Source organism: Chenopodium quinoa, unplaced genomic scaffold (genome assembly GCF_001683475.1).
Source record: "Chenopodium quinoa cultivar QQ74 unplaced genomic scaffold, ASM168347v1, whole genome shotgun sequence".
Taxonomy (NCBI): Eukaryota; Viridiplantae; Streptophyta; class Magnoliopsida; order Caryophyllales; family Amaranthaceae; genus Chenopodium; species Chenopodium quinoa.
This window is the reverse complement of record NW_018744240.1, coordinates 1-120,262: the sequence shown is the minus strand read 5'-3', so window position 1 is coordinate 120,262 and position 120,262 is coordinate 1. Positions and strand designations below refer to the sequence as shown.

At 37.9% G+C, this 120,262-nt stretch overlaps 12 protein-coding genes, 2 long non-coding RNA genes and 2 pseudogenes across 17 annotated transcripts; 7 read left to right on the top strand and 9 right to left on the bottom strand.

Moving 5' to 3' along the window:
- Positions 1-3,481: 3,481 nt before the first annotated feature.
- LOC110694634 (protein NUCLEAR FUSION DEFECTIVE 4-like) lies at positions 3,482-7,737 on the bottom strand. Of its 2 annotated transcripts, XM_021871791.1 has the most exons (4): positions 6,965-7,098; positions 5,875-6,298; positions 4,627-5,558; positions 3,482-4,320 (listed from the first exon to the last, which is right to left on the bottom strand). In XM_021871791.1, exons 3-4 carry the CDS (start codon positions 5,556-5,558, stop codon positions 3,825-3,827), a joined length of 1,428 nt encoding a protein of 475 aa, XP_021727483.1. In that variant the 5' UTR covers positions 5,875-6,298; positions 6,965-7,098; the 3' UTR covers positions 3,482-3,824. The 2 variants fall into 2 exon arrangements, with proteins under 2 accessions (XP_021727483.1, XP_021727482.1); XM_021871790.1 differs by lacking the exon at positions 5,875-6,298 and having other exon boundaries at positions 6,965-7,737.
- A 10,972-nt stretch (positions 7,738-18,709) lies between these two features.
- Positions 18,710-22,084, top strand: LOC110694633 (annotated as a pseudogene).
- A 1,031-nt stretch (positions 22,085-23,115) lies between these two features.
- LOC110694763 lies at positions 23,116-32,490 on the top strand. Its single transcript, XM_021871934.1, has 2 exons — positions 23,116-23,522; positions 32,031-32,490. Exons 1-2 carry the CDS (start codon positions 23,316-23,318, stop codon positions 32,268-32,270), a joined length of 447 nt encoding a protein of 148 aa, XP_021727626.1. The 5' UTR covers positions 23,116-23,315; the 3' UTR covers positions 32,271-32,490.
- LOC110694631 (pentatricopeptide repeat-containing protein At3g26630, chloroplastic-like) lies at positions 25,809-30,310 on the bottom strand. 2 transcript variants are annotated; one of them, XM_021871786.1, is made up of 3 exons: positions 28,584-30,310; positions 26,748-26,841; positions 25,809-26,252 (listed from the first exon to the last, which is right to left on the bottom strand). In XM_021871786.1, exon 1 carries the CDS (start codon positions 30,125-30,127, stop codon positions 28,841-28,843), a length of 1,287 nt encoding a protein of 428 aa, XP_021727478.1. In that variant the 5' UTR covers positions 30,128-30,310; the 3' UTR covers positions 25,809-26,252; positions 26,748-26,841; positions 28,584-28,840. The 2 variants fall into 2 exon arrangements, with proteins under 2 accessions (XP_021727478.1, XP_021727479.1); XM_021871787.1 differs by having other exon boundaries at positions 25,809-26,206.
- Positions 26,913-28,172, bottom strand: LOC110694632. Its single transcript, XM_021871789.1, has one exon. The coding sequence runs from the start codon at positions 27,478-27,480 to the stop codon at positions 27,274-27,276; it is 207 nt and encodes a 68-aa protein (XP_021727481.1). The 5' UTR covers positions 27,481-28,172; the 3' UTR covers positions 26,913-27,273.
- Positions 32,328-34,859, bottom strand: LOC110694762 (annotated as a pseudogene).
- A 7,356-nt stretch (positions 34,860-42,215) lies between these two features.
- Positions 42,216-46,619, bottom strand: LOC110694630 (wall-associated receptor kinase-like 6). The gene is made up of 2 exons (XM_021871785.1): positions 45,576-46,619; positions 42,216-43,788 (listed from the first exon to the last, which is right to left on the bottom strand). Exons 1-2 carry the CDS (start codon positions 46,510-46,512, stop codon positions 42,410-42,412), a joined length of 2,316 nt encoding a protein of 771 aa, XP_021727477.1. The 5' UTR covers positions 46,513-46,619; the 3' UTR covers positions 42,216-42,409.
- A 5,580-nt stretch (positions 46,620-52,199) lies between these two features.
- LOC110694759 (wall-associated receptor kinase 5-like) lies at positions 52,200-53,649 on the bottom strand. Its single transcript, XM_021871933.1, has one exon. The coding sequence runs from the start codon at positions 53,647-53,649 to the stop codon at positions 52,381-52,383; it is 1,269 nt and encodes a 422-aa protein (XP_021727625.1). The 3' UTR covers positions 52,200-52,380.
- A 317-nt stretch (positions 53,650-53,966) lies between these two features.
- On the top strand, positions 53,967-57,409 carry LOC110694629. 2 transcript variants are annotated; one of them, XR_002505912.1, is made up of 3 exons: positions 53,967-54,373; positions 54,468-54,600; positions 56,998-57,409. It is a non-coding gene; the product is annotated as an uncharacterized LOC110694629 (long non-coding RNA). The 2 variants fall into 2 exon arrangements; XR_002505911.1 differs by having other exon boundaries at positions 53,971-54,373; positions 57,008-57,409.
- A 7,580-nt stretch (positions 57,410-64,989) lies between these two features.
- Positions 64,990-66,019, bottom strand: LOC110694627 (wall-associated receptor kinase 2-like). Its single transcript, XM_021871783.1, has one exon. The coding sequence runs from the start codon at positions 66,010-66,012 to the stop codon at positions 65,014-65,016; it is 999 nt and encodes a 332-aa protein (XP_021727475.1). The 5' UTR covers positions 66,013-66,019; the 3' UTR covers positions 64,990-65,013.
- Positions 66,020-79,829: 13,810 nt separating this feature from the next.
- On the top strand, positions 79,830-83,865 carry LOC110694758 (ankyrin repeat-containing protein ITN1-like). Its single transcript, XM_021871932.1, has 5 exons — positions 79,830-79,845; positions 80,092-80,604; positions 80,847-80,996; positions 82,352-82,788; positions 82,896-83,865. Exons 1-5 carry the CDS (start codon positions 79,830-79,832, stop codon positions 83,508-83,510), a joined length of 1,731 nt encoding a protein of 576 aa, XP_021727624.1. The 3' UTR covers positions 83,511-83,865.
- Positions 83,866-87,159: 3,294 nt separating this feature from the next.
- LOC110694626 (putative disease resistance protein At1g50180) lies at positions 87,160-92,024 on the top strand. Its single transcript, XM_021871782.1, has 3 exons — positions 87,160-89,445; positions 90,746-91,650; positions 91,789-92,024. The coding sequence occupies exons 1-3, from the start codon at positions 87,983-87,985 to the stop codon at positions 91,800-91,802; spliced, it is 2,382 nt and encodes a 793-aa protein (XP_021727474.1). The 5' UTR covers positions 87,160-87,982; the 3' UTR covers positions 91,803-92,024.
- A 1,368-nt stretch (positions 92,025-93,392) lies between these two features.
- On the bottom strand, positions 93,393-100,912 carry LOC110694628 (putative wall-associated receptor kinase-like 16). Its single transcript, XM_021871784.1, is given in 4 exon segments — positions 93,393-94,932; positions 98,337-98,501; positions 99,998-100,781; positions 100,784-100,912. Coding segments are annotated over 4 exon segments (2,286 nt in total). The 5' UTR covers positions 100,907-100,912; the 3' UTR covers positions 93,393-93,718.
- Positions 100,913-102,128: 1,216 nt separating this feature from the next.
- LOC110694800 lies at positions 102,129-104,048 on the top strand. Its single transcript, XM_021871968.1, has 2 exons — positions 102,129-102,266; positions 103,298-104,048. Exons 1-2 carry the CDS (start codon positions 102,191-102,193, stop codon positions 103,639-103,641), a joined length of 420 nt encoding a protein of 139 aa, XP_021727660.1. The 5' UTR covers positions 102,129-102,190; the 3' UTR covers positions 103,642-104,048.
- A 322-nt stretch (positions 104,049-104,370) lies between these two features.
- On the top strand, positions 104,371-105,693 carry LOC110694799 (ankyrin repeat-containing protein ITN1-like). The gene is made up of 2 exons (XM_021871967.1): positions 104,371-104,826; positions 104,919-105,693. The coding sequence occupies exons 1-2, from the start codon at positions 104,425-104,427 to the stop codon at positions 105,528-105,530; spliced, it is 1,014 nt and encodes a 337-aa protein (XP_021727659.1). The 5' UTR covers positions 104,371-104,424; the 3' UTR covers positions 105,531-105,693.
- A 1,565-nt stretch (positions 105,694-107,258) lies between these two features.
- LOC110694798 lies at positions 107,259-108,234 on the bottom strand. The gene is made up of 2 exons (XR_002505941.1): positions 107,744-108,234; positions 107,259-107,649 (listed from the first exon to the last, which is right to left on the bottom strand). It is a non-coding gene; the product is annotated as an uncharacterized LOC110694798 (long non-coding RNA).
- Between the last annotated feature and the right edge of the window lie 12,028 nt (positions 108,235-120,262).

Sequence of the window (120,262 nt, the reverse complement as noted above, 5' to 3'; positions counted from 1 at the left end):
ACCATAATTATATATTCAAATTAAGTAATTTGATCTACTTACCACTTCTTTGCATTACACATATATGAATTTTTCAATTGAGCATATAATTCAAGTCTCATGAGTCACAATCCATGCCGCGTCCACTTTAAGTCCTATTGATTGGTTCAGTAAGAAGCAAGTTATTTGTCCCAGATCAAAATGTTAATGTCTGCATATATTAATTATACTTGGACATTAATTTCATTGATGTATGCTTATTGAAGAGTGCCTAGGTTGTACTCTCGGAAGTCTAAACAGGTCGTAAGTACCTCAAATTGAAAAACTCACTTGTTTGTCCATGAATGTGCAAACAGTACTCCTAATAACCTAAACTAGATTGTGGTACTGATGGATTCAATGAAACATGATAATCTTGAGTTGCTTTTTAATGTTTTCAAATTATAGAATCAAGAACATTAGAACAACCTGAGGTAGAATCAAGAACAGTAGAGCAACCTGGGGCAGAATCAAGAACATTAGAAAAACCTGAGGTAAATCCATACATAATTGCCTTATTCTGAAGCTTGCACTTAAGATTCTCACAGTACAGTTTATTTGCCAAGAGTTGCAAACTTGAAACTCAGAAGCAAAATATATGAGAATTCGGCACTGTATGTAGCTTATGACCATGACAACTCGATCTTTAAACATGATCATCTCTGAGTCAAAAATTGCAAACTAAAACCAAAGGCCTCGATACAATTTCAATCTGTCTGATAATGTCCTGACAATGCAACTATACGTTCTAGTAGCTACTTTAACAATTGTATGATTGAATGCACCTACAATTAGTAACAACTCTAGGATGACGAAACCCATCAACCAAAATCCGACACTTTTAGGTAGAAGCTGATTGTGCATAGGACCAAGTTACTGATATCTTACTAGATCCTAACCCAATTACTTCTTAATGGAATGGTGAATGGCCAATGTTCTCGAACTATATTTGATGCATATAACCTTTAACATTTACCTAAAAAGCAACAGACTATTGTCAATAGGCAGGAAGAAGTAAGGAATATAATTAATGGAGAAATAGAAAATCATTTTCCTATAGATCTGGTTGTCCAGCAGTGGAGGGTATCATTACTAATGCTGTGTTAGAAAAGTTCCTACAGACATTTGTAACAGCTCAAGCAACTCTTCGCCTGTTTTTTCATGACTGCTTTGTCGAGGTGAGAGCAATGCTCAAGCCTTCTAGTTTTGAAATATAAAACAATTTCATAAATAACCTTCTATACTTCTATGCAACTTCATACAAATTCGTACCTTCTTTCTGTAGGGTCGTTGTGATGCATCAATTATGATTTTTCGCACCAAACGGAGATGCAGAGAAAGATGCTCCAGAGATGGGCTGATCTCAAACAGGTCTCGTGTGAAAGGGCATTTTCCAGATGCTGATTGTGATTTTAAGCAACTACAGACCATGTTTGCAAAACACAGGCTCAATGAGATAGATCTGATCGCTTCATTGGGAGCTCACACCATAGGAGCATCCCAATTGACCCTACACTTAACCTTAACTAAGTTGAGAAACTCCTGCAAGTCTACTGCCTAACAAATGTAGACCTAACATTGCCATCCCTAGGATCCCATTAGGCATTAGCCCAAGAACATTTGACATTTGATAACTTGTATTACAGGAACCTGATACAAGGAAAAGGCTCGTTGACTTCTGAATAGGCTCTCTTCACCAATCCAAAAACTCGCCCTATAGTTGAGGAATTTGCAGGTAACATGGATGAATTCAGCTCAGCATTATACGAGCAATGAGGAAGCTTGGGAGGGTGGGCTTTAAGACCAGTAAACGGAGAAATCCGAAGGGACTACACTATGTTTAATGGGTGAGGCTAGATAATGACGAATAATCATTCTAGGACTTGTCATCTCATTCAGCATCCAGTTTTAAAGTTCATGCATTGACATGTTTCGTTCATTGGTTTCAATGCCTGCAAAATAATGGGCACATAACTGATGTCATTAGCATTTAGATACCTATTCTAAGGCATGAAGCAAAATTGATGTTAGTTGCGCTAGCTGCCTCGGAAAGCTGAGCAGAATGTTCTAAAATGAGATGATTGTTGCTGATGCAGGAATATTATCTTAGCAGCCCATCTTCATGCTCACAGAAAGTCATGTATGGGATAGCACTTTTAACTTCAGAACTTTCTTACCTTCGTATTCGTTTCAATTTTCACTAATATAAAGGCAGGAATGCAGGATTGATCATATGTGCCAAGATGGCTAAATATAAAAGAGCTTTATGCTTGATTAGAACATATATCAATGTGATTCAACGGCTAACATAATCAATATTTTATGATATTAATCCCCTTTTATCAGCAAGTGAACAGTCACAGGTAAGGTAACCAGAAACATCAGAAAATTCTGCTACCTTGTTAGTATTATCATCCTAATACACCCAAAATAATAATCCTATACAGATTAATCCCAGACTTATCCTTAAAATATGCAGTACATAATATAAATTGCAGTGAATGAATGCATACATTAAAATGAAACAGAAACTACTGTCAGAATCATTCAGATTTTACAATGGAGTTGATTCTCTCTAGTTTTTCTTACTCTGCACAACCTTCTTTTTTTTTCTTTTTTTTTTTTTTCTTATAATCAACGTGTCCGTGATGAAGTGAAACAGTAAGCAGGATGCAGGCAAGGGTATTATATTTTCCTTGGTCTAGATTATCAGAGACTTCAGAGCAAAACACGCAACAGGAGCTAAGTAGACAAAGAAGTGAGATACTAGATTCGAGGCGGCGAGTGTTTGGCTTGATCCTTATTTTGCGGTTTGTTTTTGGAAGTTATGTGCTGAAGTTAATCCATTTTAGTCGGTTTATTTAAGGACCAAAATTTCTTGATAATCACATATAGTTTAATTTAAAGGACAAAATTTAGTTTGTCTAGATTCCCTTTTCAAAGAAAAAAGAACAAGCAATTGCGTTTCAGTCATAGTATTAAACTCCTACAGAGTACTCCATCGTATAAGATAAGGCTTAAAATTATGCTAAACACTCATCATTTTGAATGTACCTGTATATGAATATGATTAACACTCTGCGTCTCTTGTAGCTGGGTAACAACTTTGTCTTGACTAAGCATGAAGTTTATATGGCACACCCTCCAATCCTTTTTGTTCTTCCCATTTAGAGTATTTTTGTGAAATAAAAAATAAATAAAGTCAAAGCAGGAAGAACAAAACGGATCTGAGACAATACAAGATAACCAAAAAAAGGCATTTTTTGATTCTGCATTTCTGCACAATGTTTTCTATTCTGCTGCTCGAAGTTAGACTAGTTGATTTATCGAATTTGGATCGACGCACTACAACCATAACTGAGAGTATATGCAAACAATGTGGTTCAGGTAGTAGAAAGTGTTCATTTGATAAAATAAAATGGAAAAAAGTGAAACAAAAATTAAATAGAACAGAGAAAACAGATGAACAAGAAAGATCATTATACCACCAAATCTGGAGAAAGAATGATCTTATTCAAAAGAAACCTCCCAGAGTATATCACAGTTTGGAGGACAGATACTATGGTACAATATCTAGAGACAAAATACCGGTTTACATTCAATCTCAAGGAAAGTATTGACCTCCAAAACAATAAGGTATACAATTGCTTCAGTATCAAGCAAGAGAAGGTCAGGGCGTAGTGTCGTCTGTGTACAGGCTTGAGATAGAAAAAAAAATTGTATTCCACATTATGAGAAATCTAGCAAAAACTTGTGGAAGTAAATCACAGAATGAAAAAAATAGTAAACAGCCCCGTCTCCCCAGATCAGGTACGTGGTTTTCCATAGAGGCTAGCGTAAACAGGTTTAGTCCGATGTACGAGGGTCATGGTCATGATAATTGCGATAATGCATAATCCAGACATGATCATGGAAGTAAGGAAGAAGCATATAGCACCTTCACACTTTGATGCTTCCGAAGTAAGGGTACCATTGAAGAAAGAACCAACATTAGGATGGCGTTGCTGTTCTTGTTTCTCTGCTTCTCGGTCATATATACTGCTAGCTATAAGACCAGAGAACACTAATGAACCACCTGGGTTAGCCAAGGTAAGGAAATTATACAATGCTCCAAAACTCTTCAAGCCAAAGAGCTCAGAGGCAGTAGCAGGACCAACAGACCAGTGTGCTCCATAGCCAAGCCCAATCAACAGGGTTCCGACATACATTGCCCCTGGCCATCCCATTGCAATGAAGAAGTGGCCCACTGCCAGTATGACTTGAGCCACAGCCATTGCCACCGGCCTCGGATAAGCATAATCCCTGATCACAAGCATTAATACTAGGCTTATAAATGTGCTACAATAAAAATAAGAATTCATGTCCAAGTTACTGAGACTGTTTATTTCACCTCAAGTGTTTGTTTTGGATACTTCACTCTCCAACATGAGTATGGACACTTCACACTTCTTTATGGTTTAAAAAAAAAGCAATTTTTATAAAATGACACAGTTAAACGCCTAGTAAAATACCTAACTTCCAGTTATGGTGGAGTCTGAGTAGCATAACTTCATAATTCATATCACAGTCAGCAGAAATTGAGTAAAAAAATGTGAACCGGAGTCATACCTGACAACAATCTCAGACAAATAACCCCCTCCAACACGGCCAAGGAAGTTCCAAATGCTAATCATGGATACAAATATATGAGTATTATCATACCCTAAAGATTGGCTCATCTGACCAAGATTGTCAATTACAGTCAAACCAGAACCAGAAGCAAGCACAAATGGAAACCAGAGAAGCCAGAAGTCTGCCTTAACGAGAGCTTGTGTTAATGTAAAGTCTTCTCCCCTATGAGGACCTCTTCTTCTCTTAACCCTGATTGCTCCCTCCGCTGCTGCTTGGGCAACCCTTGCTTGCAGCTGAGCAATTCTTTTTTTCCTCTCTGACCTTGGAAGCATGTCTACTTCCTTTGGTTTCTCATCTTCAAGCTCACTAAATACAACTTCAGTGTCAGATTCGGCTGCTTTTCCAGATTCCTTTTTCTCAGGCTCCAGAAGAAGAGCTTCCTCAATCGACTGTCTTGGTTCTTCGGTAAATGTCATTAACACTGGGATGGACATAGGGTACAACAGGATTATGAATAAGATCGAGGTGAATATGATGACGATAGTATGACTGACATCAATCAGATCTTGGACAAGCATCACCCCCATCAGATAAGCAGCCAGCACAAGGCAAGCACTATAGACAAATGAGAAACTTCTTGCATCAGAAGGCCGGATTTGTCTGTGACCTTTGACAGGTCTTATTATGAACATAAGGGAAATAACTACCATAGTTGGTCCAACTGCGATCATAAAGACAAGTGATGCTTGGTCAGGACTGTGAATTAGGGCATAAATTTGGGTCAATATTGCTCCACTCAGCCCGGCAAAGCCTTTCAGAATACCCACAATTGGACCTCGGTTTTTTGGAAAGTTTTGCACACAAGAGACAAGAGCAGCTGTATTGAAGTACGTTTCCCCATTTGTTCCGAGAAATATAAGAAGGCACATCTGCAGAACAAAGTATCCAGTAAATACAATTTGATCTTGACCAAAGTAGTTCAACCATTCAATAGGTCGTTACATTACATTATCATATATTCTCAAAACCACTTTGCATTATGATCTTCAGCATCTAACATAAGCTACGCATGAGAGTATAAAATAAGAAACCCAAGATACTTCTGGAATCACTGATATCTTAAGCATCTAAACATATTTTGAATGAATTTCATGCCTCAACAAATTAATCCTGCAGGAATTAAAACTATACCATATCCCTAAAAGAGCAGTAGAGCATGACAACAGAACAAGTTATAGAGCACACCTTAGGTAAACAGTTGGTATCAGTGGCAAGGCGGTGGTGATGCGTTGCTTATAGAGATCCATAAATGCCGCAAAGGTAATAGTTCAAATTACTAGTATATTGACAATAGGAGATCACTAGTTTTAAATAACTAACACTTATCCATTTTTATGTTGTGTTATTAAATCTATGAGAATCTACTGTACATTAAAAGAAGACAAAAGCTCAAGGATCAAATACAATCAGGCTAAGCATAATCCAATTTCATTATACAGCAGGTATTTTCATATGTTTGTGATGTGAAGTGACAGAGTAGTTCAGCAGTTCAGCTGTAGGCCTACAGCAAAATATCCGTTAAGACGAGTATCTATGCCATGGAAAATCCACCCAAACAGAAATTCAGTGCCACATGAAAACTCAAGGAGAACAAGAAACAAGCATTTCCCTGCAACATGGAATAGGATACAACAATTAATATTTCTAGTAATTTTAAAGTTCTAATGCTTCTAAACCAAACCACTTTGCATTTTTGCCCAAAGTCACAATACCATCATTCATAGCATCTAAGAACCTAGCTTAGTTACTGAAAAGTATCGAAAAACGACCCCTTTTAAATGTAGTATTAATTTCCTTTTAGTCTCTACTACAAGTAATCATAACAACTATTTCCTCTACACTAATTTTATATAATTTCACCAATAGTACCTTTGAGGGAGTTGTTCAACATGTCTAATAAATAATTATAATTTTTAGATCCACGCCAGATTGTTGCTTGCTGAATAATCTTACATCACAACAAAGAAGGCATTGAAGTACTCAAATATGCAAGATCAATCACCAAAACACCACACTAAACATACTTAAATGTTAAATCAATCACAACTCACAAAGTCATTAATTCAGTAATCAAACACCATAATCATCAACCCAAAATCACTAATTACTTGCAAAAAATAACTACTTTAGCAACTCAAATCATTCACTAATTGATTCATATAAGTCAAATACTTGTATGATCATAGTTTCAAAAAAAAGACATCAACTTTCAAATGCCCAGAAAATTATTATCATTGAAAAGAGAAAAAAGTAAAGGAGGAGAGAGAAAACTCACGGCCCACAAAGGCAAAGGGGTGGCTTTACCAGTGATGATGAGCCAAACCCAGCCATAACCAACCAAATTTTGAATAGCACCAACAAGAAGAGCAGCCCACAAAGGCAAAGCTTCACAAATATAACCAGTCAAAAATCCAACACTATCTCCCAAATCTTTGGCAATACCCAATCTTGCTACTTGCCTTTGATTGTAGTTCAAATTACTCTTAATTACTGGTGAAATACTCCCAAACATATACCCAATTCCTGCACATGCTTGTATCCATATTGCTGCTACAAATACCAGCCATCTATTGTTGATAAATGCTTTAAATCTCTCATTCAATTCACTCATTTTTACCCTTTTTTTTGTGTAGGTGTTTCTTTCTTTTTGCAATTCAAATCGGCAAAAAAGAAGAAATTTGTCCAATTTTAATTGTTTATCTTGTGGGTTTTGTTTGATTATTTCTAATTTAGGACGATTAAGGTTTGAAATGTAAGAAAGAAAACGAGGAGTAGAGAGGATAGGATAGAAATATCACACATTAGAAATATAGAATAGTGGTGGTGTACGACTAAGGCTAGCTGTTTATAAAATACTATGAGTGATTGTGTTCAACTTGGATTTTTTAATCGAAAGCAGAAATCAGTAGCAAAGTAGGTCCAGATTTAATAGTTTTGTATGCAAATATATACCAACCAGGTCACACAGACGGCCTTTTTTTTTCTTGGAGATGGAAGGAAGGGATCAAGGACGGCATTGTGCTGTCCGGTTTCGATTAAATGAAGATACCAAATACAAGTACATTCCAAATCATTAACAAACATAATCAAGTATTATAGTCTAAGTATGTAATTATTTATATTGATGTGAAGTGTGAACTATAATTTTCATTGATGACATAGGCAGAAATGGCAAAAGTTTACATGATACTAGTAAAAAAAAAAGGGTTGTGTTAGGGGTTCGGGTCAGCAGGTTGGGTTGTGCTTAGAAACTATCAAAAATAGTGTAAAACTGAATATTATTACGAAATATGAAATGTAGGTCAAATCGGGTTTTCGAGTTCGGATCGGGTCGGGTTTGAATTCGGGTTTCTCTCAGTGACTTCAGGTCGGGTTCGGGTCGGATCAGGAATTGTCAGCCCTAGTTAGTGTTAAGGGTATACAACCTATTGAATTAAATAGGTCAACACGAGACAACACATCGTCCACATGGGCCATTAAAGAGCCAACTCTCCTCCACTATACGACCTCCACGGCTCCACATGAAGGTTTGAAATTATGATATGTTGCTAGTTATATTTACTTAAATTATTTTCATTGGAGCTAGCCCCATATCTTAATATGAGGTGTATCTCAAAATGACATATTTGTAAATAAGAGGAATTATATGAATTTTTTAATACATTTTTTGTACTACTTTTTTTTTTTTTTTTTTTTTTTTGTTTCCTCCTTCAGTCCTTCTTCCTACCCCATCTTTTTCATTCTCATCTTCTTCATTCTTCCTCCTCCTCCATAGAATTTGGTCGTGAACAACCACTAACACCACCATATTTATCGGCGGCTTCGCCGGCGACGAAGGAAAACCCTAATTGTATAGGGAGAAAAGAAGGGCAAGGTTAACCCTTAGGGGAAAGGGTTAGGCCGTCCTCTGATCTATTGAAGCTTATTGAAGCTCTTCCACTTCTCCATTGAAGTTCTTCCGTTTTTCAGGTTGAAAATCTTCAATTAAAGCTCTTCAGTGCTCCATTGGAAGGCTTGAAACCTTCTGTTACAGCTCGAAAATGCAAATATTTTTGACAAAATTACAAAATTAACCCAAGTTATTCATGAAAAATGATGCATTTGCCCCTTTGAGATGTTGAGATACTTGTATTTTCACTTTTCATTGTATTCTACTAATATTTAAATTATTCAAATGATTTTTTTAACATGTAAACAAGTATATGAATTGTAACTTTTTTACTTGTATCCATTTTTTTTTGTCAATTCACATACGAAGTATTTCTTAATAATCGTAATGTTTTGACTGTGACTATGGTTAAAGTAAGTTTGGCTAAAATTTTATTAACATTTTATAGTCAAAAGTTTTAAAGGTTGTTGGATTATAATTTAAGGTATCTAAACTTCTACTCTTCTATGATGTTAAAAGTATCAATATTACAGTTATGCCCTTATAAGTGTATAAGTTATACCTTTACAAGTTAACGTCTTTTTAGTATTATATATACCTTCATATAATTTCTTCAAAAAAAAAAAAAAAAATCGCTTTGTTAGCGCTTAATTATGGGGTGTTTGGCAATTGGCTTTTTGCCTAGCTTTTGGCTTTAGGTTTTTTAGTTTGGTCAAACAGCCAAAAAAATATGTTTGGTAATTGAATTTTTTGTTGGTTTTTTTTGTTGGCTTTTAAGCTCGCTTTTCTGCCAAAAGCTAATAGGAGTAGCTTTTTCTATTGGTTTTTGGCTTGTTGGTCAACTTTATCATTAATAAACAGCTAACAACCATGAATAATTTTACCAAACACTTTTGTAAACAGCTGGCTTAAACAACTAACTTAAAAAGCCAATTCATACAGCTAATACTTCCAGCAAGTCAAACAAGCCAACCGCCGATTGCCAGACAACCCCTATATTTATATTTTCATGGTTAAGATTTGAAAATTTTGACCACAAATTCTCATTAATATATATACAAATAGGGCTATAATTATGTGAGATATTGCTAAATTTGTTTCAATGTGTTGGATATTTTAACTAAAAAAATAATTAGTATTAATTGGTTTAATTTGATGTATTTATTTTTCAATATAAAAATTAAATCTTTTATTTTTAAGTTACTGTTTTATTTGCTCATCAAATTTAAATTATCATTATTATGAGATTTGTAACTCCTAATCTATTTTTAAAGTTACTAAAAAAATTAATACTTAAACGTTTTGATCCTCAAGCAATTTACTGCAACTATGCAAGTGTGACTGTTGTTGCAACGTTACAATTTTTAAAGCATTGAGATTTCACTTAAATATGATATTAATCACAAATCAATGATGGTTTAAATTTGAAATTTAATTTTAATATTTGAGTGGAGGTTACAAGTTGACTATTATTGGAGTTACAGCTTACGAAAACATTCTAATTTATTTTTGTAACGTTTTGTACTTTGATGGAGTTATATATTTGTGTAGTGAAAGCTTTATGGGATATATACTTGCACACTATACAATCCCCCCCCCCATATACTTGGATAACGTACTATAGTAGTCGGGTATTTTGATTGTTCTATAATAAGTTTCAACTCCTTAATACACAGATTAGGGAGTGTATAAGTTGGGGTTTTATCTTGGGAAAGAGACGTTGTTCACTCCCTGCAATTTGTATTGGAGGGCGTGAATCATTTTGAGGAGTATTGAAAGTTATCCGCGATTCACCCAACTAAATTTCCATATTATTTTTCCATTTTTTCCTTGTATTATTTCCAACACAACCCAAAGATATTAATTGTCAAATGCTTGTATGGTACTCCGAATTATAGAACCAAAAATAAATAAATAAAATAAAAATAAAAATAAAATAAAAAACTACATGTCGCTAAATATCTCATACCGACCACGCTGCCTGTCTATATCAATAGCACTGTAATGGCGTAATGCCACATACTTGGTATATTTACTGCAAAATATCACGTTTCCAATATAAAAGAGCATCCATTATTAACTCTCAATAAGTCTCTTTCAAAAAAAAAAGTGAATAAGTCAATAATTAATGTCCATATATTCTATGGTGTGTAGATCTACCCTGACGTAACCCTTGTAACTTTGTAAGAAAATTAGAGATAAGAAAGGGCTCCATGAAACTAGATTCTAAAAGCAAGTGGCAATATACTCTTGTCCAGGAATTCTTGGGCTCTAACTATTAGGGGTCGTTTGATTCGCACAACAGAATCGGAATGCAATATAAAAAGGGAATGAAAGAGAATGGAATGAAACCTTTACAATTTAACATATACTACCTCTGTTTTTTTATGTGCAACTTTTGCCATTTTAGTCCGCTCACTGTTATGTGCAACTTTCTTTTTTCTTTCTATTTTTAGTAAAAAAAAAACCCTAAAAATTACAAATTTGCCCTTACTTAAAAATTCAAATTTTCTTAATGTTACCCTTATTTTATTTTAAACACAATAACTTTTTTGTCTAATCTAAAATAATTAACCTAATTTTAACCACCCATTTACTCATCTCTCTACCCACCAGCCACCACCCATTCACCCTCTTCACCTTCACCCTCTTCATCTCTTTCACCTTCACCCTTCATCTCTTTCACCCTCCTCCCTCAAGAGTCACGACCACCGCCCCTCCCACCACCATTCTCTCTCCTCCTTCACAATCACTTTCACCCTTCTTCCCCAAGAGTCACGACCATCGCCCCTCCCACCACCATTCTCTCTCCTTCTTCACAACCACCTTCCATCCCACCCAGCGGCTTTCTGGGTTTTTTTTTCGATTTTCTGATTTTCGATTTTCGGGTCCTCGTTCTTCTTCTTCATTCAGTAACTGGTAGATCTCACTCTTTCTCTCTCCTTTTTTTTGGTACAGTGTTTTAATTATCCGATCTTAATTTAGATCGGAATTTTTGTGTTCTGTTTTTCCAAAATTTGGTTTCTTCGATCGATTTTGAGGTTTGTTGTTATTCAATTTTTTTTTTTATATTTTGTTTTCACTACAATCTGAAAACTTTGGATTAACGTTCTGTTTCTTTCTTTGATTTTTGAAATTTTTAATTTTGTTTTTTTTTTTTAATTCGAGTTATTATTTTGAGGTTAACTTTGGATTGAATTGAGTGTTGTTTTGATGGATTTGTGTGTATAGTTGAGAGTGTTGGGGTGGTCTGGGTTAGAGGTGAGTTTGGGTGGTGGGGTGGTCTGGGTTAGAGGTGGGTTTGAGGGGTGGGAGGTCTGGGTTGGAGGTGGTTAGGGGTGGTGGTGGAGGGGAATGATAGATTTCTGGGTTTTTTGGTTAGGGAGGGGGCTGCCGGAAAAATGAGGGAAAGACATAAGGGTGGTGGTGGTTTCGAGGGGTTGGTTGTGGTGGTTTCGTGGGGGTGGTAGTGGTGGTGGTGAAGCCGGCGGTGGTTTTGGTGAAGGCGGCGGTGGTGGTGGCTGGGCATGGTGGTGGCAGTGGGTGGTTTGATTAATTAACCAAACATTCTCTCTCCACCTTAATTACATACTCCTATAATATATTAATCACCATTATACTTTCTTAATCTTTGCCCTTCAATCTTTTGTCTCGTGAACCGCAACTTGTGCCAAAGTTGCACATAAAAAACGGAGGTAGTAGTTTGTTAAAAAAAAACTAAGGAATCATTCATTCCCAAGCACCACCACAACACCACTTCCTTCATTATTTGCCAACTATCAAAATGTTCCTAATAATCATATCATACTAGTATAAGTTAGCTAAATTCAGAACTAATCTTCATCTTCAAAATCTGACAGATAAAAATTGAACGAGTTGCAATTATTTGGATCATACTCTCCATCCCTATTATAATTCAATGGATTGCAGAAATCATCATAGTCCAAATACTCATCATCATAATAATAATAATAATAATAATCATACCCATCATCATCATCATCATAATCATCATAACCATAGCCAAGAGCATCAGCAAGAAGAAACGAAAGATAAGCATCCACACAAGCATACTGAACCTGTTCATCACACAACCAAAATTGATCCCAATCACTCATTCCCAACTCTCTGGGCTTAGCAATTCCAGAAAAACCCAAAACAATTTCCGCCATATCTTCCACCGAAGACCTCCCAAACCCATTTTTTGTGGCTAAATCAACCAAACATTGAACCTCCAACCCATGATCGGAACCTCCTAGAAGGTTCCGATCTCTGCCATTGTGGACCCAACGAAGGTGATACGATCATCGGCGAGGTGCGGCCGACGGATCTAAGTGGAGGGGGAGGGTTATGCGTGGGTGAGGAATGATTTTCGGGTGAGAGGAGGAGCGGCGAGGTTCCGTTGAGGGGTGGCGAGGGTCGGGGGATGGCGGCGACATTTCGGTGAGGGGCGGCGACGTTCCGGTGAGAATTGGGTGAGGGTGGCTGATGTGGGTACGGTGGTAGCTGGGAAAAGGAATAGGAAAGGCTAGGGGGTGGGGAATGGGAGTACAAGGTTTTTGGGTAATCAAAGGGGAAAGGGAATGATAAAAATGGAAAAAAAAAACAACAATAAAGGGAATGATTCCCATGGAATCTCATTCCCTTTGATTATTACTGCGAGCTAAACGGCCCCTTAGAGTCATGAAAGACGTTAATAAAGGTAAAAAGGTAAATCCAAAGAAAGCAATTATAAAAAAATTAAGGTAAGAAAAAGCAAAACAAAATCTGTAAAAAAAATGCCCTTTTCAATTTTTTGTTCAGTTTAGAACAAAAATTAATTTCTCAAAAAAGAAATTCTGGCAATATGAGTTCTTCATTCTGCCATTTCCTCAACTGGAGTTCTCAACATGTGACAAATTTTGGCGCCAAAACATGGCGGGAACAAACCATTGGTGATGTTTTTGTTCTATCTTTTGCTGTTGATGGTATTTTTTATGATACCAACGAACTTCTTGACACTACTAGAAATAGGTCTATTTTTGACGGACAGGTTCCGACGGACATGAATTCCGTAGGAAATTTCCGACGGAATATTTATTCGTAGGAAATTTCCGACGGAATATTTATCCGTAGGAAAATAAAGGATTTCTGACGGATTATTCCGTCGGAACGTTTAATTTCCAATGGAAAAAAAGTCCGTCGGAAATTTTCGACGGATATTTCCATCGGAATATCAAACTTCCTACGGAAATAAAATCCGTCGGAATTCAAGTTAAAAAAAAATTAAAACAAAACATAAAATAATAAAAACAAACTAACCCTAAAAATCACAAAGACCCGGTTTTTTCCCCACCCTTCCATTTTCCATTTCTCTTTGCCCGTGCCACCATTTCCTTCCTCCTTCCTCCATCCTTCCTCCATTTCCTTCCTCCTTCCTCATTTCCCTCTCTCTCCGCCTTCTTCACTGTCTTCTATTTACACTCATTTTTTTCTTAAAACCAAAAAGTAGCAACAACAACAATTGAAACAACGACGTTGGAGAGAAGAAGCAGCGCATCACATCACCTTGCGCCTCTTCTCCTTCCTTGCGCCTCTTCTCCTACCAACAACAACAACGACTTCACCCAACGCTTCAATCATCAAGGTCTTTTTTTTTAGATCTAGTTTTAATTTATCTTAGATTTAGATCTAATTAGTTTTTTTTTGTATTTGTAATGTTAATTGTATTCCTTTAATTATTAATGTATAATTATCGTTTTTTTTTTTTTTTAATTTTGTATTGTATTTGTTTTAATTTTTGTTAATTGTAAGGTTTGTATTGTATTTTTCGATTGCTTTGGTTTAATTTTTGTATTGTATTTATCGAATTTTGGTTGAATTTTTTTCGAATTTTTGTATTGTATTTTTCGAATTTTTTTACCGTTTTTTGTGGTTGTTTTTTTTCGGTTTTTTTTGGGGTGGCCGGTTTTCGATGTGGAGTGGTGGGGTGACGGGGAAGGGAGAGGGGATGGTGGTGCGTGGTGGGGGCTAGTGGGTTTGCGTGGTTGGGGCTGGGGGTGGTGCGTGAGGGTGGTAGGGGTGGTGCATGAGGGTGGGCAGGGGCTGGGGTAGGGGGCAGTTGCTAGGGCTTGGGCTGAGTAGGGTGGTAGGGGTGGTGCGTGAGGGTGGTTAGGGGCTGCTCTTTTTTTTTTATATTAACTTTACCGACGGAATTTCCGTCGGAAATTTCCGACGGACTTTCCGATGCCGGAAAAACCACTCTCGACGAAAAAATTCCGTTGGAATAGTGTTTTCCGACGAAATTTCCGACGAAAATGGCCGTTTTCCCTACAAAAAGTATCCCGACAACGTGTTCCGACGGAAATAGCCGTTTCCGACGGATTTGTAGGGTGTACCGACGGAATTTTTTCGTCGTAAATAAGGTGTTTTCTAGTAGTGTGATGGTATCCTTTTAGATACCAACAGCCCTTGATGGTATTCTCCAACAATTCTTGATGGTATTCTTTTAGATACCAACAACCCTTGATGGTATTCTCCAACAATAATCCTTGATGGTATTCCTTTTTTCTATTTGCCGTTGATGGTATTCTTTTAGATACCAAGTACAATAAACTTTGATTTCGATTTTTTGGAGAATATAAATTAGGGAACTTGTTCATCCATCACTACTCAATAGCAATATTGTAATTGATGTGATAATTTGTTTTGTTCTTCAATTACCCACAAAATTCCGACACTTGCTTGGCAGATTTTTTGCGATTTGGGCACGGTAGCGGCTAGGGTTCGGTGAAACAAAGCTAGGTGGAGGAAAATGAGAGCCAAAAAACACAACAGGAACAACAACTAGGGTCTCTTACCGCCATTATTTGGCGTAAAATATTTTCCCTTGTAGAGAAATCCATTTGAGGAAATGTCTTATTAGAAGCTGAAATTATAGGGATTTCTTTTTTGAGCAATGGAGTTTTATTTTGAAGCTATAAGATTAATTACAACTGTCCTTTATTTTTTCAAAATTTGTTTTGCTTTTTTTACTTTCCCTTTAGTTTTCTTAGAATTGCCTTTTTACTACTTTGCCCAAGAATTCCTCTTCTCTTGTCTCGCTAAAAGGTTATGAATAGGCATGAGCCGTGTTACACATTCATTCATTCCGTCTTACTCGTATTTGTTACTCCGAATACATGTAGTCATGTAGACAGTACCCCTGCAGGCTGCAACCCTGCCAAAGGTGGGCATGGGCTAGGTTAGCACTTGGTAAAGCCCGACATAATATTAGTTCGATATAATATGAACTTGTTATAAGCTTGATACTTTATGAAAGACCCGTTGATGGGACATGAATATGCTGCATGCATAAACACTTTTAAAATTTAATACTTCGTACAATCATCATGACATCAACCTGGTTCTTTTAACTAGTTTTCTTTGCCCAAAACAAGTGTTTAAACTCACTTTTGAATCTAGGTGATAAATGATTGTTTTGTTAGTAATAACAATATTATTTTATTGAAATGATAAAGGTGATACAGAATATTTCATATTAGTTAATGAAATATTCTTATGCTGAATGGAAAATGGTGTTGTATGCTTTTGTCAAAAAAAAAAAATTAAAAAAATAAAAAATAAATTGGTGTGTAGACCAAAATATTAATTGGGATATACATAAAATAAATGTATAGAGAGTTTTTTAAAATGGATAGAGTAGCAAAAACAATGAAAAGCACTCATAAAGAGTCCTTTAAGACGGCTTAACACACAATACATAGTCATTGATATGCCTCATCCTCATTCATAAAATTTGGTACAATTCCTACATAATACTCCGTATGACTTTTCCTTGACTAACACGGTAGCTTACATGCCCCGATCCTTGTCTAATAACTCTACATAACCAACTATTTCTTTTTAGGTACTTTAATTAATGTATTCATTTATACACTATGTGTACCAAATTAGATCGATGATTCATAAAACACCAATGAATACAATAATATACATACTCTCTTTGTACTATATTTACGGTTATTTCACCAAATACTCCTGAGTAATTTGGTTATTCACGATATACCCATGAAACTTTTAAAATACACAATATACCCTTCAATTTCTGTACATTGTCTAAAATGTCCTCTTAGCTAACAGACATCAACCTTCCGTTAAGCTAATTTTACCATTTTACCTTATACCCTAACTTTATTAAATTATTCACCATGTACATACCCTAACTTTATTAGATTATTTCACCAAATACCTAAAATTTCAAACAAAAAAAGTAGCCGTTGGAATTATAAAGTGTTATAACGGCTAATTTGTTGAATATAAATATGCACGTGAAATCTCTCCCCTTGACTTGTCACCCTTTCACTTCTCAAACTTCAAACTCCAAATAATCATGTTTTTTTATTCTAAAACATCATCCTTATCATATGTAAGTTCGTACATTAGAGTCCCAAATGTTCTTGTTGAAGGAAGAGAAGGTATTGGGTGCGTCAAGTATATATTGTTAGATTTCGGGAAAATTCCTCAATCTGTAGTGTGTACCATTGATCAATATATATAGAGTTTTACAAGACTAAGCTAGTCCTAATCACGTTAGGAAATCTGGTATGATAAGGATACAAAATATATACAAATATTATCCTACTTTGCGACAAATATTATCATAACTATAATATCTATCATATATGTTATGCAGTATGTGATATAGGATATGTATTATTTGATAGAGGATATGTACAACTTGTCGGAGGATATGTCTTATTTGATAGAGGATACGTACAATTTGTTGTAGGATATATATTGTTTGTTATAGAATATGTAGTATTTGATAGAGGATATGTACAATTTATCTTTGATAGAGGCGTAAAGTTTGTTAGAGGATATGATGTAGTATTTGGTGGAGGATATGTGTTAGTTGATAGAGGATACGTACAGCTTATTAAAGGATATGTAGTATTTGATGGAGGATATGTAGTGTTTAGGTCCAATTTACTTCAATTGGGTTGGTCCACAAATTGTTCAATTATAAAGCCCAAAGCAAGGTTCAACTCTCCAAATACATGTCAAGACAGTCATGAGCCCAGTCAACATGGCAAGCCCATTTGACCTTAAGGCCTATTTATCTATTGAGCAAGGTATAAAAGTCTTCACTCTCCTCTCTCTACATTCATTCACTTCAAGTCTCAAGCAATACTCTTGCATAACTTTCTCTCTCTAAAAGCACTATACTGACTTCGGCATCGGAGGGCCTTCCTCAGCACAACCCCCAAGGCCAGTTTACGTGTGTTTGTTGTGCAAGAAACCCTCGTCCCAGTCATCACTTGGGCCGAGTCCAGTCTTCATCCCACAAGAAAAAGTCTAGACGAAGGACCTATTGTTTTCACCCGAAACATGTAGTATTTGATAGAGAATACAATTTGTTAGAGGATATGTGTTACTTAATAGAGGATATGTAAAGTTTGTTGGAGGATATATATTATTTGATAGAACATATGTACAATATGTTGGCTTACCTGTTGCTTTTTTTTTTGTTGATTTCATCCTTTTGTTGGCTGATATGCTTCATTTGTTGGCTGATATGTTCAATCTGTTAGCTGATAGGCTATCTTTTGTTGGCTGATATGTTCCTTTTGTTGGCTAATATACATAATATCACATCCTGTTATAGAGGATATCATCCAACTTATTGATGATATCATTAAACTTAATTAAAATAGATGATATAATCTAGACAATAGAATTTATTTTATAAAAATAATTAAAAGGTCAACAATGGCGGAACCACCATTGAAGGTCTCCTACTAAGCTCATGGGTATAACATAACATGCTCATTTCTCAACCAAAATACATGCATTTGTTATCAAAACGCTCACAATTCAACATACAATCACATAGGATAATCAATTTCAATAATTATACATCACACAAGAAAGTCCCAAATCGATTTTTTTGGGAATTTTTCGAAATATATGAGAATCTCAAGCAATTGTCAAGCCAATTCAAGCATAAATCATGGACAAATATAATCAACAATCAATGAGTTTCTTGCCGTCGACGATACCACCACCAATAACAACGCCGCCGATGGGAGCGAACATTGGTAGTATTAAGCAAAAAGCCGCTGGATTGACGAAATATTTGGTCAGACTGAAGTGACGCAATAGTTTGGGGTGGGAGGAAATACGATAGTTTTGAGAAAAATCGCAGAACAGAGGAAGCGTTTATAAAATAAACGATTAAAACTAAAAAATAACATTGTAGAACAGAAATGTGAGTATGTCCGAGTGGTTAAAGAGACAGACTTGAAATTTGCTGGGCTCCGCCGCGCAGATTCGAACCCTGCTGTCGACGTTTTTCATTTTATTTTTTCATCTTCACAATCTCAAACTCATCAAAACGTCACCGTTTTGCCCCTTCAACCAACCTCTAAAACCCTGCTCTTATTTCTCCCCCTTCACAACATTCTCCTCATAAATCACAAACCCCATCACCGCCGCCGCAAAAACCACCACAATCTCCCCTGCAAAATCTAGAGAGAGAAAATGGAGCAAGGTGACCAAGTGGCAAGAGCATTCGTAGAACACTACTACACTACATTTGACACAAATCGTGCAGCTTTAAGCAGCTTATACCAAGAAATTTCAATGTTAACTTTTGAAGGTCAAAAATTTCAAGGTGCTCAAAATATTGTTGGTAAACTTACAAGTTTACCCTTTGAGCAGTGTAAACATTCTATCACTACTACTGATTGCCAGCCTTCTAGCTCAAATGGTACTCTTCTTGTTTTTGTTAGTGGAATCTTCAGCTTGCTGGTGAACAGCACCTTCTTAAGTTTAGTCAGGTATATTATATATTCTTACGCTTTTCCCTTAATTTTGTTGATGGGTTTTTTGGAGTTGGATTATTTGTGTTGTTGTAAATTGTTTTTTAGGGTTGGTATCCAGCCAAAGGGTAGTGATGTAGACGGGATTTAATCCGGACTAGATTCGATCCTAGAGTCCCTCTCAATACTTTACTTTTGTTAGGTATCAACCCGGGGTTTATGCCTTTTATGCTACCATAGCTTTTATGGATGGTTTGATATTGGAATGGAATCGAATCGAATGAGACTTTAATATTATTCCTATTTTTGCTTTTAATGGAAATTGTCCAAATATATTGTCATTCATTTTTGGGTATGTGAGTTATGCATACTTTGGAGAAAGATGGCTATTAGAGAAAATGAAAGTGATGTTGGCGATAAGTGTAGGTGGAATGAGGAGTATCATGTTGAAAATGGCAAGATATAGAGACCATTCAAAGATAATTTATGATTCTATATCTTTGATTAGAAATTGAGTAAAAGTTGGAGAGCTATAATCTTTCTAAGCACAGATAGCAAAATTTACCTGGCTCTGGCTGCCAGATCAGCATCACTTAACCATACGTCCATTCCTATTCCTTTCCGCTTTGCTTAACCAAGTATATCAGTAATTTTAGTGATGGATTGTCATGAAGCCTATACTAGGAAAAGTGTTCCTTATTTCTTGGAATTGATACGTGAAATGGTGAAAATATTATGATATTCTTGTTATTGTTCATAAAGTGATGCTTGTATGTGGAGGTGATGAAATCTGATGTTATCAGGTAGGATTAGTTTAGGTTGAATTGGATTTTGCCTAATCTGGGTTGCAATATATTCTATTTTGTACAGATCTGCATTTCTGTACCAATGAACCCTGCAAGAGAGTTGTTTTTTTTTTTGGTTTTCCAGTTGGTTGATTGGTATAAAAGATAGTTAAGGCATTATAGTCATGTCATTATGTACAGAATCCAGAACAATAGTGTTTATCTGGCTTTTCAAAACAATTTTAGCTACAGAAATGTTTTTCCCTTATAAGTGTATTATCAGAGAAACTCAGAAGTTCATTCCTTATCATACTCTACATCGCCTCCTGTGCTGTTTCTTGAATCCTCGTTAGAGAGACCTTGCAAGATTTATACAAAGTATTTGTCTATAGCACTTGTATATGTTAGGGATTCTTTTACAGTTAGCGAGCAAGCTTTACAATGTGTTTGGATAGAGAAAGGGGAAGGAAAATAAGGGGAGGGAGGGGAAGAATGATGAGTTTTCCTTCCAAATCTCTCTATTGTTGGAGAGATCAATTCCTTACAATTTAATACCTCCATTTCTCTCCCCTCCAATTCTCTTCCTTCCTCATTTGTTATCCAAATAAAATATAATCCATTCTTTCATTTCTCTTCCCTTTCTTTCTCTTTATTTCCTTCAATCCAAACAAAGTGTAGTCATGTACTATGTAACTATACTCCCTATATGATTTTATTTAAGATAGTTGTCAGTTCTTTACCAATATATAGGTCAAGATTGTAGCTTTCTTGAACTTGATTAAGGAAAAGGAATTCAAATTTCCTGTCATGAATATCAAAGTATATATCAATAGGAGCCACTGTGATTTAACTTTTGGTAGCCTTTTTTTTTTTTTTTTTTTTTTTTTTTTTTTTGTTTAAAAGTTTATCAACCCTCAGCACGTAATTAGCAAATTCTCTAACATTCTTGTAGTACAAGTGTACAACTACCTTACTAGCGGTCAGCATTAGTTATCCACACCCATTAATTTCAGCTTCTCATAACTGAGTAAATCAGTAATTATAGAGCAAAATTGACAGAATTAATAGTGTGGTGGGTTATCATGCTAAAGATTCTTGCCTTTGCTAGGAGTATTATCTGACATATTAAGGATTTAAGACTTACAAATCTAAAGTTATGCTTGAATCTGACTACTAATTGATGCTTGATTGCGCAATTAGGGTACTTGATGGTGCTATTTGGTGGAATGTTGCTTAGTTTGAATTGAACTTAGTGTAAGATATACGAGTTATTTAAAATAGTTCTGTACCGATTGATGTATCAAGCAAGCCGTAATGTGTTGAATATACCATTGTAGTGCATAATAATTTATTTTAATAGGTCTTTACTGATATGGCAATTGGCAATATGTAGGCCTAGCTTGCAACATGTTTTCAATTGGATGATGGAAAAGAAAAGTATCTAGTAGTCATAGAAGTTTAAAAGTAATACATAATACACCAATAAAGGAGAAATTGTGATTTGGCAGCCACTGGATCTTAATTTACATGACATATTGCTTAGTCTGTTCTGCTCCATCCCGATCCTGCCCTTATCTAATCTCTTCTCTTGGTGAGTGCAGATGTTCCATTTGATGCCAACCCCTCAGGGAAGCTTCTATGTGCAGAGTGACATATTCCGGCTTAACTATGCTTAATTTCAGATAAAAAAACATGAAAGAGGTTTTATAGTGTAGCTACCAGATCTAAGTTGCTCTTGTATGCTGTTGCTTGAGAGTAATGGTTAGTCCGCAAACATGAATGGAAATGTGACATTACAGATTACCTGTTGAAATTGTTTTGATCAGATTTGGGATGTTTCTATGACGTTTTGGACACGCTTTCATATCCTTTTATGCATTTAGTCCTTTTGAGTATGACTGGTTGCCATTTCTTGCTGATTCCTTTGTCAAGTGATTGAGTTTGAGCTTATAAATTTTGTTTTGTCTTTTGTTCCAATGAAACATAACTCACATGTTTATTAGGTTACTTAATTACATGAAAGTTTTTAAGTTCTACTTAATTTCATGTCATTGTTGGCCTCATGTGATCACCAACTTATGTTGACCCGTACTTCCTCTGTTCTTTTTTACTTGATTTGTTTCTTATATTACGTTTGTCAATGCAAAACTTTAACGATTAATAATTTTAATTCTTCTTAAGTAAAAATTATAAAAGTTATATATTATGATAGTACTTATTAAGACGAATTTAAAAAGACCCACATGAATATGTTTTTCCTAACATATTATTCACAAAAGACGGTCAAAAGAGAGGTGGTGAATAGTGTAAAAATTAAAAGGGGTCAAGTAAAAAAGAACGGAGGAAATATAAAATTGAGGGAAATCTTGATTAAGACAAGTATATTTATATCACGTGAACGCCTACTTGTAATGCAAAATTTTACTGCTCATATCCCACATTTTGTAGGAGTTTTTTTTTTTCCTTGCTCATTATTAAGGGTTTTTATATCAGTATTTGTTTTTAAAATTTTTATTTTTTTATAATCCAACTCAAATACGAAGTATATATGAAGAATATGTCTATGCAATTAATGCAAAATTTTGTTTCTAAATGATTTCAATCTATCTCTTGCTTCATTATAAAATTTCCCTATTTTCAACCTCTCTTCTCATTTCAAGAGCACCTTAATATTATACGTCTTCAGTCTATAGATGTTCTCATTTTGACTTTATTTGTGAGACAATCACCGATTCACGATTAGAGTATGAATAATATTTAAAGACGGTGGGAGTAATATGTATTATTGTTCATCTTTACCAATTTGGCCAACTTGCATTACAAGAACTTAGAGGACTTATCAAGTTTAGAACAGTTAAAAGGCGCATAATCGAGCTTAGATTTTCCTGCATACATCTGGAGCTTGTAGACTAAATATATACTATACGTGATCGATCGCAATAGCTTGATTCTGTCGTCATCTGAACTTTAATTTTCTTTTGCAGTAGACACTTTTCTTCATGAGCACTCCTTTCATTTTGTCACAGTCCTTCACCTTTTAAATAACCAAACAAATGCAAATATGACTTCATTATACCACCATACCACATTATACACTGCTTCATTAAAAAAGAAAGTGAAAAATAAGATCATCAAACAAAAAGAAGCAGAATGGGTGATTGGGGGCCTGTTTTCGTGGCGGTGGTGTTGTTCATATTACTAACACCAGGGCTTCTTGTACAGATTCCTGGTCGCAGCAGGGTGGTTGAGTTTAGTAGCTTCAACACGAGCGGTCCTTCCATACTGGTTCATTCGCTCATCTTTTTCACTTTGATCAGCATCTTATTGCTAGCTGCTGGTGTTCATGTCTACATAGGCTAACAAGGATTGCCGTAAGCTCGGTGTGCCACTGATCATAATTTATGTGAGTTTCTTGTAAAAAATATATCATGATGGAACATAATTTATGATCCTGATTAGTTGTACAAGGTAAAAAAAAATTCCTTGGTACCGGATTTTTTTTCTCTGTTTTTAATGTCTCCTATAAATTTTTGTAATTTCTTGATCATACAATATTGTATGATTCCCAATTCTCTCCAGTCTCCACCCAACTAATTGATGGACTAGATTTGTGTTTGTTTGTTTTTTTCATTCATCAGCAAGATTTGTGTCTGTTGATGTGATGTAGAGTTTCATGATTTATTACTCAATACAATTCTTAATTTAAAGTCTACAATTCCTATGTGTGCATATTATCTTGGGGGTTTCAGTGAAGCAGGGAAAATGCTACCTAAAAACTTAGCTGTCCATTATAGTACATACTCTCTCCTTTCCGTTTCTGCAAGATTGTCCCATTAAAGTATTGTTATTGTTTAACATTTTTCATTAGGCGGAGTGACAACGGAGAAAGAAAATTCTTAGGAACAAGAGTAGCGTATCATTTACTCTGTATAAATGACTAGTAAATGTCTAGCCATTTACTGTTTGAGGCAAACTTAAAGGTACAAACCGAATAGGAAACTCGAGCAAGCTTACACGGATCGATAGAAGGGGTTATTTTGATACCAATCTGCCATGTCATAGAATACTTTGATTCATGTCTGTTGTAGATCAAGGCCGGATTATCCTTCGCGCTATTCATATAGCCAAGGGCTTTGCCAGTAGGTTGCTCTCCTTACCGGTATAGCTAGTGTTATTAGTCGCACTTTTATTATTGAAATTAGATTAAAGAGCCCCATTTTTCCATTGCAATAACTTCTCATCTGTCAAAGTAACTTTATTTGACCAAAATTGTTTAATTAACTATTTATATGTGAAGTGGTCACACCATCAACTAATGGTGTGGCTGCCAGCTGTCCACATATAAGAATATATGCGCATATATATCTTACTTGAAATATTACAAAGAAGAACAATTGAAAATGATTTGATTATAACAAAATATATTGAATCTTTCCTATAAAAGTATAAAGAAATGTATTTTGGCAGAAAATTAAAATTTTGTAACGAGGAGTAACCAAAATATACATAGAAGATTCTTTCTATTGAAAACATATCATTGAGATTTTATTACTTGCATGCCTTTCCATATCTTAGCTCCAGTCATTTACTATAATAAGATAATGACCATAATTATCCAATAATAATGACCATATCTTAGCTCAAGTCATTTACTATAATGCTTCATATACAGGGGCGGATCTAGGGGGGGTTCAAGGGGGTTCATTGAACCCACAGATTTTTTGGAAAAAAATTATAAATTTTAATTTTTTTAAAAAAATAATAAAATAAAAAGGTTTAAAAGAAATTTTTGTGAGAATAATTATCACACGGGTAAGTTTGGTGCATTGGTAATTCTCTGAATAATAGAGCAGCGCGCCCCTTTAATACATTACGTCTTAGGTTCGACTCCTACTGCCCTCTTTTTTTTGTACTTTTTTTTTTAACTCCTTACATTCACTTTTCAATATTTCATATTTCAAAAATCAAACATCAGACATTTTTCCCCAAATTCCCAAACACCAAAACCCTAACCTTGCTTGACACCCTATGACCCTAGCCAGTAGCCACTAGCCGCGGCGGCACCGCACACCGAGACACCGACCGTCGACCACCTCACGTCCACACGGAGTGACGGAGACACGGATGAGTGGACGAGGGATGACTCACGACTGTTCTGTCTTCTACTCTTCTGAGTTCAGATTTCAAGTTCTTCTAGTTCTACAATTGTGAGTCCTCTTAATCTCTTATTCCTCTACTAGTCTACTCCTATTAATTCTTAATCTTGGTTTGCTTGTTTTATTTTTTAAATTGGTTTATGGTTTTGATACATTGTTGAATTCTTGAATTGTTGAGAAATTGAATTGTAGAAAGTTAGAAGTTAGAAACTTAGAATTATAAATTTTTACTTGTTCTGTTAATTGAAATTTGATAATTAGAAGAAGTTTATATTGTCAAATTTGTGTTTATTGGGGACTTGTGATTTTAATTGATAATTAATTGTGTATTTTGTGTATTATTGTAGATTGTAGAGCTTTTGTTACTATGATTATAATTGATGATTAACTAGAAGAAGTTTTTTTTATTTTTTTATTGTGTAATCCATCCATTTGTAATAAAAAATTGAATTTATGTATTGAATTTTTAATCAATATATGATCATCGTTTTTTTTTTAAGATTTCGAACCCACAGTTCGGAATTCCTGGGTACGCCACTGTTCATATATATATATGCTTAACATCACGTTTAAGTCATACTCCCTTTAATAAATCCATCACGTTCTTAAAGGAGAGATAACCCAGCCAAAATAGAAAGGTGCAATACTAGTATGGAGATACATTTGAGTCATATGTTCTTAGCTATGATAAATTAGTAATAGCAACACCTCTGTTCTTGCTGTTGTCGCCTGGCACGGTGGCTCAAATACCCGGAGAAGCAAAGTGGGTCGAATTCTGCAACGTTAAAACAAGCGGGAAGTCTATTTTCTTTCATGGATTTCTCTACTTCCTCATCAGTCTCTTCATTGTATTTGTAGTCTCACGCTTCATCCATTTGTAGCCAGCTAAAAATCAATTTGCAGGCTCTTAGAACATCCAGTTAATTATCTTCTGTTAAATTAAGAATAATAACTGTTATTATTGGTCTTACGACAATGATTTAAGTATATATGTTGTTCATGTTGATAGTTGATTTAAGTCTAGTACAAATTCAATTATTTTATTCAATTTCACAGATGAATATAATTCAAGTTGTTGAGTTCCAAGGAAAAACTTCATTTACACGAGTTTGATTACGTGTTAGCGTACATACTAAGCATCACTATAGGTACTTCTGCAGTTCTGTTCTGTTAAATCAAAATAATAGGCCACATTCATCATTAATACGGAATAATAGTTGTTAATCAACATATGGGTATTACTGTATACATATGAAGATTTTTTAAGAAAATGAAAATCGGATGCTACCAACATTTGGTCAAATAAGTCAAATGTGACCTTTTTGTTAAAAGCCCCAAAAAAACCTTGAAAATTGTATGTTCAACGGTTCATACTTTACCTACCATTATAGTACTAGTTTACTGGCCAAGTAATTAATCTGAGTACCTCAAAATAAATGGCCAAGCCTGCATATTGGAGGCGATAGGCCAAGATTCATGGGCAGCTGGCCTCTTTATCTTACCAAAAAATAGGGCAGTTGCTGAAAAAACAAACAAAAAAAAAAAGCAGAAGATATAAATTCATTACACCAAAATTGATAAATACGAAGTATATGAATTAAATTAATTGATAGTTGAAATTTTATTACACCATGAAATGAGTGGAATCCCTCGTCCCTGATAATTTCAGAGACAGGGACACGGACAGTCCTTAATGCAGAATAAACTTGATAATTAGCGAGGAAAACATTTTGCTACAAGAAAAAAGTCTCAAATTCCTAAAGAAACTTGCAGAATAGTACAGCATCAATTTGTTCTCTTATTTATGCTGAAGCAGAGCTGAAACATAAACGCAATCTAAATTCAAAAAATTAAGGAAATTAAAAATTGCCTCCCCTCCCTTCAGACCCTCACTTCAGATGTATTACTGAAAGCTAAGCAGCTTTATCTTCAGAAAAAAATCTTGCAGCCTCTTAGACATAGAGATGGATATCAAGAAAAACAAGGAATAACATAACAAGCAAACCATAGATGACAGCATGGAAAAGAATGGATGCTGCACTGGTCTTCATGTTCATGAAACTTACTGGTTGTTGCTTTCCGGGTATTTGAAGAATCAGACCTGGTTGGAGGAACGCAAACAGGGCTGAAGCTATGAGCGGTGAAGCCCAATCGTTCATTTTTTCTCTAACTTGAACGAAAATCTATCTGTATTAAGTGTGCACTGATGAATACTTTGTGGAGATGAGGGATAAGTGATATGGGCAAAGGCAGAAAAAAAGGCAAAGCCAGGAAATGAGAATGTAAAGCAAGGGGTCAGACCCAAATTATTATACAAGTGTACTAAGATATGGAAGAGAATAGGATACCCATAAAGCTAAATAATTGAAGAATCAATAACCCAACTTTCCCTCTTTAACATTATCTCATGACTTTAATTTGCCTAGATAAGGTAGCATTTTAGGAGTCAAGCTCACATGCACCTTTGAAGGGTGTATCTAGTTGTGCTTTCAGTTGATAGCTGCCCGTTGTCCCTAATTGCGGATTTCTTTTGAGGGCTAAAATAATCTCGATCACCTACCAATTATATGGGCTAATATGAGTTGCTAATATAGTTTAGTGGTTGGGAGGGACAGGGGACCCTACAGCAGATAAAGTTTATTCTACTTGGTTAAAATATACAGGCATGCCCATTCCACTTAGCAAGAGTCAAATGGAGGCCTTTCCAGTGACTAGAAAGTAGCAAACAGGAATATCTAGAATTTTCTATTGATGTTTAAGGACTAAGAAAAACAAATCTTTGAGCTTGCGCAATATAAACATCTATTTAGCGGAAAGCTAGACATTTTATACCCTCTTATTTGTCTGAATTGGAGACTTGCATCATCGATGTTTCAATGTATGACTCCTAGGACACAATATTTGCTGTCAAACTGAATTGATGGGGATTTGAGAAAAATTGATCAATGGGACCCAATCATCATGAAAGGGAGGGAAAATACAACTGCTAATTAAGATTATTACTCATGGACATCAGGACATGGTTGAACATCAATATATCAATCCGTCTCTTAACTCGGACACTTCATGTATCAAGATAGATAGTTATTCTTCTGACTACAGACTACTACAAATCAATAGCAATTCAGTTGTTCATAACATCATCCATTCTGTTAAAAATTCATACAAGTACTACATATGATTTCTATATTTCATGAAAATTAAATCTATTTGCAGCATGAGAATTTGAGGAAAAGAAAAATTAGAAAGAAAATGCATATACCCCATGTTCACTCCAAGCCTGGTTTCCATCATAGGTATTGGGATCATGGCCTAGATGGTTGCAGCCACCAGAAATTTGTACCTGTACACTATTTTATTGACTTTGAATCGACACCTAAGTTCCACAACCTGGTAGCTTGCAGCTTGAGCTCATTTGGAAATTACCATCACGGTCAATCATTTTACACACAGAAGGCATATCATCCAAGTGATCCAACAAGCCAATGAAAACACTAGGTACTCTAAAAATCATACAACTCATCTAGGTAAGCTAGCATAAAGGCTTTCCTCAAACATCTCAGTTTCAGTCATCTGTACAAAGCTTTGACCTTCGTCTGAAATGGTCTCGGCATTATCCTTTGCACGACTCCACAGTTCAAACATACAAACATAATGTTCTAATATAGGCACAATACCACACTCTTCAATCATGAATTTAAAGTAATTTAGACCTTCATCCACTCTCTGTGTTTGAAGACAAGCACTCAATACCCCAACAAATGTGATTTCATCAGGCATTACCTTTTCCTTAATCATCTCCTCAAAAAGTCCCAATGCCACATCCCCACACCCGTGCACACCCAAGCTCGAAATCATCGAGTTCCAAGTAGCTAAGCTCCTTCTTTCCATCATATGAAACACTTTTATTGCCTCTTCTAAGCTACCACATTTACTATACATGTCAAGGAGGGCTGTTCCAAGGTATACATCCAATTTAAACCCATTACTCAAAGCATATTCATGGAGCCAAGCCCCTAAACTAAGACTCCCCAGCTCAGTACACGCTCTCAGCAAACTAACAAGAGTAAACTCATTAGGTTTCACTCCTTCAACCTGCATTTGGGAGAACAACTCGAACGCCTCTTGAGGCCTCCCATTCGACACATACCCATTGATCATAGCAGTCCAAGAAACCACATTTCTCACAGGCATTTGATCAAACAGTTTCCTAGCACAATCCAACTCCCCAAACCCAACCAAACCCGAAACCATCGTAGTCCAAGACACAACATTTTTCACAGGAATTTCGTCGAACACCTTGCGTGCACACTCTGAACTCCCACATTTCAAGTACATATCCAAAAGGGTATTCTTAACAAACAAATCTTTACAATAAAACCCAGATTTAATAACAGAAGCATGAACCTCCTTACCCTTTTCAACAGCCGAAGAAGCAGCGCAAGCTTTAATGACAAAAGGGAAGGTGAATTTATCAGGTGGTACCCCAGCACATATCATAAGATTGTACAAAATGAGAGACTTTGAAGAAGAAGAGTTGATTGTATGAGCTCTGATGATGAGATTCCAGGAGAAGGTTGAAGGAGATTGAATTCGATGGAAGATTGAAGAAGCGTAGTTGAGATTGCCAAAGGAAGAATAAAGGCGGAGTAACTGGGAGGCAAGAATTGGGTTGGTAGAGAGATTTGAACGGATGATTTTAGCATGGATTTGGGTAAGATGTTGTGAGTTAGTGCAGTTTTGAAGGAGAGGCTGGAAGTTTGGAGGAGAGAGAGAATCGGGAGGGAAGGAGAAGCATAAGGCCATGAAAGCAGCTGCTCTGAACTCGGAGGCTCAGAGCATTGCTGAAAGTGCCCGAGGGTCAAGGGGATGTAACCGTGGCTCGTGGATGGATTAGGCGGGCCACCTAAGTGCTTGTTCGTTCACATATTCCCTGTTGTTACTTCAATGATTCAATCCGATTATCTTCGTCGAATCCTCTGACTTTTAAAAATTCACATTTTACTCCTAATGTAAGGAAAATTTTATGGATATATGAGAGTAATTACAATGGTCGGCTAATTCTTTTAAATTTTTAATAGCTTGTTATGTCACATCTTCTAGCTACAATAATTCTAGATATTTGTTGCTCTAATAATTAAGTTAGTTGTAAATTAATTAATTTTTAAATTAATAATACTTTTTATTTAATAAATATTTACCAAGCTAATTAGCTCCACAAAGCTAATTTGCTTGCCAAAGCTAGTCAACAAGATGTGCAACAATGGTATAGCTACTAGCTTAATATTTTTAATATTTGCAAGCTAGTCTCTTTTCCTAACTATTGGAGTTGCTCTGACAATATAATATATTACTCCTTCCGTTTTCAAAAATACTTGCTCCATTTCTCCATGAGTGGAGTTTTCGGAGAAATGGGAGAAAATAATAAAATATGGATGTAGTGGGGTGGGTGGAAGAATAAAAAATTATAAAAAGCAAAAGTAATTGAGGGAATTGGAAGAGAGAAAATATGAAATTAATAAAATATGATTTTGTTGGGTCCACTAGTAGAGAGAAATGAATTAAATATTGTAAAAACTTTCTAAATAAGAAAATGGAGCAAGTGCTTAAAAACGGCAAAGTGGAGCAAGTATTTAAAAATAGGGGGAGTATGATGTATGGAGTAGGAATATTTTGTAACCTTATGATTGAACACAAAGTTTAATCTTATTAGAAATGCAAATGTTGTAAACTTGTAATAATGAAACAACGGAAGAATTATTTAAGTAATAATGAAACAACGGAAGAATTATTTAAGTAATTTAGTGTATGAATTTTGGTTTGGTCTAGAATGATGAAATTCTATTGTGTTGATTTTCTGATCTTGTACTAATACACAATCAAATTCGATGGAATCTTGATAGTTAAGTTTTAATGTGCATTTTAAAAAGTATCAAATTTAACCATTTTTTATCGCGTAAAAAAACTTGAAACTCCATAATATAGAATTTGAAATAAAATAATTCATAGTAATAGGGGGTATACACCTAAATTAAATAAATAACCAAAATAAGTACAAGTAATTTATGAAAAAAGTTGAATACAAAGCTACTCCATCTTCCCAGAATATATGACATAGTCAACATTTTACACATGTCAATGCACTAATTTAACTTTATTTTTATATAATTAAATATTAATGAAAATTATTTTAAAAATTATATTATGAAACTTTATATTAATATCTATCTAACAACATATTTTATTCTATTATGTTAGTAAAAAATTATGTTCAAAGCTAATACATAAATAGTGAAAAAAGTCAAACGTCTCATGTATTCTGAGACAGAGGGAGTATATTAAAAGTAAAGGTGTTTTAGACTTGTATAGAGTCAAAAAAACCGACTTAGTTTTCGACTTGTATAGAGTCTATAGACACAATAATTTAGTCATACTCCATAATTTGAACGAGACTAAGGCGATAAAAATACGTCCTTTGGTGCTTACCGAATAGCGAATAGCGGTACTTCCAAGTTCCAACACAATTGTCGCTCACATCACACTCCATTTTTCCTCCTCACACTACACACTTCTCAAGTCCCCTCTTTTCCACTTCCTTAATTTTCTCACCCCTCTTTCTCTCTCCTTCACCGACTATTCCAGAAAATCACCCAAAAATCCAAAACCCCGTAATTTCCTTAAACAGGGTAGGTGGGCCCCGTCAAAGTAACCGGTAACCGGGAAGAATAGAAGAGAGATAATGGCAGATTGGGCACCAGTACTAGTAGGAGTAGTACTATTCGTGTTATTGTCACCGGGATTACTGTTTCAGTTACCGGGTTACAACCGATCTGTTGAGTTCGGAGGTATGAAGACTAACGGCAAAGCCATCTTTATTCATACTCTTATTTTCTTTGCTCTTTATACTATTTTCATCCTCGCCGTTCGTATTCACATTTATACTGGCTGATCTAACGCTTCTTAATCTTCATTTTGCTTTGATGTTCAAATAATTTTTGAATTTGTATTTTGGGTTTGTAATTTCCTAATTGGACTCATGAAAGGTAATTGCTCTTTTATTTTCTTGTCAAATTAAAATTAGTTTGTAGAATTATTACCCCAAAAAAAAAAAAAAAAAAAAAAAAAGAAGAAGAAAAGCAAATGGGTAAAGATTGGGTTCTTTTTTAGCATTACTTTGCATTTCTCGCCTTTTGTTTTTCCTTCCTTTTTTTCAGCTTTTTTCTATGGCAATCATATTGGGATTCGATTTAGTTGCTAAAACAAAGTACTCGTAATTCTTTAGGAATTAGATGTGCACTACCGATTTACAAATGTTTCGATTAATTTCTGCTTGCTCGCTTATGCCATTTGGCGAGCAATGATTATGAATTTGCATGTAAATTTACTAAACTCGTAATTCTTCCAGTCAATGTCCATGGTAATAAAACTCCGTCCCCAAATTTTATATTGGCCACGGCTCACGGGTTGAACTCATATATGAAGTATTGTAAAGTTGTAATCAAGTAAATCAACCCCCTAAAATCCAAATCGCTCTTATAAATGCGTCCCATATGAGAGATTCCTCATTGGTTTATTAGTTGTAATCAACCCCTCTAATTTATTAATTGGTGTTTAAATAATTAAATGTACTTTGTATAATATTTATTACAATGAATTGAGGATCTAAATTTGGATGGTAAATTGATGGAAATGTGGCCTATTTATAAGAGATGGAAGAAATATACAATGCATTTGTTTTACTGTATTACCGAGCTTATTTATAGCAAAGAATAAGGTGCAACAAATTTGAGACTTGTGACATGGTGTAAGTGCTAACGAGGACGGTTCATTTCAGAGATGAGATCCATTTGCATCGAATACTGTCCATAGAACTCTGAACTTCCTGCATATTCGTTATTGCCATTCGAGGGCACGGGATATAGATCCTGGTCGATTATGTCAGTTGTCTGAATGTAGTTCTGCTTGACCAATTGATGCTTATATTGCTTCTTCAAACCCTCTAATTTAACAGCCACTTCCTTCATTGTCGGCCTATCTTCACGCTCGATGTTTAGACATTCCTTTACTAGTTTAGCCATTGTAACTAGCTGCTCTTTGCTTGCTTCCTTCACCAATTGAGAGTCTAGGATTTCCATCAAGTGGTCTTCTTTCATTGCCAAGGCAAAGTATGCTGCCAAATTTCTCTCTTCCATTTTCCTGTCCAAGGAGAGAGGCCTTTCCTTGGTTATGAGCTCGGCAAGAACAACTCCAAAGCTATAAACATCGCTTTTCTCTGTAAGCTGGCTTGTATGAAAGTACTCTGGATCTAAATATCCCAATGTTCCTTGAACTAGTGTTGTCACCCGAGTTTGATCCATCGCTATCAGCCTAGAGGCACCAAAATCAGATATTTTTGCTGTGTAGTTTTCATCTAATAATATGTTAGTGGATTTAACATCTATATGAATTATTGGTATTGAAGCGGCTGAATGTAGATATGCTAGTGCATCAGCAGCCTCTGCAGCAATTCTAATGCAATTTGCCCAAGTAAGCCAAGATATGCCACCCTTAGATCGATGGATATGCTCAAAGAGAGTACCATTTGAGATGAACTCATATACGAGCAAAGGAACCTCTGTTTCCAGACAACAGCCTAAGAGTTTTACGACATTTCGATGGTTAATCTGTGTCAGAATAACCACTTCGTTAATGAATTGCTCAACTTGAGTTTGATCAGCCACTCATGATTTTTTGATTGCAACTTCGCGACCATCCTTTAGATTTCCTTTGAATACTGTACCATAACCACCTCTACCCAAAATACGATCTTCACTGTAGTTATTTGTTGCGGCTTTTAGTTCATCAGCAGAAAATATATTGGAAGAATCCATAGTTCCTCCGGTTTGAAAAAGTTGATGCCTGTATAAGAATCCCCCATTTTGCTCAAAAAATTTCTCCCTCATTCTGATTAACTTCTTTTTCCTGACGGTAAAATATATCCAACTTGCTAATATGAGCAAGAACAATAATCCAAAGCTCATGCCTGCACAAAAATTTCAGGCAAAATTTATGTAAAAAACAATTTGAATTAGTTACATTCGGATTTAATAAATAAAAATCATCTTAGAATGTTAAAATAAAGTTACAAGTGAAATTCAGTTTAGTCAGTAATAATAATTGCAGAGGTTTTTCTTAACTATGGCAGCAACCAGCAAGGCTAGGCCACAAGGGCTTTACTCGAGCATAACCTATTAGCCAAAACGCTTAATCTTTCTAACGACATTGCTATGTAGCAAAGTATATTATAAAGCATAAGGTAGTGAATCCATATAGCTAAGAACACTGAGTGACTGAGGGGGAACTTACATAAACTGAACCTGGTAGCAAATAGTGATGAGTGAATGCTATAACAGCCGGTGCCATTGTTTAAACCATCACCCAAGTATCCTTTAGGACATGAGCATATGTAGCTGCCTTGGGTGTTAGTACAAATATGAGAGCATAAATTGGTTGGACCTCCACACTCATCAATATCTGCAAAATAAAAAATGTTAAGGTGCCATGGGTGTCAGTACAAAAAGGCTTTTTTTTTTTTTTTTTTTTTCCCTTACAAAACTACTTTTAGTATATAGGAAAACTCATTTGTTTATGCAAAATTGACAATATGATACGTTCTAGCTAATTCATCTCCATTAAAGGGCAAAATTTTAGTCTTTTGATTATGTTGAACTTACATGTATAGTGTCGTGCCTATATCTAAGTCTATCACACAATTTGATTGTTATGATTATGACGAACTTACATGTATAGTGTCGTGCTTATATCTAAGTCCATAAGTGTGTCGTTCGTAGTGGTCAATTGATATTAGATCATTATTTGTGAGGCTCATCAATTTAAAAATTTGAAAAGCCTTTATGTCCTACATTTTAATTAAAGACTTTTTATTCTTTATGTTCTATTTTACTTGCCTAGTTTTTATCTTTAAGAATCCTAATTTACATGATTCATTTATTATAAGAAATTTATCCCTTTCACTTTTTGTTTTGAGTTTGGTCTTCACCACCCATTTATTTTTCTCTAAACTTTTTTCACTTGCATAAATCCTATGCAAATGGATATAGGGCAAGTAATTTGAGATGGAGGATGAGTAATAAATCTCACAATATTATTTTACATTTATTAACTTTGTATCATTGCTCATTATGATTAAATAATTGACTCATTTTTATAACACTCACTCTTCTTGAGCCCTACTCGAGCCCTCAATTTAATGGAGATGCTCTTAAAAGTTTAGTGTAATGACCCACCTTATTTCAATCCAAACCTATGAAAATTAAATTTTTGAATAATTTCAACTTGTCGTGTGCTTCTGCGTTTATGTCCAAGGAAGCATGAGTGCAACATGACACATACATATAAGGTGTAAGTTGTGATTTTTGTAGTACTTCCTCTATACCTTATTTTTTTCCCTATTTGACTTTTTACGGTCTCTAAGACGCGTCTTCAAATGTATATATTTTCATTTCTATACGCGTTAAAAAATATTAAAATTTGATGTTAATAAACTATACAATGAGGCAAAAAATAAGTAACAATGAGGCGATCCTATACAATGAGGCGATTCTAACAAGATCTCACATGAATATATTATCCACTTATAAGTTAACGAGAATTCATGGTCAAAGTTTTAAAAGTTTGACCCATATTTTTACAATGGGGCAAAAAATAAGGGATGGAGGGAGTAGTTATTGTCTAACAACATTTTGTACTAGTTGGTCACACAATCAATAACATAGGGGAATTAATTGGAGTATCATGGTGGTAACTAAGATATGAGATCAAATTACGTCTACATCATTCCCTCCATGTGACTATACAGGGGTATATTTTGGTTGATGTATGTAGGAGTGTAGGACGATTGGACAACAAACTCATGCTGACTTCAACCATTACTGTATAGGCTGGTACAGAACATCAACTTAATAATAAAAAGGAAGGAAGTAGAAAGGGACCTGTACATCCAGGGGTAAGATAATGTCTTAGATACTACTATAGAACGTAATGCAGATGATGGTATTAGTACGGAGGGAGGGTGGGATAAAGAAGCAGGAGGGACTCTCTGTATAACCGAACCCATTCTGAACGAGCAAAATTCTGAGAGAGATTCTTCCAGATTAAACGAGGCGCCAGTAAGCTTTCAGTTTTCTATTGGGAAGGGTGAGGGGAAGTTGAAGAATATTAGAAGAAAGGGAGGAGGAAAGCAGAACCCAAAGCAGGAGAATAAGGGGGAACAAAACATACTTAGGAGTTCGGGTGATGGAGAAACAGGCTTGCAGGGATCAGGGGGTAAACGCAAGTTTGCTGACAATATGGAGATTGATGGTCAGGAACGTGAGGAACGTTACTTGGAGAAAAAGAAGGGCAGAATGGAGGATATGGAGGGCACTGATTGCATGTTGATGAAAGTAGCGGTGGTGGAGCAAATCCCACCCCGCGAACAGCCATGAAAATATTAAGTTGGAACTGTTGGGGAATTGGCAACTCCCGGACAGTTCACTCCCTCCGAGACCTTTGCTGGAGGGAATTGCCAAATGTGGTTTTTGTTATGGAAACCAAAATCAGTGCGAGTAGACTTGAAATAGTTAAGAGGAAGTGTGGATTTACTGAAGGTATTTGTGTGAGTAGTATTGGATTGTCAGGGGGGATTGGTTTATGGTGGAGGGATGTGAAAGCTCATGTCTTTTCTTATTCGGCACATCATATAGCGGTGGATATTATGGATGAGAATGATAGGGCTTTATGGAGGGCAGTGGATATTTATGGGTGGCCAGAAACAGCCAACAAATACCGTACATGGCAGCTTATGGAAAGTCTCCAATCATGTATCCAAGAGCCCATTGTCTATTTTGGAGACTTTAATGAGATCCTGAGTTTGAGTGAAAAGAGGGGTGGGCCGCAAAGAGAGGAGTGCTTTATGGATAAATTTAGGGAGGTGATTGACAGGCTTGGTGTTAGGGACTTAGGCTTCAAAGGTAACGCTTATACATGGCAGAGGGGGTTATCTGAAGCTACGCTTGTGCAGGAGAGGTTAGACAGGTTCATTGCAAATACTCCATGGTGTGACTTGTTCCCGTCGAATGAGGTTCAACACTTGCCTTTGAATACCTGTAGGTCTGACCATGCGCCAATCATCATGCGGGCTGGGAATAGAGAGGAAAATAAGAGAAAGAAAAAAGTATTCCGTTTTGAGGCGTTTTGGTTATCTGATGCAGAGTGTGAAGCAGTGGTTAGGGAGGCATGGACTGGAGGGTTGTATGGAGATATCCCAACAAGAGTTGCTGGATGTGCGACAGATTTAGAGAGGTGGGCTGCCCGAAAGTTTGGAAGCTTGAAACGGAAAATCCGTAGAGCTGAGGAAGACTTGCTGTGTTTACAGCGCGGGATGATGGATAATAATAGGTTGATACAATGTAGAGCTAAGTCTGAGGAGCTCGACCACCTGCATTTATTAGAAGAGTCATACTGGTACGCCAGAGCAAGGTCAAATGAGCTGAAAGACGGAGACAAGAACACTTCATACTTTCATCACAAAGCTAGTGCTCGAAAAGCAAAAAATGCAATAGCAGGTCTTGAAGATCAGAATGGGGTTTGGAGGCAAGATAAGAAGGGCATTGAACATGTGATTGCTGACTACTTTGCCACTCTTTTTGACTCGAATGGTATTGTTGGTGTTAATGAAGCTCTTGTGGGCATCTCTCAACAAGTTACAGAGGACATGAATGATAGCTTATGTGCTGCGCCTACGAGTGAAGAAATTCGAACTGCATTGTTTGAAATGCACCCTAACAAAGCCCCTGGTATAGATGGTATGCATGCCCTCTTCTACCAAAAATTCTGGCATATTGTTAGAGATGATATTATCAATTATATTACTAGTTGGTGGTCTGGTAACATTAACATTTCGGATATTAATAAAACGTGTATCGTTCTTATACCGAAATGTGAGAAACCCAAAAGAATGACTGAATATAGACCAATTAGTTTATGCAATGTTTTATATAAAATCATCGCTAAAACGCTTGCAAACAGATTAAAGCCATTACTAAACAAATTGATCTCCCCTCAACAGAGTGCGTTTGTGCCAGGTAGATTGATTACTGATAATGCCCTCTTAGCTTTTGAAGTCTTTCATTCGATGAAGAGGAGAGGGGAAGGGAGGTATGGGAATGTGGCTTTGAAACTAGATATGATGAAAGCATATGATAGAGTAGAGTGGGGATTTGTTGAACAGACTATGCTCAAGTTCGGTTTCAAGGTTGAATGGGTGTGCAATGTATTTCAACTGTATCTTTCCAGTTCAAAGTGAATGGGGATGTTGTTGGAAATGTGACTCCTAAACGTGGTCTCCGACAAGGAGATCCCATCTCCCCATATTTATTTCTCCTAGTAGCAGAAGCTTTCTCCACCCTATTGTCAAAAGCTGTCTTGGATGGTCATATTCATGGTGTGAAAGTTTGTAATGGTGCCCCACGAATATCCCATCTTCTTTTTGCCGATGACAGTATTCTGTTTATCCGAGCTAACACTCTTGAATGCAGGAAAATTGCAAATATCTTGCAGGTTTATGAAAATGCTTCAGGCCAGAAGATTAACCTCGGCAAATCTGAAGCTGTGTTTAGTAAAATGGTTCCTGCAGAAAGAAGACGTGAAATTTGTGCCCTTCTTGGAGTAAGACAGGTAAACAGAAATGAGAAATACCTTGGGATCCCGACAATCGTTGGTAGATCAAAAAAGGCTATCTTTTCTACATTAAAAGAAAGAATCTGGAAAAAACTTCAAGGGTGGAAGGAAAAATTAATGTCAAAGCCGGGGAAGGAAATTTTGATTAAAGCAGTAGCTCAAGCAATCCCGACATATTTGATGGGTATCTTCAAAATTCCAGATGGCCTCCTTGATGAGATACACACAATTCTAGCCAGGTTCTGGTGGGGAAATGGTGACCAAGATAAAATGCATTGGAAGTCTTGGACCTCATTATGTTTACCAAAATCTAAGGGGGGATGGGGTTCCGAGACCTCAAAATTTTTAATCAGGCTCTATTGGCTAAACAGGGTTGGAGGTTAATGAAAGCTACGGAATCCCTTCTATCCCAGGTACTCAAGGCAAAGTATTTTAAGAATTCTGATTTTTTGGGTGCTCTGAGGGGCTTTGATCCAAGCTACACTTGGAGAAGTATTTGGGGGGCAAAATCATTACTATTAGAAGGCCTTCAATGGAGAGTGGGAGATGGTAATGATATTAGCGTATGGAGAGACAAGTGGGTACCACAGGCCTTCACCTTTAACAACCCAATTCCTCCTGCAAACGGCCTGCATGATGAAGACATTAGAGTGGCAGACTTGATGAATGAAGACAAAACTGAGTGGAATTTGCGGGAGATGAACCTTCATCTTAGAGAAGAGGATATTGATAGAATCCTGAACATCCGTCTTATAAGTGATTCAGGCAAGGATACTCAGTATTGGGGATTGACAGTAGATGGATGTTATACAGTGAAGTCTGGGTATTGGCTGGGCGTGTTAGGACATAATGCCGAACATATTGATCAGACTGAGGCGGCTTGGAAGCTCATATGGAAGTTGAATTGCCCCCCAAAAATTAAACATTTCCTCTGGAGAGCCTGTACTAAAACACTTTCAGTTAGTGCTGAGCTTCACCGAAGACATATAATAGAATCCAACAATTGTCAACGATGCGGTGGGGAGGAAGAGTCTATTTATCATGCTATTTTTGAGTGTCAGGATGCACAAATAATCTGGGTGGGAAGTGAGTTCAGTGCTACAATCCAAGAAGCAAATTCCACGGATTTTCTTGAGCTGCTACTTTGGATCTCAGAGAAGTTGCCACAGCAGGAGCTTATTACGTTCGTAGCACTTTGCTGGGCTTCATGGACTAGTAGAAATAAGTCTCTTTTCGATGATGAAAGACATGATGCTAAGCAACTGGCAGTGGGCTTCGTGAATTACACTAGAGATTATCAAACTTATGCTGCAAAAGTTCTTAACAGAGCAAATATTCGACAATATGGAAGTATCAGTCAGTGGCTAACCCCCCCTTCTGGTGTAATGAAAGTTAACACAGACGCTGCTATTCTAAGTACAGGGGTGGTGGGGCTCGGTGCTGTAATTAGAGATTGTGATGGACGACTGATTACTTCGGGAACAAGAAGGATTAAGGGGAACTGGGATCCTGGTATTGCAGAAGCAGCAGCAATGGCTTATGGCCTGGAACTAGCGAATAGGTTTGGCTACAACAATGTGTGGCTCGAAAGTGATTCACTTGGATCAGTTCAAAGAGTGCATTCAAAGCTGAAGGGTTATTCTTACTTATTTATGTTTATTAATCGCATTATTTGCTTAGGTGAATCTTTTAATTCCTTTGTTTGTAGCCATGTAAAGAGAGGGGGAAATACGGTAGCCCATTGGGTTGCTCGATCGGAGGTGTCAATCAACTCTGAAATTGTTCGCTTTGCTCCATTCCCGGAAAGCTTCCAAAAGCTTGCGGATATGGATATTGATTAATTAATATATTCCCCCGTTTGCTTCAAAAAAAATTAAGGCCTTGAGAGACTAGAACATAACCTATTGGTTTATTACTATTACTAATAGTTTTGATAGAGTTATGAGAAAGTGAATATTGGAAAACTTAGAGAGAATGAGAGAAAGCTTAGAGAGTATAAGAGAGCTTAATTATATTGATGAAAATACATGCAAGAGTATATGTATAGTACAAGATTAGAGCATTGAACATCACTAAACTATTACTAGGTACATTAGCTAATAGCCTAATAATAAGGGATAAAATTTTACTATAGAGTATAGAGTTAAAGTTAAGGACTAAATAAAGGGATTACAAATTATAAAAAAATAACTAATAATGATAATAATGATTTGATCATTTATTATCCTTTACAAGTTTCATTTAGAATTTTTAAAAAAATGTAATGCGTTTTGATGAGTTTTTAATTAACTTAAAATAGACAACAAAGTCTAATACTGAATGAATAAATCCTAAGTTAATGAAATATTCATTCACAAAGCTCTATCAAAATTATCATATCGGACATTAAGTGTGTCATATATGTCCAATCTTATTATAAAGCCTTTTTTTTGGGCTAACAGGGATATAGATTGATTAATTGTTCAACATAATGGTGTTAGGAGCTACAAATGGGTTTAGTAATACTAGAACTAGACGAAGTCGTAGCAAATACGAGATTATGATTACAGAAATCAATCATAATGATTTAATACATGATTATGATTACAGAGATCAATCATAATAATTTAATACAGTAATAGATGTTTTTCTTCAATACATGATTTAATCAGATTATGAGGATGTACGGGTATTGATATGAAGTGGTGGAATTTACATGGTTTAATTCGTTAATTCGTTGTTGTTTCTATGCAGTTTTTAAGTTTCTTAAGTCCTCAAATTTGACTTCTTCGAATAATAGGCGTTAAATGTCCCATATTTTTTCCTCCTCCTTTTCTCCCTTATTTTTTAATTTTTTTTTCTTGCTTTACTTTAATTTTACAGTAACAAAAAGTTGAACTCAAATGAAAAAGTAAAGAACTTTATTGGCTAGTGTATGTTGCCTTATGTGATTGTTCAACTTAAGGATTAGCTTATTAGCTAGCATTATAATACTATCTTTAATTTGTTTCTGTAAGTTCTTTGCACTATATTTGTTTGATTTGATAGTAAATATCACGTGTGTTCCTTATAGATTTATCAATACGTGCATTATTTTCATCATATCAACGTTATATTAGTTTAAATCATCAATGTCAAACATATTGACCTCAATACATATGTTGGAAACCTTTAAAAAAAAGTGTAAGGATATATATTAGAGAAAAGAAGGCAGTTCTTAACATAATTAGTTGCATTATAAAACAGTACTAGACCTAAGCATAACATCTCAACATATCTGATATGTGAAAAATAAGGTACTATAAGTGATACACAAAGTTACGTAAAGTCAATCCTGATCAACTTATAGCAAGGGTATGTAGCCAAACTAAACTACTGAAGATATCTACGTCATCTGGGATTGAATAATAAAGACAATTCAGATGATTGACAATAACGTGTATCCATACTAGATGTGGAGGAAGTTGCAACATTTTCATGGTATGAACTGTTATTAGTTGTTCCAGCAGCTAACACTTGCTCGAATTGTGAGCTGGTTTCTACTTCATCGGTTTGGGGCGACTCTTCTGTCTCTAGTATTAGTAGAACTTCTTTCATAGTGGGTCTTCTATGACCTTTCGGATTCAAGCATCGTGTTGCAAGATCAACAATAGTGTAAACCTCTTCCTTCGAACTCTCCTTTACCAAATCAGGGTCCACAATGTCAAGGAATTGAGAGTTTTCTGTATGAGAAAGAAACCATGACACCAAACTTCTATCTTGTTCACATATAGCACGTATTGCCTTTTGTCCGGTTAAAAGTTCAACAAGGACCACACCGAAACTGTAAACATCACTCTTCTCTGTATAGTGGTTAGTTTGGAAATATTCAGGATCCAAATAACCGAATGTTCCCATAACACGAGTTGTTACATGGGTTTGATCGGGAGCCACACTTTTTGATAACCCAAAATCCGATAGTTTTGCCCTATACTTATCATCCAAAAGAATGTTGGAAGATTTGATGTCCCTATGTAGTATGGGATAATAAGAAAAGGAATGCAGATAAGCAAGTGCTCCAGCTAAATCAGAAGCAATTTGCAAGCGCATCCTCCATGTGATTGGAAACTCTTCATTTAGATGATGTAGATGATTGAAAAGTGTTCCATTTGGGACAAACTCATAAACCAATAATGGGACTTCTGATTCCAAACAACATCCTAGTAACCTGACTATATTCCTATGAATTATTTGAGACATGATAACCACTTCGTTGATGAAATGTGCTCGTTGGCTTTCATTCAATGTCTTAGACTTTTTTACAGCAACAAGTCTCCCTTCACCTAGCATTCCTTTGTAAACGGTACCTTGTCCTCCTCGTCCAAGTATCCTGCTCTCATTAAAGTGGTCCGTGGCTTTCTCCAACTCATCAACGGTGAAGAAATATGTTCTTTCTACAATGCGTTCATCAGACAACATACGATGTTGCAACAACAAACCACCATTTTTCTTAAAGTTTCTAGCCTTTTGCTTTATAGTCTCTCTTTTTTTTATCACTATGTATAACCACCATCCAATTGGAGGCAATAGTAGAGATCCCAAAGTAGCAGCAAGACCTATAACTATATTCTTTTTAGAATAATCTGGAACAGAATCTCTTATACAACTGGTTCCATCCTTCCGACCATTTCCATGATATCCTTTAGGACAAGTACAATAGTAACTACCCGGAGTGTTTATACAAATATCAGAACAAGGGGAGCTTGAAAGATTTGCACACTCATCAATATCTGCATAGATGGATTTATACAAATACCTTTAATTCTCTTTTCATTCTAGAATAATTGACTTATACATTTCCCTTTTTTTTTTTTTTTTTCTCTCCAGTAACATATACTTCATTTGTTCCACAAAATTCCAACAAGCATGAAATTATGCAATTCAAAGCACATGTTATATGTTAAATATCTATAATTATATAAGAGTAAAAATTATAAAAAGTTGTTATTGTGAAAGTATTTTACGAGACGAATCTAACTAGACCCCACATGACTATATTTTACTTTACGTATAAATCATAATATGTGGTCAAACAATCGTGATGAATAGTGTAAAACACCAGTTGTTGCAATATTACTAGAACGGAAGAAGTAAATAGTATCGTTGAAATGTTGACGTTGTTAAATACAGTAGGTAATACTTTGTGAATTTTATTACTTTAAGAATAATTTTAATAACTACCAAAACTAGAAATAATGTGTACATAACTTCATATCTTTTCTTCTAGATTTGACTATATTATAAAAATTGTAGATTTAAAAAACGATGTAGTTCAATTACCTATTAGAACATCACTTTTTTTTTGGTGTGACCATTTACACCGTGTGACAAGGTAACACAGACCAAAATAATAATCAGGTAACCCAACTAACCCATGACCAACTAAGTAGCCCATAACTGAGTAACCCTTGACCGACCGAGTAACCCCGATCACACCGTGTGACCATTATTCACATATGAAAATTTGTAATTAGAATACTCTTCTTATTAATTAAAAAATAAGTGTCCAAGATAGAATGATATCTTCTTCATTTTATTAAAACATACAAGTAAAGCGTAGAAATCCATAGTACTCATAGTTGAGAATCCATTCATTTTACTTTTCATTTATACTACTTTTGCAGTCAATTAATTATTGGTAAAATTTTGAAATTAAACCTTTTCATTAAAGGATAATTAATATGATAATACAATAATGATAAAGAAGATAATAAAGTAAAAAAAAAAAAATGAGATGCAAAGTGCGGGATGGTGGCGCGCACTTATTGACAATATTGCCTTATTTTATGGAAAAATTGCACATGATTCAATATATACTTTGTATGAATCTAACCTGTTCCATATGGATATGTTATCTTATGTAGTACTTCTTTTGTTTTAATACACTTGTGATTTTTCACTATTTATATGTTATTAGATTTGTCAAAATGTATCTTATAAAATATTTTATTTTATTTTATTTTTATAATTTTTAATTTAATCTAATTGAAAATATTGATGATCTAAAGTTATGCCTCGACAAATGTGTAAATTAAATCCAAATATAGCATTTTAAAAAAATAAAGGGAGTAATAAATTATAAAAAATTCAAATATCAGAATGAATGATGTGAACAATGTCCAAAATTAATACTCCCTCCGCCTGCAATTATCTGCAACATTTACCTAAAATGGGTGCTCTATATTATTTGCAATAAATTTTTTTCTTTCCTTTTTGGGTAATATTTAACTATCAATTACCCACTATAATCCACTTTTTTGGTTAGTGGTCCCCTCCACCACCTATTACCCACTAACTAAAACCCACTCAAAACAAAATTAAGTGAGACCGTTTCTTTTCCCTCTATTTTCAACCTTAATTAAACCCACCAAAACTCAATTAAAACTCCCCTAAAAGTTTTGCTTAGGAGTTTGAAATATTGTTTTTTGTTGCAGATAACCTCGGGCGGAGGGAGTATTATAGAATTTGAAAAAAAAAAAAAAAAAAAAAACAGAGGAAGTAGTAAGTAGTAACTGACCTGTACATCCGGGGCTAAGATAAGGATTACCCTTGTAACCAGGTAGACAAGTGCATCTGTACCCCCCAGAGCCACTATCAACATCGTGGCAGCGGCTTTGATGGTGGCAAGCATAGTAGGACAAGTCTCTCTTAGCTATCTCACAACTAATATCATGAGAAAAATCATAATAATCCCAAACAAACCATTCGAGCACCACCGGAACACTGTCTCTGGTTCTATTGACGAAGTTAGGATCACCAAGGTCAGCGACACTAAAGTTGAATTTACTCGGATTTCCTATGAAAGCATAACCAGATGGATTTACGTGAGACACATTACTGTGATTCGCATTACTCTCTAATACTAAGGTGAAGTTATACAACCTCTGTGGGATGGTTGTTTGGCAGCAACCAAACCCTGAACACGACCCGTTTATCACCACTGATAAATTGCTACACACTACACTGCACCCCATTCCGAGAGGAGACGACCCTCTATAGGTACTTTCGGAAACAAGAAAACCAAAATCATCACAACCAACGACGATGAGCTTGTTTTCGGTGTCGGAATATACAAGTGGATACATGGTGAGATCTGTCTGCTCTACATACGGAGGAGTTGATTCTACTGCTACTCCATCTCGGTATAGTTTAGTTGTCACAAAGCTCTTAATAAGCATTTGGCCGGTAATGCTTATGTTCAGGACCTCAATGTTACTGCCGACCAAGAAGGGTTTTGGAGGGTCATTGCTGGAACTACGATTGCAGTCTATTATGAAAGACTCCCTAAGAGAACATGCGCTGCCGATACCAAATGGATAGTAAATCGTTACGTTGCCACAGCTAGGTTGGCAACCGGGCTTGGCGATTTTAGTGGCGAAAGTGGTTTTAGTAACACTAGACCATAGCAGTGGTAGGAGGAGATACAAGCCTCGTACCTCAAACATTTTTATCATTTTATCTTTTGGGTTTCAATTTGTGGGTTATGATATGTTAATATTATAAGGTAGACGCATGAAGTAATAATACTCATTTATTTATCAAGATGCTATAATAATTGAGATTCAACCAAAGGATAATGTGAACATTTAGCAGAGGATCGAGATAGTGTCCATTATTATATTGATGAATCTCTCACTTTTCAATTTAATTATCTTATATATCCAACGCATAGCTTATCACTAATTCACTATAATGTGAATATTTTATTGGTCACATCTTTTTGACTTTGGCGTTAACGTTACCTACTTTTTCCTCGTGATAAAGGAAATTGACCGCACATGGCTCCTGAAATAACTAATACAGTTAAATAAATCGTTGGGTTATGTAATGTAATTTTAACCTGGCTTGTCTAATTTTCATTGGTTTTAGTAAAGTTTTGTTATTAATTAATTTAATCAAGCATGTTATCTTTTAAAACAATAAATTAAGGGGCCAAAATAAAATACTGAACAAGTTCATATGAATCATGTCAATGTTATCAGTCATACCAATTTTGTTTATTATATGTGAATATGTGATTATATTAAATTCGTCAAATTATTTAGAAAAAATTGATCGGAATAATCCCAACTTAATAATCTCAACTTTCAGTTATTTTTTAATAATTCGAACTTTAACTTGAATTTGCTTCAAATGGTCCCAATAGGTCACCAACCTACGGTAACCGGTTTCTTATGCTACGTGGTGCTTTCTAATTGGTTTAAATTTATTAATTTTTTTTAAAAAATATTATTATGATTATTAGGAACTAATTAAGCCTACTTCTTGTTAAAAAAAAAAGCCTACTTAATAATAATTAACATTAAAAAATAGTAACCACTTTTTTTTTTTTTTTTTGAAGAACACTTAAAAAAATAATTAACACTGAAAACAAAAATTAACAACATAAACACCACCACTCTCCCTTAACTGCAACCCAAACCCCTCCTCCCTGCTGGCGCCACCCCTAGCTGGCGCCCAGACCGCCCCGCCCTTATGCGTCAGCGCCCGCCCTCCCTCTTTCCCTTGAAACGCCAATCTCAAACTGCGTTTTTTTTTTCATTTTTTGTCACTTTTGCTGCTTCTGCTCTTCTTGTAATTCTTGGATCTCAGAGATAATTCAGATCTACCCATTTTATTGATTTTATTTTTATTTTGATTTTTTACTTGGGTATTTTGTAATGGATTCATAGCTTTCGATTTGACCCGAAAAAAATACTCCCTCCGTCTCCGAAATAACGACCCTTTTGGGTTGATTTCACGGGTATTAAGAAACATAGTTGGAAGTATAAGAGTGTATGGGAAAACTAATAAAAATACATTGAAAAGGGAAATTTACATGGGAATTGTAAAAAAGTAGAGAGAGAAAGTAATAAAAGCATATAGAAAAAGCAAAATTTGCATGGGAAAACTAATTTTGCACAAATATTATTGCAAATTGGAGGGTATTTAAATGCAAATGGGATGAACATTTTGGGACTAAAATTAGGCCAAAAGGGTCGAACTTTTGGGGACGGAGGGAGTACAAAAATGGCGAGTTTAGACCGGAATAAGAAGCTCAAACCCGGTCCATGGCTGTAACACCCTAGAAATTCCTTTCCGTTAAAATACCCTTTTTGCCCTTTTTAAAATACAAAATAGGAAAATCTAAGACATTACCGCCACCGTGAAAACGGCTAAGGCAAATATCAAGACTCACACAGCGGAAGACTCTCTTTAAAACCATTTAAAAACAAATCAACTTAAAAAGTCAAACCAAACGAAAGTAAAAGTCAAACTAAGTCAAACAAAGTCAACCTACAACTTGGAACCATTGCAGGCCCTTAAACCAAATAATATTAAATTTTTTTGCTTTGGTCTCATGAGCAGAATAAAATAAATAATATTCAAAGTAATTTAAACACATCACATTCCTATGGGAACTAAGCATGATTCGCTCTTCACTCATACCCTTCATGAAAATGCTTCATCACCTAAAAAGCTTCTCTCTACTTGTCTCCACTACTCGCCATTAGAAATGGGTCGTCGTAGGGCCAAGGTAAAGACAAGGCCAAACAAACATACAACACACAATTAGCAATGCTGGGGTACATAAGCGTAATAAAAACACACTAACATGCTTTCATCCTATCATCACACAACTTACCGTAATGCACCTGTTTATAAGCATACAAAACATTCAACACCTAACTAGACCAATACCAATTTTCATTTAATTTTGATTACACATCAAACGGGTTTCCAACTAAATCCCTGCCTCAAATAAATTGAGGTAAACTACACCGGGAGCTAACCGGGTAGGCAAATGTCACATGAAGTGGCTGGACGTCCTGCGCATAAGATAAATAAAAATGAAAAACCCCATAACTCCCCCATATGTTCATACTCAAGGTATATACGTTCTAAGAGTTTTAGTGTGTAATCTCTTTCATCTTACGTTGTTTACATATTATTATACTTGGTGACGACTCTCAAACTATAGTACAATCAAACACAATAAATCATTCAAGCAATCAAATATACCAATTTAATTCTTGGTGACGACTCTCTTCTCCTTCTTCTTTTTTTGTTTCTCTTTCCTTTCTCCATCACCTTTCTCCTTCTTCTCTTTCCTTTCTCTTTCCTTTCTCCTTCTTCTCTTTCCTCTTCATTTTCAATCTCAAATTAATCTTGGATTTTTTTTCCTCAATTTTCGCAACAAGTTGCTATGGGTGTTTGGATTTTCGTCAAAATTCGAATAATTATTGTACATCACCGGCGAATATATCTCCACCGACATCAACACAACCACCAACAAGTGTTCTCCACCGACATGCGGGCAGAGATTCACCGGATTTGTTGAGAAATCGAGACCCACAACCTAGCAACCGGCATTTGAAGAACAATTTTTTGACTTTTTTTGTTTTTTTTTGTTTTTTTTTTTGTTTTTTTTTTATTTTTTTTATTTTGATTTTAGATTTGTATAATTCATTTTTTTTTCGTGTTTTTGTTTTTTTTTCTTTGGATTTTGATTTTGTATTATTCAATTTGCGTATTAGATCTGTTTTTTTTAATTTGTATATTCAATTTTTCTGTTTGCGTATTAGATCTGTTTTTTTAATTTGTATATTCAATTTTTTTGTTTGCGTATTAGATCTGTTTTTTTGTTTTTTTTTTGGATTTTGATTTTGCATATTCAATTTTGTATTATTCAATTTGCGTATTAGATCTGTTTTTTCGTTTTTTTTGTTTATTTTTTTGAATTTTCGTTTTATTTTTTTTTTATTTTTTTTTTATATTCTGGGTGGGGGTGGTGGTTGTCCGAATGTGGTTTAGGTGGGTGGGTAGATCTGGGTATTCAGTGTATGTGGTGGTCTGATTTTAGGAGGGTTGTGGTTAGGTGGGCCTGGGTCGGTGTTTGTGGTGGGTATGGGTTAGGGTGCGGTATGGGTGGTGGTCTGGGTGTGCGGAGGGTCTGTGTGTGTGGGGGGGGGGGGTGGGTGGTGGTCCGGGTCTGTGTGTGGGGTGGGTGGTGTGGGGTGGGGTGGTGGTCTGGTTTTTTTTATTTTTTATTTTTTTTTGCTGCAGTTTCCGACGGATTTATACTGTGTCGGACTTCCGACGGATTTTTACTGGTGCCGGAATTCCACTTTCGACGAAACAATTTTGACGGAATTCCGTCGGAAAACTCTTTTCCGACGGAAATTTCGTCGGAAAAACGCGAAATTCCTACAAAATATAATACGACGGTGCGTTCCGACGGAATTCCGTCAAAAACCGGCAGTTCCGACGGATTTTCAGGATATTCTGAGGGATTATTTCCGTCGTTGATTAGCTATTTTCTAGTAGTGGATATTCCTTGGAGCGTATTGTTACTGCTTTGGGGCCTGGGTTTGGCGATTGGCAGTGGCGGCTTGCCACCTTACCATTTGCGTTTGGAGGGCTCGGGGTATATTCCGCAGGTGATGTTCGTCATTATGCTTTTCTTGCTTCTCGGTTACGGTCTGCTAGGTTGCAGACAAAGCTTTTACAACATGCTGGCATTGTTGGTCTTGGACGAGCCTTTGAAGATGCGTTGAGTCTGTTTAATGGAATAGTGAAGTCTGACATTATGAGTAATCCTAGTGAGGTCGCTGCCCCTAAACTCATGAAAAAATTGGCAAATATATATTTCACAAAGGTTACCGCTTCTGTAGAATCCGCCTTTTCTTTGTCTCCTCGGCAATTAGCATTGTGGAAATTGCAGCACGAAGATCACACCTCTGCTTGGCTTCGGGCAGTCCCTATTTCTGGGTTGGGTCATCAGACGATGAACGCAAAGACCTACCGATGTGTGTTGTGCTACCGGTTGGGTGTTCCATTGTTTTCTATCTCGACGCCGTGCTCTGCATGTTCTCGGGTTTTTACTGCGGATATTTTCAGTGATCGCACGGTGTCGTGTGCTGGTATTGTGGGTATTAAACATCGGCATAATGTTACCTTATTTAGATAAAGTTACCTTATTTTAGCTTGTAGTGACCTTTAAAACGGTTGAATTGATTATATGTAAGGTTGGAATGATCTTAGGGCTTTTAAACCGTCTGATCTTTTGTGCTAATTATGAATGGTTGAGATTTGTTGTTTTCAGCATAAGCCTTGTTATCAGCATAAGCCTTGTTTTCAGCGGAATATATATATATATATATATATATATATATATACATATATATATATATATATATATATATATATATATATATATATATATATATATATATATATATATATATATACCCTCTTTGAGACCGCAAAACCCAATTAAATATTACATTTTATTTTTCCTCACTACCCCCACCTCCCCCACTTTTTGTTTTCTTACAATATAAAAATACGAAAGAAAATCCTTTATATAATAAACAAATTCTTTAAATGGACCAACTTGCAGTGTTCCTAAACTACATGTCCATCCCAACGTCCTAAGTATTATGGGACGGAGAGAGTACTTTAATAGAGAGTATATATACATGCATGAGTGGATATTAAATATGTTATCATCTATTTTTACCATTGGATGTACTTTTTACTTTGAAAGTGAGAGGGATAAAGAGAAACCTCAGATGAATCACCGAATAAAAAACAAAATTAAGCTGATGACTTGGATGAAGTACATGATTGATTTTGTACACTAATTTTTAAGATAAAATATTATCAAACTTTAGTCAAATTTGTACACTAATCTATAGATTATAAATTTATCAAATAAGATGTATGCCAATAGATTCATATATAATTTATGCACTTTTCAAAATCTAATCTGTTTAGATTAAATCAAAAATAATTAGCACTTTTCAAAATCTAATCTGTTTAGATTAAATCAAAAATAATAAGTTGATATCAACTTAAATAAGTTAAAGCAAATATAGCCTTACATACAATAGCCTATTAAGAAATTGGCTCAAGGTGGATTAGAGCATGAGGTTAGGCTCTCAGCCTAAATCACAAATGAAAAAAATAAGGAAGAGTTGCTTTCCTTATGAGCATCCACTATCTCCATAAGCATTTCTTTTTAAAAAGGTGTCTAAAAAATGTACTGTATAATTTTATAGTATTAACATGTATTAAATTTTTTTCAAATGTAAATCTTGCGTAGTAGTGGTTAGCAATCGTGTAAATTTGAGGACTTGTCTTTGTACACTTCAATACTTCATGAGGTTGTATAATGTATTTGGAGTAATACAAATTTTTAGTTACCATAAGAAAAAAAATACAAATTCAAAGATCAACAATTTATAGGAAACACATACAACAACCAAAACATCTGTATATATCCGGATTATGATGGTTTTTGCCTTGTAAATTCTTACATAATCATGCATGACTGAGCATTAGCGAGGGTGGTTCATTTCGTTAATCATATCGATTTGCATTGTGTACTGTCCAGTCGTGAATTCTCCAGTGCTTGGATTGCCATTATAATTAGCATTCGAGGGCGTCGGGTAAAGATCATTTTGGCTTGTTAAATTGCTTGTCTCATCCTGATTGTTCTGATCGGTCCAAGGATGCCTATTTTGACTCCTTAATCCTTCGAGCTCAAGGGCCACTTCCTTCATAGTTGGCCTATCTTCACCTATGACGTAAAGACATTTCATAGCTAGATTCGCCATTGTAACTAGTTGCTCTTCGTTAGCTTCCCTAACCAACTGAGGATCAAGGATTTCCATTAATCGACCTTCTTTAACTGAGAGAATAAAATATATTGCCAAATTTCTCTCTTCCATTTTTCTTTCTAAGGAAAGAGGCTTTTCTCTTGTTAAGAGTTCAGCAAGTAGAACTCCGAAACTATACACATCACTTTTCTCGGTCAATTGACTTGTTTGGAAGTACTCCGGATCTAAATATCCTAACGTCCCTTGAACTAATGTTGTCACCTGAGTTTGATCAATCGGAACCAACCTTGAAGCACCGAAATCAGATATCTTAGCAGTATAATTTTCGTCTAATAAAATGTTGCTGGATTTAACATCTCGATGAATAATTGGTATTGAAGCCGCTGAATGAAGATATGAAAGTGCATCAGCAGCCTCCGCAACAAGTTTAGTGCAATTAGCCCAAGTAAGCCAAGACGTGACACCCTTATTTCTATGGAGATGTTCAAAGAGAGTACCATTCGAGATAAATTCATACACGAGCAATGGAACCTCGGTTTCAAGACAGCACCCTAAGAGTTTAACCACATTTCGATGGTTGATTTGAGTTAGAATAACAACTTCGTTTATGAATTGCTCAACTTGTGTTCGATCAGTCACTCGGGATTTCTTTATTGCAACTTCACGACCGTCCTTAAGAATTCCCTTGTACACTGTACCATAACCACCTTTACCTAAAATACGATCTTCGTGATAGTTATTTGTTGCTTCTTGTAGTTCTTCAATAGAAAATATTTTAGATGAGTCCATAGTTCCTCCATTTGGACGAAGTTGTTGGCTTAACAATACTCCTCCATTCTGCTCAAAGAATTTATCTCTTTTTTTCATCAGTTTTCTTTTTCTGAAGAATATATTTATTGAACCAATTACTAAAAACAACAAGAACGCGAGTCCAAAGCCTATCCCTGCGCAAACAATTTTTGGTATAATCTTGTTAGCTTTCGTCATAGAATAAAATTTTCTTCAATCAATTAATAAGGATATAAATCTATATCCTATACTAGTATTAATATATATGCATGAGTTGATGAATATATTAATACTAGTATTGAATATTTTCTGATATAAACTTATCTAATTTGGTTGTCTTATTTGACCAAAATTTTAATCTTATGTGTACACTAATTTATAACGAAAAAATATATTAAGTTAGTCTTGTGATATTCGTAAAAATGTGTATTTTATTACACCACTACATTTTTAATAGAATGCAACGGCTAAAAAAGAGCTAGTGCAACGACTCATTTTATCGTCGTTGCATTAGATAATCCTAATACAACGGCATAAACTTTGTACAACAAAAGGTGGAGCTAATGCAATGGCTTTAAGAAGTCGTTGCGTTAGGTGTACTAATACAACGAACTGAAAGGCTATTGCCACGGCAGTGATATTAAATATTCCGTATGAAAATGCGCTTAAAGTTCAATCTCCTCAGACCTCACCACCTCAGTTCTCTCTACTCTCTCTTTCTCTCCTTCTCCCTCTTCTCTTCCTCAAAGACAAAGGCAACCATCGTCGCAGCCGCAACCACAACCACAACCACTATCGCTCACAAATTAAATTCTCTCTCTTTCTTCTCCCTCCTCATTCACTGATGGTCACGGTGGTGATGGTGGTCGCGAGTGATAACGACGGTGCGGTTCGATTTTTAGGGTTTTGATTGGTGTTCATGGTTAAATTTCTTTAAACTTTCCTCTTTAAATTACAAATTTAGGGTTCCTTTGCATAATTACTAGTTCAAATTTTTGATTTTCTTCTAATTCTAGGGTTTCGATTTGTAACTGTTGGCGGGGGTGGCGGAGAGCAGCGATGGTGAGTTTCGGTTTGTAATTGATGGCGGTGGTAGAGAGTTGCTGAACTAACGTCGCTCAAACACTAGCTTCGTGCCCTGATCTTTGAGTAAGCCTTCTCTCTTTATCTCTCCTTTTTCTTCTTTCTCGCTCCTCTCTAATTCATCTCTTCTGCATTCATCAGGAAACAGAAAAATCTACCAAAAAGCAAGTCCATGTTTAGGCTTTGATTTATATGATTTCATTTTGGAGAATTTACGAGTCTTATTAACTATTGTTGCTAGGTTGTGTGATTTTGATTGCTTTATCTTGTGTTCACTGGAAATGTTTTGATGTTTATTTTCTAAATTTTTGAGTTATCAGATGTTTTCTATGTATTGTAACAATGAGAATTTGTCTGATTAGGTTAATTAGGTTTAATTATAATTATTGATTTATATGTATTGTTCATTTGATTGTATAATTAGGGTTTAATTATTTAGGTACTGAGTTGATTACTTAATTAGTGTTATTTTTGGGGATTATTTGCTATAAATTCCATAATTACGTTATCGTTTGATTTTGCTTTTTGAATGATTTTAGAATTGCTTGTTGATAGAATTCTTACTTAATTGATTGCAATTTTAGTACTTTGTGGAGAGGTTTTATGTCGAATTTCTTGTTCTCGCGATTGAACTTTAATGCCCTGGAATCTGAAATAATGTGCAGTCGTGAATTGTTATATGTGTGTAATCTGAACTCTTCTTGGTGATGATAAAACTTTAGTAAAAGTATCCATATGTTTAAGCTTGTAGTCGCTTTGAGAGCTGCACATTTTTAGGTCGGAATCCGGTTATTACTATCACGACATGAATTAAGGCCTATGTCAGTCCCATAAAGTCATAGATTGCCTTGCCTTTTCCATTTATAGACTTACAGGAATCCAAGATCAATGTTGCTCATTCTAGTGCATTGAGCTTTCGATTTGATCAAGAATATTTACGAGAGAAAAGGGAAAACATTGCTACTAATGTGGGTAATACATACTGCAATTTATAAGAATTCCTTAAAAATGAGAAGATTGATTTTTGGGTTTAGTTCAAGTGCTTTATTGCTTGCTTATTCTCTCGTTGATTTGGTGAATACTGTCAGTTGAAACAGCTTTGCTTGATTGCACAAAAAAGTATTTGTTCTGATTTCATGAGTAATCTAGTCTAAAAAACTTTACCGGTCTTTTGTTATCTTTCTTCTAACTGACACTTTTCAGATGCGTGCTTTAGCAGAAGGAGATACTTTACAATTTGTTTTTCTCTTTTCTTTTCTTTTCTTGCAAGCGGTTTTCTATGATAAAAGACCAATGTGTTTTGTGGTAGGTTGAAGAATGAGCATTATGGACGTTCTATGATTAAATTTGATTAATCTATTAAATAAGATTGTGCAATTTAATACCTGACTGTTCTAGTAAGCTACATTTAGATTTTGTGATGCAAAGATATCTAGAATTCTAGATATCCTTTTCAAATCTGTCCAAACTATACATTGAGCATTACTAGAACAACCTGTCAATTGGTGTTTCTTTGAGTTATGACTCCTATAGTAATTTCCCCCCTCAATTGGTGTTTCTTTGAGTTATGACTCCTATAGTAATTTTTTATATTTGTAAAATTAAGCTACATTTGTATGTATCAGTAATTTTAAGCTTATAAACTAGTAAACCACAAATGTGTGACATGTTTTTGTACAACTAAGGTAATTAAAACCAATTAATTCTATCTTGTTTCTTTTTAGCTAAATTGTGAAATCAGGCCAGTCTTAGTGAACTCCTGTTCTGAATTTTTCTTATTTTAATTGTGCAAATAATACAGTTGTTCGATTGTTTTTATTTAAATATGAATAATATCTCACTCTTGTCTAAGTCATTTGAGAGAGGGAGTGAGAGATTAACAGAGAATAAAAAACCTACAAGTATATGATTATGTTTAGCCTCCTTAAAGACGGATTATTGTTATTCTAATGATGCTTATTATAAGAGAAGCTTTCAAAGTTTTGAAGTTGGTATCTCACTGTGACTTGAGTAATTGTCATGCTATGATAAGCCCTGTTCGTTTAATGTGATGATTGTTTAAAAGCTAGTCTTATCTAATAGCATATTAGCTTGCTTTGTAAGATAGTGTTTTCTATGTTGTTGATTATCCTATGTGCTTGGAACAAAAATATGGTTATTGAATAGCATGTAGGTACACAAATAAACTTTCGGAACTTCGAATTTATTTTTTACTTCTTTTTTTTCTGCTTGAATTATATATGAGAAAAGAGGAATGATGGATGTTTATCTTCTTTTTTGATTCCGAATTCTTGAAATTGGATTGTGTTTTTATAAGGTTTTTGGGTTTTATATGATATATGCAGGTTGTAGGGAATTTACTACACTGATTTTTGACTTTGTTTTTTTTACTGGTATAGCTTGCAATTATTATTCATGAGCTAATTAGTTTTCGACGATAAGAACGAACTGACCTATATTTAGGATGATGTAGGTGTAAACAATTGCTTGAGCACATCAACGACTGCTATGACAGGAGTTGGACTCGATTAAGGAAACTTTGAACATTGAGTTGCAAAGAGCTCCAGCAGCATTCAGCATCATCAAGTACTAGTAAAATAGGTGGATACTGAAGTTGAAGAAGGTGCTTCCCGAATTGCTTTACTTGAGAAATTGGAGAAGTGGGAGAAAGAAATGATAATGCGGTCCAAACAACTGCTGAAAATATGGTTTGGGGGATAAAATGATTTAGTTTTAACATTTTAATTGTTTATTTCTTAGTTTAACTAGTGATAATTTAATTATGCAATTTTTCTTATAGATAACAATGTACAAACTTTTAATTTATATTAATAAATTCTGATTTTTTTTAAAAAAATTTTTCGATTATAATTGTATTATTATAATTGAATTATTATTATTATTATTATTATTATTATTATTATTATTATTATTATTATTATTATTATTATTATTATTAAATAACAAAAACCTACAAAGTCAAAAGATTTACAAGAAATTAGTGGGGAGCCGAGATACAATCTGGGCCCCCACCCCTCTAGCTATAGCGAACCCAATCCTGTTAAAGATGTGAGCAGCCGCACGAGCTCCAATATCCTGAGTCCTAGCGAACGCCTGAACCCGCTTCAGCAACGCAACGACATCCTTCTCTAATTCCCCCAATGAAGAAAAGGAGAAAGGAAGAAAACCATAGCCAATAGCCCTGCAACGCGCCCCATACTTGTCTCGCTTCCGCTGAGCCGCAGCCGACATAACACGACCAGGAACGAAGTCAGACAACCCAGATTGAGTCAATGGAGAAGACCCCGTCAAGTCAACACATACATCTAGGCCTCTATCCCAGGAGTTAAGCAACACATCTGCTGGCCGAAGAGCCCCGTCGTTCCCTCCAGTTAACCCAACGTTGACCTCCTTCCTTGCAGAAATCCCAGAGCGGAAACAAATATCAACAAGGGTATCACGAACAACGTTATGCCGATGTTTAATACCCACCATCCCAGCACAAGACACTGCATGATCCCCATAAATATCCCCATCAAAAACTCTTGAGCAAGCAGAACAAGGTGCCGATACGGAGAACAAGGGAACACCCAACCGATAGCAAAGAACACAACGGTAAGTCTTACCATTCATAGTCTGACCCAGACCTGATATCGGGACCGCTCGCAACCAGGCAGAAGAGTAATCCCCCTGCTGGGACTTCCATAAGGCAACCTGACGCGGAGACAAGGAGAAAGTGGATTCTGCAGATGCAGTGACCTTCGTGAAATATATATCTGCCAATTTCTTCATGAGTTTGGGGGCAGCGATCTCACCAGGGTAACGCAAAAGGTCAGTCTCCACAGTCCTATTAAAAAGACTAAGAGCGTCGTCGAAGGCCGGACCTGGACCAACAATACCAGAATTGCGAAGAAGCGAAGCCTGTAGACCAGAAGACTGCAAACGCGACGCAAGGAAAGCATAGTGTCGAACATCACCCGCTGAATAGACACCTAGTCCTCCATAAGAAAAAGGTAAGGTGGCAAGGCGCCATTGCCAATCACCAAAACCTGGCCCCGAAGCAGTTACAATGCGCTCCACAGAACCTCGAAGGGCCACATCAAAAGAAATCTGGGCCGCTTCAAAAAGACGAGGAGGACAAGTGCGCATAGAAAAGTAGAGTTTTGAAACTCCAGTACACGCACGAAGAAGTAATAACTCACATTGGGGATCCTCAAGCTTAGCAACAGCATCCATGAGCACAATGGTCTTCGACACCCTCTGCGAAACAAGCTCACCACAGAAAGAGGCATCCGCACTGACAGGACCCCCAAGCAACTTAACACCATGAGCAGGACGAGCAATATCTGGAGGAAAGACACCGGCCAGACGGCTACGAGGGTCCTCCGTGGGCCAGAAAACTTCCGTTTTCTCAACGTTAACATGAAGACCAAGACGAGGTCCCTCCACCAAAATCAACTCCATAACCTTCCCTACCACCAAGGTGTCACCAATAATAGTGCCATCATCCAAATACCAAGCCTGCAAACATAAGTCAAAAGAATCCCTAATTTGACAAACCAACGGATGGAGCACCAAAGCAAAAAGCAAAGGGCCAAGTGGATCACCCTGCTGCACACCCTGACATGACCTTAAGGTATGCTCCCCATAATAGAGCCTGGCTGGAGTAGAGTAACAGAATTCAACCCAACGCGAAAGAGCTGGACAACGGAGACGAACCTCACGCAGTAAAGCCGTACGATCAACCAAATTAAAGGCATTCCGGAAATCCACCAGCAACATAGAGAGGCCAACATCACCACCTCGAGCCTCAACCAAACGATTAACAGCATGAAGAATAGCCTCGCCACCCGCCGGCACCCCAACACCAAACTGAAGACCTCCTAAATAGTTCCCCATACGCGGACCAACTAAAGCAGCCCCAACCTTTGAAACCAGACGCCGCCAAACAGTACCCACAGCAATAGGACGAATACCACCACCAGGCTTAACAAGTGGCGTAAGAGGAGCACTAGCAATATACTCCCCCAACTCAGCAGGACAATTTCCTGCGAGAAAGAGATTAACCACCTGCGTAATAGAGCCCACCAACTCATCTGAAATAGCAACCGCAGCACCACTCAAGCAATCCAGAAGGTGCTGAGCACGCAAGCCGTCTCTACCGCATGACGTACCACGCGGAAAACCCCTAATTTGATCCAAAACAACAGCAGATGTAGCAATAAGGGGCTGATCAACGGGGATATCCGGTAAGATAGGAGCCGGAAAGGAAGGGTGCTTAGCTTATAAATCAGCAAGAGTAGCATCATTGTAAGGGGCAAGACCAGAAGACGAAAGAACCCGAACCGCAGCAGTGTAATGTCCGTCACAAATCTTTCTCTTACATTGCTTAATATTTCGCTCAGACAAATCATGCTCATCATCAGCTTCCAACAAAGGAGGAGACACATCTGCCAACGTATCTCGCACAAGATGCACAGAACCACCAGGCTCACACCAAGAACGAATAGCAGCGGTGATACTCTCTTCCTGCCGCCGCCGCCGGACACCCGAAGAACACTCACGACTACTCCTCGGGGTAAAAGTTTTAAGAACACAAAGAGGCAACACAAGTAGTTGAACCCAACAAGAGACGTCATCAGGCTTGCAAATCACCTTATCAAGCGCTCCTTTGAGAACCCGAGAAAAACCCAAGCGACACTTTGGAGGAATAGATTTCACCGAACGGAACCGCTTAGATAGCAAACTATCCAGGAGAGCAACATCGAACGCCAAAAGAGGCTGACGAAGCGCACTAGAAACAAGATCAGATACCTCCGAAGAAAGACCCTGAGGTTTAGGAAAACCATAAAGAACAAACCGAACAACACCATCCCCCAAATCAGGTGGGTCCACAATATCACCCGAACCACGACCATGTCGACACTTCGTACGAAAAGTATGAGTCTTGAAACACTCCCCACAAAGCCAAATGCCTATACGCCGAAAAGTTGACTCCGCCTCTAAGAAAATAGCCAGATTAGAAGCAAGAGAGCATCGGGTCATATCCCGCGCATCCGCACAACAATGACGGTCACGGAGATGAGTGATCAAAGAAGTTTTAGTGAGCCCATTACCCCTGCCATCTTGACACCCATTAAGACCCACGAACGGGCAATGAAAGAGAACACTAGGAGGCATAACATCCACCACAACTTGCCACAAGAGAACCGCAATACAACACAACGCAAACTGCACCAAAAACTAACCAAAAACTGCACCCAAGAAGCACTAGAAACCGCCTAGCAACTGCAGCCAAGAAGAACACACAAGAACGCAACTGAAACAGCCCGGAAACTACTCCAAAACCACCTGAAAACAGCCTACAGAAACTGCCCGGAAACCGCTAGAGGTACTGCAGCAAAACAACCCTATGAAACCGCCTAAAAACTGCACCTGATCAACCCAAAATCAGACCATAAAAAAGTCCTGAAAACAGATGCCGCGAACCACTTAAATACTGCCTGAAAAACGGCTGTAATCGCCGGAAAAGAGAAGCCCTCGCCGGACCTACAAACGCTTGGTTAATGATCGCAGAACCAGCCTGAAAATGAACGTGGAACGAGCTTGAATTTCGCCCATAAACTGCCCTCGAATTGCCCTGAAATTGCCCAAACAATGAAGCCCGAAACAGCCTGAATTTCGCCCCAAAAGAACCGAGGAAACCGCCGGAAAGAAGCCTGACCTGAAGGCGCCGACACCGAGCACCGCCGCCTGATATTAAAGGACTAAAAGCCGCCGGAAAAGCTGCCGGAAACCCCCCCTACGCCCAGCCCTAATCGCCCTAACGAGAGTTTTTTTTTTTTTTTTTTTTTTTTTTTTTTTTTTTTATTATTATTATTATTATTATTATTATTATTATTATTATTATTATTATTATTATTATTATTATTATTATTATTACTAGGGTATAGGGAACCGTGGCATTAGGCATTATAGCTAATGCCACGACAATAATGTTGCCGTTGCATCAGGTGTTGATCTAATGCAGCGGATCATTGATGCCGTGGCATTAGGTGTCATATGCCGTTGCATTAGACCTACTGCAACGCCATCAGATGCCACTGTACATGGCCGTTGCATTAGGCCTAATGCCACGGATTTTGACACTTAATGCAACGGATTTGAGGGTTGCAATAGGTCAAAAATGTAGTAGTGTTAATATGTAATTTTTATAATTTTTAATTACGAAATTAAAAATAATTAGTGATAAAAACCACACATCAATACTATATACTAAAGTTATCACCAGCATTATTCCAAAGTACAAGTGTTGAGTTCACAATAAAAATAAACCCACCAAAAACCACATTTTAAAAAAAAGATAGCTAATGATAAAAAAAAAAAAAAGAATATGCAACCCAAACAACCTAAAAAATAGAACAATAATAGCAACTACAATGAATAAAATATTTTTTTAATCGTTAATCTATAAAATGTATATTCCCTTGACTCTTTAATCGTTAATATATAAAATGTATTCTTCGTTTTTTACTAAAAAAAGGATTCTAACTCAATTTTAAATTCATTATAACATGTCAACAAACTAAAATTAAAGATAAGTACTCTACATTACCGTATCTAATCTACAAAAATTTGATAGCAATCATAGCATAAATAGATGCTTCATACAAGCTTAGTAATTTATAAAAAATAATTTTTTTTTCTTGTGAATATCCAAGCGTTGCTCGGGCAAAGAACTAGTAAAATGATAAAGTATGTCAGAACTTATTTTTCTGATTTGATTTGATCTGATTTGAATTTTTTTTTTATCTGATCTGATAAAAAAAGTAAACCTAAGGTGAACTAAACATGCCTTAGAATAAAGAGTGCACTTTTATATTGTAAAGTAAATACCTAAACCGAGGAGCTTCAATGAAATATTTGATTTAGTCTTTAAACAAGGGGTGCCACCATTTTTCTGGCCATTTCCACTATATCCTTTAGGACAAGAGCATGTGTAATTGCCAATGGTGTTCTTACATATATGAGTACAGGGGTTGCTTGGACCTTCACACTCATTAATATCTGCCAGAGGGAAAATTTGACTAATACAGTCAGTAATAATAGAGAAGATCTTTTCATAATAATTATCGAGAAATTAATGGTATTTTGATATAAAAAAAAAGGATAAATTGCCACCATAAATCTCAACTTTACTCCGTTTGCTGTTATTATTCCCCATTTCCACCCTTAAAATCGTTTTCTATTAACTTTTAATATCATTCTTCCCATTTGCAACTTGATTTCCACCACTTTATGATTTTTTTTTTTTTTTAATATATATCTATAGGATGATGTTTTGCTTTCGTTCAGAATTGCATTGATGATTTGATGAATTGTAAGCAAATTCTTGGGCAAAACAAAAGAACAAGTTTTATGAGATGAGCCATTGAGAAGTTTCCTTTCCAATCTATTTTCTTATTTACCTTGGTCTTTGGTCTTTGCTAATGATTACAGAAGAAGTTATTATTATTACTAAGTGAGCCCGATTATTAAAGTTAATTAACATTTGACGGACAAAAACTTTAGTAGCCATTTCTCAAATGGCCACCGAAAAATTTTCATAACCACATTAGCAAAATCATGAGAACATATATAATAAATAAAAAAATTCATACCCACCAATGGAACCACCGCCATAGTTTTCATTAGATTATCAGCAACAATGGCGGCAATCGAGATTGTTGTTTAGGAAGAGGGAGATTGTTGTGTAGCAACAATGACAATAATGCATGGAGATTGCCGGAGGCAGAGGAGCTAAATTAAAAGGAGAAGCCTCCATGGAAGTGGAAGACAAAGGGTGTGAGAGTAATTATATTAGCAAACTAACCTAACCTTAATTATACTTAACATTTTAATAACGGCAAGTTTACAGTTTTGATTAGAATAAAAGTTTGGGTCAAAAAAAAAAAAGATTAGAATAAAAGTTGAGTGGCACCAATTGGAAGAAAGATAAAATAAAGGTACCATCTGAAAAAGCCAATAGTTCAATGGTACCATTTGAAAAAACCCAATCATTAAATATAATTGACGCTAAGTTCAAAAACTATAGGAGGTCATAATATAGACGAAGTAAACAATTCCTTGACTTTGCATTAAAAAAAAAAAAAAATTCCTTGCCTTGGAGAAATTATGATATTTATTGTGAAGAGATAAGTTACAAGCTTACAACCACTCCCATCTATTTTTTTTTTGTCAACACACATGCATCATCTATTCATCTTTGATTAACAATGGTTCTTTCTTACCTTATTATAATTTTAAAAAATTCTTCAAAAAAAAAAAAAATGATTATTCAAAAAGTATTGAAAAGTTAATATAAATCCACAATATTAAGACAAATCTAATAAAATTTCATACGAATATATTTTTCTTTATACCTCTTTCATTCACTTTTAGTTGTAATAATTTATTTTTCACGTTTGACAACATTGTATAATTTTAGTACTGTGTATCTTAAAATATAGATAAGTAAAAAATATAGGGACAGTTTTCAAATGGCCACAACAAAATTGTGGCCATTGTATTAGATCATATCACAATCCTTTTTTTTTTTTTTTTTTTTTTTTACTAATTTGAACCGAATTTTGATATTTTTAATTTATTTTTTTTAAATGTTGACAATAAAAGAAAAAAAAGAAAAAGAATTAAAAATATCCCATTATCATTCGGTTTTCAATTTTTCGCAGATTAGTTTTTTTTTTTTTTTTTTTTTCTTACCTTACTCAATGTCAGTTTGTTTTCTTTCTTCTTAATTGTGTTGCTTCAATCCAATCCTCATCCACTTTAATTAAATTATATAAGCATAGATTTCTCAAAAATGAAAAATGAAAGCAACACCAATTAAGAAAATGAAAGCACGACATGTCGACATTGAGAAAGTCCAAGTGAAAGGACAATAAAATTCTACTTCGATGGAAAAAGTAACGGATGACGATTGACGAGCAGAAGAATTGAATGTCCAAGCAATCAAAACCTCAAAGCAGGCTGATGTTACTGAGTTTCTACACTCAACATTGCATCAAACATACAAATTTATGAGTTTAGAAGAAAAGATCACCATCGACAATTTAATCATGCATGTCGACGAAAACCCAAAAGTTCATCATCATAAAAACATACCGTGATAAAAACATACTGCACAAAAGCTTAACAAAAAGAACGAATAGTTGAACAAGAAGATGACATATACTTCTGCCAAAATAGCAAGAAAACTGGTTAAAAAAATTTGAATGATGTAAATTTTCAAGTGATGCAACTATTAAAATACGGATAAAATATATATTAGTGATATATCTGGTGTTAAAATTTTATTAGAACACGAATAAATAAGAGAACCAAAAAAGAACATAAAGTTAATACCGCGATTAATAATTTATTAAACTTGTTAAACGAACTATATTGTTTTGGTCGTTTATTTTATAGACCTTTAGCATTTTACATTTTTACTAATGGAAAATATATGGGGGAAGACTGACCTATTGTGCATCCAGGACTGAGATAGGGGTTACCCTCGTAACCACGTCTACAGTTGCAACGGTACCCGAAATCAGTGCCACCATTAACATCCGTGCAGTTGGTATTCTCCATGCAAGCATAACCGGACCCGGACCGATTCTGCTGTGCTTGTTGGCACGTCTTGTTATCACCAACATACCAATCCAGCACCACCGGAACATTGTCAATTGTTCTATTTATAAACTCTGCGTTGCTACCAAAAAGATCGGCCACGTTAAAGGTGAATTCGTTTACCTCGGCTATAAAAGCAGCACTGCAATAGGATACGTTGTTATTGGTGGTGTTTCCAACATCGATCAAAGATTCTGCTATGATCGTTACTTGTTTCAATCCTTTGTCTGGGATCACCGATTGGCAGCAGCCTCTACCCAAACACGACGTATCATTTTGCTTAAGCATAATCTCCAGTGTATCACACGTAGCTCCACAGCCACTCACGTGGCCCTGTATTGGTGTACTTGCTGCAAGCATTATAGCCAAGTCATCATCACAACCAATAGCGATGAACTTATTTGCAGTATCAGATATCACTACCGGTAAGTTGATGAGACCTATTTCCACGAAGTTGGTGGATCCATCTTCTATTTTTTGCCGTGGTTGGTAGCATTTTGTGACCAATTTATTCCTAATTCGCATCTGGCCGGTTTGGGATATCTCTATGATCTCGTGCTGAGAATCATTGCTCAACAAATATGGTTTTGGGGGGTCAGTGGAGGTGTTGCAATATATGTTGTAGGGCTCACTTAGGGAACATCCTTTCTCTAGGCCAATGCCAAATGGGTACGGAATAGTTACCTTTCCGCACTTAGTTGGGCAGCCGGGTTTGGCAATGGGAATGTTGGCGAAACTAGTGACAAAAAGCATGGCAAAAAAAGTAGACCATAGCCATAACAAGGGAGATAAAGCTCGGTCTTCCATTCTTTTGATGTCTATGGCTTATGGCAAAATTCAACCCAAAGTTATGGACCTTTAAGTACTTATTAATAATCACCTAATGATTTTTCAACAGAAACCAAGTTGGAATTATTGAGATTATTTGATCAACTAGTTGATGAAGAATATAAGTAGCTTAATGAAGCTTGACATTAAGTCCGGACTTGGTTGCACAATATAGTCCAACATTCGTTTTGTCCACTCATTATCAAGCAAGTTGTTTTTTCTGTATTTGACGTGATCATCAGCTCATTTACTCATTAAATAAGTACCTATTGAGGGGAATAATTTGTATTGTTTGTGTGTGTTTTGAAGGGAATATGGGGGACGACGTTTTCCACTTTTGTTTTGGAATAGAATGTGATGTCCCTGCAACTGTTGACCTCGGCTCATTCTAACTTCCAACACAACAAACATTGACCTTCGTTTTTTGTTTTGCAATTACTACCTTTTCCTAGCCTTATGATGTATAACTTTTCTTTTATTTTGTTCAGAAGAAAACAAATACTCCATTCGTATACATCATGTTTTGTTGTCCCACCCATAAGATTGCTCTGTATCCATTAAATTTGTTTTTGCAAGTACTTTTATTAGAAAGTAATGTAAATATGGAAGTCATATTTTTTAAATTTTTATTCATTTTGTGGTTGTACTTGAGCTATTAAGGGGAAAATATATCATTAACCGAAGCAAACTTGATGGGATATTGATATTGGTATATATGAGACAATTTTATTGAGATGGACGGTGTATTGAAAACATAATGTAATTTATGAGTAAGTTTTGCATCAGACAATGTAACACACATATATCATGCAAATGATCACTTGATGTTTGTTATTCTCTTTGTTCCTATTTATTTTGCCCCATTTGAGTTTTCATGAGAGTCTTCTTTCTCTCTATCTCTGTCATCTCCAAAAATTGCCTAGAAGTTTGTGTTTATGCAAATGATGCAACTAAAATAAGCGGAGGGAGTAGTTCCACCGAGAAAATAAGAAAGTTTTTCGGTTCCAGACTTTGATCTAGTGGACAAACACAATACTTAGGGTCAAACACCTGGGCCTGGGTTCATTCAAACTTTGGGCTGAACATAAGAAGAATTCATCTGGCCATTGGGCTGGACACCTTGGCAATGATAGACAACAGATTCATTGACTTTTAATTTTGAATTAGATAAGGTCACCATAAATGATGATTCCTCAAAAAAAAAAAAAAAAAAAAAAAAAAAAAAAAAAGTAACCAGTAACAAGTTTCATTTTCTTATTAATCAATCTAGTTAAGTTATGCAATTACAAATTTTAAAGACATTGTCATTAGCCATGAACTATTTAATAATGCATGCCACAATTATAAAGAGGAGTCAACAATAGCATTTGTGCTAGCTGTTTCAGTTTGGCTTGAGAAACAGCTCAAAATAGTGAAGTACGCTCTCACTACTCTGATAGAGATATCAACAGACCGAATTCATGGGAGTTTGGCCATCAAAACCTCGGGCCGAAGGCGACTTACATAGCCAAGAGAGTGACAATGGTAGCGCTAGATTCTGTAAGTTTGTTCTTTTCTGCATGCTAATTTCGTAGCCTATAAGTGTGAATTGAATGCAATCAGAATTAGCTTTATTTGATTTGGAATTATTACAGCACGTTTTGTTTCAAGTACATGTATGTTTTTGCGTGCTATGCTGTCTCAACCATCAATTTTTTTCTTAACTTTGTATTCCAAATTAAACGAACTAGTTTATCCAGTTGTTATACACAGCATATATCAAATTCATGAACCATATTAAGGAAGAAGAATGGATGTTCAATCATATCAACAAATTGCAAATTAATTCTTCGTTCAAATGTACATGCATAGTAATTTAGTTTTGAGATTCCTTTTAAAGTCAAAGTCAATTAGCCCACGGAGAGGATGGGAAGGGTATCACAGATCCATTTGTTTCGGGTGAAAACAATGGGACCTTGTCGAAGGTCCGGTGAAGTGGAGAAGACTGGATTCGGTCCAAGTGATGCTGGGCCGAAGGTTTCCTGCACAGTAAACACACGTAAACTAGCCTCGGGGGTGTTGCCGAGGAAGGCCCCTCCGATGCTAAAGTCAGTACAGTGTGTAGAAAGAGAACACTATGCAAGAGAGAATTAATTGCTTGAGGCTTTTCTTGAATAAATGTACAAATGTAATATTGATGGCTTTTATACCTTTACATATATGGAGAAGTTGGGCCTTAGCCCAATTGGCTTGCCTTGAGGACTGATCTTTGACTTTAGCGCAATTGGAGAGAGGAACCTTGACCTTGGGCTTTTAATTGGATCATTTAATGCCTAGGCCCAATTGGACTAAATTGGACCCAAACAACTTGCCCCCCAGACCCGATTTGGAAGGATGACGGGTCGGGTTTGATTTAATCAGAAAAGGAGGGAAGTGAATGATTTAATTAATCCAAAAATTTGAATTTAAACCGTAATTAAACCGTAATTAATGAGATAACAACAGTTAAGGCGGATAATTGTGGAAGTTGGACGGATAATGGGCAGTTTAATCGCAAGGTCGTGTGTTTAACGGTTACTTAGTGGGGTATTTAAGAGAAATTGAAACGCGGACTCCCCGTATTCCCATTTCTGGAGATATAATTAGAGGCGCGACATCTCTCCTCACTTATTCACCAACACAAACCCAGAATTCTCGAGAGAACCCAAGAACCCGCATCAAAACTTCGCAAATTCCCCAAGCATTAAGCTTAGAAACTGAGACTCGCCACTACCAATTCGTAAATCGGCAACTTTCGCTTCAGATTAAGGTAAATTCCTTTGATTTTAGTTTATTTTTCTTCGAATTTGAACTCCTTCCCTTTTTTTCGACTTTTTTCTTCGAAATTATCAATGGCGAGAGGAGTTAGGGGTAGAGCCCGTGCTCCAAGAAGAGCAAGGCCAATTCCCGATCCCAGGAACAGGATTGGGACCTGGAATGGACAAAGAGCAGAGTCTGACCCTGCTGATGGGATTAGGGCGACTCCAATTTCCTCGGCTCTTCCTCAGAGAACGGAGGGGCCGAGCGTTTCTGGGCGGGACGATGAAGTTCCCTCTGTCCTTTGGGATATCCTTCCCGGGTTTTCAGAGTGGGAGGATGCCGAAGTAGCTTCGGCCATGATAAAGAACCGCCCCTACTCATGGTGGGTGGAGAATGCCGAACAGTATCGGTTTGCCGAACAAATTGAGTTGCATTACGGCATCCTTGAAGCTGATGGGTATTGGTGCCGAATGCCCGTGGCATCCGATAGAATCCATCGTCCACCCCCGGGGTATGTGGGGGTGTACACAAGACAACTTCAGTATGGGCTGAGGTTCCCTTTGGACGTATTCGTCCGAGACTTGCTGATCCATTACAATATTTCCCTATGTCAGCTAACTCCTACTAGCATCCGAAGGGTGATGACATACTTATGGGTCTGCAAGTTCTTCAGGTATGTGCCGAACCTGCACTGTTTCAAAAAGCTTCATCGGCTAGTGCCAAATATTCAAAGTGGGCACGGAAGTCATGGTTCTGGGTGGTACCGGATTGAGTCTCGGCCCCAGTACCTAACCATGTGGCCGAACGACTCTTCAGACAAGGACTGGAGAGGTCAATGGATTTGGGTAAGGGCACCCACGGACCCGGGCAACCCTTGCGTCTTCAGCGCTCCCCGGTACCTTGCTGAGCCTGATCCCGACATGGGAAGTTTAGGTCCCCCCGCAGATAACGGCCCAGATCCGAACCTTAATCAACAGAATATCTTCGGCAAGCTGCCGAACCGGGGGGGCAGCGGCCGAATGCAGCATATCCCGGAGACTTGGCTCCCCGATACACATTATGTTTTCCAAGAGAACATGCTAGCAGCTGTCGGCCTCAGCCGAAAGTTTAAGGATGGTAAGCTTCTTCGGCTGGGGCCGAGGCCTTTTAATTATCTCTTTTTCTCCTCTTTCACTTCGCTTTTTTATGCTGTGCCAACCTAACTGGACTGACCTTTCCCCTTTTCTTTTCCAGAGCGGGACGAGACCAACGTCGGCATTAACTACGCTCGTCTTGGCGTCAACCGAGAACGAGTTGTAACTGATCGGGCCCCCTCTATCACTGAACCGAGGCATAGAGAAGTTCATCTAGACTCTTCCCACTTCCAAATTGAGGTTGTTGCTCTGTATCAGAGGCAGAAGCCTTGGTGGAAGAAGAGAGATCCCTGGTTTCAGCTGCTGGACGAAGAAGCTGAAGCTGCCCGTACGGCCGAAGAGGTTGCACGGGCTATTGAAGCTTGTGAAGGAGGAGAAGGGTCCTCTAGGGCTGCTGAAGAAGAAGCTGCAGCTAGGGCAGCTGAAGAAGACGAGGCTTTGCTGAAGACCTCGGTGAGCTTTCAGACTTAATTTTGTCTGTTTCTGTTTGTTGTTTTGTTGTTTTTTTTACTCACATTCTTCCTCCCCCCCTGTCTTTTACAGTCTGAAGAGAGTAATAGACACAGAGAAGGGAAAGCCCCTGTTCGTCCCGAAGACCAGATACAAGAAGAGTCCTCAGACTCAGACATGGACGAGCAGCCGCTTCAGAAAAGGCGCCGAAGAATGGCCATCATCGGCCCCCATGACTTTCAGCGGAGGCCGATGACCATCGGCGTCGAAATAAGGGAACCCGAGGAAGGCAATGGATCGCCGAGGGTTCCCCGGCTACCACCTCAATCACCTCCCAAGACCCCTCCGCCACCTCCCGAGATGGAGGTGGATTAGAAAACTCCCGAACCTAAGGGAGGGGTCCAAGAAGAAGTTCAAGAGAGTGCTGCTGAGCACAAGAATGGGGATGCCGTGATGCCCAGTGCTGAGGGTTTCACGGCAGACATTGCAAGAGAGGTTGAGGCCTTCGTCCTCACCCCTGAAGAAGAAGAAGTCATAATAATTGACTCTTCTGAGAAGAAGGAGGATGCTGAGCCATCCAAAGTTAAAGAAGCTCCATCGTCATCCTTTCCTTCCTTCCAGACTCTGCAATCTGGAGAAATGGGTTTCTCGGCCCCCCGAATTCCAATCCCAGATCACATCTGGGACCTCATATGGGGTCAGAACCGAGAAGGTGTTGCAGCCTACTTCGGCGATTTTGCTGGCATGTCCGAAGTAGATAGGGCAAGAATCTGGTCGCTGAAGGCCACTGCTGGGATGGGCGAATCCAGCAGATCAGTTCCTGACCCAGCCAGGTCTAACCAACTGCTGATGATGCAGGTGATTTTCCTTGCCTTTATCTCCTTTAAAATTCAGCTCTTATTTTTTATTTTAACTTGTGTTCCTATTTTCAGTTCGTGCACAATCAGACTCTCATTGTAGAGCTGATAGATACCCTACAAGATAGGGTAGACGCTGCCGAGCACGACAAAAAGGTAGCCGAAGAGGAGTTAAAGCTTGCTAAGCTGAAGCAAGCAGCAGCTGAAGAGAAGCAGCAGAAGGGTGAAGAATATGAGAAAAAAGCTGCTGAAGCCCTCAAAACCTTCTGCGATGCTATGGAGAAGGAAGTTTTTCCCCCACTGATGGAAGGGGAAAAATTCCTCCGAGAGCACATGGGAGTGGACATCTCCAAATTCAAGGCTACCATTGAGAGACGAATCCAGGAAGGAGCTGCTGCACAAGCTGAAGTGCAGCAACAGCTAGAAGCTCTTGAAGCCAGCAGAATGGCTGCTGAAGAGATGCTCCAAGCCAGGGATGTTCAACTCTCAGAGGCTGCTGCTGCTGCTGAAGCTCAGAGAGCTAAGCTCCAAGAAGCTGAGGATCAGCTGATGGCCAAAAAGGAAGAAGTGGCCCAGGCTCAGACAGAGGCTTCCCAAGTTCAGCAGGAGCTGAATGAGCTGAAAGGTTCCTCCTCCAAGCTCGCCGATGAGCTGAAGAAATCCAAGGAAGACTTGGAAGAGACAAAGAAGAAGTTGGCTGATGCTGAGGCTCTACTCAAAGTCCGTGTCTATACCCAGGAAGAATATGAAATGGGTTTCAGAAACGGGTTCAGAGTGTGCCGAAGAGTCTGCCTTCGTGCTGAGCCGAAGTTGGACTGGTCCAAATGTGCTGAATGGGTCCAAGATCCCGAAGACCCTCATATGAAGTATGCAACTCCAGTCGAAGCTGAAATCCTTAAGGCTGAGGAAGCCGAAGAAGAAGCTGAGAGAATGGAGTTGGATGCTGAACAGAGGGAAAGGGAGGCTCGGCAGAGTGCAAAGCCTGCTTCTTCTGCTGCTGGGGCTGAGACCACTATGGGGCCCAACAATGCTGACCAGTCTGATCCTCGGGCTGAAGCATAGGAACTCGGGCATTCGTCTTCAGAATCTTGCGGTTCATCATGCGCTCAACTTTAGACTTACCGCTTTCTGAATTTTTGCCTTGTTTGTTTTTTGCTTCAGCTTGCCTTGTCGTACAAAACAGTATTTTTTTTTGCTTCTGTACGTATTTCGGCAGCTGTTATTTTCCGCTTGTGGGCGGCTGCCGATATAGTTTTTTAACTTATTTGAACTTGTAGCTCAATTTCTGAGCATGAATTATTAATTTGATGTTCTTTTCTTCAGCTGCTTTGTTTTTGAATGCTTTACTGTTTCTTCAATTCTGCTGAACATAAACTTGCACTGGTAGTGCTTCTTGCCCCCCCCCAGAAATTGAAGTATGGCTTCAGCTGAATAAACAATTTCTTTATTTCTTAAAAATGGGTATTCGAAACACAGGGCCAACTGAAGGCAATGCTTCGGATAATGGCTTTCTGGGATACAAGGCTCAGTTAAGGCAATATCCCAAAACTGTCCATGGACTCATGCCTTTGGAGAACAAATCTTACTGAAGCTTGACTTCAGCTGAAAGACTAGAGTTCTTTAAAAAGACGAGTTTATCAGCAATCTGAAACCCAGTTACCCGAAGGCGAAGGTCTCAGGCGAGGCTGAATAAACAATTTCCAACAGTCGCTGTTATCCTTGATTTTCTGTCTATCATTGAAAAATGGATATCCGAAACACAGGGCCAACTGAAGGCAATGTTTCGGATAATGGCTTTCTGGGATACAAGGCTCAGTTAAGGCAATATCCCAGAATTGTCCATGGACTCATGTCTTTGGAGAACAAGTCTTACTAAAGTTTGACTTCAGCTGAAAGACCAGTGTTCTTTAAAAAGACGAGTTTTGTCAGCAATCTGAAACCCAGTTACCCGAAGGCGAAGGTTTCAGACGAGGCTGAATAAAAAACCCTTAAAGAGTAGATAGAACCAAGAAAACTTTGAAAGGATAAAAAGTTGCTAATATTTATATAAATGGCGGCTCTAAGGCCTTTCATTAGTTCAAAATGTACTTACAAAGATTGTTCTGACTCAAAGGGTTTACACATGATATTTTTTCAGTACATCAGCGTTCTAGTGATTTTTCAACTCAGTTCCATCCAACTGCCGAAGTCGGTATGTCCCTGGCTGAAGCTCATCACATATTTCATAAGGCCCTTCCCATGCAGCTGAGAGTTTCCCATGGATTCGGCCTTTCTGAACTGCAGCAGCATTCCGAAGGACAAGGTCTCCAATTTTAAGAGGCCTTTCATGGACCCTTCGGTTATAAAATTTGCTGATTCTCTGCTTATAAGCAGCCATTCTGTCTCGGGCTGAGTCTCTTACTTCGTCGAGGAAATCGAGAGATTCCCTCATCAGTCGGTCATTCTCAGCCGAGAAGTGGTGCACTCGTAAGCTCTCAGAGCCAATTTCCACTGGAAGAACGGCTTCGGCACCATACACCAGTTCAAAAGGTGAATAGCCCGTTGCCTCTTTTTCAGTTGTCCGAAGGGACCAAAGGGTTCCAGGGAGCTCCTCCAGCCACTTGGACTTTTGATCTTCCACCCTCTTTTTGAGGGCATTTAGGATCTGTTTATTAGCAGCTTCGGCTTGGCCGTTACTTTGCGGGTGGCATACCGCTGAATATGCCAGTTTGATGCCGAACTGATCTGTATACCGCTTCAGTGGTAAGTTATCAAATTACCTCCCATGATCGAAGACAAATACTCTCGGGATGCCAAAACGAGTGATGATATTCTGCCAGATAAATTTTCTGACAGTTTGCTCTGTAATGTTCGAGGCTGCTTCGGCCTCGATCCATTTACTGAAGTAGTCAACACCAACTATCAGCCATTTTTTCTGGTACACAGCCTCTGGAAATGGTCCTAGTATATCCAGTCCCCATTGGGCAAACGGGAGTGGATTAAGGATCGGCTGAAGATCCCTTGCTGGCTGGTGGATAACTGGAGCGTATTTTTGACATTTTTCGCATTTCCGGACCAGCTCCTTAGCATCTGCGATCATAGTGGGCCAGTAATATCCAGCCCTCAATGCCTTGTGGGCTAAGGTCCTTCCCCCAATGTGGTTCCCACAGATGCCGAGGTGAATCTCCCGTAGGATATAATCTGCATCTGTTGGTCCCACACATTTCAGCAATGGGGCTGAGAAGGACTTTTTCAGAAGTTCCCCTCTGAAGACAATGAACCTTGAGCTGGTTCTCTTCATCTTGGAGGCCAAAGCTTTATCTTCGGGAGTTTCTCCCCGAAGTTTGAAAGCTAGGATGGGGTCCATCCAACTAGGCTCTGGGTCAGCGCAACACACTTCAGGTGCTTCGTCGACACTTCTCTCTCGACGCACTTCTACATATACAGATCTGTTCAGCTCGGTAAGAGTTGAACTGGCAAGTTTGGAGAGTGCATCGGCTTGAGTATTCTGACCCCTTGGGATCAGCTGAACCTCAAAAGTTTTCAGCTTTGCAATGACTGATTTGGTCTTGGCAAGATAAGCTATCATGGAGGGCTCTTTGGCCTCGTAGCTGCCACTAATCTGATATGCAACTAGCTGAGAGTCTGTTTTCAGGCAGACATGATCGGCTTCCAGGGAGATGCACAATTCTAGGCCGGCGATTGCTGCCTCATATTCGGCTTCGTTGTTCGAGGCCTTAAAAGAAAATTTTAGTGCATACTTGAAGGATTTGCCTTCGGGAGAAGTTATCACTACTCCTGCCCCCGAACCGTTTTCGGTGGAAGATCCATCCGTAAACACAGTCCAGACTTTCTTTTCATTGTCTAGCGCTTCTTGGTATGAGCATTCGGCCAAGAAATCCGCTAGAGATTGAGCCTTAATGGCAGCCCTCGGACGGTAGCTGATGCTGAATTCGGTGAGCTCAAAAGCCCACTTGGCTAGCCTACCAGATTTTTCAACCTTGCCGAGAACTTTTTCCAACGGCTGATCAGTTAAGACCACTATCTGATGGAAATCAAAATAGGGCCTCAGTTTCCGAGCAGCTACTACTACCGCGAAAGCGACTTTCTCGAGTAGGGGGTAGCGAGTCTCGGCATCCGTCAGTGTATGACTGACAAAGTAGATCGGTTGCTGACTTTTGCTTTCTTCCTTCAGCAGTACTGTACTGATGGTGGCTGGGCTAACGGCCACATACAGGTACAAAGTTTCTCCTTCTGCTGGGCTAGCCAGCGTTGGGAGTTGAGCCAGATGCTCCCGAAGCTGTTTAAAGGCGTCTTTTTGCTCTTCCTCCCAAACGAGCTCTTTTGTTTTCGGGAGTTTCAGGGCTTTGAAGAAAGGTAACCCCTTATCCGAAGCTTTGGAAATGAACCTCGAGAGGGCTGCCATTCTTCCGGTGAGCCGCTGAACATCCCGCTTCGTTTTCGGCTCAGGAAGGTCGAGCGCTGCTTTGACTTTGGAGGGATTGGCATCAATCCCCCTCTTGCTGACTATGAACCCAAGGAATTTCCCTGACTTCACGCCGAAGACACACTTCTTCGGATTCAGCTTCATTTGATGCTTTCTTAAGGTGGCGAAAGTTTCAGCCAGGTCCTTAACATGGTCCTCAGATTTTTTGCTTTTGACGATCGAATCGTCGACATAGACTTCCATGTTTCGGCCCTTTTGATCGGCAAAAACTTGATCCACCAGCCTTTGATAGGTTGCCCCCGCATTTTTCAATCCGAAGGGCATCATTTTGTAACTGTACACCCCAGCGTTTGTGACGAATGCCGTCTTTGCTCGATCGTCGGGGTGCATGAAGATCTGATGATACCCCGAGAATGCGTCCATGAAACTAAGCAGGGCATGGCCACTTGTCGAATCGACTAGCTGATCGATCCTCGGCAAGGGATAGAAATCCTTCGGGCAAGCCTTATTTAGGTCCGTGAAGTCAACGCACATCCTCCAGGTACCATTGGCCTTCTGAACCATCACCACATTTGCCAGCCATTCTGGATATTGGCAAGGCTCGATGAAGCCTGCCTCCAGCAATTTTTTGACCTCGGCTGCGATGTCTCGGTTCTTATTAGCGGAATAATTCCGCTTCTTTTGCTTAATTGGTCGACACGTTGGGTCAACATTAAGCTTATGGGAGATGAGGTCTGGACTTATCCCGGGCATATCAGCTGCCGAGAAAGCAAACACATCTCTGTTGTCCCGAAGGAGCTGAATAAGTTCACAACGGGTGTTCGGATCGAGGTCCATCCCAATTGTTACACATTTCTCAACGTCTCCTTCGGCAAACTCAACTGTTTCAGTCTGTTGGTCCATGTCCATTTCTGATGGACTGGACTCTTCAGAATCTGGCCTGCTGCCTATGTCAGCAGGTGTCCCAGTCTTTTTGTTCTTCGGCCGGCTCTCTGAGTCTTGCTGTTCAGCTGAAGAGCTAGCCTTTTCCCTTTCGGGCCCTTTACCTCTGGGTACAGATCCTTGGGCCGAAGCACTTAGGCCTTTCGGCTTTTTTGTGCTTGGCTCTCTTTCTTTTTCTTTCTCCTCCTCATCCTTGTCGTCATCTGGGCGACTACTGGATGGCTTGAGGTAGTTGCACCTTCGGGCGTCCTTTTGGTTGCCCTGTATCCTTTCGGGGAAGCCAGCGTCTGAGACGTAAATCATCAACTGATGATAAGTTGAGACGACCCCTTGGATCTCATGAATTATGGGCCTCCCCAAAATCACGTTGTACACTGAAGGAGCGTCAATGACCAAAAATTCAATCATGACGTTCCTGGCTGCCTCATCGCAGCCGATGGTAATAGGAAGTGTCACCTTCCCATCTGGATAAGTTGAAGCCCCGTTGAACCCGGATACCAGGTAGGGTACCGACGTAAGGTGCTTGGGCTTCAGCTTGATTTGATTGTAGGCCTTTCGGAATAGAATGTTTGCTCCGCTGCCACCGTCAACAAGGACCTTACTGACGTCGTAGTTGGCCACCGTGGCGATGATCACCAACGGGTCCTCGTGAGGGAACGTTACCCCCCGGCAGTCGGCGGCTGTGAACGTCATGTTCGGCACCGGCGATTGGGGAGACTGAATGTCAGCGTTGTTCACCTGGTGAGTCAAAGCCCTAAGGTGTAGCTTGTGCTCCCTCCGAGAGCATATTCCTCCCGAGATAACATTGATCGGAGAGAATTTTCCCTCCGCATTTTTACTGTTCTTCCGGGGGAAGTCGAGGTCTTGCCGAGAGTCCTTTGCTGACTTCTCGGCCTCCTTTTTCTCGCGGTGATCCGCGATGTATTTTTTCAAGTATCCCTTCCGGACCATGTCCTCTATCTGGTCCTTCAGTTGGATACACTCCTCAGTGTTGTGTCCCGGAGATTCGTGGAACTCGCACCACTGATTTTTATTTTTTCGCTGATACCACTCTGGGAGTGGTCTCGGCTTTCGGTAACTCTGCTCCTCCTTCGTCACGCTGTAAATTTTGGCGCGTGGAAGAGAGAGCGGAGTGTAGGACTCGTATCTGCCTGTGTATGAGGCAGATTTTTCCTTCTTTGGGTCGCTGGCCGAAGATTGCTCCGAGGCCTTTGACTTTCCCTTTGCCTTATGGCCTTGGCCTTCAGACAAGGGTAATTGTTTTTGTTTTCCTCCCCCGAATTGAGGTTGGGTTTTCGCTTTGTTCCATTCTTCGGCTCGGATGAACTTATCTGAGGCATTCAGAGCCTCCTCTAAGGTCTGTGGGGTATGCATGACCATGAAGTCTAGGAACTTCCCGGGCTGAAGGCCATTCTGCATTGCAAAAACGGCTAGCCCCTGGTCCAGCTGAGAGACGCTGGATGACTCGTTGCTGAAACGGGTCAGATAGTCTCGGAGGCTTTCGGTAACTCTCTGTTGCAGACTCATGAGTTCTGCAGTAGTCTTCTCTCGGCGGTTTTCCGTGGAAAACTTGCTCCTAAATTTGGAGGACAGATCATCCCACCCTGTTATGGAGCCTTGCTTTACTCCCTTGGAGATCCACGCTTGCGCGACCCCCTTGAGAGTGGTTGGGAAATATTTGCACCAAGTCGCTTCGGATCTGGGGCAAAGATGCATATGAGTCTCATACGAGGCCACGTGGTCCTTCGGATCCGAGGTCCCGTCATATGTGATGTGCGACGGTATTTTAACCGTGGTCACGTGCTCTTCCAGTATCCATTGCTCGAATGGCGAACTGGCGGGTAGCATAACGGCCTTGCCCTTGTTCCTGGCCGAAGGGACCGCGCTCCGCCCTCTTAGAGATGTAGGAGTGGTTTTCGTCCCTGGCTGGGAAGTCTGGGCCTCGGCCGCAGGGAACGAGAGGCGACTGTGCACGCTAGGTTCCTTGCCGCCGAGTCGGTCGAGGACGCTTCGGCGAACAGTCTCAGGTTGTTCTCGGTGAGTAGATTCTGGCCGAGAAGCTGAGCTGCTGCTCTTATGCGTTTCTGGTCGGGAGGTTGAGGATCCTTTGAAAAATTGAGGGTTCTTTTTCCTCTCTTTTTCAGTTTTTCAGGTATCCTCTTCCCACTTTTCCAGTTCCCGGAAGGAAGGAAGCTTCCCACCATCATGGTTTAGCTTCCTCCGTTGATGCCGGGTATGCGGGGGAGTTCGATCACGAGGTGGTGGCATATTTTGTGCCCTCATTGCCTCCATGAGAACTGCCAGCGCTCTTGCCACCTCCTCCGAGCTGGGCCCCGTCAAAGGGGTCCTCGGCCGAGTATGGGAATGAGAGCGCACAGTCGATGGTTGGCTTTGGGGCACTGAATGCGTCCTATGATCGGACTCACCCCTGCTAGACCGAGAGTGACTCGGCCTATGATGAGAGTTATGAATTACGGGAGAAAGGGAATCCTCCCTGTATGATCCTCCCCCCGAGCTGGCACCCTTGGGAGAGTTTCGGTCCGGCGAGGGTGATGGTGTAGGGGTTTTAGGCTTTTCGCCTGCTCCTTGACGGAGGCCTTTGCTCTTGCGGTTCTTAGCCATTGCTACTAAGATAATTGCAAGATGATCTTGGTTAGAAATTTGGCTTAAAGATTTTTAAAAGTCATCCCCACAGACGGCGCCAAATTGTTTCGGGTGAAAACAATGGGACCTTGTCGAAGGTCCGATGAAGTGGAGAAGACTGGATTCGGTCCAAGTGATGCTGGGCCGAAGGTTTCCTACACAGTAAACACACGTAAACTAGCCTCGGGGGTGTTGCCGAGGAAGGCCCCTCCGATGCTAAAGTCAGTACAGTGTGTAGAAAAAGAACACTATGCAAGAGAGAATTAATTGCTTGAGGCTTTTCTTGAATAAATGTACAAATGTAATATTGATGGCTTTTATACCTTTACATATATGGAGAAGTTGGGCCTTAGCCCAATTGGCTTGCCTTGAGGACTGATCTTTGACTTTAGCGCAATTGGAGAGAGGAACCTTGACCTTGGGCTTTTAATTGGATCATTTAATGCCTAGGCCCTATTGGACTAAATTGGACCCAAACACCATTAATTTCACGTTTCATCAATAATGCACGTAGTATTTAATATTTTTATCCATCGTTATTGACTTGATTAACCAGGGGAGTGAATTATGATTGCTGAAAGCTGTAAATGAAATTTCTTCCAAGTTATAATAAAATTACATATTACTCTAATGTATTAATTAATATGATCGACAAGACTATAATAGATACCTTAGCTTTGTGTAGTACTTCTAACTGTTCCAAGTTCTAATGTACAAGGCAATAATTCATTTTAACTAAGCTTGTCAAATAGTGTATGCAATGTATTGATCAATTTTAAATACAAAGTATGCTATATATATTGTTTTTTCAACTGATGTACAATTCCAGATCGACGTCCAAGAGGGCGGGTGGAGAACAAGTTGAAGGATCTTGGAGGTTACTTGCCATTATACAAAGCAGTAGTTAAAGGTGAGTGGAATAAAGCCAGGAAGTTCTTGGACGACGATCCTGAGGCGTTAACAGCTAAGATCACCATAGCCTCAGAAACAGTACTCCACATCGCGGTTGGCACAGGGAAAGATCTTGAATTTGTGGATAAACTGATAAGGAGGATGTCCCCTGAAAACTTGGCACTGACTGATCAAAATGGGGAGACTGCACTATCAGTAGCTGCAGTGGTTGGCAACATTCGAGCAGCTAAATTATTGGTGAGCAAAAATCCTGATTCGCCTAATATTTCAGGCAAATTAGGCTTGCCTATTCATAGGGCATCGCAGTATGGCCAAGAAACAATGATCCGGTATTTGTTGGATGTTACTAGAGATGACATTGAGTCGAGTCCTTTTGCAGGCGAATCTGGTGGTAAACTCCTCATTGACATTATTACTGCCGAATTTTTTGGTGAGTTCATCAGATAATATTGTTGGATTATTATAGCTTGAAATTTCTTTGATTATTTACTCTCAAGTTCACATATACAAGTATAAAAGGTTTATATTATAAATTGTTGTAATATGCTTTATTATGAGGTGTTGGGACAATTTAACAGTATTTACTCGATCAAGAGTATTTAACAATGCCCGTCGTTCTATGGAAGAGTTGAGAATGATCTTTAGTTATTTGATCTCTATGAGTTCAATCAGGAATTGCTCTCTATTTGGTTGGGCGGTACCCGGAGATGGCCACAGCTGAGGTACATGGTGTAGGTTCCCCCTTGTCTGTGCTAGCCAGAAAGTCTAATGCTTTCCCCAGTGGTGCTGTTTCACGTTGGCATTTACTATTCGATTATCATGGTATGCTATTCTATTCAAATACTTGTATTAACTTTACTGTTAAGAACACATTCTAGATGAATTTCTAATTATTAATATTTTGGGAAATTCTCAATGGTGCTCGGTTTCTTTTTTCTCAATAGTAAACACTAAAATTACAAATTATCAATGGTAATCTATAATTTGTAAAAATAATTCAGTGGTAACATTAGTTACGCATTTTAAAGAAACATTAACCGTGGTTAATGTTTTAAAAGGGGGGAAAGAGAAATGTCTAAAATACCCCTATTTAAAAAAAAAAACCCACCCAATTCTTCTCCTCCTCCCCTCCCCCCAAAACCCAGCCCCTGCCTACCCACGACCCCGACGTCGGTGCCAACCCCACCGGTAATTTCCTCTCCCTCTTTCGCGGCTCCCACCACCACCACCATCATCATCATCATCATTTTCACCATTAACAGAATACCCACCATCATCATCATCATCATTTTCACCATTAACAGAATACTCACCATCATCATCATCATTTTCACCATTAACAGTAGCCCTAAGTTTTGACGAAGATCGAACCGGGCTACGGATTTCCGGTTCAACGAATCAGGTTAGTTTCATAGGCGTATTTCGACTGCGGCGGCCAGGAATCGGTGTTAGATCATCGGAAACTGCCATTGAAGGAGATTGAAGGGTTTTTTAGGGTTTTTCTCTATCTTCGAGATTTGTTTTGGTGGTGTAGTTTGGTTTGGGTGAGTTTTTAGAGTTCCGTCCTCCAAAAAATGTGACGGAAATTCGAAGAGAGAGAGAGAGAGAGAGTGTGTTCTGCAAATTCGAGAGAGAGAAAAAATTTGTGAAAGGGGTGGTGGGTGGCTGGGAATCAGGGGAAGGAGAGGGAATCGGGGAAGGAGATCTGTGAGAATATGTGAAGGGGAAAGGAGGGAGAAGGTCGCCGGCGTCGGGGAAAGGAGGGAGAAGGCCGCCGGCGCTAGGGGAAGGGAGGGATAGGGTTGCCGGCCGCCACTGGCAGGGGAGGGGGCTGGCAGTGGATTGGGGTTGGGGTGGCTGGGGTTTTTTTTAAATTTTTTTTTTATTTAATTAATAGGGTTATATTAGTCATTACGCTTTTATTTAACCAGGGTTAAGACAATAATTATGGATTAATATTATTGATGTACCACTGAATTAGTTTAACAAATTATAGATTACCATTGATAATTTGTTTTTTTAGTGTTTACCATTGAGAAAAAAAAAAAAAAAAAAAAAAAAAAACCTTAAGAACACTATTGAGAATTTCCCTAATATTTTTCAGAAACAAAGTACTCTTAATTAATTAGCTGTTTACATAATTTTATGTATTAATATTAAGCAATGCTATTTGTTAGTTAAATTCCTTCAACAAATCCAACAAAGAGCACAAATGCAACATAACGCACTTGAGCTTGTAAAAAGCTTGTGCACAGAGATACTAGAGTTAGATGATGCCAAAGCCTTCTCTTTACTTCAACAACCACTTCTGATCGCCGCAAGGTTAGGCACTCATGAAATTATAGAAGAGATTGTAGAGGCATTTCCTCCAGCAATTTGGGCTTCAGATGAGGAGAATCACAACGTTTTTCAGTTAGCTGTCTTACATCGTCAAGAAAATGTTTTCAATCTTATATATCAAATGAGTGATTACAAGCATCTAATTACAAGATATATAGATCACCCACATGATAATAAAATATTACATTTGGCCGGTGAGTTACCATCTTCAGACCGGCTTAACCTTGTCTCAGGTCCAGCTTTACAAGTTCAACGGGAGTTGCAATGGTTTAAGGTTTGCTTGCTGATTCTTACCACTTTGTTCCTTTATTTTTCAAATTGGTACAACAAAAGGTACAAAAGCTAATCATAATTATAATGCATATTTGTATATGTTTTTAGGAAGTGAAGAAGTTTGTGCAACCGGGTCAAAAAGAGGCGATAAATAAAGATGGAAAAACCCCATGGATGGTCTTCAGGGAGGCACATCAACAACTGATGAAAGACGGGGAAGCATGGATGAAGACTACAGCACAATCATGTACAGTTGCCGCGACACTGATTGCAACAGTAGCGTTCAATGCAGGACTACATATTCCTGGAGGTAACAACAACCAAGACGGCCAACCCCTGTATTCTTACCAACCTGCCTTTGGTGCATTTGCAGTGGCAGATGCGATTTCCCTTTTCTCTTCAGTCACTTCCATCCTTATGTTTCTGTCAATCCTAACATCACGTTACTCAGAAGATGACTTCAGAATTGCGCTGCCAAGAGGGTTGGTTGTTGGATTGAGCATGCTTTTTATTTCCATATTAAGCATGATGATAGCCTTCAGCTCAGCAATCTACCTTGTGTTCGGTCTTCAGAGGGCTAGGACTGTGATTCCGGTGGGTTCGGTTCTTGTGCTGCCAGTCACCTTGTACGTGTTGTTGCCCCCTCTATATCAAATTATTTTCAAGTCCAAAAGTATTGGTCCTGGCATTTTTGGCAAACAAAGTGCCCGCATACTTCACTAAGTACATACGATTTTGTAAATGTTGCATCCACGAAGTATGGAATGCGTTGACATATACTACCAATTTTTTTTTATTTATTTATTTTTCTTTTTACAGATATGTACAAGTACTTGCAACTTAAATCATCCTACCTGTTGGAATGGAAACTAGTTGTGCTATTTTTGACAATGAAAAGTTGTACCGTTATTCTTAGCTTATTTTTCTTAATTTATCATACAAGTAAATAATAATGATTTTTATTTTTTATTTTTATTTTTTGAAACAAAAACAGTAATGAAATTGTTACAAAGGAAAAGGTTGATTATATATGGAAGACCTTTTCCATATAAACACGAGGTAGCCTAGCTAAAAACAATCTTACTCCTAAAGGAAAATATGATAATACATAATTTCTACTACGTATAATATGTTTTTATTTGGTCCCATTCACTAATAATTTGGTCAAACATAGAACTAATATAATACTCTTCCTGTTAGGTGGAATGGGGTTTAGGGATTTGCGGATATTTAATCAAGCTATGTTAGCAAAGCAAGGATGGAGGCTATGTACTAATACGGACTCCCTGTTGCACGGTATTCTCAAAGCTAGATATTTTAAAAAAACTGAATTTTTAGAGGCTGCTAGAGGGTACAATCCCAGCTACAGTTGGAGAAGCATTTGGGGTACAAAAGCTCTGATCTTCTCCTTGATGGCTTGAAGTGGAGAGTTGGGAATGGATCATCAATCAAGGTTTGGGAAGATGCATGGCTGTATGGGCAAGGATCTCACCTTGTTCCATCTCCAAAACCAAATAGCGATTTAGAGCTACGGGTGAGCCAACTCATTGATATTGATGGGAGATGCTGGAATAGTGATGTGTTGAAGGAGGTTTTCTCGGATGAAGATAGAAAGGCCATCCTGAATATCCCGATTTCTCGTGGGTTACCTAGAGATAGCCACTATTGGTGGCCAAATCCGAATGGCTTGTATTCGGTGAAGAGTGGCTATTGGCTTGGAAGATTAGGAGTTTTAAGATCATGGGTGATCATTAATGGCTCGTTTGATAAGGAAATTTGGAGTGTAATATGGAAGTTAAAAGGGCCTCCAAAATTGAGTCACTTTCTATGGCATGCGTGTAAGGGCCAGATAGCAGTCAGTGATGTTCTCTTCAAAGACCATATTGGAGCTTCGAGCAGATGCAGGGTGTGTGGATGTAGTGCTGAAACAGTGATGCACTCTCTTTTCGAGTGTAAGTATGCAAGGCAGATATGGGGATACAACGAATTTGGGGACCTTCTGTTTGAATGCCCAGGAACAATCCTTACTGAGATTTTGTGTTGGTGTACGAAGAGGTTAAGCAATGAAAAGGTGAGAGTCCTTACATCCCTATGTTGGGCTGCGTGGCACTGCCGTAATATACACATATTTGAAGGGACTAGAAATATCAATGCTGTAGGGGTGGCTACGGGATTTGTTCAGCTAGCTATTGATTATGGAACGTATAATGCGAAGCTGAAGGGTGGTGAATAGAGAACTCTGGGCAGCTCTAGTAGCTCCTGGTCTTTGCCCCCTAATGGGGTAGTTAAAGTGAATGTCGATGCCCATGTGATGGAAGGTGTGGGGGTGCAGTTTGGAGCAGCTGTTCGTGATAATGAGGGGAGATTACTGGCAGCTGCAGTGAAACGATGTGAGGCTCAGTGGTCACCTGAAATGGCTGAAGCTGGTGCAATGAGGTATGGGGTAGAGCTGGTGTGCAGGCTAGGCTTTGAGAAGGTGATGTTGGAAAGTGATGCCCTTACTGCTGTTCGTGTAATCCAAACGAAACAAGTAGGAGCTGCCCCAATTTTCCTTACCTTCGAGGATGTGCTGCAGATGAGTTATGAATTTGCTTTCTTTTCTTGTAATCATGTTAAGCGAGGGGGAAACACGGTAGCCCATTCAGTTGCTAGATGGGATACTAGTACTTACCCGGAACGAGTGTGTCTGAGTTCTTTTCCCCAAAGCCTACAAACTTTGGTGGATATCCGTCGGACTTTTTCCGTCGGAAACAGGGGGAAATCCGTCAGAAAACGGCATACCGACGGAATTCCGTCGGAAACGGTTTCGGAACAGCCCTTGTTGGAAATTCGACGTTTTCCGAGGGAAATTCCGTCGAAAGCCACTTTTCCGACGGAATACGTTCTGTCGAAGCTGGTTTTGACTTTAACCGAAGTTTCGTCGCAAAGTTCCGACGGAATTTTCCGTCGGTGCTGAAGTGGATTCCGACGGAATATTCCGTCGGAAGGGGAATATTCCGACGAAAATTTCCGTCGGAAACAGTATATTCCGACGGAAATTTTCGTCGATAATTGAATAAAAAAAATAAAAAAAAAGCCACCCCCCGACCACCACCAGCCCAGCCCACCACCCCCTGCCCTGCTCCCTGCCGCCTACTCCCTGCCCTGCCCCTGCCACCTACCCCCTGCCTTGCCCCTGTCCCCTACCACCTTAACCCACCTACCCCCTGCCCTGCCCCCAGCCCACCACCCCCTGCCCTGCCCCCTGCCACCTACCACCTACCCCTTGCCCTGCCCCCTGCCACCTACCCCCTGCCCTGCCCCCTACCCCTTACCCCTACCCCCTACCACCTTAACCCTGACCCATCGCCCTCCCCACCTCACCGAAACCCACAACCCCACCTACCACCTTAACCCACTGCCCCCATCCCCCTGCCCACCTCCCCACCTCACCGAAACCCACAACCCCACCTACCACCTTAACCCACTGCCCCCATCGCCCAGCCCCTCCACCACCTCACCAGACCCACCCATCCACCTCCCCAACTACCACCTTAACCCACCTCCCCACACCGAAACCCACCTAACCGAAACAACCCAAAAGAACACCGAAACCCACCTCACCACCACCGAAACAACCACCAAAAACACAAAAAAAAAACATAAAAAACATCCATACTTCACCAACACCATATATTGCAAAAAAACCAGAAAATTCAACAAATTAATTAAAATCAAAATTTAGAAGAAAAAAAAGAGAAACATACCTTAATCTGAACAAAAAAAACGTCGAAATTGGGTTTATAAGGTCAAATTCGACCATGAAAACTCTAGATCTAGAGTTTTCATGGTCGAATTTGACATGAAAACCTTGGTTTTCATGAGTTGCCATTGAATTTCTTGAAATTATCTTTGATTGCCAAAGAAAACGAAAAAAAAAAAAGAAAGAGGGGAAGAGGAAAGAGAAACAGGGAAGAGGAGAGGAAGGAGAAAGAAGGGAAGAGGAAGGTTGCGTGCGCCGGAAATTCAAAGGAGAAGGGAGGAAAGGAAGGAAGAAAGGAAGGAGAAAGAAGGGAAGACGAAAGAAGAGAGGAGAGAGAAAGAGAAGGGAGGCGGGGAGAGAGAAAGAGTGTATGGGTTAGGGTTTTCTTAGGTTTTAAAGAGAGTTTTTTTTAAAGGGTTTGTTTTTTTTATTATTATTTAATTATTTCCGACGGAATATTCCGTCAGAAATTTCCGACGGTTTTTAATTCTGTCGGAAAATTAATGTTTCGACGGAATATTCCGTCGGAAACTTCTAACGGATTTTGTTTCCGTTAGAATATACATTTTCCGACGAATAATTCCGTCAGAATGCCCATATATTCCGACGGATTTGTATTCCGTCGGAAATTTCCGACGGAATTTTGTGTCCGTCGGAAGATTTCCGTCGGAATCTGGCCTTTTTCTTGTGTGTATGAGTTCTTTTCCCCAAAGCCTACAAACTTTGGTGGATCGGAACTTGATTTAATATAATTTCGCTCGCTTTGCTTAAAAAAAAAATATAATACTCTTCCTACGTCTTTGGAATTGTTTACATGTTATATACTCACACTTACTATAATTCTTATTGGAGAACACCTTGTGGAAGTCTGCTTAGTTTTGACTTTCGCTAAGATCTAAAAAAGTCAACTCTTCCTTGCCTTAATCAATGAAGATTCCCAATCATGGTGTTCATACAGCTATCTCCTCCATGTTTCTCTCGCAATTCCAACTATGAAGATCATGCTTATTGGATCCAGCTGGCCGCTTATTTGGTATACTTCTGGGTGAGAGACAAAGTAAACACCCAGCTAGTAAGAGATTTTTTCAACTTGGAATCCGTCTTAGATTTTTACTGCTGATTTGATTGTATATGTGAGTTGAACGGGAGTTGTGAATCGTGAGGGTGGGCTGGTGGAGATGGCTGAATCCGCGGTGTCCTTTGCTGCACAGCACATCGATACCTTGATTCTTGAAGATTCCAAGGTTTATATGATGTGGAGTCTGAAGCAAAAAACCTGCACAAAGAGCTGAGGAAATTGGAGGAGTTCCTTGATTCAGTAAGAAACAAGGAACCGAGAAACATTGAGCAGGTTCTGTCCTCACTGGCTGATCTTGGAAGGATTGCTTATAATGCTGAGGATGTTGTGGATACGTTTGTATCCGAAACTGAAGGCAAGGTGTTTAGAAGCCTGATGCCACGCGGCCTATTCAAGTCCTCTCGGGTCCAACAGGCCTCCAACAAGATCCAGATGCTCCTAGAGCAGATGAAAGAGGTAAAGACGAAGTTGAAAGATCAGTATGATCATGAGCATGGTGAAGGATCGTCGAAAAACCCCAAGAAGAAATTGAGGGAGGCACAAGTCCATGGTGCTTTGGCATTCCAGCAGGCTCATCTCCAAGCTGATGATGATTTTGTCATTGGCATTGATGAAGATGTGGATAGGCTGATCAAATTATTAGTCGGTAAAGTTGATGACCATGGCCATAGTCGCTGTCCAACCAGCTCACAGCAGGTTGATGTGCTTGCCATTGTAGGAATGGGAGGTTCTGGCAAAACTACCATAGCTAGGAACATCTACAAACACCAGAAGATCACTAAGCATTTCAAGAAACAGGCATGGGTACCGCTCTCTAAAGAGTGGGAGTGGAGCCCATATCATGAGAAAGTGCTGATGTCCGAACTTCTAAGACAATTGGCAGCCAGTGGAACTGGAAATAAACTCCTCGGAGGCGTTGCTTCCACAATAATTTATGATCACGAGCAAGCAAACGATGAGTCTAATGAGGTCTTTATGTTGACCAAGTCACGGCTCCAATATCTAATGAGCAAAATAACGTGCCTAATTGTGTTGGACGATGTGTGGCACTGGGAATATTTCCAGAAGATCCTCCACAACTTATTAATCAGTGAGGATGAATCTTCTAGTGTCTTTACTACTGCTGGCACCAAGATAGTAATCACTACTCGACAGCATCTGCAGCTCTCTGCAGACACCAACTTGAATTGGCAATGCCATTACACACGATTCCTCAGCGATGAGGATAGCTGGAAGTTGTTTAACGAGATGACTAAAAGCAGCAAAAGAGAGCTAGCTAAGGAGCACCGGGGTTTGGCTATGGAGATGCTAGGGACATGCAAAGGTCTGCCATTAGCTATAGTGGCATTAGGCAGACTCCTTAAGATAAAGGACACTATCCAGGAATGGGAAAGGGTGTTTTCTCATTTAGACGGTGAAGAAGGCACGCATCTATATAGGCCAGTAAATGATATCTTGGCGTTGAGCTATGATGAGTTGCCATATTACTTAAAGCCTTGCTTTCTATACTTGGGACTCCTAGCCGAAGATTCCACCATCTCTGCTGGGTCACTGAAGAGAATGTGGATCGCTGAAGGATTTGTTAAACCCCAAACAAAAATCAATGAAACGCCTGAAGATGCAGCAAATCGACTCTTGCAGGAACTAGTAGAGCACACCATGGTTCAAGTTGTGACCAAGACTTATGCTGGAAAAGTAAAGACTCTCCGGGTTCATGATATAATGAGGGACCTTTGTATCCTGAAAGCCCAAGAGCTAGACTTCCTCACCATTTTTGCTTCAGATGCTGATCAAGGCACCGGGACTCATTCATCACGCCGAGCTGCTATCAACTTCAGGTATGTACACATGCACTTTTTCTGCCTTTCTTTTCCACCTAGTGTCATATATGGTAACTAAACCCTAAGTAGAGGGAACGAAGTAGTGGTGAAATCCCAGAAAGGAGTAAGGAAGGAGATCCTGATCGAATTTCTCAAGCAAGCTAGCTAAAAGGTATTTACATTAAGAATTGTAACAAATATGCATTGCCAACTTCAGATTAATTACTACATCATTATTTCTACTCCTTTAATAGCTTCATGACCAATTTATGGGATCGCGTACAGTTTCATGATCAAATAAACTAGATAAAGTATGGGCATTGAAGTTCATATAATGCAAGCTATTAGATGTGTAATTGTAACCGTTTCACACTAGTTTACTGTGGTTCGTTTTTAAAAAAAAATCACCTTCTAAGATTATTACCATTAACAACAAAAGTCACTCAATCTCACAATAAGTTATTGTGAGACTGCCTCATACAAAATTTAGCATTGAAGTTATTGCAGTCATTTGCAATATTATAAGTACATAATTATTCAAAGTCTTTGTACTAGTCAATTCTCAGAAGCATCTGCTTACGAACTAGGAAATTTCGAGGAAATAGCACATTATAAGGAATGACCTTAGTTGCCTGCATAATTTTATTATTACTTGCAGTCCATTGTGAAAATCAGCCTAACCTGTTAGACTGTATAAACAACTATGGAATATGTAAGCATTGACTTATTAGATTCTCGCCCTAAATTGTAAATAAGTACAACTGGCTATAGAAGATTAATTAGTATCTGATTTCAATAGTTTATACAAAGTACTTATTTATTTCTACTTATTACACAATTAGTCTACATCATAAGATATATGCCGATGATGACAGGTTTTGTAAAAAGACAAAAATTATGGTAGTCATAGACTTGTAGTTAATGAGATTTGTAGGAGTTGTCTGAGTTTTTCGGTTCTTCGTGATTTCTACTATGGATTAGTAGATCACCACTTAAATTGTCACCATAAACTATAAAAATGAAAATAAAAAATAAAAAAAATAAAAAAAATAAAAAACTAATGCTTCATACATCATTTATGCAGTTAACGTAATCAAACTTACAGGAGGCTGAGACACTTCCGATTTAACACTGTAATGGACGCCTTGCATTGCCAAGTTCTTACATTATTGCTTCCCTTCTCCCTTCTCCATGCACCTGCACACATATATTAAAAGACTTTGTTATTGCTAATATCTCCTTCATATATTATAAGTTCTATAATATAGAGGATATTCTATGACAAAACTAATTTATCTATGTAAATATGTCCATGCAGCAAATGTTCCAAACCCCTTTCAGCTGATAACTCTCATCTTAGATCATTGCTGCTTTTTGTGCAATTCAGTGCTGGTGTAGGAGTTGGCAAACATGTTAGTAGAGTGAGCCGGCAAGGTAAATTAGACCTTGCCTTAGTATGCGAAAAGTTCAAATTGCTAAGGGTCTTGGATATCATTGGAGTTAAAACCTTGGATAGCACCATGCCAAAAGAAATAGGCAACTTAATTCACTTGAGGTATCTAAGGGTAAGATCAACAAACATACGAGAACTCCCCAAGTCTATTGGGAAATTGCGCAAGTTATTGACCTTAGATTATTGGGATACATCAGCTCATAATAATGAAGTAATAATACCTAATGTCTTGTCAAAGTTGGAGCGTCTTCGACATCTTTTCCTTCCGGGTGATTCAACAAGTAACACATTGGAGGACTTGAAGTTGGACACTCTCAAAGAGCTACAAACGTTAAAATGCCTTCGCCACTTAACCCTTCGGGAAATCCCAAAAATGGAGAGTCTCCCGGAGGGGCTGAAGCACGTCCAAAGTCTCAGATCACTGTGGATATCAGCATGCCCTGCCTTGAAAGAACTGCCAGAGTGGATTGATGCTCTGACGGCACTTCAGCACATTCGTATTGAAAGCTGCCGGCATCTAACAAGACTACCAGAAGGGCTACAAAAAGTAACATCTCTAATGAAAGTTGAGATTACCGAGTGTCCAGAACTGATGGAACGCTGCAGAGAATACACAGGGGAAGACTGGTACAAGATCAAACATGCTCAGGTTTTGCTCCACAAATCATGGCGCTATGGACTCATGTCAGAGCTAGAAACCTCAAAAAACAGATCTAATGTACGGACACTCACTGATGTTAAATACTTCATTGTTCCCTTGATAGCAGCAGGTATATGATGGTGCTTTAAACTAGTATACTTTGTTCTCAAATTTCACTCTCAGAATTCCCTTCAGCTCTTTCTAAAATTATTTTTTTAAAATTCTTTTTGTTTTATATTTAAGATATTTAACTTCAATTCTTTTACAGAAGCCTTGGTCTGACATTACACATGAAATGCAAAGACTGCACACTGTCAAATGTTGATGCATCAAAAGAGAAATACATACCAGCATTCGCAGACGGTATAAACGCCATTACTTGAGGCTTTCAGAGCTATAGCAACAGCAACACTTGTTACACTTTCTCTGACGCTTCATTGACAAACTGAGTGTCAACAATGTCATAGCATAATTTACTTCAGTAATCAATATTTTTCTTGACTCTGTTAATGTTTCCATTTTTTTTTTTCGCAATCAATGGAAAAAAAATTAATTCAGATAACGTAAACCTCAAAGCAAGCTCTTATGTTTAAAATTCGGATACATGAGGGCAATCATCAAACACATACTGAAATCACATTCACGTTTCACATCATTAACCCATTAATTAATTAACAAATTTAAAACTTCAATCAACAAATTAACCTTCACGGTTTCACGTCATTTCCCATTAATTAATTAACCATTTTACAATTTCAATCAACTATTTCAACAATACAAATTTTCAATCAACAAATTTACAACTTTGTCAAAAGAAAAAAAAGAAAAAGAAAAAAACAATTAAAACTTCAATCAATAAATGAACAACTTCAATCGACAATGAACAATTTCACAACTTCAATCAACAATATTACAATTTGGTTCAACAATTTTACAACTTCAAGTCTTCAACCAACAATATTACAACTTCAATTAACAGTTTTTTAACTTGAAAAATTAAAAATAATACCTGAATTGAAGAACAGAAAATCGCCGGTCTCCATTAAGGAGCGCCAACTGCCGGCCGCCGTTGAGGGGAGAGAAGCAGAAAACGGCGACTTATTGTCTTCTTCGATGAGAGTGAGGAGAGAATAAGAAGTTAGGGTCTCCCCCTTCAATGCTCTGTATAACTAAATTGGAATTTGAAGGAATTTTCCCAGAAGCTAAAATTTTACAAAAAAAAAAAATGTTACTATGGATTTTGAACCCGCGAGTATGCGACCTATGTCTAATAATTTCAGGTTTTCACCACTAGACAGCCACGGGGGTTTAATGAAATTGGGAATTAATTGTTAGTTAGGGGTGTTAATTGAGTTGAGCAGCTCGTAAGCAATTCGAACTCAACTCGGTTAAAATTCGACGCGAGTTGGCTCGACTCGAGACGTTAACAAGCACAAGTTGAGTAAGATTTAGCTCAGCTTGATAGGCTCGTGAGCAACTTGATAATATGTTTTACTGTATTACTATATAATTTAAAAACAAAGTCATCATGATTAAAAAAAAAATGACACTCAATAAGTGTTAATTTATATTATAATAAAATAAAGAATATAAATCTAATCTATTACATATTACTAAAGGTGAAACCTAAAGGGACAAATGTTGGCGTTACATTAGAAATTTTCCCTCCAAATGTATTAGCCAAAAAGAAAAATAAATAAATAAAGAATAAATAAAAAAAAAATTCTTACTCTACCAAAGGATTGTATCTAGATTATTATATACGCTTTACTAAAAATATAAACTAAACTTTCTAAAATATTAAATACTTTATTATAACTATTAATTATTGTTGTTTTTTTTTTCAAATATGCTTCATACTCTTAAATAATTGGTGTGTCGAGTACTTATTTTTTACACAATTTTTATAATTTTGTTGTCATTAAAAGTATTTAACAACTTTGCATCTATTGTACGGGGTTCAACCTAGTAAAAAATAAATAAATATAAAAGCTTATATAAAGCGGGAAAAGAAAATAATAAAACAAAAAAGAATGACATATAATTTTAGAAGGATCAAAACCTTAACGAGCCATGATCGACGAATAATCCACACATTCAAATTTCAAATATTTCTATGGTTTACATAGAATAACGTAACAGTCTACAAATTCAAAACTTTTTTCTTCAAGAAGGAGAATTTTTGCATGGTTTAACCATTAACGAGGGCGGTTCAAATCAGTAATCATATTTATATCCATTGAATGCAGTCCAGAGAACTCTCCAGTACTTGGATTACCACTATAACCATTTGAAGGCACAGGGTAAAGATCATGTTGGCCAGTTAAGCCGATTGTCTCCTCGTAGTTGTGCTCGGCCCAAGGATGCCTGTTCTGCTTTTTTAACCCCTCTAGTTCAAGAGCCACTTCTTTCATGGTAGGTCTATCTTCACCCTTGACATTAAGGCAATTCTTAACGAGTTTTGCCAGTGTAACTAGCTGCACTTCACTAGCTTCCCTCACCAACTGAGGATCAAGGATTTCCATTAAACGATCTTCCTTCAATGATAGGACAAAGTATGTAGCCAAATTTCTTTCTTCCTGTTTCCTTTCAAAGGAAAGGGGTTTCTCTTTGGTCAAGAGCTCGGCAAGAACAACACCAAAGCTATAAACATCACTTTTCTCCGTTAATTGACTTGTATGGAAGTACTCTGGATCCAAATATCCCATTGTCCCTTGAACTAATGTTGTCACCTGACTTTGATCAATTGGTATTAACCTTGAGGCACCAAAATCAGCTATTTTTGCCGTATAACTTTCGTCAACTAGTATGTTGGTAGATTTAACATCCCTATGAATTATTGGTATTGAAGCGGCTGAATGAAGATATGCAAGCGCATCAGCAGCCTCTGCAGCAAGTCTAATACGATTTGCCCAAGTAAGCCAAGATGTGATACCCTTACTCTTATGGATATGTTCGAAGAGAGTACCATTCGAGATGAATTCATACACGAGCAAAGGTACCTCGGTCTCAAGACAACATCCTAAAAGTTTCACCACATTTCGATGGTTGATTTGTGTAAGGATGACTACTTCATTTATAAACAACTCAACTTGGGACTCATCTGCAACTTTAGATTTTTTAATTGCAACTTCACGTCCATCCTTTAAAATCCCCTTGTATACTGTACCATAACCACCTTTACCTAATATATGATCTTCACTATAATTATTTGTTGCCACTTTTAATTCGTCTGCAGAAAATATTTTGGACGACTCCATAGTTCCTCCCTTTTGAGAAAGTTGTTGTTTCATTAAAAGTCCTCCATTTTGCTCAAAGAACTTCTCTCTCAATTTCATAAGCTTCTTCCTTCTGGCGCTAAAATAGATCCAACCCACTAATATTAGCAAGAATATGACTCCAAAGCTCATACCTGACAAAGCAATTTCGGCAAAATTTTGGTTATGTTCCCAATTTTTTACATTATGTTGGTGTAAGAAGCAAAAGATAACTAAAATAAACGTTAAATAATAGTACTACTTCTCATTCGATCAGGAATTACATAGACGCCTATTGTATAGGCTCTACAATAACATATTTTTACTAAAAAAAATAGAAAATGCTAGTAGCACTTGGGGGATTAACATGGACCACCACTACAAGAAAATTGTTTTTTGGCAACAAGTTTTGGCAACAACAATTTTTTTCATTGCAAAAGATAAATTTCAGCAACGGGGAAATCTAGGTCGTTACTAAAGATTGTTGCCATAAAACAATTTTCACTTTCCCTCCACATATATCAAGCGGCGGGAATTGCCAAAAGGGGGAGTTATTTTTGGCAACAAACATTTTGTTAGCAAAAAACATTATTATGTATGTGCTTTCTCGTTATAATAAATTAATAAGTTTTTTACTACAAAGGTTGTCGTTGTGAAAAATATTTTTAAAATAAAAAAAAATACAATTATAATTCTGGAGGGTTCTAATTCCCCTTTCAGATCTAGGTCTAATTCTCCAATCTCTCTCTCGCATCTCAAAATTTCCTCGCTCATCCCCACTTCTCACCGCGGTTCTCTAGTGATTTTCTCATCTTTCGGTGGTCCACCTTCAATTCCTCTTTCCAACAGCTTGTCTGCATACTCCCCCAATCTTTAAAATTTCTTGGAATTATAATAGCTTTTGTTGTTGATGGCTAAGCAGGTATTACATTCTTATTTATAATATGTATTGGAAAATCTCTCATATTATCTAAATCTACTCCATAGCAGGTTAATTCCGCCTTAGTGTTTGCTTCGATACCCACTTCACTCTCAGGTAAATGATTGATTTTTTAGTTTCTGAAATTATAATTAATTGTATTAATTTGGGTATTGTTATAATTAGGATTTTATTCATACTATATATCGATTTTGTTTCTTGTAGTTTCTTCTTTTTAATGATAGTAATATTTTAGGAACAGTGGCTAAAGTAGCAGCAAAATTTAGTGGATCTTCAGAAAAAGTATATATTTGTATAGATTTTCTATTATTGCATCCTCTTTTATTATGTTAGATTTATAGTGTAAATTTTGACATCTGCATGTTTAGCTATATACTTGAAAGTTTTGGAGTTTCTTGTGTGGCTCAATTTGTTCATCAATTTATTTGAAGTTGGCTAAAACAATATGAAAAGATTCGCAGATCTAATTGCTGATGCTTAATTCTTTTCTTGTCTTTCTCTGGTTTTGTACCTTAGTATGCTCCTATACTCAGAATAGTTTTTTTTTAAAAAAAAAAAATAACTTCACAAGCTATCATAGATAAGTACTAGGAATGCTATTGAATGATGTCTTTTAATTTTTAGTACTACGTACTCAAAAGTTCATTGAACAAACATTGCTCATAGTGAGGCATACTCTGTAGTTTTGTAATGGATAGTATTTGAATGGCTTGTCGGGTCGTCTTATTTGTGTTCTATATGCAGTGTTGTTGCATGCATGCGTGGTCTATTTGATTATAAGAGGTATTATGGTTAAGTAATTTGTGGTAGCTACTAGGTTCTTGTGAGTGTATGTGTATTACACTAGTGTATGTAGTAGTTGTTAGGTGTGTGTGAGTGTATTACACTAATGTAAGTCCTGGTTGTTCTTGGTGGTGTTGTAGGCTAAGCTAGTAGGGCCTTTTGTGATGTTGGCAGTTGTAGAGCTCTGGATTGTGACACTATGAGCATAAGTAAGGGGGTTATAACTTATAAGCTGTTCTTTTCTTACTTTAATTTCATACTAGTATATGTATTATGAGGTGCTCTTTCCTTACTTTCAATTTGGGTGTGTTTAAGTATTTGATGTATCTTTATTTTACTTTCTTTTCTCATTAATGATATAGTGGTAGTAGTACTCTAATACTATGTTTCTTTGGATGGAGTTTACTCAGTAATATAAGTGGATTTGTTTATGTAGGTCATAATTAAGATCCTAAATGGCTTTACTTACTCAGCAATAGAAGTTTTTATTAATCAATTTGTTAAAACCCAAAGGGATGTCTTTTTCATTGATTTTGAGCTTGTTGAACTTTTTGTTCTGAATTAAAAATACCATTACTATATATATATATATACACACACAACCAATCTAGAATACATGTGTGCCACTCATTTTTATTTATATGTGAATATGTAGTTGGGGGATATTAGAAAACTTGATTCATCTGAGCAACCGAGAAAAGAAGCTGCTCATAAAAGTTTGGTTCAAACTCTTACAGTCATAAGTTAAGCTACGAAAATATAACTTATATAGAAGTACAAAGTATATTCAGTGGTGCAGTGTAAAAGTTGAATTAATATAATGCTAGATACTTTTGCTATATGATAGTTTTGAGCATGTAAGTTCTCCTTGAAACTTATCATTGCAAGGTAGAGTTTTTTGGTTTTTTCCTCTATGATAGAATACTACTATCTTCCCATATATAAATCATGTTTTCCCGTTCATAAATGTGGTTGAAATATTGAGTATGTCCTAATAGACATTTTTTGTATGTGTTGGTACGGGGGCATTCGGGGATCATAATGAAAATCAAGAATGACGAAGTGACGTACAAAGAGATCATTTTAAAGATATAAAATGTATATTTACTAGTAAATGAATGTATATCTTATTTTTCTTATGCGTTGTCAAAATTACCTATAAACTTCTAGCTATTTTTTATTGGAAAATAAAGTATAATGTAAATTTCAATGATCTATGAAATGAGTTTAACTTCCTAATGCCTTCGTTGGAAATTAATCCATTATTTCTTAATTATATTGTTATAAAATTTGTATAATTTGAATATAAATTTGTTTAATTTATATTTATAAAGCACATGATAATTTAATTCTGTAACAAAAACTTTCAGCAACAAAATTTGTTGTTGCTAAAGTAAAAATGTTTTTAACAACAACTACTATTGTTGCAGAAAAGTTCTAAGTACAAAACAAAAAAAGTTTTCAGCAACAAAATTTGTCATTGCTAAAGTAAAAATATTTTTAACAACAACTATTATTGTTGCGAAAAACTTCTAATCACATACTCCGTATCAGGTAATATTGAAATTTGGCAACAACAACATTTTTGCTATAGAAATGTTGTAGCGAAAGAATAATTTTTGGCAACAAAAATAAGTCGTTGCAAATACCTTTGGTAACGGCATCATGGATAATAAGCGAAAGTCGTTGCAAAAAATGTAAACTTGTTGCCAAAGATATTTTTAACAGCTTCTTTCGTTGCCAAAAAGCAAACAAATAATCGGACTAAAATTAAAGTGACTAACTAAATACTTTGAACTTTAGAATTGAAGCACTAAATAAAACTTTAACAATTACCTAAACTGAACCTTGTAACGAATTGTGAATGGTCACTTGTACAACCAGTGCCACTCTTAAGACCATCACCACGGTGTCCTTTCGGACAAGAGCACTTGTAGCCGCCAAGGCTATTAGAGCAGAAATGAGAGCAAGGCTTGATTGGACCTGTGCACTCATCAATATCTGCCAAAACAAATTTATGACGATAATCATTATGGACAATCTATCATACATCCATTCCGATTATGATATTCTCTTCAATTATGTTGCAAGATGAGGATACATAATGACACAAACGATTAAATTTAAATTAAGTATCATGTTAAATGCACAATGTAATTAACTATACTACAAGAGGGAATTCGAAATGAAGTTCGACAACATTGTGGAGTATGACGGAAAAAAAAGTAAAAACATATATATTTCACCACGAATACTACAAAAATATAGACATTTAGCAACAGATCAAATTCGTTGCTAGATTGTACTTTTCTGTCGCTAAATATAGGTAGCGACAGATTTTGAAACGGAATTACTCCGTTGGCAAAACTGTTGTCGCTAAATGAGACTAACGCCGTTGTATTTGTTCTCCATTGCTGAACTTAGCAACGGATTTTTATTTCCGTCGCTGGTTTTAGCAACGAATTATTTTTATCTGTCGTTGGTATCAGCAACGGAAAAAAAAAACGCTGTCTCTAAATTTAGCAACGGAAAAAATTATTTTGTGTCTAAAAGTAGATGCTATTCAGTTCGACCTCACTCGGGTCAACCTAATTCAGCTTTGCATGTAAGGCTCCTTGAATCCCCAATCTCAAGAATCGCAATAGGTAGGAGTCGAACCCGTGACCTCAAAGTCACATAGTGAAACTCTTACCAACTATACCAAATATTATTTGTTTACTTCTAGTTTAGAAACGAATTTTCAAATCCGTTTCTAATTTAGAAACAAAATTTCAAATCCGTCTCTAATTTAGTTTACATAATTCGTCTTTAAAGTAATATTTTACATAATTCGTTTCGAAAATAATTTAGAGACGGAATTAAAAATCCGTCGCTCATATCAGCAACGGAAAAAAAAATCGTCTCTAATTTAGCAACGGAAAAAAAAAATCCATCTCTAAATTTAGCAACTGAAAAAAAATCCGTTTTTAATTTAGCAACGGATTTTTAGAAATGAATTTTTAAATTCCGTTTCTAAATTAATTTAGAGATGAATTTTTTAATTCCGTCTCTAATTTAGAAATGGATCGACTTCCATTGCTAGATTTCCGTTTCTATATGGACATTTTTTTGTAGTGGTTGTGAGGCGATTATTTTGTTAAAAGTTGCATTCAATTAAGTTGCACTCAACTGTGACACAAAATAATGTTCAAACTTATTCTTAGAAAATGTACTTATTAAAATATAGTAGTAATATTGTCAAAAAAGTACTTACTCCCCCTGTTTTTTTAAATGTCCCATTTGATCATCATCATAATTGTTAATGTGAAACTTTGATCAATGATTTTTAAATTGATAATAAGAGCAAGTAAAACTTAAAACTGGTCAAACTAATTGAGATCATGAGAAGAGAGAGATTTAATACTCGGGTAATAAAATAAGAAAATATGTCAAAAGAAAAAGTAAGACTCTAAAAAACGGACAAAAAAAAAGAAGGGTTGATGCATGAAAGAACTGACCTGTACAACCAGGGCTAAGGTAAGGATTACCCTGATAACCAGAAAGACAGCTACAACGATATCCTAATCCGTTATCAAAATCGGTACAGTCGCTATTTTGTTGGCAAGCATATGTAGCCGGATCCCCCTTGGCCTGACTACAGGTCTGATTAACTCCAACAAACCAATCGAGCATGACCGGGATTTCATCCTTCATCCTGCTTATGAACATTGGATCGGAAAGATTTGCTAGATTAAAGGTGAACTTATCCTGCTCCGCCAGGAAAGCGTGACCACAAGGATTGAAGTAGGACACATTTGTGTGATTGTCTAAGCTTGTTACGGATGTTATAAACGTTTTCAACCCCTTTGGAATGGATGTTTGGCAGCAACCAATCCCGGTACACGATCCATTAAGCACTTGATCTGGCCTGGCACACACTGCAATACACCCACTTGTAAAGGGGGTCGAGGAACGACCCAAGGTGCCTTGGATCAAAGCTAAGTCATCGCAACCTACAACGACAAACTTGTTCGCTATGTCTGAAAACACGAGTGGTAAATCGTCAAGATTTATCCATGCCGAACGCAATGATCTAGTGGAATTATCTATCTCCCCTCCTTGGTAGCATCTAGTTGCCATATAGTTTCGAATTCGCATCTGCACATTATCGAAAAGATCCAAGACCTCAAGGTTAGTCGTACCCAAGAAGGATTTCGGAGGGTCAAAGGAGGTGTTACAATTTATAATGTACATGCTACTAAGGGAACATGCTCCGTCTAGCCCAAATCCAAATGGTATTGAATGGTTAAGTTTCCGCATTTAGTTGGGCAACCGGTTTTTGCAATAGGGGTGGCGGCAAATGTGATCATAGCCAAACTCGACCAAAACCATGAGAAGAGAAGAAAGAGAGATCGTTTATCGAACATGCTTAGTTCTTTTTGGTTTGTTAGTTAAGAAAGGTGAGTCATTTTACGTACCCTAAGCTAATCTACTTATCTATGGCTTATGGACGACAAATCAAAGTCAACCACAAGAGAGAAAACGATAGCACAATGGAATAATTAACTGCCTGAGAGTGAACGTTGGAAACTTGGAATGATGATTGAGATTGAAGTTGACATCTTTTAGCACAACAAGCTTGTTTAATCCCTGAATATATACTCGGTCTTTGTTGAGCTAAGCTTAATCTTTCTATGTGATAGGACGGCGATTGGATTTAAAATTTATGTGGCAGTGAATTTATGTGGCAGTGATATTGGACTATTGGCCTTTTCTATCGAGATATCGCTATCTCCTAAACATAAACCGTCTCAATTATCTCCATACTTTACAAAAGGCCTTATATTGTCTGCTTTCGATCTCATGGTCTTGTGTTGATTTAATGGTGGGAGTTCGATCAACTTTGTGAATTTGAGGTTACAAGTTATCTTTAACGTGTTAATATGTTTAAACAAAATTCGTTCATACAAATATTTGCACTCCGTAAGTGTTGAAATTCATTGTAGCCCACTTGTGAGTTGTGAGTGTCCCACATTAAAGAAAGCGGAGAGATAGTTCCACTTTATAAGATTGAGGAGTTACTCCTACTATTGCCAATTGATTTTTGTATGGAAACTCCTAAACTAAGACATTCTTAGTTCATTCCTTCACTTTTTACCAAGTTGCCTAAAAAGAGCAAGTGATTATTAATTTGTTTTACTACAGAAAAATAAAAAAATAAATAAATAGTTTTTTCTGTTCTAGACTTCGATCTAGTGGACAAACGCAATACTTCAGTTTTATCAAACACCTAGCCTGGGCTAAACTTAAGAAGAATTATTGTGTCTGGCTCTTGGGCTGAACATAAGAAGAATTAATCTGGCCATTGGGCTAGGCAATGCTAGTCAACTGATTCATTGACTTTTATTTTTGAATTAGATAATTAAGGTCGTCATAAATGATGATTCCTCATAAAAAAAATAACCTATTCAAAGTACCAACTAAGTTTTATTCTCTTATTAATCAATCAGGATTAAATATGCAATTTACTAATTAAAATGCGTTGTCATTAGCCATGAACTATTTAATAATGCATGCCACAATTATAAAGAGGAGTCATCAACAGCATTTGCGCTAGCTGTTTCAGTTTGGCTTGAGAAATAGCTCAAAATAGTGAAGTATAGTACTTTAATTTCTCACTACTCAGGTAGGGAAATCAACAGGCCGGATTCATGGGAGTTTGGTCATCAAGACCACGGGCCGAAGGCGTACGTGGCCAGGAGAGTGACAATGGTAGCGCTAGATTCTGTAAGTTTGTTCTTTTCTACAGATTTCTCTATTAATAAGTATAAATGCTAGTGCTATGATCAGAATAAGTATAAATGTTTGTCTACTCGTACAAACATTTATGGTTTGCCTTCTATGCTTCACTAATATAAACGATCAATTTATCCGGTAATTGTATGCTGCATGCATGTTCAAATTCAAGAACCATGTAAAGGAAGAAGAAGAAATGCTGTTCAAATATTAACAAAATAAATGCAAAATTTTATATTACTCCTACAATATATCCAAGTTTAAAGATTCCTTTTTAAAGTCAAAGTCAATTAGCCAATGATGAAGATCAGGAGGGTATCACACATCCAAAAACTTTCACGATTCATCAATAATGTATGAAATAGTATTTAATTTAATACTTAGATGCATAATTGCATCATTATTGTACGTAGGGATTAACTAAACGATGATAATTAATAATAAGCATTAAAGAAATTGTTTTCTTCAACGGAAAAAGGTGTCTATCTAATTTATTAACTAATATTAAAATAGGTCATGCTAACAAAAAAAAATCAAATGAGCAAAGAAAAGAAAAGAGTAATTCCCTGTTCCTCACTGTGAGGAACAAATTTTATTCCTCATGGGGTATGTGTCAAGAGTAGAGAGGTCCACCCAAAATTGACAGACGGTCCCCACTAGTGAAAAACATCACATTATTTTCCAAAATGCCATTATGAGGAACAAAAGTGTTGCTCATGATGAGAAATTAGGGCTCCCTCGAAAAAAAACCTTTAGTGCAACTACCTCTACGTACACCTAGGTGCATGCATATAAAAGTTTCTAATTAAAGAGATTGAAGGTTCATATCTTTTATAGAAATGTTACAACAATTTTGGCACAAGTTTATAAAGAAAATGATGAGAATAATACGGGATGGGGGATGATGAGAGTAGAAGTAGTTACCGCAAAGTTTGCATTTCAACTAAGCTGCCATGGCATCAAACAATGCAAGTCTTACATAATGTTTATGCTGATACTTATTTTGTAAATGGCATCTCTAGTGAGCCGGCGTGCAAGAGGGCGGGTGGAGAACAAGTTGAAGGACCTAGGAGGTTACCTGCCTTTGTATAAAGCTGTTGTTAGAGGTGACTGGAATGAAGCCAGGAAATTCTTGGATGAAGACCCTGAAGCACTAATTGCTAAGATCACCATAGCGTCTGAAACAGCACTTCACATTGCGGTTGGCACAGGAAAAGATCTAGAGTTTGTGGAGAAATTGATAAGGAGGATGTCCCCTGAAGATTTGGCACTCACTGATCAAAATGGGGAGACTGCACTATCAGTAGCTGCAGTGGTTGGCAATATTCGAGCAGCTAAGTTATTGGTGAACATACACTGGAAGTAACATTTAATTTCCTAGCTAGAAATATTTCTTGCTATTTATGTAGGTTTTTATTTCCTAGGAAGTGCTACAAGTTCAAAGTTATCGAAAGGTTTTCTAATAAAAATTTAAAATATGTATCATAATGAGATGTTGGGACAATAGTACAAGAATTTCAAAACGAATGGGGTTAATTAATATAGCTTAGTCTCTAGAGAAGAGTCGTTGAAAATGATCTTTAATATTTTGATCTCTATGAGTTTATCAGGCATTGGTCTCTATTTGGTTGAACGGTACCCGGAGATGGCTACAGCTGAGGTACATGGTGTGGGTTCCCCGTTGGCTGTGCTAGCCAGAAAGACTAATGCTTTCCCCAGTGGTGCTGTTTCACATTGGCAACTACTATATGATCATCATGGTATGCTATTCTATAATCCAAATTCTTGATTCATTGTTAATATTGACTACGTTTACAATACACCCCAAAACTGGTATACTTCCCCTGTTTCACTAAAATTGCCTATTTAACAAGTAAAAGAAGACATATAAAGTTAATAGAGAAAAAGGAGGGAATAAAATACTTCCCTGTTTCACTAAAAAGAATTGCACAATAATGCAATAGGAAAGTGATTTAAGCACAATGATCATGATTGTTGAGAAAGTTAATTTGAAGCTCCCACGAATATACCTACATTAGGAAGGGAAATGCTATAGCTATTTAGCTACTCCGTATTTTAACATTAAGTACTTATTTGGGTGTGTGTTGTTGTAGTTAAATATCCTATAAAACTGCAACAAAGAGCGCAGATGCAACATGACGCACTTGAGCTTGTCAAAAGCTTGTGCATGGAGATATTAGAGTTGGACGATGCCAAAGCCTTCTCTTTATTTCAACAACCACTTTTAATTGCCGCAAATTTAGGCACTCACGAAATTATAGAAGAGATTGTAGACGTATTTCCTCCAGCAATTTGGGCTTCGGATGAGGAGAATCATAACGTGTTTCAACTTGCTGTCTTACATCGTCGAGAAAATGTTTTCAATCTTATACATCAAATGAGTGATTACAAGCATCTAATCACAAGATATATAGATCACCCGCATGATAATAACATATTACATTTGGCTGGCAAGTTACCATCTTCAGACAGGCTTAATCTTGTATCGGGTGCAGCTTTACAAGTTCAACGGGAGTTGCAATGGTTTAAGGTTTGCTTGCTGATTCTTCTACCACTTTTGTTTTCTCAAACACGATTAATTTATACGAGTATTCATAATGTAAACTCCGTATATGTTTTCAGGAAGTGAAGAAGTTTGTGCAGCCTGGCCAAAAAGAGGCAATAAACAAAGATGGGAAAACCCCATGGATGGTTTTCAAGGAGGCACACGAACAATTGATGAAAGACGGAGAAGCATGGATGAAGACTACAGCACAATCATGTACAGTTGCCGCGACACTGATTGCAACAGTAGCGTTCAATGCAGGACTTAAAGTTCCTGGTGGTGATAGCAAAGATGGCCTTTCCCAATTTTTTAATGATACTTCCTTTGGTGTATTTGCTGTGGCAGACGCTATATCTCTATTCTCTTCGGTCACTTCCATACTAATGTTTTTGTCAATCCTAACATCGCGTTACTCAGAAGATGACTTCCGAGTTGCACTACCAAGGGGGTTGGTTGTTGGAATGAGCATGCTTTTCATTTCCATAATAAGCATGATGATAGCCTTCAGCTCAGCAATCTACCTTGTGTTCGGTTATCTGAGGGCTCGAATTGTGATTCCGGTGGGTTCGATCCTTGTTCTGCCAGTAACCTTGTATGTGCTGTTGATCCCTCTCTATCAAATAATTACAAGGTCCAAACTCATTGGACCTGGACTTTTCGGCAAACAAAGTACCCGCATACTTCACTAAGGAAGGATTTTCATTATCCTCATATAATTACCTGAAAATAAAGAGAGATTTATTGGCTGAGGGGTAACTTGGTTATGACATATATATAAAACTAGATCTATATGGCACGATGGTTATTTTAAATTTCATAATTCATACAGTAACTATTTTGAAAAAGTAAGTAAAATTTAAGGGCATACATTATCACCCCCAGTGGCGGACCCAGGAATTTCCGACTGGTGAGTCACAATTGATAACCAAATATGTAAAAAGAAAAAATTTACCAAAATTCCCAAGAGAAATTATTTACAAAGATCATCCAAATAGAAAATTGACAAGATTACAGTACTAACTAATAATTAACAAGCTTAAAATTGACAAGACTAAAATTAACAAACTAATAATTAACAAGCTAATAATTGACAACATGACAAGCTTAGCTCTCTAATAATTAACAAACTAATAATTGACAAGATTAAAATTTGTACAAGCATTAGGTTCACATTTCATCAAAAACCCAACAACATTAACAAAAGGTTCAAAGTTAGTATTTTTTTTTAAAAAAAAAACTTAGAAAATAATTTATTTATTTATTTTTTTAAAAAAAACTTAAAAAATATTTTGGGCCCTGGTGAGTCATTTGACCCACCAGGCATAAGGCCAAGTCCGCCAATGATCATCCCTTGACTTACAGTAATAGAGATTTTTCATTTCTTTTTTAAGATATTTGCCTCTTAGAAACAAAAATAATGTTTGAGTTATTTACATGGAGATTTTATTTGGACTATTTCATATACTGTGTATAAGTTAAATTTTTCTTAATTATGTAACTTATTCTTAATAATGTATGAGTCTATAGGAATATCAATCATGGTATCCCTCTTATAAAGATATCGCCAATAATATACAATTGGGATCTCCAAGGTATCATGTCCTAGTGTGTGCAACCACCACAAACTTGGATTAGGTGGAGATAGCTCTTTTCTAACTACTTTGTGTACTCAAGAGGGATGCTATATTTTTTTGGAAAAAAAAAAAAAAAAAAAAAAAAAAAAAAAAAAAAAATTGGATTAGGTTTGGTCATTTAGTTTAGTTTATGACTGCAACAGCTCAGTAATTGTTCAATGAGATTTTGTTCTTTTTTAAAACTTATCTCGAAACTGCAACAACTTTTGGTTGAATTGGTACTCAAGCGAGATTCTATATGAGAATACATGTCATTTTATTATATACTAGTTTAACTCTTGTACGATATACGGTTTAACAAAAAGAACACAAATTGATTAATATTACAAATTTAAAAGCATCATAATTTTACAATTAATTGAAATGCTTTTAAAAATAAAACAATTGTGTTACATTGAATATTAATCAAAATTATAAAACAAAGGAATCAATAACTGTACACATTAAAAAATAAAAATAAATAAAAAATAAAAAAATAAAATAAAATAAAAAAAACAGAGAGAAAATTTAAATATTGAAATAAGAAAGAGGCACCAAAACAACGTAATTGAGGAAGAAGAAAAGCAATAAGGGGCCATTTGGTTTGCACAGGGGAATCAGAATAGAATGCAGAAAGGGAATGAAGAAGAAAGGAATGGATTAACCCTGATTTGCCCTAGTTGTTTGGTTGTATCCAGGAAACGGAATGAAATGCTGACTGATTCCCTTTGTGACTGTTTTGTTCAAACTAGGGAATCAAACCATTCTATACAAATTCATTCGTGCTATAGCAAAAAACTTTCAACAATGGCAAATTCTATAGAAAATTCAATCACCATGAAGGCACTTATGAACAAATTAAAGAGTAATATCAATTTAAAACAAGACAAATCCACAAAGTTACATAAATTCAAGAAAAAAATGAAAACTGCATTACAAAATCAAAACCCCAATTTCTTGAGCTTGAATCAATGGCTGCCACCGCCATTTCCCCCCAAAACCTTTAAACCAACTCTTACCCTCTTTCTCTCTCCTCGGCGAAGAAGAAGAAGACGACGACGGTTGCGACGACGAGCTCGAATTCGACGCCCCTTTGCTCCCCTGTTTCGCGTCGTTTTTCTCCGACGAAGAAGAAGAAGATGAATTGGGTGTAGTAGAATCAGTATCTTGCTCGCAAGAACTATTAGCTCGAATTCTGGTAGTACCCTTCCACAAGTTAGAGGAATTGCAGAAATCCCTAGAAATTGAAACCCTAGAAGAAGAAGAAGAAGAAGAAGAGTAGAAATTACATGAGAAGCTTGAGAAGAGAGAGAGAGAGGGGCGTCGGTGTTCGACTTAGCTTCACCCGCGATCTTGACGTGCACACCGGAAGGCTCGGTCGGACCGTGGCTCACCGGCGGCGGCAACGTCTTCGACCATGGCAGGGAGCATCCAAGCAATGGAGAGGCTTGAGAGGAGAGAGAAAGGGGCGTGAGTAATGAAGGGGAATGGGAATGCAAAAGGTAGGGGAGTGGGGAATGGGTTTAGGGGATTTTTGGGTAAACCCAAAAATAAAATGGGGGAATGGAAATGACAAAATTGTGAAAACAAACACTAACAAAGGGAATCATTCTCATTCCCTTTCCCCATTCCAGCGAACTAAACGGCCCCTAAGGGTTTTCAATAGTTGGGGGAAATGGGAATAGTACTATTTTCTAGGCATAATAGATGGAAGGATTTAGCAGAAAAGAAAAAAAAAATTATTAAAATAATGTCATCAATACATTTAGGCGGGAAATTTTTTTATGAGAGCATGATATATGTACAATTTAAGAAGATAATGATGTCAACGGTTTCTATTTTAGTATTAATTAATAATAATTAATAATTAATTAATTAATGATTCTAGATATGGTTTGATGATCTAAATAATTATATTTTCAAATAAAGATATATGATGTACAAGGTGGCCAGCACACGCTAATGGCCCATTCATTCTCAAATACAAACTATCAAGCCAACTGGGACATTCATTAAACTTTCTGTCGAGGTCAATTACCATTTCTTAATAAAATTGATTACGACCACACTAACTTGGCTTCAACTCCGGCACCACATTAACCAAATTAAATTTGCACCCAAACAAAAAAAAAAAAAAAGCCAAAGCGTGTTTTTCGAAAGCCACTTGAATTTAATTAAGGACCTGTTCTATTCTTCTTGGAAAAACAGATCTAGAAAATTTTAGATGAGCTAATAATTAGTGATTTAGTATTCTGTCTGTACTCTGATTAAAGTTCATTACATAACGGCTAATTAGTACATATAAATTGAATTCAAAGCCTTTTCTTCTGCTTTTCAAAGTTCCGATAATTATTCAAAGTAAAAATACTTACAAAGTATAATACGTTTTTTTTCCTTTTGAATTCTTGTATAGTATCCATTTCATCCCTATTTGAATTTCACGATCTTCAAATACGTTTTAAAATATACAATATGAGTAAAAATTACAAGGTTTTGATTTTCTAAAATTAGATATTAAAAAGTATTACCCCCGTTTCATATTATGTGCAACATTTACAAAAAACGGATGCTACACATAATGTGCATCAAATGTTTTCTTTCCTTTTTAAGTTGTCATTTCTCTCAGTCTCGCTTCTCATCATATGCATATGTATATGCATATGTATCTTTCTCTCTTGATTTAACACTCACAAAAAAATTGCTCAGGAGTCCGTGTCAAAGCCATTACTGCGCATAGTATGAACAGAGATCGTATAAAAATAAATCCACATGATTCTATTGTTTCTTTTATAATGGTGAAGTTCGTGGTTAAACTTTTTAAAATTTGACACATAAAAATATAATGGATCGCTCTTTAGGGAACAAAGAAGTACTCTCTTTCGAGTGGATAATAGTTAGAGCTGAAATTCAGTTGCTTGAGTCGGGTTTGGTTTGGTCAATGTAACTCAAGTTAGATATGGGTTGGACAAAAGATTAAAGAGTCAAATTTAACTCATACTCTCTTTAACCAGATCTATTTGTCAAATGGCTTTAAGGTCGTGGAACTTCCTTAAACTTGTAAAATCATAAGGGATTGAAAAAACACAAACTATTGGGTCAGTCCAACCTGACCAGACATTTCGTCTGTCCAGCTATTATTTGTACGGCAATACAAACTTCTCACACCCTCATTTTCACTCACCACCACCAAGAGTACTCCCACGACATCCTACTTCACTTTCTCTCTCCTCTCTCACCTTTGACCCACCCCTATTTTCTCTCTCCTCAACTTTCTGCTAAATTCCTCCATTTTATTTGTCCATGATTTATGCTTGAATTGAAGAGGATGGAGAGGAGAGAGAAAATATAGATTGTTGATTATATTTGTCCATAATTTATGCTTGAATTGGTTTGATAATTGCTTAAGATTTTCGGATTTTTTGAAAAATGTCCAAAAAATCGATTTGGGGCTTTCTTGGGTGATGTATAATTGTTGAAATTGATTGTCTTATGTAATTGTATGTTGAATTATGAGCGTTTTGATAACAAAAGCATGTATTTTGGTTGAGAAATGAGCATGTTATGTTATACCCACGAGCTTAGTACAGGACCTTCAATGATGGTTTCGCCATTGTAACCTTTTAATTATTTTTATAAAATAAATTATATTGTGTAGATTATATCATCTATAATAAGTTGGATGATATCATCTATAAGTTGGTGTTATCCTCTATAAGTTGGAAGATATCATGTATTGTGTCTATAATATTATCCATACGATGGATGATATCTCCTCTATTGTTTTTTTATATCATTTATTGTTTTTAAGATACGAGTATCTTCTATGAGTTGGATGATATCCTCTATTGTTTTGATAATATCCTCTATTGTTTTTATGATATCTTTCATAAGTTGGATGATATCCTCTATTGGTTCTATGATATAAGCTAGATGATATCATCAAATGTGTATAAGATATCATCAGTGGACTGGATGATATCTTTTATTGGCTACATGATACTCCCTCTGTTTCATAATATTAGTCTCATTTAGAATCTTTTGACTATTAAAAATTAGTAGAGAGAACCTTCTAAATTTTTCTCCCTATATAAGAATAAACAGTCTTATAAGATCTATATTTATTCGTCTCGATGAGTACTTCATTAATATCTAATTTTTATAATTTTTACTATTGTGAGATTAAAGATATTTGCGATAAAAAATTTGCATCGATATAAGTAAATGGGACTAACATTATGAAATGGAGGGAGTATCATTTATAATTTGTGTCTATGATATCCTTTATTCGCTGGATGATATCCTCTATTGGCTATATGATATATTTATAATTGTGTCTATGATATCCTTTATTGGCTGAATGATATCCTCTATTGACGATATGATATCATTTATAATTGTGTCTATAATATCATTTATAGGCTGGATGATATCATCTATATGCTGGACGATATCCTTTATTGGCTATATGATGATATACTCTAACAAACTGTAGTATCTTTTTACCAAAGATAATGTACATATCATCTATCAAATACTACATATCCTATAACAAACAATACATATCCTACAACAAAACTGTACGTATCCTCTATTAAATAACACGTATTCTCTAACAAGTTGTACATATCCTCTATCAAATAATACATATCCTGATCAAATATTGCATATCATATATATTTGACGCACGAATTGTTTGGTGCGGCTTGCCGCACCCAATACTTTCTCTAGAAAAAATACTCCCTCCGTTAATTTTTATGTGCAACTTTTACTATTTTGGTCCGCTAAACATTATGTGCAACTTTCTATGTTCTTTCCTCTTTTAGTAAAAAAGAACTAGTCAAATGTCAATTTTACCCTCATTTAAAAAATTAAAACACAATTTACTTACTATAATCAGATTTTATTAATCACTAATTCTCACCCAATTTTCACCCCAACCAACCCAATCTAATTCATCAAATCTTCATCTTCAATTCAAGAAACCCAAAACCATCCTCATTCATCTTCATCTTCATTTTCACCTTCCCCCATATTTTCTCTCTCCTCTTTCAAAACCAGAGACATTCATCTTCATCTTCCCCCATATTTGCTCTCTCCTCTGTCATCCTCATCTTCCCCCATTGATCTTCTTTCTCTCTCTTCAACTTCAACCGGCGATTTCGTGGGTTTTCGTGAGGGTGGTGGTGGTTTCGTGGGGTTGGTACTGGTGGTGGTGAAGCCCGCATTGAAGGCGGCGGTGGTGTTGGTGAAGGCCGTGTGGGTCGTGGTTTTGGGTTTGAGTTGGGGGTTTAATTTCTGGTGGGTTGGTTTTCGTGGGTTGTCGTTTTCGTGGTTCCGTTGATGGGTTTTGGTGGATGGTCATGGATTTGGGTTTGGTGGGTGGGTTTTGGTGGGTGGTTGTGGATTTGGGTTTCGTGGGGTTGTTTGGAGGTGGTGGCCTGGGTTTTTTGTGGGTGGTATGGTGGTGATTTCGTGAGGGTGGTGGTGCTTTCGTGGGGTTGGTTGTGGTGGTGGTTTCGTGGGGGTGGTAGTGGTGGTGGTGAAGCCGGCGGTGGTGTTGGTGAAGGCAGCGTTGGTGTTGGCCGGTCTTGGTGGTGGCAGTGGGTGGTTGATTAATTATTCAAACATTCTCTCTCCACCTTAATTACATACCCCTATAATACATTAATCACCATTATCAAGTTTTGCCTCGTGAACCGTAAAATCCCCCAAAGTTGCACTTAAAAATTAACGGAGGGAGTATATACGTAGTATATGAATTAATAAAAAAAAAATAATAAAAAAAGATTAAACAATAGGTATTGTCTAATTGTCCAACTTACACAGCTGACTAGCTAGTTTAAAATTACATCAATACCATGTGTATTACTGTATTAGAGTGGGTATTGACTAATAATTATGCTAAATTCAATAATGCGTTGTCACTTGTCACAATATATTTAATACTACTAGTACTGTAAGCCGTAAGAAGCTGTACTGTTGAATCAAGGTTAGGCAAAAACTCAAAAAAAAAACTGCAAATGTCGCTGTTGTTATCTTCGTTGTAGTTGGTGTTGTTGCAAAAGAAGCAAAGGGAGGAACGTAGATAATCTAGTACTGGAATTGAAGCAAACGGATCCATGGGTATTAGTTCTTCTAAATCAATGGCGGACGTTGAACTTGGCCAAGAGAGTGACTTTGATAGCCGCAGAATGTGTAAGTTTTTCATTTTGTTCGTTGTTTTTTTCTTTGCTTAACTCATGTTTCTCATTCTCTACCAATGTTAACGAATAATGTTTAGGTTTATTCATTACAGTACATTAAATCTATATAGGAATAATTATACATAGTAGCTGCATTGCTGCAATGTTATTGTTTCTTTACTCTTTAGCACTAATTAAACTATCTAGACAACTATAGGTCTATACCAGCCCAAGTGATTATAATTTACCATCCATATATATATATTTTATTTATTTTTTTTAACAGCGGTTATGCTTAATTATTAAGAAAGGAAAATTAAACTAATTCTTCCTCTGCTCCACAAATATTGCAGCAAGAATGAAATTACGCATCCCAAAGAACATTTTATATGCTAAATATCTATAATTATATAAGAGTTAAAATTATTAAAAATTGATATTGTGAAAGTACTTTACGAGACGAATCTAACAAGACCCCACATGACTATATTTTACTTTACGTATAAATCATAATATGTGGTCAAACAAGCGTGATGAATACTGTAATAGTCCAGTTATTGCAATATTACTAAAACGAAGGAACTATGATATTTTTGTAGTTAATTTGATTTGAAGCAAAATGAAGATAACGTAATACTAGCAAATATCTAATAATGTTAAACTATTCTTCCTATCTATTAAAGAGCCGAAATTAGACGTGTTTCGGTTGAAAACAATGGGACCTTGCCGAAGGTCCACTGAAATGGAGAAGACTGGATTCGATCCAAGCTGTGTTGGGCCGAAGGTTTCCTGCACAGTGAACACACGTAAACTAGCCTCGGGGGTGTTTCCGAGGAAGGCCCCTCCGATGCTAAAGTCAGTACAATGTGTAAAAAGGAAGACACTATGCAAGAGAGTTTGTAGCTTGAGGCTTTTGTGGAGTATTTCTCAATGCAAGAATGAGCATATGAATTGGAATAATCAGTGTATGAGATAATGTATGTGATAATGTATGTGATGTCCTTTTGAATGTGTTAATATGATGGCTTTTATACCTTGTCATACTTGGAGAGGTTGGGCTTTAGCCCAATTGGCTTACTTTGTGGGCTGACTTTTGACTTTTGAGCAATTGGAGAGTTGAACCTTGACCTTGGGCTTTTAATTGGATCATTTAGTGCTCAGGCCCAATTTTGACTAAATTGGACCCAAACAACTTGCCCCCCAGACCCGATTTGGAAGAATGACGGGTCGGGTTTGATTTTAACTCAGAAAAGGAGGGAAGTAAATGATTTAATTGATCCAAAAATTTGAATTTAAACCGTAATTAATGAGATAACAACGGTTAATGATTTGCGGAAGTTGGACGGATAATGGGCGGTTTAATCACAAGACATGTGTTTAATGGTTACTTAGTGGGTACTTAAGAGAAATTAAAGCACAGACTCTTCGTATCCCGTACCTGGAGATATAAACAGAGGCGCGTCATTCTCCTCACTTATTCACCAACACAAACCCAGAATTCTTCGAGAGAGAAACCAAGAACCCGCATCAAAACTTCGCAAATTCCCCCGAGCATTGAGCTTAGAAACTGAGACTTGCCACTACGAACTCGTAAATCGGCAACTTTCGCTTCAGATTAAGGTAAATTCCTTTGATTTCAGTTTTATTTTTCTTCGAATTCGAACTCCTTCCCCTTTTCTTTCGACTTTTCTCTTCGAAATAATCCATGGCAAGAGGAGTTAGAGGTAGAGCCCGTGCTCCAAGAAGAGCAAGGCCGATTCCCGATCCTAGGAATAGGATTGGGACCTGGAATGGTCGAAGGCCGGAGTCTGACCCTGCTGAAGGGATTAGGGCGACTCCCCTTTCCTCGGCTCCTCCTCAAAGAACGGATGAGCCGAGTGCTTCTGGACGGGACGATGAAATTCCCGCTGTCCTTTGGGATATCCTCCCTGGGTTTTCAGAGTGGGAGAATGCCGAAGTCGCTTCGGCCATGATAAAGAACCGCCCCTACTCATGGTGGGTAGAGAACGCCGATCAATATCGATTTGCTGAGCAAATTGAGTTGCACTACGACATTTTTGAAGCTGATGGATATTGGTGCCGAATGCCCTCAGCATCCGATAGAATCCATCGTCCACCCCCGGGGTATGTGGGGGTGTACACGAGACAGCTTCAGTATGGGCTGAGGTTCCCTTTGGACGTTTTCGTCCGAGACTTGCTGATCCATTACAAACATTTCCCTATGTCAGCTAACCCCCACCAGCATCCGAAGGGTGATGACATACTTATGGGTCTGCAAGTTCTTCAAATACGTGCCGAACCTGCACTGCTTCAGAAAGCTCCATCGGCTAGTGCCAAATATTCAGAGTGGGCACGGAAGCCATGGTTCTGGGTGGTATCGGATTGAGTCCCGGCCCCAATACTTGACCATGTGGCCAAATGACTCTTCAGACAAGGACTGGAGAGGTCAATGGATTTGGGTTAGGGCACCCACAGATCCGGGCCACCCTTGCGCCTTCAGCGCTCCCCGGTACTTAGCTGAGCCTGATCCCGAAATGGGAAGTCTAGGTCCCCCCGCAGATAACGGGGCGGATCCGAACCCTGGATCAGCAAACATATCTTCGGCAAGCTGCCGAACCCGGGGGGAGTGGTCGAATGCAGCATATCCCGGAGACTTGGCTCCCCGATACGCATTACGTTTTCCAAGAGAATATGCTAGCAGCTGTTGGCCTCAGCCGAAAGTTTAAGGATGGTAAGCTTCTTCGGCTGGGGCCGAGGCTTTTAACTACCTCTTTTTCTTCTCTCGCTTTGCTTTTTTATGCTGTGCCAACATATCTGAGCTAAACTTTTTCCCCTTTCCCTTTTTTCAGAGCGGGACGAGACCAACGTTGGTATTAACTACGCTCGTCTTGGTGTTAACGAGAGCGAGTTGTAACTGAACGGGCCCCGTCTATCACTGAGCCGAGGCATAGGGAAGTTCATCTGGACTCTTCCCACTTCCAAATTGAGGCTGTTGCTCTGTATCAGAGGCAGAAGCCTTGGTGGAAGAAGAGAGACCCTTGGTTTCAGCTGCTGAACGAAGAAGCTGAAGCTGCCCGCACAGCCGAAGAGGTTGCACGGGTACTTGAGGCTTGTGAAGGAGGAGAAGGGTCCTCCAGAGCTGCTGAAGCCGAAGCTGCAGCTTAGAGCAGCTGAAGAAGACGAGGCTTTGCTGAAAAACCTCGGTGAGTCTTCTTTTTTTTTTTTTTTTTTTTTTTTTTTTTTTTCATTTCTTCTTTTCTTTTTTTTTTTTTTTTTTTTTTTTTTTACTCACACTCTTCTTCCCCCCTGTCTGTTACAGTCTGAAGAGAGTAACAGACACAAAGAAGGCAAAGCTCCTGTTCGTCCCGAAGATCAAATACAAGAGTCTTCAGACTCAGATATGGACGAGCAGCCCCTTCTGAAAAGGCGCCGAAGGATGGCCATCATCGGCCCTCATTGATTTTCAGCAGAGGCCGATGACCATCGGCGTCGCAATAAGGGAACCTGAGGAAGGCAATGGATCGCCGAGGTTTCCCCAGCCAACACCCCAATCTCCTCAAAAGACCCCTCCGCCACCTCCTGAGATGGAGGTGGATCAGAGAACTCCCGAACCTATGGGAGGGGTCCAAGAAGAAATCAAGAAGAGTGCTGCTGAGCACGAAAATAAAGATGCCGTGATGTCCAGTGCTGAGGGCTTCACGGCAGATATCGCCAGAAGAGGTTGAGGCTTTCGTCCTCACCCCTGAAGAAGAGGAGGTCATAGTACTTGACTCCTCTGAGAAGGATGATGCTGAGACAACCAAAGCTAATCAAGCTCCATCGTCGTCCTTCCCTTCTTTCCAGACTCTGCATTCTGGAGAAATGGGTTTCTCGGCCCCCCGAATTCCAATCCCAGATCACATCTGGGACCTCATATGGGGTCAAAACCGAGAAGGAGCTGAAGCCTACTTCGGCAGTTTTGCTGGCATGTCCGAAGTAGACAGGGCAAGGATCTGGTCGCTGAAGGCCACTGCTGGGATGGGCGAATCCAGTAGATCAGTTCCTGACCCAGCCAGGTCTAACCAACTGCTGATGATGCAGGTAATTTTCCTTCATTTCCTCCGAAATTCAGCTCTATTTTTTTCTTATTACTTATTTTTTTTTTTTGTCTTCCTGTTTTCAGTTCGTGCACAATCAGACTCTCACTGTAGAGCTGATTGATACCCTACAAGATAGGGTAGACGCTGCTGTGCACGAAAGGAAGGTGGCTGAAGAGGAAGTTAAGCTTGCTAAGCTGAAGCAAGCAGCAGCTGAAGAGAAGCAGCAGGAGGTTGAGGAGTACGGTAAAAAAAGCTGCCGAAGCTCTGAAAACCTTCTGCGATGCTATGGAGATGGAGGTTTTTCCCCCACTGATGGAAGGGGAAAAATTCCTCCAGGAGCATATGGGAGTGGACGTCTCCAAATTCAAGGCTGCTATTGAGAGCCGAATTCAAGAAGGAACTGCTGCACAAGCTGAAGTTACAGCAGCGTCTAGAGGGCTCTTGAAGCCAGCCGAATGGCTGCTGAAGAGTTGCTCCTTGGCCAAAGACGTCCAACTCTCAGAGGCTGCTGCTGCTGCTGAAGCCCAAAGAGCTAAATTCCAAGAGGCTAAGGATCAATTGCTGATCCAGAAAGTTGAAGTGGCCCAGGCCCAGACAAAGGCTTTTCCAAATTCAGCAAGAGCTGAATGAGCTGAGAGGTTCCTCCTCCAAGTCGCTGATGAGCTGAAGAAATCCAAGGAAGACTTGGAGGAGACCCAGAAGAAGCTGGCTGATGCTGAGGCTTTACTCAATGTCCGTGTATATACCCAAGAGGAATATGAGATGGGTTTCAGAAACGGATTTCCGAGTATGCCGAAGAGTCTGCCTTCATGCTGAGCCGAAGCTGGACTGGTCTAAATGTGCTGAGTGGGTCCAGAATCCCGAAGACCCTCACATGAAGTATGCAACTCCAGCTGAAGCTGAAATTCTTAAGGCTGAGGAAGCCGAAGAGGAAGTTGGAAGCTGAGCAGAGGGAAAAGGAGGCTCGGCAAAGTGCAAAGCCCGCTTCTTCTGCTGCTGGGGCTGAGGCCACCATGGGGCTCAACGCTGATCAGTCTGATCCTCCGGCTGAAGCATAGGAACTCGGGCAGTCGTCTTCAGAATCTTGCGGTTCATCATGTGCTTAACTTTAGACTTGCCGCTTTCTGAGTTTTTTGCCTTGTTTTTTGCTTCAGCTTGCCTTGTTCGTACAGCAGTTTTTATTTTTTTGCTTATGTACGTATTTCGGCAGCTGTTATTTTCCGCTTGTGGGCGGCTGCCGATACTGAATTATTGAACTTGTAGCTCAATTTTTTTTTTTTTTTCTTCAGTTGCTTTATTTTTGAATGCTTTACTGTTTCTTTTCTTCAACTCTGCCGAACATAGCTGCACTGCGTGCTTCTTGCCCCCACAGAAATTTGAAGTATGACTTTAGTTGAATAAGCAATTTCTGAACTTCTTCAAAATGGATATCCGAAACACAGGGCCAACTGAAGGCAATGCTTCTGGGATACAAGTCTTACTGAAGATTGACTGTCTGAAAGTTGGATATCCGAAACACAAGGGCCAACTGGAGGCAATGCTTGGGATATTAGCTTTCTGGGACTAACCTCTTTAGAACAAGTCTTACTGAAATTTTGACTTCAGCTGAGAAAGACCAGCGTTCTTAAAGAAGACGCATATCCGAAACACAGGGCCAACTTAAGGCAATGTTTCGGATAATGGCTCTCTGGGATACAAGGCTCAGTTAAGGCAATATCCCAGAATTGTCCATGGACTCATGTCTTTGGAGAACAGGTCTTACTGATGTTTGATTTCAGCTGAAAGACCAGTGTTCTTTAAAAAGACTGAGTTTTGTAAGCCATCTGAAACCCAGTTACCCGAAGGCGAAGGTTTCAGACGAGGCTGATTTAAAAAAGGCTGTTATCCTTGATTTTCTGTCTATCTTTGAAAAATGGATACCCGAAACACAGGGCCAACTTAAGGCAATGTTTCGGATAATGGCTCTCTGGGATACAAGGCTCAGTTAAGGCAATATCCCAGAATTGTCCATGGACTCATGTCTTTGGAGAACAAGTCTTACTGAAGTTTGACTTCAGGCTGAAAGACCGGTGTTCTTTAAAAAAGACAGGTTTTGTCAGCAATCTGAAACCCAGTTACCCGAAGGCGAAGGCTTCAGACGAGGCTGAATAAAAAAACCCTCAAAGAGTAGATAGAACAAAGAAAATTTTGAAAGGATAAAAAGTTGTAAATTTTATATAAATGGCGGCTCCAAGGCCTGTCATTAGTTCAAAATGTACTTACAAAGATTGTTCTGCCCCGAAGGGTTTACACATGGTATTTTTTTCAGTACATCAGCATTCCCAGTGATTCTTCAACTCAGTTCCATCCAACTGCCGAAGTCGGTATGTCCCTGGCTGAAGCTCATCATTAAATTTCATAAGGTCCCTCCCATGTAGCTGAGAGCTTCCCATGGATTCGGCCTTTCTGAACTGCAGCAGCATTCCGAAGGACAAGATCCCCAATTTTGAGAGGCCTTGCATGGACCCTTCGGTTATGGGAGATGAGGTCTGAACTTATCCCGGGCATATCAGCTGTCGAGAAAGCAAACACATCTCTGTTATCCCGCAGGAGCTGAATAAGTTCACAACGGGTGTTAGGATCAAGGTCCATCCCGATTGTTACACATTTCTCAGCATCTCCTTCGGCCAACTCTGCTGTTTCAGTCTGTTGGTCCATGTCCATTGCCGATGGACTGGACTCTTCAGAATCTGGTCTGCTGCCAATGTCAGCAGGTGTCCCAGTCTTGTGTTCTTCGGCTGGCTCTCTGAGTCTTTCGGCTCAGATGAAGAGTCAACCTTTTCCCTTTCGGGACCTTTTTCTCTGGGCACTGATCCTTGGGCCGAAGCACTTAGGCCTTTCGGCTTTTTTGTGCTTGGCTCTCTTTCTTTTTCTTTCTCCTCCTCATCCTTGTCGTTATCTGGGCGACTACTGGATGGCTTGAGGTAGTTGCACCTTCGGGCGTCCTTCTGGTTGCCCTGTATCCTTTCGGGGAAGCCGGCGTCTGAGACATAAATCATCAGCTGATGATAAGTTGAGACGACCCCTTGGATCTCGTGAATTATGGGTCTCCCCAAAATCACGTTGTACACTGAAGGAGCGTCGATGACCAAAAACTCAATCATGACGTTCCGGGCTGCCTCATCGCAACCGATGGTGACAGGAAGTGTCACCTTCCCATCTGGATAAGTTGAAGCCCCATTGAACCCGGATACCGGATAGGGTACCGGCGTAAGGTGCTTGGGCTTCAGCTTAATTTGGTTGTAGGCCTTTCGGAACAGAATGTTTGCTCCGCTGCCACCGTCAACAAGGACCTTACTGACGTCGTGGTTGGCCACCGTGGCGATGATCACCAACGGATCCTCGTGAGGGAACGTAATCCCCCGGCAGTCGGCGGCTGTGAACGTCATGTTCGGCACGGCGACTGGGGAGATTGAATGTCAGCGTTGTTCACCTGGTGAGTCAAAGCTCTAAGGTGACGCTTGTGCTCCTCCGAGAGTATATTCCTCCCGAGATAACATTGATCGGA

What these genes read in the sequence shown, in the direction of transcription:
- LOC110694634 (XM_021871790.1), bottom strand. Translation starts at nt 7,300, where the DNA reads ATGAGTGAATTGAATGAGAGATTTAAAGCATTTATCAACAATAGATGG. An exon ending in CCCCTTTGCCTTTGTGGGCC is followed by an intron (nt 5,559 to 6,964) that starts GTGAGTTTTCTC and finishes TTTGTTCTGCAG; the next exon opens with ATGTGCCTTCTTATATTTCT. An exon ending in TTGTCTGAGATTGTTGTCAG is followed by an intron (nt 4,321 to 4,626) that starts GTATGACTCCGG and finishes GCTTGTGATCAG; the next exon opens with GGATTATGCTTATCCGAGGC.
- LOC110694763 (XM_021871934.1), top strand. Translation starts at nt 23,316, where the DNA reads ATGGGTGATTGGGGGCCTGTTTTCGTGGCGGTGGTGTTGTTCATATTA. An exon ending in GTGTTCATGTCTACATAGGC is followed by an intron (nt 23,523 to 32,030) that starts TAACAAGGATTG and finishes CCGTCAAAGTAA; the next exon opens with CCGGTAACCGGGAAGAATAG.
- LOC110694632 (XM_021871789.1), bottom strand. Translation starts at nt 27,480, where the DNA reads ATGAACGATTGGGCTTCACCGCTCATAGCTTCAGCCCTGTTTGCGTTC.
- LOC110694631 (XM_021871786.1), bottom strand. Translation starts at nt 30,127, where the DNA reads ATGGCCTTATGCTTCTCCTTCCCTCCCGATTCTCTCTCTCCTCCAAAC.
- LOC110694630 (XM_021871785.1), bottom strand. Translation starts at nt 46,512, where the DNA reads ATGATAAAAATGTTTGAGGTACGAGGCTTGTATCTCCTCCTACCACTG. An exon ending in TCTTAGCCCCGGATGTACAG is followed by an intron (nt 43,789 to 45,575) that starts GTCAGTTACTAC and finishes CCATCTATGCAG; the next exon opens with ATATTGATGAGTGTGCAAAT.
- LOC110694759 (XM_021871933.1), bottom strand. Translation starts at nt 53,649, where the DNA reads ATGACGAAAGCTAACAAGATTATACCAAAAATTGTTTGCGCAGGGATA.
- LOC110694627 (XM_021871783.1), bottom strand. Translation starts at nt 66,012, where the DNA reads ATGGAAGACCGAGCTTTATCTCCCTTGTTATGGCTATGGTCTACTTTT.
- LOC110694758 (XM_021871932.1), top strand. An exon ending in TTTACTATTCGATTATCATG is followed by an intron (nt 80,997 to 82,351) that starts GTATGCTATTCT and finishes GCTATTTGTTAG; the next exon opens with TTAAATTCCTTCAACAAATC. An exon ending in GGGAGTTGCAATGGTTTAAG is followed by an intron (nt 82,789 to 82,895) that starts GTTTGCTTGCTG and finishes ATATGTTTTTAG; the next exon opens with GAAGTGAAGAAGTTTGTGCA.
- LOC110694626 (XM_021871782.1), top strand. Translation starts at nt 87,983, where the DNA reads ATGCCACGCGGCCTATTCAAGTCCTCTCGGGTCCAACAGGCCTCCAAC. An exon ending in CGAGCTGCTATCAACTTCAG is followed by an intron (nt 89,446 to 90,745) that starts GTATGTACACAT and finishes ATGTCCATGCAG; the next exon opens with CAAATGTTCCAAACCCCTTT.
- LOC110694800 (XM_021871968.1), top strand. Translation starts at nt 102,191, where the DNA reads ATGGGAGTTTGGTCATCAAGACCACGGGCCGAAGGCGTACGTGGCCAG. An exon ending in CAATGGTAGCGCTAGATTCT is followed by an intron (nt 102,267 to 103,297) that starts GTAAGTTTGTTC and finishes TGGCATCTCTAG; the next exon opens with TGAGCCGGCGTGCAAGAGGG.
- LOC110694799 (XM_021871967.1), top strand. Translation starts at nt 104,425, where the DNA reads ATGCAACATGACGCACTTGAGCTTGTCAAAAGCTTGTGCATGGAGATA. An exon ending in GGGAGTTGCAATGGTTTAAG is followed by an intron (nt 104,827 to 104,918) that starts GTTTGCTTGCTG and finishes ATATGTTTTCAG; the next exon opens with GAAGTGAAGAAGTTTGTGCA.